The sequence below is a fragment of the Phascolarctos cinereus genome, unplaced genomic scaffold (assembly GCF_003287225.1).
Source record: "Phascolarctos cinereus isolate Bilbo 61053 unplaced genomic scaffold, phaCin_HiC Scaffold_726;HRSCAF=1367, whole genome shotgun sequence".
In the NCBI taxonomy this organism is placed as follows: domain Eukaryota; kingdom Metazoa; phylum Chordata; class Mammalia; order Diprotodontia; family Phascolarctidae; genus Phascolarctos; species Phascolarctos cinereus.
In genome coordinates this window covers 372,534,206-372,638,527 of record NW_027556098.1, presented here as the reverse complement: position 1 = coordinate 372,638,527, position 104,322 = coordinate 372,534,206, and the positions used below count along the sequence as shown (strand labels likewise).

Here is a 104,322-nt window from a genome sequence, read left to right as displayed (position 1 = left end):
TAATTTTAGCTTAACAATCAACACTAAGAATGCATGTTCTCCACCAGCCAGCACTGCACCATCTATTCATGGAACCATTGCTTACAGAAAGTGGAGAAAATTTGAATGCTGTGGATAAGTTAATTTAACTTGGCAATATGCTTTCCAGGGATGTCCACACAGATGATGAGGTTGAAACACACATTACCAGAGCTAACTCAGTGTGTTTGGGAGGCTACAAAGGAAAGTGTGAGAGAGAAGAGTATCAGGTTCCTACCAAACTGAAGGTCTGTAGGAATGTTGTGCTCTCCTCATTGTTGTATGCCTGAAAGACCTGGACAGTGTACCAGTGCCATGCCAAGAAACTGAATTGCTTCCATTTGAATTCTCTTAAGAAGATTCTGCAAATCACTTCGCAACATATGATATGGGACATTGAGGTCCTCTCTTGAACTGAACTGCCAAGCATTCAGGCTCTGTTGCAAAGTGCATAATTCCAATGGTCTGGCCATGTTATTCAAATGCCAAATGTATGTATGCGTAAAAGACTATTTTATGGAGAAATCGCACTTTTATGGAGGTGCTCAGATGATGGTCAAAAGTAGCAAAAACTTTTTTTTTGGGGGGGTGAGGCAATCAGGGTTGAGTCACACAGCTAATAAGTGTCAAGTGTTAGAGGCCAGATTTGAACTCAGGGAAACAGGATTTTTTTTTTTTAGTGAGGCAATTGGAGTTTAGTGACTTGCCCAGAGTCACGTAGCTAGTGAGTGTTACGCATCTGAGGCTGGATTTGAACTCAGGTCTTCCTGCCTCCAGGACCAGTACTCTAAGGGCACTGGTAAGATCTCTCTGAAGAACTTTGAAATTGATTGTGAGACATGGGAGACTGGGGCATAGAACTGCCCAGCGTTGTGTGCTCAGATCAAAGAAGGGACTGTGTTCTATGAGCAAAACAGAATCACAGGAGCACAAAGGAAACATGAGATGCGTAAATCTAGAGACATTTCCACTCCCAGTGTTCATACTGTTTGCACAGGACTTGTGGTAGTACCTTCTGGGCTTATATTGGTCTGATCAGCTACAGTTGAGTACACTGTATCCTGACCTTAATATTGTGATGTCATTGGGCCTCTTGAGGTACAAAGAAGAAACAGCAATAATTATTATCATCTGGAAAGCAATTTGGAATTATATCCAACAGTTACTAAACCATGCATAACCCATGACCTAGTGATATCATTACTAGACTTATTCTCCCAAAGAGATCAGAGAAAGAGGAAAAGAACCCACTTGTACAAACATATTTATAGTATTGCTTTTTGTGGTGACAAAGACCTGGAAACTAAGGGTATGCCAGTTTGTTGGGGAATGGCTTAAAAATTATGGCATATGAATGCAATTAAATACATTTGTGCAATAAAAAAGAATGAAATGGATAATTTCAGAGAAGATGAGGAAGATTAGAATGAACAGATGCAGAGTGAACTGAACACAATCAGAAAATTTATACAATGTAGTACTCCAAGAAAATATGTGAAAGTTATAACTTTTTTTTGGGGGGGGGTTAGGCAATGGGGTTAAGTGACTTGCCCAAGGTCACACAGCTAGTAAGTGTTATTATGTGTTTGAGGCTGGATTTGAACTCAGGTCCTCCTGAATCCAGGGCCAGTGCTCTATCCACTGCACCACCTAGCTGCTCCGAAAGTTATAACTCTTAAAGTGCACACTTTCGCGATAAAGGTATTGCAGGGGCTATTGGTGTGGGAAGGCAAGCATTTCAGGCATTATTCAAGCCCACGATGAAACAGGATCAGAAGTAAGAAAGTCAAGGGAAAGTATAGTTAAAAATAAAATATGACACCAACAATTTTTTTTAAAAAGGAAGAAAATATATACAATAATAACAACATTGTAAAGACAATTTTGAGAGACTTAAGAACTCTAACCAATGTAATCCAGAGGCCCATGTTGAGCCATGCCATCTCCTTCCTGACTGAGAGGTCAAGACACAGAGGAGTCAAGAAGCAAAATGAGACATACATTTTTGGATATGGCCAACATTGATGTTTATATATCTTGGCTATGCATATGTTTTGTTTTTCTTTTTTCAATTGTGTGGTGGGTGGGAAGAAGAGAAAAAAATGTTTATTATTTGAAAAAAGAAATAAAGGCCCCTTCCAGCTCTGACATTCTGTGTTTTAAGATTTAAAAATCTCTTCACTCCCCTCTCCCAGGGCTCAGTATACCAATATTCCTGACAGTAAAATTTGAAAGTTTCACTACTGGAGTCAGGAGGACCTGAGTTCAAATCCAGCCTCAGACACATAACACTTGCTATCTGTGTGACTCTGGGCAAGTCACTTAACCCCAATTGCCTCACCAAAAAACAAGAAAAAGAAAAAGAAAGTGGCACCTAGTGTCTAAAGGAGGAAATTGCTGAAGATTCAACCTTGAACAATTATGATTTCAGGGATCTGGGGGTGGACACTGTACTTTATGGGGGCCTGACAAGACTTCTAGGACTGTTTCTGCGTTGTTTTCTTCTTGGGGTGGTAGCAGCTGGGTGGGGACTCTGCTGCCTCAAGCAGGGGGGACAGCTCCCTCCTGGCTGGCTGCTGCAGTGCTCTTGGCCAGTAGGTGGCAGTGCAGCCCAGAGGAGTGGGGAGTCTAGCTCTGGGGATGGCTCTGACGTTGACAAAGGGACTGGAGAGGGGTAAGAGAAAGGTGTGTCTGTGTGTATACATGTGCATGCATGCCCCCATGAGGCCACTCCCAAAAGAGAGAGGGGCAGTGTGGTGCAATGAGAAGAGCTCTGGAATCGGATCTGAGGACTCAGGATCTGCTACTGGTGTGGTCTTATAACTGTTCTCTCTCTGGGTCTCAATTTCCCCATCTGTAAATGCTAAGGAGTGGGACTAGTTGATAACTGAGGTCTCAACCAGCCCTAAAGCTGTGATCCTATGATTCATTCATTCCTTAAACCGATCTGAGAATCCAGGATAATGTCAAGCTTTTTTTGGAAACCAAAGTTAGAGTAGCTCCCCAAACCAAAATTGTGATCACACAAATGCACATTTTGGGTAGAGGGAGGGAGAGAATTTGGAACTGAAAATAAAAATTAAAAAATTAAAAAACAAACAGAGAAGCCTGTTGAGACCCAATGGTACCACTACTAGGCAAAGCCCCAAGGTGTGGAAAGACAGTGCCCACATATAGAAAATGATTTATAGCAGCAAAGAGTTGGAAGGAAAGTAAGGGGTTTGTTGATAGGGCAATGGCTAAACAAATGGTGACATGTGAATGTAGGAGAATATCAATGTGCCATGAGAAATGCTGAATATGAGGGATCCAGAGAAACCTGGGAAGGTCCCTATAAACTGATTACATCAAAGTAGGCAGAACCAGATGAAAAATGTATACAATGACCATAATCACATAAAGGAAAAGAACAGTGGAAGACTCATGCCTTCAAAGTATTGATGGTGAAATATGTCTTTCTCCTCTAGGCAGAGTGGTGAACTACGGGCGCAGAATGGGGCACACCTTGTCAGATCGGACCAATGTGTTGGGTTGGTTGGTTTGTTTTTGCTTTTTTCTCTTTATTTGTTACAATGGAGGGTTTTATCATTGGGAAATGACAGTGATATACATTTTTGTTGTTCAGTGATTTCAGTCATATCTGACTCTTCGTGACCCCATTTAGAGTTGCCTTGGCAGAGATACTGGAATAGTTTGTCGTTTCCTTCTGCAGCTCATTTTGTAGATGAGGGGACTGAGGCAAACAGGGATAAGTGACTTGCTCAGGGTTACACAGCTAGGAAGTGTCTGAAGCCAGATTTGAACTTAAGTCTTCCTACCTCTAGGCCCAGCATTCTACCCACTATCTACTGTGCCACCTAGCTGATACACACACACACATATGTATACGTGTATATATACACACACATATATAATGTTATATATGGGTATATATGTATATAATATTAAATGTATATAACATTATATACATATGTAAGGATCAAAACATTTAAAAAAAGGAAAAAAGTTGAAAGAGTGAGTGTGAGAGATAAGAAATAGAAAAATTTACTTATATTTCATTCCCATTTTTTAGATAGAATTGGAATCTTTTAAGGTGGATTTAAAAAAGAGGTAGCTTAATGGTTATCTTCCAGTTATCATCCATGTAGGGTAGAAAGAGTGTTACATTTAGAGACCTTGGATTCAAGTCTCCACTTTGCCACTTTATGGGTCTGTGTATGTGTGTATGTGGGGAGGGGCGAGTATTGCACAAGGGCAAAATCATAGAGTGTCATCTAAGTTGCTGTATGTTGCAGACTACTGTGTGTGCTCTGAGACAGCTCTGATAGCTCTGAAGGCCTGGAAGGAACCCTCAAACCTTGGCCAGCTGGGCTCTTGTGACACCCCTCACTGGGCTAGCACCCTAACCAGTGTGAGGAAATTGCTTCTAGAATTCTAAGAAATAGGTCAGGGCCAGAGGCTTGCAGGCCGGCCTGGCTCTGAATCATCGATCACCTTGACGTAGATGACAGAACAAATGGCTTTCCTTCAGTTAGTTAAACATTCATCAAGCAGCTACTATGGAGGCAGCTAGGTGACACAGGAGATGGAATGATGGGCCTGAAGTCAGGAAGTCCTGAGTTCCAGTGTGACCTCAGGTACTTTCTAGCTGTGTGATCGGGGCAAGCCACATTATCTCTTCTGCCTCAGTTTCCTTATATGTAAAATGGGGATGATAATAGTGACTACCTCCCAAGGTTGTTATGAGATTCAAATGAGTTAATACTGGCAAAAAGTGTTTATAGTACATAGTAGGCACTTAATAAATTCTTCCTTCCTTCCCCCGTCCTTCTTCCTTCCCTCCTTCCTTTCCTTCCTTCTCCCCCTTTTTTTTTTTTTTTGGCTAGGCAATGGGGTTAAGTGATTTGCCCAGGGTCACACAGCTAGTAAGTGTTAGGTGTCCAAGGCTGGATTTGAACTCAGGTCCTCCTGAATCCCGGGCTGGTGCTCTATCCACTGCACCACTTAGCTGCCCCTGCTCTATCTGCTGCGCCACGTAGCTGCCCCCTTCCCTCCTTCTTCCTTTCCTTACTTCCTTCATTCTTCCCTCCCTCCTCCCTTCCTCCCACCTCCTCCTTCCTTCCTCCCTCCTTCTTTCTCCCTCCCTCCTTTCCCTCCTTCCCTCCCTCCCTCCTTCCCTCCCTTTCTCTTTTTGCCTTCTTTCCTTCCCTCCTTCTATATGCCAGGCACTGTGCTAAGTACACTGAGGTGACAAAGAAACATACAAACCAGTCCCTGCTGTCAAAGAGCTAACAGTTCAGTAAGGGAAGACAGCCTGCAAGCAACTATGTGCAAGTGAAACACACACAGGATAAATTAGAGATAATCAACAGAGGGAAGGTGGAATGCTAGCTAGTACATGGAGGGAGCCAGGGTAACCAGGAGGCAGAAGTGAGGAAGGAGAGCATTCTGGGCATGGGGGACAGACAGAGAAAATGCCCAGAGTCTGGAGATTGAAAGTCTTGTTCGTGGAACAGCCAGAAGGGCAGTGTCACTAGGATCCCAGAATACGTGGCATTATACCTGCAAAGTATAAATTTGGAAGGGTGGGAGGAGGGGGCAGGTTATGAAGAGCCATGAAAGCCAAACAGAGGATTTTATATTTGATCCTGGAGGTAATAGGGAGCCACTGGAGATTATAGAATAGGGAGATGCCATGGTCAGACACGCACCTTAGAAAGATCACTTTGGCAGCTGAGTGGAGATGGGGGAGACAGCTGAGGCAGGCAGACCACCCCCCCCAGCAGCTATTGCAATAGCACAGATGTAAGGTGATGAGTGTCTGCACTAGATGGGTGGCAGGGTCAGAGGAAAGGAGGGGGCGTATTGGAGAGATGTTGCAAAGGTAAAATCAGCAGACCTTGGCTACAGTTTGGATTGCAGGAGGCCAGGGGGCGGGGTGGAGACTGGTAGTGGTGAGAGAGAGTGAGGATCCCGGATGACTCCTAGCTTATGAGTGTGAGGGATTGGGAGGATGGTGTTGCCCTCCACAGTAACAGGGAAGGTGGGGAGAAGGGAGGGTTTGGGGGGAAAGATAATGAGTCCAGTTTTGGACGTGTTGACTTTAAGATGTCGACAGAATATCCAGTTAGAGACCCTCTGTAGGTAGTTGGAAATGTGAGCCCAGAGGTCAGTAAAGAAGTCAGAGCTGAGTAAAGAGATCTGGGAATCGTCAACAGAGGATTGATTGTTGAATCCATGGGAGATGATGAGATCCCTAAGTGAAGCAGTATAGATGGAGAACGTAACCCTGCGGGACACCCTTCATGTTCTCAAACTACAGAAAGGCAAGAAGTATTGGGACAAATCAGAAATACCAATGCTCCACCTGCTGGAAGTGCATCAGCGCTGAGGTCACTAACCACTAAATCTGGCAAACCACAAGGGGGCCTGAAATGCAGCCTGAAGACATGAAATGTTTTTCCTCTACAGGAATGCAAACTACATTGTAACAGAATTGGAAACAGTAGATTGAAGTAGATAAAACAGTGGGCCTGGAGTCAGGAAGTCCTCAGTTGCTTCAGTCTCAGACACTTTAGCTGTGTGACCCCGGGCAAGTCACTAAAACCTCTGCCTGCCTCAGTTTCTTCATCTGTAAAGCAGGAATAATAACAACACCTGCTTCCCAAGGTTGTTGTTCACTAACGTAGGTACAATCCTTTGCAAACCTTAAAGTGCTATATAAAAAGTGGTATTGTTATCTTACCAATTATAGGAAGGATTTTACGTTGCTGTTTGGCTTCAAGTTATGCAGCAAAATAGTAAAGGTCAATAATGGGCAATCATAAGAAATAATGTCATCCCTAAACCTAGATTAGATAAAATAAGAGTAAAAATCAAGGAGTTACTTAAATCTGGAGAGGGAAAAGATGAAGAACCTGAATGCATTGAAAATTTTCATTTAACACAAACTTAAGAAGTGTTACCTAATAATGAAACAGCAAAAATAATGCTGCTGTCACAAATGATTCTGCAGAGGAGAGGAGAATGATTAGAATGGAATTCTGAAAAGCCCTTTACAATCCAACTAATTGACCAACTAAATCAAAACAGACATCTTTAAAGGCTGGTATCTGCTCTAACCATCGTGAACTAACAGCTTCTCCCACAATGTCTGCTAGAGTGTAAAAACATTTCAGGACCTGCACATAGCAGTAGGTTCTGAAGCCTTCGTTCCTATAAGGATCTAGAGCACAAAGATAGAGTCATTGATGACTAGTCTCAGTGATCGGTATCTAAAGTCATCATGACTCAAGAAGCTCAGAAAACGGTGGAAGATCTGGGGAAAGATATTGCAACGTTATGTCAGCATCTGGTTGATATGTACAGCAGCCCACTTCAACACCACATCACCTGATTAAAGGTGATTAGAAAAGAGACATGCAGGATGGAGCCCAGAAAACAAAAGTCTATCAAGAATTCTTAATACTCATGAGCAACAATTATAAGCAAAAGCCAAAATGCTAACAAATGATACAGGGAGCTAAAGAAATTCAAAGGACAAAATTAAAAATTCAGCATCAAAAACTATACTATAGTGTCTTGAGAAATGAAGACATTAGAGGAGAGAGATGATGCCCACAGAAGAGAGATGTGGAACATTTCTGGTCATCCTTGTGGCCAAAAGATGTCCAGTACATCAAAAGTGCACATTGGATTGCACATAGAACAGAAAGCTTACATGCCATTAATATGGATGACCTCCCGGAGGTCACTGAAACTCTCGCTTTACTGTAAAAACTGAAAATGATGGGTCTGGATAACAGCCATAATTATTGGCTCATATGTTTCAAGATGGGGCATGAATTGCAGCAAAAACACTTTATAGCTTCCTCTTTGAGGCAAACCTGATCCCATTTTTTTCTTATTAGAAGTCATCATGTATTTATTGCAAAAAGATGAGAATGTCACTGATCCCTCCAAATATAGGCCAAAGACATGGTTACTATTTATAACATTTGTACAGCACATTCACAGCTAAGATCACACACACACACACACACATATACACACATATATATAAACACACAAAAACAGCATATTGACTGAAGAATAAAAAGAGTGAGCCCCTAAGTCCTAGGGATGTAAAGTGTAGCTCATTATTAGTTTGAAGATTAGTGAAAAAGCCACCGAAACTGCCATAACATTGAGACTTACTTCATTACTGGAAAGCCTTTGACTCAGTTCTGTATTCATGGTCTGAATATATGATAGAAATATGTCAACTATATAAAATAAATCCATACATAGTAAGAACACAAGCGTTTGATGTCCACATGGAAAACCAGGCTCTTTTTTTAACTTTTTTTTTAACTTTTAAATATTTTTTCAATTATATGTAAAAACAATTTTTAGGTTCATTGTTAAAATTTTTGAGTTTTAAACTCTTTCTCTCCCTCCCCTCCCCTCCCCAATAAAGGAGGCAAGCAATTTGATATAGATTATACATGTGCAGTCATCCAAAACTTATTTCCATATTAGTCATGTTATGAAACAAAACACAGACTCCTCTACCCCTCAAAAAGGAAAAAGAAAGCAAAAAAGATCTGCATTCCAACTCTATCAGTTGAGGTGGATAGCATTTTTCGTCATCAGTCCTTCCGATTTATCTTAGATCACTGTATGGCTGAGAATAGCTAAGTCATTTACGTTGATCACCATCTGTGTACAATATTCTGGTTCTGCTCACTTTGCATCAGTTTATGTAAGTCTTTCCAGGTTTTTTGGAAACCATCCTGCTCATCATTTCTTATAACATAATAGTATTCCATTACAATTAAATACCCACAACTTATTCAGCCATTCCCCAATAGATGGGTATCCCCTCAATTTCCAATTCTTTGCCACCACAAAAAGAGCTGCTATAAATATTTTTGTACATATGGATCTTTTTTCTTTTCTTTGGGGGAAGGATTTCTTTGAGATACAGACCTAGTAGTGGTATTGCTGGGTCATAGGGTATAACAGAATTTTATAGTCCTTTGGGCATAGTTCCAAATAGCTCTCCAGAATGATTGGATCATTCCACCAATGGTGCCTTAGTGTCCCAATTTTCCCATATCCCTTCCAACATTTGTTGTTTTACATGAGATTGTACTTCAGAGTTGATCAAGCTCTTTTTAAAACACCTCATCAACATAAAAATGTAAAAACTATTTGATATAACACATGGGCATCTTCTTGGCTGAAAGTTTAACCTTACTATGGCTATGCGTAGCCTTGCATCCATTATCATCAGTCCTGAATAGAGATGAACATGGCTTTCAAGACAAAGAGTTAGTTGTACCAAAATATCGTATTAATCAATTGGTTGATATGGATGACATCAAGTCACATGGCCCTACCAAAAACTACATTTAACAAGCACTTTGGAAACTTTCCATTGATATAAAATTCTCATTTGGACTCAGTAAATAAAAACTCATTAATATATGCAAAGGAAGAATAGAGACTGGTGGTTTTGAGACCAATAGATGGAACCGGGGCTTACAAATACCTTGTTCTTCTCTAGGCAAGACACTCTGAGCATCAGCTCTTCAAGGAGAAAGTTGAGACTATATTAAAACTGAACATGGAACAACTGATTGGTTTAAGATTGGAAAAGGAACATGACAAGCCTGTATGTTGTTATCTTATTTATTTAACTTATATACAGAATACATCATGCAAAATTCCAGGCTAGATGAATTGAAAGCTGGAATTAAGGTTGCCAGGAGAATTATCAACAATCTCAGATACACAGATGATATCACTCTGATGGCAGCAAGTGAAGAGAAATTAAGAAGCCTCTTGATGAGGGTGAAAGAGGAGAGTATAAAGATTTAACATAAAAAAACCCCTAAGATCTTTTTTTTTTTCAGTGAGGCAATTGGGGTTAAGTGACTCGCCCAGAGTCACACAGATAGGAAATATTATATGTCTGAGGCTGGAATTGACCTCAAGTCCTCCTGACTCCAGGGCCAGTGCTCTATCCACTGCACCACCTAGCTACCCCAAACCTAAGATCTTGGTAACTGATTCCATCACTTCCTGGCAAATGGAGGGAGAAGAAATGGAAGCAGTGTCAGGTTTGATATTCCTGGGCTCAAAGTTCACTGCAGATGGTGACTGCAGCCATGAAACTAAAAGACTCTTGCTCCTTAGAAGAAAAGCTGCAGCAAATCTGGACAGCATACTAAAAAGCAGAGATATCACCTTTTTTTTTTTTTGGCTAGGCAATGGGGTTAAGTGACTTGCCCAGGGTCACACAGCTAGTAAGTATTATGTGTCTGAGGTCGGATTTGAACTCAGGTTCTCCTGAATCCAGGGCTGGTGCTCTATCCACTGCACCACCTAGCTGCCCCCAGAGATATCACCTTGCCAACAAAGGTCCACATAATTAAAACTATAGTTTTTCCCAGTAGCAATGTATGGCTGTGAGAGTTGGGCTATGTAAGAAAAACTGAGTGCTGCAGAATCAATGCTTTCTAATTGTGGTGCTGGAAAAGACTTTTGAGAGTTCCTTGCATAGCATGAAGATCAAATACTTAAAGAAATTAATTCAGGCTGTTCACTTTAAGGTCAAATAATGAAGCTGAAGCATAAGTACTTTGACCACATAATGAGAAGATGGGACTCACTGGAAAAGACCCTGATGTTGGGAAAGATTGAAAGCAAAAGGAAAGGGGGATGGCAGAGGACGAGATGGATGGATAGTGTCATGGAAGCAATGAATGTGAACTTGGACAGACTTGGAGAGATGATGGGCCACAGAGTCAGACATGACTGAATGACAGCAGTGTTAAGGGACCAGCATCCTGAGGTCAAAGCTTAATGGGAAACACACTTGAGAAATTAACACTCATCTAATACCAGTCCTGACATTTACTTTTGGCATGGTAAAACAGAGGACTATGGATCTAGAAGGTGACCGAACAAAAACTGGTACAAAGTTATCAAAACTCAGGGCTCATTGCCCGAGGGAAACTAAAGATGAACATTTCCTTGTAGAAAAAGAGGAAGGGGATTGAGAGAGGTCCTCAGAGTACACATCAACAGGCTAAAATTTTATAGCAAAGAGTCTTAACTTCACAAAGCAGTAGTGAAGAGTGGATTTGTTGAATGGCTCATCTCTCACCAGAGTCCATGGAATGGCTTAGGTCCAGGGGTGGAATCCATAAGGGCTCCAAGGATAACACCCACATGGTCTCCGACAACATCCACATGACCTCCGACAACATGCACGTGGTCTCTGACTACATCCACATGGCCTTAGACAACAATGTCTTGCAGCTTCTTGAGTGGAATAGCCACCTGGAGTATTTCATTAACAGGGTTATTGCAAGGGTCAAATGAGATAAGGTACCTTAAAATACTACGTGAATACTAGCCCCAGACTAGCCCAATTATGTATCAGTCCCAGGTGTGAGTGCTAAGAGTCTGAGCCTTTCAAACTTGTTTCCCCAACTGGGCAGGTGAATTGTGGGGAGGCAGTTATATTGTGGAAAGAACACCGATTTTGCAGTTAGAAGACCTGAGTTCACTAAGGTTAAAGTCATTTAATCTTCCTAATAATACCTAGCATTTGTATAATGTTTACTATGTGTCAGGCAGTGGGTTAAGTGCTTTATGACTATTATCTCATTTGACCCTCACAACAACCCTAGGAGATAGGTGTGATTATTATCTCCATTTTATAGATAAGGAAACTGAGGCAAACAGAGAGGCCAAGTGGCTTGCCCAGGGTTCCACAGCTAGTGAGTGTCTGAAGCAGGATTTGAACACAAGTCTTTCTGACTCCAGGCCCAGCATTCTGTCCACTGTGGTAACTGGCTGCCCTTCCTAAGCCCCATTTCCCCCTCTGTGAAATGAAAGGGTTAGACTAGATGTCTTCCAAAGGTCCTTCCAGGTCTAGATCTTTGGTATCCAAAAGGACACAGGATGGAGGCACACTTTGGTCTTGGGACCTAAGATGGGGCTTGGTCTAAGAACTCAGTCCCTTGAGAATAGGCAGGGAAGGTGCTCTGGGATGGGAGCATGGGCAGGGGCAGGGAGGGGCTTACAGGGCAGAGTGAGAATAGAGGTGGATAATGCAGACAGGGAGAGTTCAACTCCATAGAAGGAAAAATAATTCCTAACAACTAGAGCATTGGAATGGATGGTAGTGAGTAGGTTGTCATCACAGGAGCCCTTCAAGCAAAGGCCAGATGAGAGTGCTGCAGGGATCCTGCTCAACAAGGGTTGGATGAGATAACCTCTGTGGTCTCATCTCATTTTGGGAAAAGGCTTGTGTCTGTGTTGTCGTTATTTAGTCATTTCAGCTGTGTCTGACTCTTCGTGACCTCATTTGGGGTTTTCTTGGTAAAGATCCTGGAGTGGTTTGTCATTTCCCTCTCCAGCTCATTTTACAGATGAGGACACTGAGGCAAATTAATGAAGTGACTTGCCCAGGGTCGCACAGCTAGTAAGTGTCTGAGGCCAGCTTTGAGCTCAGGGAGATGAGTCTTCCTGACTTCAGGCCTGGCACTCTATGCACTATTTCCAACCTCTAAACCTGTAGGATACCCCTGCCAGAAATGCTCATTCCACATCCTGGACTGGTATCTCTGGTGCTACTATGTAACAGAATTCATTTCACGCCTGGCTCTCTGGGACACAGGTCCCCATCCCTAGGAAGCCTTGGCCACCCTGGGAGGAGAGAGAATCCAGAATGAGCTTGGGGGCAGGAGAAGACAGCTTCACGATGCCCAGTAATGAAGTGAAGTGGGTGAGGGAAAGCTTTGGGACAAGAGGCACGTCCTGGGCATAAACTCTGATTTCACCCAGAAATGCATACTATATGTATGTTATATGTACACATTTCAGTGGAACAGCAATAAATCACATTTCTATTCTGATTTAAGCATAAAAGTTTAAGTTTAGATGCTATGTCATCATTAAGCATTTGTTAAGCACCTACTGTGTGCCAGGCACTGTGCTAAGAGCTGGGGGTACAAAGAAAAACAAAAATAATCTCTGCTCTCAAGGAGCTTACAGTCTAATGAGGGAGAAAATATGCAAACAACTATAAAAATAAGATAATAAGACAGGATAAATTGGAGATAATCTGAGAGGGTGGTAGGCAATATAAGTGTTATTATTCCCCTTTTACAGATAAGGAATGAATCTTAGGTGAAATAGCTTGATCATAGCTAGTGAGAAGCAGAAGCAAGATTTGAACCCAGATCCCCACAAAGTGTGACAAATTAGAACATATACTGTGGATGTCTGATCTGGAAGATTCCTTAGATCTATGAGAAAGTGCAATATAGTGGAAAGTACTAGATTTGAAGTCAAGGGACCCAGTTCTGCTATTGACAGCTGTGTGAACTTGGACAAGGGACTTAACCTGTGTGCCTCAGTTTCATCAGCCATAAAATGAAGATAATATTTCTTAGGTCACTTAAATCTTGTAATCTGATGAGTGTAGAGTATCAGAACAGCGAATGTTTGAACTGGAAGTGATTTTAGAGATCATCTGGTCCCATTGCCTCATTTTATTCATGGAGAAACTGAGTCTGAGACCCAGAGATGACAGGACCTGTTCAAAGTCTCATGGTGACTTTATGGCAGAACTGGAACTCAATTGCTCCAAATACTTCAATGACTATTTATTAAGAACCTACAATGTGGGGCAGCTAGTTCTCACAGTGGATAGAACCCCAGCCCTGAATTCAGGGGGACCTGAGTTCAAATCTGGCTTCAGACACATACCACTAACTAGCTGTGTGACCCTGGGCAAGTCACTTAACCCCATTGCCTGGCCAAAAAAAAAAAAAAAAAGGAACCTACAGTGTACCAGTGGAGACAGCTAGATGGCACCATAGTGCATAAAGCCTGGAGTCAGGAAGATTCATCTCCCTGAGTTCAAATCTCACCTTAGAGACTTTTTAGATGTGTGACCCTGGGTAACTCATGTAACTGTTTGCCTCAGTTTCCTCATCTGTAAAATGAGCTGGAGAAGGAAATGGCAAATCACTCCAGTATCTTTGCTAAGAAAACCTCAAATGAGGTCACAAAGAGTAGAACGTGATTGAAAAATGACTGAACAACAACCCAGAGTTATTATGAGAATAAAATGAAATAATATTTGCAAAGCTCTTTGCATTATATAAATTATATAAATATATATAAATTATATAAAAATTATATAAGTAAAGTTAGCATTTGTATAAATGATAGCTACTTTGATGATGACGATGACAATCTGCCTTCCCTTTCTGAGCACTCACTTTCTCCTCAACTTTTAGGATCTGGTTTGCATCCCCACTACTGCCTATCTGATGAAGTCTTACTCCTCTTTCCTATATAGAAGGTAAGCTCCTTGAGCAGGAACTGGTTCACTTTTATCTTTGTATTCTCAGGGGCTAAGACAATGCTTGGTACATAGTAGGTGCAATAACTCAAAAGAAATGTGAGATGTGCAAATTTAGAGACATCTCTATTCCAGATGTTCATATGGACTATTTGTGCCCGACCTGTGTGTAAAGCTTCTGAGATTCTGTTGGTCAAGTCAGCCACAGTCAGACACACTGTACCTTGACCTTGACATAGTGATGTCATTTTGGCCCAACTTATCTGGTGCCTCCTTCCAGGAAGCCTTCTCAGACATCTCCCTTCTCCTACCAAACCTCCCTCACAAGATCATAGAAATTAAAGCTGGAAGGGGACTTTGAAATCATTTTACATATGAGGAAACTGAGACCCTGAGAAGCAAGGTGGCTTAAATGCCTGAGGTCACCCAGCAGGCAGAGTTGGGATTTGAATTCAGATCTTCTCCACCAAGACAAGGGCTCTCTCTACTCCAGTTGCTGCCTCCAAGAGAGCACAGCGTTTCCCTGGAGACAGTGATGCTTCCGCCAATGACCTCTCACTTGCATCCCTGCCTGATTCTTCTGCACTTACCTCACTCTCCCTTGAAGCGTGGTTATTTCTGTCCATATCTTTTCCTCTTATTATTTTGTCAGTTCCTTGAGGTCAGGGACTTTGTCTTACCTATTTTGACAAATCTAGCCCTGAGCCTTGAATTTCATGTGTTTTTAATAAACGTTTGTTGAATCATATTCAGTGGCTGAAAAAAATACAATTCTTGATTTTGGGGAGATGGAGAGACAAAGGCAGATGTCCAGGGCAAATGCACCGACAGACAGACAATGTCCAGAGATTGTGAGCTCAAAGAACTTAGGGCTAGAAGACCTTAGAGGACATTGAATCCAGTCCCCTCATTTTACAGATGAGGAAATTAAAGCCTGAGAGGTGTTTTTTTTTTTCCTGTCACAGCCAGAGGCAAGCTAGAGATAGATCAGTGCTGGGAGAGTAGAGAGAGAATGAATAGGGCACCAGACTTGGAGTTAGGAAGAACTGAGTTCAAATCCCACCATAGACATTTGTTAGCTGTATGACCATGGACAGGTCTGTCCACTTGTCTGTACCTCCATTTCCTCACCCATAAAGTGAGGGGCTTGGATTAATGGTCTCTAAGTTTCTACCTGTTCTAAATCTGTGATCCTATGACCTACTATGTTATTCTTGGGTTCCTAGGGGAGGGCTTAGCTGAGATGAATAGGGAGTCTGGTCAGAGTTGCAGGCTTGGAGCCCAGCTCCTTCCCTGGCTTGGGGCTAAATGACCTTGATGTAGCCACTCCCCTTTTCTGAGCTGCCTGTCCATATCCCAGAGAGCCTCCCTCCCCCACTTCTTCCAAGCCAGGCACTTTGAGGATGGGAAACGTACAGGAATAGCTTCAATAATAGATAGGATAACTTGGAGGTGGGAAGAGGAAAACGATGCAGGTGGTTTGGGAGGAAGAGAGAGGAGCTCTGGCTTCTACTCTTCATCTAGCCATCCCAGACTGATTGCCCTAGCTCCCCTCCCTTCATCTTCAACTCTCCATCCCCATCCCCCAAGCGGGGAGCAGCAGGGTTAAGGAAGGGAGAGGTGGGTCCCCAGAGCTTGGTGAGGCAGGGCAGGAGAAACATCTGGCTAGGGCTTAAGTCATGGCTAGAGGCAGGCACAACTAGCCAGCTGTTGAGTCCCACCAGTAAATGGGCTGGGGATGAGGGCCAAAAGGTTTCAGTCATTAAGCTTTCTCTTTGCACCCTTTCCCCCAGTGCTGCCCCAACCACTAAAAGAATTTCAAAGGACTTGGAGAGCAGCCCAGGTGAAAGGGTGCTGACAAGGCTCTGTGTGAGGGGTGGGAAGGAGGGAGAGAGATGAGAGGTAGGAGGAGAGGGGAGGGAGGGAAAGAAGAGTGAGGAGAGAGAGAGAGAGACAGAGAGAGAGAGAAGACAGAGAGACAGCACCTGCAATCTGGGGCCCTGAGAGCAGGTAAATCAGGGAGAGCTGAGCTACACAGATGGAGAGAATCCCTCAAACTGTCTCCAGCCCCCTAGTTGGGGACTCTTCCAAAGCCAGCCTGATGGCCTTCTTTAAAGCATTTTCAGAAAGTCACTCCCTTTCAGAAAGTCCCAGCCTCGCCCCTGGGACCTTCCTCAGTGCTTCCTAACTCTTGGCTTGTGTCTAACTGGAGACTTTCCAGCTGTCGCAGAACAGGAGCAGCCCGTGACTCTTGTAGGGTTCCATTTTTGTTTTGTCAACCCCATTTAGCAGTAATGATGACATCCTTTCAGTGTGTGTGTGTGTGTGTGTGTGTGTATACACAGTAGCAAGCATCTATATATTCCCTTGTGGTTTGCAAAGTCCTTTACATACATGATTTCACTTGACCCTCACAACCCTATGAGGTGGGTGCAATTCTTTTTTTTCCCCATTTTGCAGATGATGAAACTAACTGAGGCTCAGAGGTGAAATGATTTACCAAGGTCCCACAGCTAGTTAACATCAGAAGCAGCATTTGATCCTGGGTCTTTCCTGACTCTCCAGCCAGAGCTCTTTCTCCTTATCCCATGATGCCTCTCAGGTAATACAAGAATCGTTTATTCTCGTTTTACAAATAAGAAAACTGAAGGTCAGAAAAGGAGAGTGACTTGTCCAAGGTCTCACAGGTTAAACGTCAGAGCCTAAACTCAAACTTGGTTCAGATCTGCCTTTTTTCTTGATCTCATTCTACTTTGCATTATATTCATTTGCATGGATGTATCATATCTACCTACTTATTACATCATAACTCCCTTGAGGGGCAGGATTGTGCCATTTTGCATATTTATGTACCCACCACAGAACATATGCTTTTGCATGCAGTAGGTGCTTAATAAATGCTTGTTGAATTGAACTGACCCAAAGTCCACTGTTCTTTCTATCATCCCTAGTTCTCTCCTCACAACAATCCTGTGAAGACCTGGAAGATGTTAATGTCATGGGGATGTAATAGCACCTCCCTACCTCCCACATTGTAAGGATCAAATGAGATATTAATTGTAAAGTGTTTAATACAGTGCCTGGCACACCGTAAGTAATGTTGTGGTTGACGTTGTTATTATTTGTTTTGTTATTAACTTATTTATTTTTAGTTTTCGACATTTACTTCCATAAGATTTTGAGTTTTAAATTTTCTCCCTCTCCCTCTCCTCTCCCCCTCCCCAAGACAGCGTGCAATCTGATATAGACTCTACTTATACATTCATGTTAATCATATTTTCACATTAGTCATGATGTAAAGAAGAATTAGAATGAATGGGAGGAACCACGAGAAAGAAGAAATGAAACAAAACAACAAAAGAAAAGGAGAGCAAATAGTCTGCTTCCATCTGTATTCAGGCTCCATAGTTTTTTCTCTGGATGTGGATAGCATTTTCCACCATGAGTCTTTTGGAGTTGTCTGAGATCTTTGTGTTGCTGAGAAGAGCTAAGTCTATCAGTCAGTCATCACACAGTGTTGCTGTTACTGTGTACAATGTTCTCCTGGTTCTGCTTATTTCACTCTGCATCAGTGCATGTAAGTCTTTCCAGGTTTTTCTGAAGTCTGCCTGCTCATCATTTCTTATAGCACAATAGTATCCCATTACATTCATGTACCGTAACTTGTTCAGCAATTTCCCCAACTGATGGGCATCCCTTCATTTTCCAATTCTTTGCTACCACAAAAAGAGCTGCTATAAATATTTTTGTACATACGGGTCCTTTTCCCATTTGTATGATTTCTTAGGGATAGAGACCTAGAAGTGGTTTTGCTGGGTCAAAGGGTATGCATGTTTTTATAGCCTTTTGGGCATCGTTCCAAATTGCTCTCCAGGATGGCTGGATCAGTTCACATGTTGTTATTATTATTAACATTGCATTTTACAGAGGGGTACAGCTCTAGTCCAGAGAAATTAAACTTGCCCAAGATCCCGCAGCTAAACTAAACCAAGATTTCAGGTCACTTGATCCCTAGAGTAGGGATCTCCAAACTTCCTTTTACCTTTTCAAATGCTCTCTCATGGGGGCAGCTAGATGGTGCAGTGGGTAGAGCACTGGCCCTGAAGTCAGGAGGACCTGAGTTCAAGTCTGGACTCAGACACATAACACTTACTAGCTGTGTGACCCTGGGCAAGTCACTTAACCCCATTGCCTAGCAAAAAAAAAAACAAAACAAAAAACAAATGTTCTCTCATATGACTTTGGTTACCCTCGTCTATCTTTTCCCCAATGGAAAACAAATCTCAACTCTTTTTCCTTTCCTGAAAGGGCTTTCTGTCTCATCTCTTCATCAGTTTTTCTTCTCCTCTCATTATTGCTCAGGGTAGAAACTCCAAGCTGTGCCTGGCGTTTGAAGAAGAGACCTGAAGAAACAGTTGTTATTGGGAGGGGCTGTGGAAAGATTAGATACCTGGTCTACACTGTTCTTTGTCCCTGGCATGGCCCTTCCCTCACCTTGCCAGTAGTTATCCTAGCCAATTCTTAAAGCCCAACTTAAATGCCACCTCCTCCATGCAGCCTGCCCAGATTTCCTCTAGTCATTAATGATCTTTGCCCTCTGGATTTCACCTAGCATGTCATTTGCACTTTTTAAAATTGTGGTTTCCTGTATTTGGATTAGATGATGTCCTCTGAGATCCTCCCAGAATCAGAATCATGTGAAAAATGTCTTGGTAGCTGTGTAAAGGATGGATGGGGTAAAGGAGAGACTGAAGGTGGGGTGGCCGTTGTGATAGTGCAGGTGAGTGGGAATGAAAGGCCAGGACCAGAGGTGGTTGTGGGGAGAAAGAAGGAGATAAGACGGAAGAGATTACAGGGAAGAGAGGAGCAGCATCTGGCTAATTCATTGGATGTGAGAGATGAAGGAAAGGGCAGAGTTCATAGCCTCAAGGTTTTCTAACAGCTGAGACCAGGTGAATGGTGGTGCCCCAGGCAGAAATGAGTGAACTCCCGAGGAAGAACAGAATAATAGCCATCACACAGAACACCTGTAGCCTCAGCCCTATGGCTGAGGTCATGTGTGGGTGAGGAAGGCAGCATATAGAGCTAACCCTGGGGAGGTAGGGCTTATCCTCCACAACTTCATTCTGAAGGAGCCTCACTTGGCAGTTTATGGAAGACCAAACTGTAGGATATGGAAGAGTTTTGTGAAAGAGCTAGTCCTCTACTGATGACGTGGGAATTTGTCGACTCATCCTGGGTCTTTGCTCAGAAACAAAGGAAGGATGATATTCTAATATGATGAAAAAACAAATATGTGATCTTTCATTGAGAGACGTTAGTGACTGATGGAGTCAGGTCAGCTTTAGCTCAAACAGATGAGTATTGTTGCCTCTGGAGTGTAAACATGGATTTTCAAGATCTGGAAAATAAACAGGGTTTAATGGATTTACCTGGTTGTCTTGAAAATCATAGAATCATGGAATGTCAGGGCTGGCAGGGACCCTGGAGACCACTTTGTCCAATCCCTGTGTGATTTATTGATACTTTTTGGTTTTGAATCTCACATTTTTTTTCAGAATATACCTCTTTCTCCCTGCTACTTCCCTCCCCTTTCAAACAAGGAGCTAGGTGGCACAGTGGATAGAGTGCCGGACCTGAAGTAAGGAAGAATTGAGTTTGAAGCCCATTTCAAACACTTGCTGGTTGTGTGATCCTGGACAAGTCATTTAATATGTCTACCTATTTCTTGACCCGGAAAATGGGTATTATAATAATAACATCTACTTCCCAGGGTCATTGTCAGGATCAAATGAGATAACGTTTGTAACATGCTGGCTGATATTATTATTGTTATTATGAAACACACACACACACACACACACACACACACACACACACACACTGAACCTTCCGTTGTAACAAAGAAACATCAGTTAAGCAAAACGGGAGAGCACAGTTGCTCCGGGTTGGCTTCCTTTCCAATTCTCCTCATTCACATTATTGTAGAGAAGGATCATCCTCTGTTCCTCTCTGAAGTTACATCTTATCAGCTAGAAAGTTGCAGCCAAGGAGGGTTGACAGCTGGAAACCTCTTCTTCATCAGATGCAGCATCCCACCCCTTTCTGCTGTCAGAAGAAGGGGAGGGCCAATACCAAGGGACTGCTCTGGGTCTGTCACATCATACTAAAGCTGTAATAGTCCTTTCTGAGCTGAGCCACCACCACCTGGCCTGAAGCATCCAGGAAGTTCATTATTCCAAGAGGCCCAAGGAATGAATCACCTTGTCCTTGAAGTTTCTAGAAGTTTCCAGAGGAGTTCCAAGCTCTTTGGAATGGCCTCTATCGGCTCATTCAGTCTCAATATAGGGGGTTTACTTGGTCTGGAAATATCAGCTTTCAGGCACTTGTGTGAACATTTCTGTGTCCCTGCCTTGGGCTAAATAATCAATCAAAAAGCATTTATTAAGGGTCTATTCCTCAACCTTTCTGGGCCTCAGTTTCCTCATCTATAAAATGAGGTATTTAAAATAGGTGGCCTCTAAATTACTTTCTAGCTCTATATCTATAATCCCAGGACCGTTCTATGTGCAAGGAATGTATGCAATGTGCTTATATGTGTATACATACATGTACTTTATGTGTCTGTATGCATGTGTGTTTGCACATATGACACGAGTGTGTGTGCGTGCATGCATCTGTGTTAGCATGTGTCTGAAGCCCAGCAAACACAGACCAGGGCCCTGTCTCCTCGCTCCCTCCTCTCTCGTGTACATTCATGGCAGGCTTCCTGGGTAGTGTAAGTTTCATAGAGGCTCAATTGGAGGTCTGTTGGTAGGGGGATGAACTTGTATGTGGTTCTGACTGATTGGGTCATGTGAGGATGATGGTGTGTGTGTGTCCTCTGTAGGGCCCATAGATGTGAGTTTGCATGTATGTGTACACATGCATTTGCATCCAAACTGGTGTGTATTTGTGGGCACGCATGTGTATGTCTAGATGTACGGGTTTGTATGTCTGTCCCCCCTCCTCGACGTGTGTGTGCAGAGTTCAGGTGTGTGGGGGTCTGAGGTATGAGGGGGAGGAGCACAGATGAGAGCCTGAAGGGTGTCCATCAAGAAAAGGGGAGAATGAGGTTAGCATCCTTGGCGGCTTATTTTCAGGGTTGCTATATTTGTCTGCATCTGCTAAATTATTAAAGTCAGCTCTGCTAGTGCTGAGATCTCACCAAGAAGCTCTTCCTGACCAGGAAGCAGGGAGGGGACAGAGAGGGGGAGGGAGGGACCTTTGAGAAGGTCTCAATGCTGGAGCTTCCGTTCCTGACTTCTGACCCCCCACTTACAGGGTACTCAATAGGAAATCTGGGTTTTTAAAACAGGTTTTATTTATTTTTATTTTATTTATTTATTGATTTTTGGTGAGGCAATCGGGTTTGAGTGACTTGCCCAGGGACACATAGCTAGTAAGTATCATGTGTCTGAGGTCACATTTGAACTCAGGTCCTCCTGACCCGGTGGCCGGTGCTGTATACTCTGCACCACTTAGCTGCCCACTTTGGGTGTCTTTTAAAAAACATTTATTTTAACCATCTTTTTTTTTTACTTTTTAAGTTCTGGATTCTTTCCCTCCCTCCTGCTCCTCTCCCATCCACTGAGAAGGCAAAGCAATATATCAATTATACATGTGAAGTCATGAAAAATATATTTTCATATTAGCCATATTTGCCTCCCCCCAAAAAACCAATTAGAAGCACGAAACATAAAGAAAATAAAAAACTGTGCTTCAGTCTGTACTCAGATTTCGTCAGTTCTCTCTCTGGAGGCGGAGAACATTTTTCATCATGAGTCCTTTGGAATTGTCTTGGGTCATTGTATTGATCAGAGTAGCCAAGCCTTTCCCAGTTGATCATTGTTGCAGTTAGATGGGAAATCTGGCAGGAGCCCTGGATTTATCATATTAAAATCTTGGAGGCGGAGAATCTTCGATTCTAAGGCTGAGAAGACTTGGGTGTGTTGAGACAGGGTGATCTCTGGCAAGATGTAGGGGCAGTTATCGGATCTAGCTGGACAATAGTCATTAGAATATTAAATATCAAAGAATAATAGCAAGAGAGTGTCTTGGCCACAGAGTGTTGCCATATGAACCATATTGAAAATTATGAGGAGATAATAATAGCTCAAATATACATCGGGTTTGAAAGTTTTGCAGACATAACTTCATTTGTTTTTCACAGATGCCCTGTGTGATAGCTGCTCTCCTTAACCCCACTTTCTAGAAACCTTGAGGGTCTTCCCCTCGCAGATTGATTTTTTTTTTTACTAGGTAAATAAAAGAGGCCATTCTCTGCCTCATTTCTTACCTAGCCTTAATCAATGAATGGGCATTGCCTCAGGCAAACTATTAAAGATATTAGCTTAAGAAGGCCAAGGTCTCCCACTGCATCTAAGGCCATCTCCAGTTGTTCTGATCTACATCTGGCCACTGGACCCAGATGGCTCCGGAGGAGAGAGTGAGGTGGTGACTTTGCGCAGCCCTCCTCACTTCAATCCAGTTCACCAGCATGTCATGGTATCACCTCCCTGATGTCATGATCCTCTTCAAGAATGAAGGACAAAGGGGCAGCTAGGTGGCACGGTGGATAGAGCACCAGCCCTGAAGTCAGGAGGACCTGAGTTCAAATCCAGCCTCAGACTAAACACTTGGTGCTTACTAGCTGTGTGACCCTGGGCAAGTCGCTTAACCCCAATTGCCTAAAAAAAAAAGAATGAAGGACAAACAACAACCTTCTAGATGAGGAAATTGAGGCTTAAGGAGGTTATGTGATTGTCCTGGAGTCTTCTTTCCATTAAGGCCTCTGGAGAGGGCTTACAGCTCTGATCCCAGAGAACTGAATGTCCAGGAGGTCCCTCTAGGGAATGACATGTGCCCAGGAGGGACCTTCGTGGACCAAGTGGAGAGGCTGAAAGGTGAGAGGAGCCAGTGGGGGACCTTGGCCTTGCTGGTACTAAAGACATCAGGGCAGCAAAGAGCCATGGGCACTGGGACAGCGATGAAGACCCATCCATTTACTGGACATGTGAGTCATGCAGACTCCCTCCTGAGGGAGAGAATAAGCATTTCTGTAATGCCTATTATGTGCTGAGTGCTTTTAATAAATCATATCTCATTTAGTCCTTACAACAACACTATTATCCCTATTCTACAGATGAGGAAACTGAGGCAGATGTCAGTTAAGTGACTTGCCAGGGTCCCATAGCTAGTAAGCATCTGAAGCCCAATGTAAACCCAGGTCTCCCTGACTCTAGTCTCTGTTCATTGCCCCACCAGCTGCTGTAGTGGGTGAGGCCCCCTCGGCAGGTGGGATCAAAAGGGAGAGCCATTTACCCGATACTTTCTAGGAAGGGAGTGAGGATTTTCCCTCGAGCCTATTGTGTGTTTTTTGTTGAGTTAAGTAAAAGCTGTCTTCTGTTCAGTGTCTTATTAGCATGAGCTTTGCAGAGGAGCTCAGGGCTCTATAGGGAGAGCAAAAAGAAGCAGATGCCAACCGTGCTCGGGTTTCCCCAGGTGGAGACATGAGCCAAATAGATTCTGCGAGAGACATAAGCCAGAGATGGAGGTTGTCAGGATTCCTCTGGGTGGGCCCGTGGGCCAGACAGCGAATGAACAAAAAAACATTTATTACTCGCTTGCTATGTGCTGAGCATTCAGCAAAGTGTTGGAAATACAGTCTTTGCTCTCAAGAAGCTCACATCTTAACAGAGAAACAACACATAGCAGGTTTCTGCTGGAAGTCCCAGTGGTCTTCAGGTACGATGGCAAAGCTGCTGAGAATGCAGTTTACTCAGTGTGTTTCTAATGTCTAACCCCTTCACTGTTAGATTGTGTATGAGAAGGTGCAGCTAGGTGGTGCAGTGGATAGAGCACTTGCCCTGGAGTCAGGAGGACTTGAGTTCAAATGTGACCTCAGGCACTTACTAACTGTGTGACTTTGGGTAAATCACTTAACCCCGATTGCCTTCAAAAACAACATCAACAAAAGAGATTGTGTGTGAGAGCCCCCCTCTAAGATCATAGTCTGGAGATTACACACAAGCAGACCCAAGGGCTCTATATGTCCCTGCGGGATGAACTAAATCACAATTCATACAAAAAAAAAGACCAAGGGAACAATAAACGTTGTGACTCTAATAATGTTCAGGGAAAAAAATAACTAAATGATAATAATCAATTTTGGCTCCCCAAGAAGAGGTATGAGACGGGAACTTTTCTTTATGAGGGAGGAGGGTTATGGGTATGGAACAGTAGACTTTTTTTTTTTTTTGATATATTGGTATGTTTTCCTAGACTGTTCCTCTCCACCTTTTTTTGTTGTTGTCACAGCTAAAATCCCATTTTCTACAGGAAGCCCTCTTAATCCTTCTATTTATCTTGTCCATCGCCTGTTTGCATGTTGTCTCCCCCCTTAGACTGTGAGCTCCTTAAGAGCAGGGACTGTTTTTGACCTTTCTTTTTCTTTTCTTTTCTTTTCCATTTTTTTGGCAATTGGGGTTAAGTGACTTGCCCAGGGTCACACAGCTATTGTCAAGTGTTTGGTCTGAGGCCAGATTTGAACTTGGGTCCTCCTGACTTCAGGGTGGTGGTCTATCCACTGTGCCATCAGCTGCCCCTTGTCTTTGACCTTTCCCTGTACCTTCAGTGCTCACTACAGTGTCTGATCTTTTTTGCTGTTCAGTCATTTCAGTAGTGTCTGACTCTTCCTGTGATCCCATTTGGGGTTTTCTTCCCAAAACCACTGGAGAGGTTTGCCATTTCCTTCTCCAGCTCATTTTACAGATGAGGAAACTGAGGCAAACAGGGTCAAGTGACTTGCCCAGGTTCACACAGCTAATAAGAGTCTGAGTCCAGTTTTGAACTCAGGGAGATGAGTATTGCTGACTCCAGGCCCAGAGCTCTATGCACTATGGCGCCACCTAGCTGCCCTGTGTCTTATCTTAATAAAAACACGAGAGAGCAATAAGATTAAAAAAAAAAAAGATATGGAAATTTTAGTGAACTTCAAGCCTGATAGTGTGACATGGCAGCCTCCAAAGATGATTTGATCTCAGGCTGTACTAAAAGACATATAGTGTCCAGAATGAGGGAGATGGCTGTCCTGTGCTGGTCAGTCCATATGTGGAGGAAGGGAAGGTTCTATTGTGAGGGATGGGGAATCATCAAGAAAAAAGAAAATAACATAAGTAAGACATTTTAAAGGAACAGAAAAAAGAAAAAGTCTGGGTCCTTGCCCTGCCTCTCACTGAGCTGCCTTATCTGTAAAATGGGGATAACCCTGCGGTCATGCCTCCTTCGCTGGGTCATTGGGGGAACTAAATGAGTTAATGAACGGGAAAGCACTTTAGAAAGTAGGAAGCAGTAGCAGGCATGCATGAGGTCAGAGGCTACTGAGGCTACAGCTAAAAGGCAGGAGAAGGAAGAGGAGGAGGAAGATACAGCAGCAGCAGGTAGGGGACACAGTGAGGGGCAGCTAGGTGGTGCAGTGGGTAGAGTGCTGAGCCTGGAGTCAGGAAGACTCCTCTTCCTGAGTGCAAATCTGGCCTCAGGCTGCATGACCCTGAGCAAGTCACTTACCTTGTTTGCCTCAGTTTCCTAATCTGTGAATTGAGCTGGAGAAGTAAATAGCAAACCGATCTAGTATCTCTGCCAAGAGAACCCCAAATAGGGTCAAGAGGAGTGGGACACTACTTACTAACAACGAAGGGGCACAGCTAGGTCTGCAGCTAGGAAGAACAGAGTTCAAATACAGCCTCAGACACCATCTATGTGATCCTGGGCAAGTCATTTACCTTCTGTCTGCCTCGGTTTCCTCACCTATAAAATGGGAATAATAATAGCATTTGCCTTCCAGGGATGTTGTGAGGATCAAATGAGATAATATTTGTAAAGCATTTTGCAAATATTAAATCTCTATATAAATGCTAGCTAGTATTATTGGAACACCTCCTCGTCCTTTGGGAATGGAGAAAGCAAGGATAAACTACATACAGGATGGAGAGATTATTCTTATTGTTATTATTATTACATAGCAGCAAGTCAGTGACCTGAGATCCTCGCTCCCCACTGAGTTACAGATAGATAGCTTGCCCAAGAAGTGCGGGTAAAGACAACCCTTCAAGACAGGGTAGAGGATGGAGGGAGTCTTAGAATCTAAAAAAAATCAGAATCTTAGAATGTTAGAATATTGGAATTGGGAATGACCTTAAACCATAGAATACAGAATGTCCAAGCTGAAAGGACTTTAGAATAGAGAATATTAGAACTTCACAGGACCTTAGAGACCAGCTAATTCACCCGCCCCACGATTTAGGGGCCCTAAATCTCCATCTCCTAAGCTTCTCCCTGAATCCCCTCCAGAACACCCTCTCCATCTCCACCAACCCCTAGCTCCATCCCTGAATCTAATCTTGACTGAGAGCCCTAATCAATGAAGGGAAGGGAGAGCTCCATGGTCAAAGGAGGTGAGGGGTAGACAATGAAGAAGGAAAGAGACAAAAATCAGAGAAGCAGAAGTGGTAGGAGAATAAGCCCCAGATTTAGTTATATGAGAAACTTACCTGTGGAGCCCCTCTCCCACCACCTTGTGGCTTGGGCAGGGTAGTTTTTGAGCAAAGGAAACAAACTTCACTCTGAGCCTACCCAGGAGGAAATGGTATTACCTTCCTTGGGTGGAAAGGTCCCAGATCACCCTGGGATGACAGCCACAGTGGGAGGATTAAAGAAGGCTGGGATGTGTATATTCCTCCCTGGCTCATGTGGGATACCTCAGGGAGGTTGATGACCTGGGTCTCCAGAAGCATGCTTCTCAAGCCTTCTCTTTCACTCCCTCTCCCTCCAGACAGATTCCGTGGCTGGGCATATGATGTCCCTTACCTTGATATTCAGTGTTTGACCTCCCCACTTTGGCCTCTTAACTCTTCCTGGGGTGGTGACTGTCCGTTGGGTTTCTCCAGGCTTCCAACCTCCTCCCCACCACGTGTCCCCTATCTACCCCCCCATCTCTTCAGCTTCCTCAGTCTACCACTCTCCACTTGTCTCACCCTACTCCCCTCACTAATACCTACCTTTCCCCAACGAGTCTCTTTAAGCCCCTAGACCCTTCACTGAACTCTCAGATAAGAAGCAATTTGGTGTAGGAGATTGAGCACAGTGCCTAGAGTCAAGAAAATATGAGTTCAAACTCCACCTCGTGTGCTTAGCAGCTATGTGACCGTTGGCAAGTCACTTAATCTGTTTCAGTTTCCTCATCTGTAAAATGGGGATAATCTCAAAGGGTTATGATGAGGATCAAATGATTAATATATTAAAGGGCTTTGCAAACCTTCGTGCATCTATGTATGTTAGTTATATTATTCCCCATTCTGAATGCTCATTCTTCTTGAGGAGCCTCCATTCTCCCTGATTCTCTATCCTTCATCCCAATCCCTCCCCCCAAAAGGTCCAGCCCTGAGTAGGATGAAAATAACTGTGTGACTCATAGGCAGCACTTGTCATTCAACTTTCTCCCGGAGAGAAATGTGATTTGTTTATGCTCAAAGAAGAAGGCGTACTGAATAGAAAACCATACCCTAATCTGCCTGTGGCCAGCAAGTAATGAACCTTCAGCTCCTCGAAGACTTATCTGTCTTTCTACACATCCTGCTGAGACCTCATCTCCTCACTGAGCTCCAAATCCTCACAGAAATCTTCCATCCCACATGTTGTATGTCACCCCCTCTCACTGAGCTCCTACCTTTATGGTTTACCCTCAGAGGCCTTGCCTCAACTGTCATCCTATCATTGGACTCCTAGATCCTCAGTGAGCCCCGATCCTATATACTGAGTGCTTACCCCCCACAGTGAGCCTCTGTCTCCCTCCCTGAACCTCTGTCTTTTCATTGAGCCCCCAGGTCTTCAGTGAGTCCCCATCCCCCACACAGAGTACTCATCCCCCTTCCTTAGTTCCTCTACCCTCACTGAGTCCCAGTCCCTCAACTAGAGACACTGAAACCAGTTTTCAGAGATCTTGACAGGTCATTAGACTGGAAAAGAGAAGACTCAGGAAGGACATGATCATTGTCTTCAAGTATCCAAAGGACTACCAGATGAGGGAGGGATGAGAATTATTCTGGTCCCAGATTGCAGAGCCAGGAACAGTGGTTAGAAGCTGCAAATTATATATTAGGCATAGTGTCAGGACAGAATTCTTAATTGATAGAGTTGTCCAGAAGTGTAATGAGCTGCCTTGGGAGGCAATGGATTCCTCCTCATGGGAAGTCTTCAGGAAGAGGCTGGATGACCACTTGCTGAGTATTCTATAGTGAGATTCCTTAGGGGTATAGAGTGGAGGACATGGAAGCCTAAGGACCTTCCATCTCCCAGACTCTATGAGTCCAGTTTAGGTATCTTTCCATGCAGAGACATCAAGCCATGAGATGATGTATGCAAAAGCATTTTGACCATCACAACAAGGGCTTGCTAAACGTGTGCAGGCTTATTCTTATACTTATTTTCCATAAAGCCTCCATGATCAGGGGATAAAGCTCCTTAAGAGTGGCTTGAGGAGCAGCTAGGTGGTGCAGTGGATAGAGCACCGGCCCTGGAGTCAGGAGGACCTGAGTTTAAATCTGGCCTCAGACATATAACACTTACTAGCTGTGTGACCTTGGGCAAGTCACTTAACCCCATTGGCTAGCCAAAAACAAAACAAAACGAGTGGCTTGACCCCTTAGCATGCCCCGCCTGGTTAGGTACCCTTGGAGGCAGGTGATGCTTCATTTTTGTATTCTCAGAACAGTAGTTGCAACTTTCATACAATAAACACTTAATATATACCTTTTGAATAGCTTTGCCAATGTCAATAAACTCTATGCTCTGCATATTTGTTCCTTGGTCCCACAACTCAGATCTAGACTCTTGGAGAAAGAAGTATCATGCCATAGTGGATGGAAAACCGGTCACAGAACCAGGAAGACCTGCTGATACATGCTGACTGTAAGACCCTGGGCAAGTCATTGAATCTCTCAGTGCTTTAGGTAACTCTAAGCTCATTAGTTGCAGAGGTGTTGACCTATATTGGTAGAGGGAGTTTCCTCATCCTGGAGGTCCCTAGGTCTAGTCCAGGGGTGGGGAACCTTCAGCCTTGAGACCTCTAGGTCCTCAAGTGCAGCCCTTTGACTGAATCCAAACTTCACAGAACAAATCCTCTTAATAAAAGACCACAGGTTCCCCACCTCTGGTCTAATCTCTACCTATCATCCCATTAAATCCCACTCCTGTCTATCCTAGAGTCATCCAATCCCTAGGATTCCTAGGGAAATGGGTAAGCTGAGATCTGATTGCGGTACCTGGCCATTGTCTGGCATCTGGTTCCCCTTCTCAGTGGGAGCCTCTACTTCCTGAAAATACTAAAAAAGGTGGGGTGATTGAGAAGGTAAGCGTCCCTCTTCCCCTGATATGCCAGGATCTTCACGAGGACACAGTGGCAGAGGAGAGAAAGTGACCCAGTAGAATTGGCATCTTAACTCCGGTGCCATGCTTTCTGTTACCAAGGGCTGAGTATTTGTTGGAGATCGCAGTCACCTGCCTGGAGTAACGGCTCCAGACTTGGCTTTGAGGGGATGGGAGGCTGCCAAAAGTAGAATATCCTTGAACCAGCCCAATTCAGGGACACAAGAAACTTGCTCTGGATCCCGCAGAACGACAGCAGAGAGGTACTGATCCTCTCCCATTCACCTTTTACCAGATGGGACCAGGTAACTCAACTCAAGCATGAGAAGGGGAGCACCTCTGCCTACTTCCCCAGCTTTACCAGGTATGCGGTCACAAGCCCTGGGAGAGCTTCCTCTACATTCAGAATCTAGAATGTCAGAGCTGGGAATGTGAGACCTGGATGGGGCCTTAGAGCCTCCTAGAATGTCAGAGTCGTAAGGGCGTTATAATGTTGAAACACAGAACGTTAGAACATAAAATGCCAGAGGGGGGAGGGGGACTCTTAGAATATTACAATGTCAGAAGTGAAGTAGACCTCTGAACACAGACTACTGGAACTTGTAACAGTCCTGGTGAAGGATGGAAAGGAATGGGAAGGCGGATGGGGTAGCCGGGCGGGGCGGGCACCGGGAGCGGAGGTAGAGATGCGACCAAGGGACTAGGGGCAAAAGGACCGAGTCTAAGGAGAGCAAGGTGGGGCTCAGCGCAGAGGAGGTGGTCCCGGGGCCCTGCGGCCTCTTTTATTGGCTCTGCTGCCCATCGCTCCGCCCCGTCCTCGCTCGCTATAAGAGGCCCCTTGGAGCTCGTTCTTCAGAGGGTCTGTCGGGGCGCAGTCGCTTTCCGTGGTCCTCGCTTAGGTTCCCAGCGGAGTCCCCGCGGCAGCTTTCTCCGGAGGGAGCCCAGCCGGGGGGCGGCGGGATGCCGGGGTGCCGCATCAGCGCCTGCGGCGCAGCGCCCCGCCCGGGGGAGCCACCGCCCCCTCCCCCTCCCCTCTCCCTTCCTCCGCCCTCCTCTCCTGCTTCTTCGGACCCCGCGGATGAGCCGGGCTCCCCGCCTCCATCACCACCCCCTCAGCCCCCTCCTGCAGCCCCTGGGACCACCACCGCGACCGCGACGGCGGCAGCGGAGAAGGGTGCGGGGCGCGGCTTGGAGCTGCAGCGCTGGCGGCCCGGTGGGCACGGCGCGGCGGGCGCGGCAGCGGCAGGCAGCCGGGCGCTGGAGCTGGCTGAAGCCCGGCGGCGGCTGCTAGAGGTGGAAGGCAGGCGGCGGGTGGTGTCGGAGCTGGAGAGCCGGGTGCAGCATCTCCATCGCGTCTTCCTGGCGGCCGAGCTGCGTTTGGCGCACCGCGCCGAAAGCCTGAGCCGCCTGGGCGGCAGCGTCTCCCAGGCCGAGCTCTACCTGGCTGCCCACGGGCAGCGGGCCAAGAAGGGGCTGCGGCGCGGCAAGCGGCCCCGCCCGCCTGCCCTGCTCGCCTCGGCCCTGGGCCTGGGCGGCTGCGTGCCCTGGGCCGCCGGCCGCCTGCGGAGGGCCGGGGCCGGGCCAGCCGCCGCCTCCCCGGAGCCCGACTCCCCCTTCCGCCGGAGCCCCCCCCGAGGCCCGGCTTCCCCCCAGCACTGAGGCCGCGGAGGAGGAGGAGGGAGCCGCTGCCTCGGACGGACGCCAGCTGGAGCCAATGGATGGACGCAGCGGCCGGGCGGAAACTGCGGGGACCGCGGGCGCCCTGAGCGGGACAAGCACAGCTGAGCGAGCTTCTCTGGGTGGGGCATCTGGCGGGCCCCTCTCCCCCGATTCCTTCCCCTCTCAGCGGGAGGCAACTCTCAGAACCACAATAAAGCTGTGGGCCCTGGGCCTTTCCCCCCCCCCCCACCTCCCCCAGGCTTCCTCTCCCGGACTGGACTTCGGAAGAATGGGGTTGGTGAGCGATGGGGCCCCATTTTTCGGAGGGGCAAAATGAGGTGGGTGTGGTCTCAGAGTTGCAGAAATGTAAGTTTTGGGCAGCCCGGCTTGGTATTTGGGAGTCCCGGTTTCAGTACCTTGTCCTCCTATTTGTGTCCCACCCCCAGGAGATATTCAGGGCAGCCTTTATACTCTTAAATCTACCCTGTGTCCAAATGCGCTTCCCCAGAGTCCCAAGAAGCTGGAAAATGGATCTAGATTTCTGGCACCACTCAGATCCTCAGGAGGGCAAAAGAGCCCTCGAAGGGCGACACTGTCAAGGGTTAGGCTTTGGTTAGGGGAAAGACAGGGCTTCCAAGGAGCCGGTAGAAGATCAGAGCCCATCCAGCCCGTTCGGGGTTTAGCTCTGCCCATTGCTAGATGAGTGACCTTGAGCGAGTCACTGCCCTGGTCTGAGATTTCCACTACCTACCTCATGGGCACATTAATGAAGAAAGCACTTGGCAAACATAAAGATGCTGCAGAAAAGTGAGATGTTTATGTAGAGGGAAGAAACAGGCCCGGAGTTGGGGGAAAGGCTTTTCCAAGGTCATTCCAACCACTTCATGGTAGAATCGGACTAAAACCCAGTTGTCCTGATGTCCTAGTTAAGTGCTCCCCTCTCCCCACTTCTGCTTTCTCCTGTTGTTACTGACTTCTGATCCTCCTTCCCAAGTGCCCCAGACCTGGGCAGGCCCTGGGGTGCTGTTTGAAAGCTGCCTGGGGCTGCAACTGTGCGGCTGCTTGCACCTGAGCCAGTCCTGGGGCCTTTGTCAATTCTCTTGGGCCCCCTTGCTCTGAGCTCTGCTGCCAGGTGACTTCCAGCGGAGGATGAGCACAGCACAAAGCTGGCATCCTGTGGCTGGAGAAGCTGAGCCAGGGCCTACTGGGGTTATTGACTCAGAGGCAGACCTGAAAGCTCCCTGCATTCACTGTCCTAGGTGGAGGCCTTGAACCTTCCTGGCCTGCCTCTCCTCCGTCTATCATCTTCGGCATACTGAGCCGATATGGGGATTGGAGGCAAAGAGGTGAGCCCCTTGGGGGGGAGGGGAAGAGACTGAATACCTTGGGCAAGGCACTTTCTAGGCCTATGCCTTGTCCCTTCCACCTGGGGGGCTGGGAGGGTGTGCAATAGCACACAGGATGAAGGCAAGCTAAAGGCGTGAGCTTTTTCCATCCGAAGACCTGGGCTCAAATCTTGGCTCTCTGTTTGGTGCTAGCTGCTCGACCTCTCCAAGTGGTTCAGACTCTCTGAGCCTCTGTTTCCTCACCTGCTAAATGCTTCCAATTCTAACCTGCCATGTTCTGAAGTCCTTTCCTGCTCTGAAATAATTCTATAAAATTACTTCTGCTGTCTGAGTTTCAATGTTCTGCAAAACGAAGGGGTTGGATTGGATAATCTGCGAGCACCTTGCCACATCTGACCTTGTGATTTTCTAATCCCGCTGTAGGGAAGATGAGTGGGAAAGAGTGATCATCATCTTCCCCAGAGGTTTTCCCTTAATGGTATAAAGTGGTTTGTCCAGCATCCGATCCTCCCTTTCTCCAGGATTTGTTTGTTAATCAGCTTTGGCCAGATTAGAAGGAGAATTTTGTGCCCCAGGATTACTGGGACAGAGCTCATCTGAGAAAAATCAGGGTGTGCATTTATATCTATGCAATGGACATTGAGCAGCTGTCTCCACCCCCTGCTTTGTCATCAGGCTTCAAGTTAACTCTGGCACACTCTTCATTTGTAGCTCCTTCCTTTCCTTTCTCACCTTGAAAGGTTATGTAATGATGCACGTTTCTGGGATCTACAAAATGCCTTCCATAGAACAACCCTATGTGAGAGATGTCATAGGGTCGTCAGATCTATAGAACTGGAAGGGACCTTGAAGTCACCCAGTCCAACATCCTCTTTTTACAAATGGAGAAACTGAGGCCGAGTGAGATCAAATGATTTGTCCAAGGTCACATAAATTGTGATGGGATCTACTCAGGTAGGAGGACAGTGATGAGAGGTTTTTAGAGGCATGAACATAAAGAGTTGGTGGTCAAATTTGAATGCATTATTTCCAGACTCTAAATATAGTTGTCCATCAGCAATACTGGGGCTTTGTGAAGTGTTCAGGACAAGTGTTCAGGCATCCCTGTTTTATAGATGAGGAAACTGATGTGCTTGGTGCTAGCAAATGGAATCTAGCTCTTCTGGTTTGAAGCCCACTTTGTCTCCCTGCCTTGTTATTATTTCTCTAGTTTCCAGAGACCAACTCTCCTACCACTAGCTCACTCTTTTCTCCCCTAAACCTCATCCCAAGTTCAGGAGACCTATCCGCTCCGATTCTGAGCCCTTCCAAAGCCTACTTCCTTCTGCAACATACTTCTCTGAGCTTTTACCCCAATCACCTGGAGGCCCAGGGAGTTGACTTGGTGGGCCCCTCTCAAACTGACACTAGGTGGCATAAGTCTGCTTCTTATGGGTACAAGATTTTAAACATGAAGATTTTTGATTGCCTTAGACTATGGAATGAAAGAGCAGCTGGAAAGGAGACTTTAGGCCTCATCTAATCAGTCCTTCCTCATTTTAGAGATGAGAAAACTGAGACCCAGACTCCAGGACTAACTTTCCTGAGGTTAGTTTTTGAGCCCTAGCACCGACTCCGTGGTGGGCTAAGTCACTTTTGGACCTAAGTGATTCAGGCTCTCAGGAGGCACATGATGTCCCACAGGGGTCTGTCTTAGGGGCCTCCCCAAGCAAATAGAGCAGCTTGCAGCTGTCCCTTCTGTTGGTCCTAGCTCCTGTGTTCACCTTCCCAAGGGAGTCTGCTCCAGTCCCCCCTTCTGCATCCCAAGCTTAGATCCCTTGGTATGATGCTAAGGACAAGCAGCAGCCTTGGCCCTGGCAAAGCCCCATTTGGGGGGCACAGCTTCTGCTGACCCCACTGCAATGATCCATATGAGCTCCCCAGGCTGAGACAGTGACCTGGCTTGATAAAGCCCTGGCCTCCACTGCACACTCTAGCAGTGACCCCTTCTCTGAATAGAGGGCATTTCTCCCTAAGCAAGTTTTTAGCCAGATTCTTATGGGGTGGTGAAACTGGTTTCAAAACAATGGGAGGTATCAGAGACTTGTTTAGAGTTACTTGTGGCCCTTGTGTATTAAACAAACATGTGAAACACCCATTGTGTGCAGAGCTCTGGGCTTGATACCAGGGGAAATAAAAGGTCTGGTTAAGATCCCTGCTTCCAGAGAGCCTACAGTTTAGGGGGGGGGGGCAGACTGCGGTTTTTTTTTTTAAGAAAGTTTATATTCTTAGTGTCAAACCCAGTGCCTTGTATCAGTAGGCACTTAATAAATGTATATTGGATGGGTTCCAGGCCCTCTGGGTCCTCAAGTATGGCCCTTTGACTGAATCCAAACTTCACAGAACAAATCAAGGCCTCAAGGTCCCCACCTCTGGTTAGGCCATAGGACACACAAATAGCACCCCTTGTCAAGGCTGCCTTTTAGCTGTTGTATGGAAAGCTGGGGGATTAAATTCAGAGGAGTGGGTTCAAATCCTGGTTCTGCCACCTGTGTGATTTTAGGTAAGCTCTTTAGCCTTTCTCTGGGTCGGTTGACTCAGTAAAATGAGAGGCATTGGATCTGACACTCTCTGGGGTCCCTTTCAGCAGTAAAGCGATGATCCTATAAGTAGGTGGCATTCCCATGTCACCCTGCCAGACTCCTTTCAGCCCCATCTGTCTTTGGGTACAGTGCCCTGCCTTAGAGCATCCCACCCTTAAAGCATCTGGTTTCACCCTCATCACAGGCAGGAAGAGACTCAGCAGTCCTCTGTCTAGTCTAACCTCTTCATTTTACAGATAAGGAAACTGAGGCTGAGGAAGGGTGAATGACTTACTTGCCTGAGGCCATAGCTACATCAGAGATCTTCACTGTCTCTGTCTCCCTTATACCACCCATCCCCATAACCTCTCAGAGCAGCCTCTCTGTCCACACAGCTGCACTTGTTTCTTTTTCTGTCCTGGATCTAGGGTTTTGCTTCTTCCAGGATGTAGATGGTGCTTTTCCCTTCTGACATCCTCATGAAACCACCTTCCCTCCCTCCTCCACTCCTGACTGGAGAGATTCCAAGTGTGCAAAGGCCTAGTGTTTTCTTCAGCATTCAGCCCAGGGCTCTGCCCATGGCATAGGGGCCTCTCAATCCCTGGGCTGATCAACCACCCAGGGTCAACTGTGGCTTGAACTGTGCTGCCATATTCCTCCAAGACACACGACAGCCCTTTTCACCTTCTGGTGGGTACCTTGGCCTGCTGGATTCCAGTTCTAGGGGTGCAGAGCAGCCCTGCCTGCCTATTACCCTCACTCTGAACACCACAGAGCCAATCCTGTAGCACTGGTGGCTTGAAAGGATGGACGCATCTTTCCAGCCTCAGCAAGGTCACCGGTGAAGGGACAGCACGGGTCTTCTGGGCAGTGTCTCGATTAGGCACAAAACAAAGCAAAATGAGGTTAGGTTGTTTGCTGCCACAGAAGGGACTGTTGTTAGACATCAAAAGAGAATTTCTAGGTTCTTGGGAGAACTGGGAACTCAGAAGGAGTTCTTGCCTGCTGCGGAGATGTTATGGTCTCTTCTCTTGGCAGTGTTTGAAAATTAGAGACCCATCCCACAACCTTCCAGCTCCCCCCACCCCCTCTGCCTCGGGAGTCTCCCTCCTTCCCTACCAACACCCATGCAGGGTCTCCCAGCTCAGCACTGGTGTCTCCTCTTCTTCTGCCTCCCAGAATCTCATGGAGGAAAGGGACCTCGAGGGCTAGAATGCTTTTTGTGACATACCCAAAGGGCCAGCCAGCCTTTGCTTGAACACCTCCATTGAGGGTTCTCAAGCCTACACCCTCCCAAGGATGGCAGGCTTTGGGACAGTTTTCATCCTTTACTTGAAGCCTACTCCACCTCTATAGTTCTACCCTGGTTCTGCCCTTTGGGGCCCAGCCCATGTAGGTCTACTCTCTGGGCTCCTTCCTCTTTAGGGCCTAGGGTGCAGTAGAAAGCATCACAGTGGCCCTCTGGGAGTCAGCTGCCAGGTTCTGCCACTAACTTGTGGCAAATCACTTCTTTCTCTGGATTTTCGTTACAGATCGAGGGAGTTAGACTGCAGATAATTAAACAATCACCTATTAAGGGCCTAGAATATTCAAGGACAGGAGCTGAGAAGCTGATGGCTCCTGCCCCTGTGGCACTTATATTCAAATAGGAGCTCCAGGAGTCCCTACTTCTCAAAAATTGCAACCTCCTCTGAGTCTGTGGTGTCCTGAAGAAACATCTTTATATAACAGGAAGAACACTGAAGTTGGAGTCTGAGAACCTGGGTTGGAATGACTGTTCCACCAATAATACCTGTGTGACCCAGGGCAAGCCATTTCCTCTTTCAGGGTCTCAGTTTCCTCATCTGTCAAAATAAGGAATCTGGATCATGTGACCTTTAAGGTCCCTTCTAGCCCTCCAGCCTAAGATCCTTCTGAAATGCTTCTACCCTGGGCATGTTCCTGCTCAGCAAGCAGCCCCTGGGAAATGGAAGGCAAGAGAGGGACAAGTTGGTGGGTGTTTTGGATACTTGAATGAATTTAAAAAAGAGATTGCAAGGCTAGGCAGAACCACCAGGGGGCAATGTGGCACTCCTAGTCTCCGTCTTTGAGGTTCTACAAATGGGAAGATAGAGCATTAGGGGACTCTGAGACCAAGATTCCTTCTTCGGCTGCCCACCAAATCCTAGTCCTTCTGCCAACTCTTCACAGGCATTCCAGTCCCACTAGTACACCACTGGAATTGTCCTAAATCCTGGTCACCCTGACCCCATCACAGAGATTAGGCAGTCATTGCTCAGGGGTGTTCCCCCCAGAGAGGGGGCAAGAGTCACTCTGCCCAGGCTCTCCTAAACACTAGCTTCTCTGGGCTTAGAAATCTGAACTATTTCCAGCTGTGTTATCCGTTGAGAACTGTCCACTCAACCCATAATGGGGGATCCCCAAGAAGGAAAACCCAGTCTGGCCCAGCTCCTAACACAGTGCCCTAAATGGAAGGTGCGGAGGGAATCCAGCTTTCAGGATCCTGCGTCTGAGAGGGAGACAATCTCTACCCTGGGGATCCTCTCAGGACCTAAGGAAAGAAGGACCCAGTGGGACTATGGACTTAAGGCATTGGGAGATCCATTTTTTATCTCCATGGAAGTCTGCTCTTCCTGCTTCTTCCCTCCACACTTGCAGCACACCGCCACCCACTTCCCCCCCTCCCTACCCAAAGGGCCGTGTACCAAGCATGAAGCAGAAATAACAGGATGCTGCCAGCCCTCCACCCACTGACCCTGCTGACCAGGCCTTAAGGCTTGGGGCCCTGGATGGACTCCAAGATAGACTCAGGTATCCTGACTCCCCAGCTACTGGGGAGAGAAGGGCACCATTGGAATCCCAGTATTTCAGTGCTGGAAAGACTTTGGAGCTCATACAGTCCAACCCCCTCATTTTATGGAAGAAGAAACTGAGGTTCACAGAGTAAGTTAGTGGAAGAATCAAATCCAAACAGTCTGCTCCCTCCCTCTCTCTACCTTTTCCTCACTTGCTATTCTCCACCTCCCCCCCGCCCCCCACCCCTAGAGCTGCATCACCCAGGACACTAAGGGCTGGGACTCTTGGGAGAGGTGATTGTGGAGCTGGTCTAAAGATGCTGAGTCTGAGGAAGGCACCCAAGGAAGCTGACTCGGGGGTTTCCTATGGCTTGGGCCAAGTAGGGCTGGGCAGGCTGGGCCCTCTGGGGTGGCTGATTCAGGCTGAGTCAGGCTACTTGGCATCTTTAATCCTAGGATCTCTAAGCACTTTGCCCAATTTGGAAATGCCCCCCAGGGATTTGAACTCCAAACCAGGGTCAGGAGCCAGGCTCATCATACCTTGAGTGATCCCTTCCCATGTCTTAGGTATGCATAACTGGGGAAAGGCTCTGTTCCTAACCAGTGCCCCCCCAAAGTCCTTTCCCATTCTCAGGTCCTGATTTACACCCCAGCACTGGCTAGGAGTCAGACCAGATGAAGAGACAAGTATGGGAGGGAGGGACAAGGGGAGGACCTCAGGCTCTTGGCAGGGATAGCCAGGTCCCCCCATAGCATCACCATAAGAGGAGTAGTTTAAGCAGCACCCTCTCCCCCTCCTCCAACCCACAGGCCAGTAAGGGGAGAGGGGGAGGGGAGACCCAAGTTCCATCCTTGGAACATTCCATTCTGACTGTTCAGGGACAGATATAGTCACCCTGGCACGTACAGAGCGGAGATGGTGGGGAATCTCAGCAAGGCTTTGGATGCCCCGTTCCTAGAGAACTTCCCCCTATGTAAGGAGCAACTCCCCTTCATGACCCTTCTCCACATGAAACCCCAGCTCACCCCAAACCCAATCCTAAAGAGGAAGCAGGGAGCCTCAGGAGGGAACAGCTTAGACCTAGAAATATGAGAACTCTACCGAACCTGTGATGACTCCCTCTACCCCCACCCCCACCCCTTTCCACCAACAAGCTGAGCTGGTCCAAAAAGACGCAGACACAAGATGAGGAGAGGTTGGGGGTCAGAGGCCTTGTTTGCCCGCTGGATGGGCCAGATGTGGCCTCTCTTCCTCCTGTCCCTGCAGTCCGTGGCCAGGGAGATGCCAAGGATATAAGTGGGTGTGGAGCTTACTGAGTATCAGAGATAATTAGGGGTTCATAAATGATTCTTTCCAGCCAGGGCTGGGCAGTGCCATTATCTCCTCAGTCTGGGAACCATTTCTGTCAGTTGGGCAGTGACTGCCTCCCCAGAATGCCTCTGCCAGGAAGTCTTCCCTGACTATGCTCACCCAGCTGGGAGCATTCCTTTCATCTGCATCCCTGGAGCTCTGGTGGGCTCAGTGGCTCTGCCACTACAGGTGTCCCTTGATTTACAAAACAGTGGCAGTGTGCCTGCTGAGCTGCCTGTGAAAGGAATTTCTGTATACTGAGTCCTGTTTGCCCTTGACTTTGAATGTAAGACTGGGGCTCCATTTCCATGGGAAAGAAGTTGTTCTTGTGATGTAAGCAAAGGACTTAAAATTACTTCCACCTTCTGAAAAATGTGTTATGGGCAATTATAAACTTTCTGGAATATATTAAAAATACTTCCCTGTCAGGCTGCATGGTAGCTAGAGTTATATGGTACGGATGACTCCAAAGGCTAAGTGAACAGGGGCCTGAGGGCCTCTACAGCTCCTGTCACACACACCCCCAACCCCCAGATTCCTGCAGCAAAGGCTGCCTGCCATCTTCCACACAACCATAGGTCCCATGACTTGGGCAGGCCCAGGCTTCAGCAGGGAAACAAAAGGTAGGAGGGAGGAAAAAACCCCAAGGATGGCCAGTCCAAGAGTAGCCAGAATAAGTAGGGTTTAGGGAAAAGGGTAAGAGCTACGTTCACTCATCCATATGGGAACGATTAGGTAAATTGACTTATCAGATAACATACATGGAATCAGCTTCCCAATTTCTCACTTCTGTAAGGGCAAATTTTAGTGTGTATCATGGCTCAGTTATTTTCCGGTGTGGGGTGTCCATCCTTTCTCCAGCAGTTCCTTCAGCTGTGCCCCCCTCCAAATGTAAGCTCTAATAGTCAATTCAAGATGATTCCACAAGCTTTTAAGCACCTGCTCTATGTCACTATGCTAGGCCCTGGGAGATACAAAGGAAAAAAATAAGCCTCGGCCAGCTCCATCAATCAACAGTCAATATTTATTAAATGCTTCACAGCCAGGTGGTGCAGTGGATAGAAGGCTAGGCCTGGAGTTGGAAAGACTCATCTTCTTGAGTTCAAATCCAACCTCACACATGCTAGCTGGGTGACCCTGGGCAAGTCACTTAACCCTGTTTGCCTCAGTTTCCTCATCTATAAAATGAGCTGGAGAAGGAAATGGCAAATCACTCCAGTATCTTTGCCAAAAAACACCATATGGGTTCAGGGAAAGTTGGACAAAATGACTAAACAATTAAATGCTTACTCTGTGCTAAACTACAGAAAGGTAAAAATAGGGTCCCTGCCCTCAAGGAGCTTACAGTCTAATGAACGAGACGACATGCAAACAATTCTGGATGAACACCAAATATATTGGATAAATTGGGGACAAATTCAGAGGGAAGACACTAGGATTAAGGGGAATTGGGAAGGGCTTCTTGCAGAAGGTGCCACTTTAGCTGGGACCTGAAGAAAGTTAGGGAAGCCAAGAAGCAGAGATGAGGAGGAGAGCATTCTGGGAATGGGGGACAACCAGTAAAAATGCGTTTGTCTCTGTTTCTGTCCTGGATATAGTTGTTGTTGTCAGTGGTGGTAGTGGTGGTATTGGCCTTGGTGGTGGTGGTGGTGGTAGTGCTTTTCCCACTCCTCTCGGACCAGGAAGACTAGCCTGTCTACAGACGCCCTCTCTTCCCTCCAGTGCCCAGCTGAAGGCTCTTCCCGCAGGGAAGAGGCCACTTAATCCTTGAGCAGACACGGGCCAACCACCATGGTAGGGGCGACGGATAGAACGACATCTGCACAGAAAAGTTGACCCCTGAAGGGGCCTAGGATAAGGCTTGGTAGATAATGGTCAAATTATTGACTGGTCTTATTTATGTTCTGAGTAAGGATTTTGATGTGTGTATATGTAGCTGTGTGGAAAAAGCGTCAGGGGTGTAAGCGTAGGCTATGTATGAATGTGTGTATAGGGTTTGGACGTTGAGTGGATGTATGTGTGAGCGAGAATCACAGTCATGGAATCTCAGAGCTGGGAGGAGCCTCAAAGACCAACTAATTCCAGGGTTTATGACTTTTTTTTTGATGTCCTGGACACCTTCAGCAGTGTCTGATGAAGTCCTTGAAACTCTTCTAAAAATAAGGTTTTCAAATAGTTGAAGAAAATGCTAAATTTCAATTAGAGATTAGTAAAAATAATGATGCAATTTTTTCCCATCCATTTTCATGGACCTCTTGAAATCTGTCCACGGATCCCTTGGGGATCCCAGGTTAAGAACCCTTGACCTGGACCAACCCCTTTATTTGACAGGTGAGGAAACAGAGGCTCAGAAAAGGGAAATGTCCACGTTCACAAACTAATCAGTGGCAAAGATGAGAGAAGTGCCCAGGTCTCCTGACTCTAAGATGAGGGATCTTTGTTCTGCTCTACCTTCTCTTTAGAATGGGTATGAGAGGGTGCCTTTGTGGGCTGTGGGTGAATGAGGGGACTAACTGTGAGTGAAGCTAATGAGACTCCCCATGTGTGACCAGGAAAATGTGCTGCCCCTTCCCACCCCAGTGGTGGCTACACACACACACACACACACCCCTAACTGAAGGGCAGAGCCCTACTCAGGGAAGGGGAGGGCTCAGGCATGTCCCTTCCCTGCTTGGTTAGTGTAAGTAATTCTTACTCACTCCTGGGCTATTTGGAGAATGCGGGGTGCCAGCTTTGGTTCTGCCCAACTGGGGCGGGGGGAGGAAACACTGATGGGGAGGGGGGACTGGGAGGAAAGGCCCATAAGAGCTTTGTTATTTCTCTAGCCTGAGTTCTGCTGCTAACTAGCAGTGTCACCTTGGCTAAGAGCTTTCTCCTCACAGCCTGTTTTTGCCTCTGTAAAAGGAGGTGCCTAATCTCTAAGGAAGTCCCTCCCAGCCCTGACATTCTATATTCTAAAGTCAGTCAGTCAACAAGCCTGTTTTTGATAGTATTTTCTATTTTAATTAAATTTTTTTAAGTTAATCTGCCCCTCTCATAACCCCCCCCACCTCATTGAGCAATTTTTTTTTTTAAAAACAGGCTTCTATGCGTACACGCATCAGGAAAAACAAATTCCTACCTTGGCCATGTCCAAATGTATATTTCTTTCTGAATATTAAGTTCATGGCCTCTCTATCTGGAGCTGAATAGTGTGTCTTTCCTCATCATTCTTTCAAACTAGTGGTTCATGTATTGATCACATTCTAAAGTCTTTAGCAATTATTTTTCTCTATAATGTTTTTTATCATTGTATAAATTGTTTTCCTGGTTCTGCTCACCTCACTCTGCAATCAGTTCATAGATACTTTCTGAGTTTCCTCTGAAAATGTCCATTTCATCATTTCCTATAATAGATAGTATTCTATTACATTCACATATCACAATTTGATTAAACATTCCCCCATTGGAAGATCCCTTCTTAATTTCCAATTTTTGCTTTCCATGAAAAGAGCTGCTATGAATACATGTGTACATATAGAGCTTTTTCTTCTTTCTTTGGGGTATAGTCCTAACAGTGGTCTAGCTGGGTCAAAGGGGATGCACAGTTCTGTCATAGTTCCCAATTGTTTTCAGAATGGTTGGGCCAATTCACAGCTCCAGGAACAGTGCATTAATGTGCCTGTTTTCCCACAGTCCTTCCAACATTTGTCATTTTCCTCTTCTCTCATCTTTGCCACTCTGATAGGGCTGAGGTGGAACCTCAGCGTTATTTTCATTTTTATTTCTCTAATTATTAGTGATTTAGAGCATTTTTTTCATGTGGTTGTTGATAGCTTTGATGTCTTCCTTTGAAAACTACCACTTCACATTTTTTGACCATTTATCCATTAGGGAATGGCTCTTAGTCATAATTTTGAATGAGTTCCTTATATATCTTGGCTATAAGACTTTTATCAGAGAAACTTACTTCAAAGAGTTTTTCCCTCCAGTTACCTAAATAAACATTTATTGTTTACTGTGTACCAGGCACTGTGCTGAGGCTGGGATACAAAGAAGGACAAAAAGAGTTCCTGCCCTCAAGGGGCTCACATTCTAATGGGGGAGACAAGTCAGTAAATAGGTACAAATTAGGTACATACAGAGTAGATGAAAGGAGTCTCAGAGTGAATGGTAGAAGGTGTAGACAGGAGTAAAAGTAGGACTATGGGAAGGCCAGTGTGGCTGGATTGTAGAAGGTGGAGACAGGAGTAAAAAGAAGCCAGAAAAGGGAGAGAGGGAGGGACAATGTTGTAAAGGACTTTAAATGTGAAACATAGGATTTAATATTTGATCTCATGGTAATAGGGACCTACTAGAAATTATTAAGAGGGGGTGGGGTGGGGAGGGTGATCTGGTCAAATTCAAACCTTAGGAAAATCACTTTGGTAGCTGGGTAGAGGATGGATTGTAATGAGGAGAAATTTGAGTCAAGGAGACCAATTAGAAGGCTAGTGCGATAGTCTAGGCAAGAGGTGATGAGGGCCTGAAATAGGGTGCTGTGTGTCTGAGTGGAGAGAATGAGATTGTTGCTGTTTAATAATTTTTCAGTGGTCTCTGTGACCCCATTTGGAGTGTTCTTGTCAAAGATACTGGAGTGGTTTGTCATTTTACAGATGAGGAAACTGAGGCAAATAGGGTGAAGTGACTTATCCAGGGTCACACAACTAGTATGTGTCTGAGGCTCAGGTACTCCTGACTTTAGGGCTGGTGATCTATCCACTGTGCCACCTAGCTGTACCAAGAATGAGACACATAGGGGAGATATTGAGAAGGCAGAAATGGTAAGATTTGGGGATGGATTAGATATTGGGGGTGAGGGATTGAGGAGTAGAGGATGACAGCAAGATTGTGGGCCTGGGTGATGGAGGTGGCAGTGCCTTTGTCAACAGTAAGAAGGTTTAGAGAGAGGAGAGTTTAGGGGAATGATAATAAGTTCAGTTTGGGACTGTTCTTCTAGTTCTTTTTTTTTAACTTGAAAAATTGCTCTTTATTTTTTTTTATTAACTTATTTTGATTTATCAACAATCACTTCCATAAGCTTTTGAGTTTTAAATTTTTCTCCCCCTCCCTCCTTACCTTCCTCCCCAAGATGGCTCTCAATCTACTATAGGCTATATATATATACATTCTTATTAAACATATTTTTTACATTAGTGATGTTGTAAGTAAGAATTAGAAGTGATAGGAGGAAACAAAACACAACAGAAGAAAAAAAATAGCAAATAGTACACTTTGATCTGCATTCAGACTTCATCAGTTCTTTCTCTGGGTGTGGAGAGCATTTTCCATCATGAGGCTTTTGGAGATGTCTTAGATTCTTGTATTGCTGAGAGGGGTTAAGTTTATCAAAGTCAGTCATCACTCAATGTGGCTGTTACTGTACAACGTTCTCTTGGTTCTGCTCACTTCACTCAGCATCAGGCCATACAAGTCTTTCCAGGTTTTTCTGAAGTCTGCCTGCTCATCATTTCTTAAAGCACAATAGTGTTCCATTACATTCATATATCACATTCACAGTTATGATTGCTATCTGTCTTTCTCTCCATCCTTTTCCTCCCCTTGTTTATGTTTTTCTTTCTCCTTTCTCCTTTTCCCTCCTCACTAATGTTTTGCTTTTGACCACTGCCTCCCTCAGTCCCACCTCCCTTCTATTAGCCCTCTCCCTTTTCTTTCCTCTTTTCTCCTACTGCCTGTAGGGCATGTTAGATTTCTATACCTAACTGATTATGTTATTCCCTTCTTGAGCCAAATCTGATGAGAGTAAGGTTCAAACAATGCTCATCTCCCTCCCTTCTTTCCCTCTGCTGTAATAGGTTTTTGTGCCTTTTCCTGTGATGTAATTTACCCTTGTCTGCCTCCTCCTTTCCTTTTCTCTCAGTACATTTTCTTAGTTAGATCAGATTAATTCACTTACTTGGATCCATTTAACCCACTTGATTAGATTTTTTTCATCATTACATCAAAGTCAATTTATAAACCACCCCCTTTATGTATACCCCTTTAACATGGTGTAATAACAATACAGTTCTTGTTACAAGTGTCATCTTTCCTTGTAGGGATGTAAAGAGTTTGCCCTTATTAATAACATGTTGTTACTTTTTGTCCCATTTATCTTTTTATGTCTCTCTTGAGTCTTGTATTTGAAGATCAAATTTTCTGTTGAGCTCTGGTCTTTTTATCAGAAGGTTTGGAAGTCCCCTATTTCACTGACTATCCATCTCCTCTCCTGAAAGGTCATGCTCATTTTCGCTGGGTAGTTGATCCCTGGTTGTAATCCAAGCTCCTTTGCCTTACAGAATATCATGTTCCACGCCCTACAGTCTTTTAATGTAGAAGCTGCAAGGTCCTGTGTAATCCTGATTGTGGTTCCATGATATTTAAATTGTTTCTTTCTGGCTGGTTGCACTATTTTCTCTTTGATCCGGTAATTTTGGAATTTGGCTACTATATTCCTTGGTGTTTTCAATTTGGGATCTCTTTGAGGAGGTGATGGGTGGATTCTTTCTATGGCTATTTTACCCTCTGGTTCTAGGACCTCAGGGCAGTTTTCCTTTATGATTTTCTGAAAGACACTGTCCAGGCTCTTTTTTTCATTGTGATTTTCAGGTAGACCAACAATTTTTAAATTGTCTCTCCTGGATCGATTTTCCAGGTCAGTTGTTTTGCCAATGAGGTATTTTATGTTTTCATCTATTTTTGCTTTCATTTGTTTTTGTTTGACTGATTCTTGCTCTCTGATAGAGTCATTAGCTTCCATTTGCTCAATTCTGATTTTTAACAAATTGTTTTCTTCTATTAGGTTTTGTACCTCCTTCCCCATTTGGCCAATTATATTTTTTAGGGACTTGTTTTCTTCAATGTACTTTTTTTCCAGTTGGCCAATTTTATTTTTTAAGGAGTTGTATTCTACAGTTAATTTTTGTCCTTCCTTTTCCAAACTATTGACTCTCTCTTGCATACCTCTTGTTTCTTTTCCCGTTTTTATTTCTACCTCTCTCATTTGACTTTGAAAATCCTTCTTGAGCTCTTCTAAGAAGGCTTTTTGGGCTTCAGACCAAATTCATATTCCCTTCTGATGTTGCAGATGTGGGTTTGTTGACAATGTTGTCCTCTTCAGAATTTCTGCCTTGATCTTCACTCTTCCCATAATAAGAATCTGTCGTATGTTTCTTTTTGCTCATGGTGTTCGCTTATTTCCTGGCCTTTAAAGAGACTGGGCTCTCCTGGGGGAGCAGAGGGCACTGACCCAAGCTTCTTGTGCTGGGAGCCTAAGGCTTGATCGTTGGCTTTATATGCTGGGGCCTCCAATGTTGGCAGTTGAAGGCTATAGGGTTCTGGCAGCTTACCTGGTGTTCTGTTCTAGTTCTTAACATCCTGTGTTCTAAGGCCCCTCCCAGCTCTGACATTCTGTGTTCTAGGTCCCTCCCAGCTCTGACATCCTGGGTTCTAAGGCCCCTCCCAGCTCTAACTTTCTGTGTTCTGCGTCCCCTCCCAGCTTACATTATATATCCTAAGGGCCCTCCCAGCTCTGACATCCTGTATTCTAAGTCTCTCCCAGCTCTGACATTGTGTTCTAAGGTTCATCCTGGTTCTAACATTAATGGTGTTTTCTAGGGGTCAGTCATCCATCCAACCCTCAGCCTCCATCCAAGTGTACTGAACCCAACTAGGCTAGGCCAGAAGGACACTCCTCCCCCCTTCCCCTTTGCCCCAGAAAGAGGAGGCCACCATGATCTATCTTCAATCTTTCATTTTTCTTGTCTCTAGTCTACCAAACTGGGAAGGTCTCTCATGGGTGTAACCATGAATATTCCTCCTCTCTGTCCTAAGTATGTGAAGATAAAATCAGCTCCTCTGCTGATAAGAAAACTCTTTAGCTGCCTTCCTGTGGGCCCAGGAGGGGCTGGGGATCCAGCTTCCCTTTCTGCCCAGGGCCCTCAGAACCTTGGGGTTGCTGTTTCTACCTGTCACCTGCTCTCCCACCTCAGCTACTCAAAGCATCTGTTTCTACCCCCCATTCCTAAGGGAACAAGACCTGGAGGCTTCCTTGCTCCACTCCCTGAAGACAGAAGCTATATATCCTTCATCCAGATGAAGTGGAGTCTCTCAAGGCAGGGGCTGTCTCTCTCCCCTCTGAGACTGGAGTCTTTTGAAGGCAGGGGCTCTCTTTCTGCCTGAAGGGGCAGTTTGGGGTGTTGGGAAGAGCCATGGATTTGGAGCCAGGAGACTTGTGTTTATAGCCTGGCTGTATTTACTGCAGGTTACCTGTGTGACCTTGAACAAGTCCCTTCCCCTCTCTGGTCCTCAGTTTCCCTATCTGTATAATTAGGTTATTGGACTGGATGCTCCAAACTCTGAATCCCATTTTAATCCATCTCCTCAAAATATCCAAAGCCTTTTCCCACAATGTGCTTAGAATACACTGGGAGACTGATGGTCTCATAGAGGGAGGATGGGAAATAGAGAAGAAAAACTTCCAGGTTAAAAACCTGGGGCCAACTATAAATGACAATAGTGTCACTATTGTGACACTAACAACAACAACAATGATAAACCACTTTATATCTTACCCTCAGATTAACAAGCTTTTTTTTTTCACAATAAGCCTGTGAGGTAGGCAGTGTAAGTGTCATTTTCTCCACTTTATAGTTAACTGAAGCTCAGAGAAGTTTAGATGACTTGCCAAGGGTCATCCAGCTAAGAAGAACACAGGCCACAGTGGGCATTAGAAGAGCTCAGGCCCCTTGGAGATGAGGAAGGGGATGGAGTGCCCTGCTGAGGGGGATGAGGCTGGCGTTGTCACTTGGAGGAGTCCCACAGAGTTTAGTTTTGAACCACCTCTTAATGGGTTCTTGTCCTCTCTAGTTCCTCCACCTTATTCAGGGAGGAAGTGAGATGAGTTCCTTGGCTGGGGACTCCCGGAAGATCCTGACTGGGCTGAAGTGGTGGTGAAGGCTAAAGGTTTAGGGAAGGAGGGGGAATAAGCATTTATATAAAACCTACTGTGTGCAGGATACTGGGCTAAGCACCTTGCAAGTAAGGGAATGAGATGGGAATGAACTTGGATGGGGGTAGGGAGAGGTAAAAGCTGAGATCCCTCCTTTCTCCCCTCAGCCTAAGGCATCCAGGAGCTAAGCAAACTAACTAGTGGTTGTCTGTCTCTCGTCCATTCTCTTGGAGTGAGGAGCCCTGATCCCTCTCTGCATATCATCATCATTGCCATCATCATCATCATCATCATCATCATCATTGTCATCATCATCTCCATTGCCATCATCATTGTCGTCATCATCGTCATCAGCATTATATTCTGAAGACCAGAGACCTCAATTCATGTACTAGTTCTCAGCATCTATCTCAGAGCTAAAAAGGGTCTCAGAAATAATTTAATACAACCCCTACTTTCTTATATTGCATAGAAATTTGCTTCCCTATAACTTTATTCATTTTTCAATTCATTCAATAAATAACTGTTAAGTGTCTACCATTCCTGGCAGATGCACCATCTTGGTCTTGGGGATACAAAGATGGATGTGACACAGGCCCCACTCTGCATCTAAGGGGTGGAGACAAGACATAAATTATGAGTAAAATTACCATAAGTGTAAATGTTGTTGTTTGTCCTGTTTTCAAAGAGGACCATCACGGAATGATGTCTTGACTTGTACATGAATTGGATTTAAGTGATGCAGAGTTGTACAAAGTCATCAGCCTCACTCTCTCTTCCAGAGTCACTGAAGTCCAGTGATAGGGCAAAAGTCAGGACAACTCTTGATGGCCAGGGATTCAGTGGATGACCTTGGTGTCTTCCATGTCTGACCAAGCTCTAGGCACTCCACAGTACCTGCTCCAGCCACCTTCATGGCCATTGCAACAAATTGTTCTCATCCACCCGTTTTGCCAAGGGAAGTCTTCACACTCTTAGGGTAGGCATCTCCCAAACTCACTGATGGGGCCTGTTGATTACCCTCAACATGGTTTAGTCCATCTGCTGAGAGTTTACCAGAGTGTCTGCTTTGCACGCTATAGCTTCTTGAGAGTCTGGACAAAGTGTTATATTCCCCAATCCCTCTCCTTTATCCCCACTCCCCCCTCCATTGCCACTTGTTCTGTCCTCTGATGTTAAGCACAACTGCCCTTCAGATATTTAAAGATCACTTTCATGGGGCTTCCTAAGTCTTCTCTTCTCCTGTTGAAACATTCCCAGGTCTTTCAAATGATCCTTCCAATGACTTTGCCTCCAGGCTTCTCACCCTCCTGGTTGACCTCTCCTGGACTGAGGGAAAGTTAGCTTTCACCAATCAAATGTAAGGTTTCTGAGAGCAAGGAGCGAGTCTATTTTTTTGGTCTCTGTGTTCTAGAACATAACATTGGGCTACTTTTTGAATCCTCAGTATCCCCTAAAATATGGCACCCAGAACTATCTATACTCTTTTAGATGGAGTCTGGCCACAGAGATAGACACAGATATACAGAGAGGCAGAAGCCAACATCTCAACAGAGAATGGGGGAGAGACTGTTGCCATTTCTAGAAACCTCTCCCCCTCCTCCCCACTGCTGGCCCATGATGGCACTCTCATAGGAAGATGAGAAGCAGGGGTGGTGGTGAACAGGCTATTAGGTCCTAAAGACTCAGTAGGTGTTTAATACACATAGATCCAGGACCAACCCATATGAATGAATGAAAAGCTTTGTTATGTGTTATGGGGATATAAATACAAAAGGGGCCTGGGGAATCCTGGAAGTGGCAGAGGATGAGGGTGCTGCCCCAATGCCTATCAGGCTGATGTTCCCAGGGGCTTCTCCTGGGGGAGTTCTAGGCACAGTTCTTCCCCATTCATCTACCCTGAACCTCCCCTAGCACTCTGGGAACTAAACACCATGGCAGGCAGGCCTCATTAGCCAAGCTGCTGACGCCAACGCTGGCTGACTGATCGACTTGGGCTCCTGGCCCAGGCCTGGCCTCAGAGTCAGAGCTGTTCTTCCCATGAGGGCTGTTTTCTAAATATACTGGCCAATGAGGGATGCTGGAGGAACTGTCAGAGCTCGGAGCAGAGACAGGCAGGGCTGGAGGGGAATTAGTTTTGGGCGTTAGGCGTACTATGGCCTACAGATGGGGGTGCTCCCGTGTCCCCTCACCCTGTGGTCATAGACACATGGACAGCTCCTAAAGTTTTCATGTCTCGTGTCTGTCACATACAGTAGTAGATGTTTGCTATTGAGTGAATGAGTGTTCCATATGTTAGTATGTTACATACTAACATATACATATAAGGTCATATGTAGAATAACAAATACGTGAATGAATGAAAAGCACCTACTAAACACCGTGTCAGGCTAAGCTCTAGGGTTCCAAATAGAAAAGAAGGAAGTCCCTGCCCTCAAGAAGCTTACATTCTAATAGGGAAAGAAAACACCACAGAGGAACAGTAGTCAGGGAAGAGAATTACAGTATAGAGTGTCACAAGGAAGGTGGGCATAAGCATTTATTAAGTACCTACCATGTGCTAAGCATCTTACAAATTGTATTTTATTTGACTCTCACAAGAACCCTCAGACGGAGGTGCCATTATCTCTATTTTATAATTGAGGAAACTGAGGCAGACAGAGGTGAAGTGACTTGCCCAAGGTCTCACAGCTAGTGAGTGTCTGAGGCTGGATTTGAACTCAGATCTTCTTGACTACTGTGCTACATAGCTGCTACTAGAGACAGGAATATCTGCCTTTCCCCTTTGGTGTCAAAACTCCCATTTTTGTAACACTGTGATCTAGCTGGCAGCCAGGATCGAGCACTGGGCCTGGAGTGAGGAATACTGAATTCAAATCTAGCCTCAGACACTTACTAGCTGTGTGACCCTGGGTTAGTCACTTAACCACTATTTGCCTCCGTTTCCTCAACTGTAAAATAGAGGTAATAATAATAGCACCTGCCTCTCAGGGTTATTGTGAGGATCAAAGGAGATACTATTTGTAAAGTGTTTAGCCCAGTGCCTGGCACATAGTAGGTGTTTAACAAATGCTTGACTCCTTCCTTCCTCCTAGCCCTGACGTTCTACGGTCTGAACTCCAAAGCCTCCCTCAGTTCTGACCTTTTATTTTTTAAAGGTCCCTTCTAGCTCTGACATTTGGCCAATTGGCACCAACTGGCAGGGGCAGTTCTATGCGGCTGTGGAGACTGAGTCACAGATATAAATAAGGTCTACGATATGGTCTGTAACCCAGCAAAGTCTTAATACACCTCATCACAATTTGGGGCTACTGCCCGTCATCCACTTGCACATATACATTCATTTGTACATGTACAAACACAACCTTGTGTATACACACACACACATTGATCCTTGCACACTTAGATGCCCTCCCCAGGTCAGCACAGTCACATCCCCCCCATGCATACAGGAATATACTCCCCCGATAGAGGCATTCATGGACATATATGTGTGCATACATGGGTATGTGCACACACAGACACATATGTGTATTGCATATATGCACATGTATATATACATGTGTATATGTGTATACACACACGCACGATTTGACACTTATTATGTACAAATTCCTTTACTGGGCTGTAGGACAAAAAGACAGTTCTTGCTTACAAAGAATGTATGTTCTACTAGGAACTATGCCGTGTATACAGCTCATACAAGATAAGGATGATGGGTGATGGGGCAGGGATAGGGACAATTTTGAGGACTGAGAGAGCATTGTCCCCTGAGGACATCAGGGAGGCTTCATGGAGGAGGTGGCATTTGAGCTGGGCCTTGAAGGGTGGACGTGGCTTGCCTAGACAGAAGGAGGGACGTTCTGTGTGTAGGGAGAAGTCCGAGCAGACAAAGTGTAGGCCTTGTCAGTGTTGGCAGACGAGATTGGAGAAGCTAGTGATGGCAGGCTGGAGTGTCTTAGGTGTCTTAGGCTTTTGTCCTGTTGGTAGTTGGGAGCCAGTGAAGATTCTTGAGCCAAGGAGTCAGAAGCGCACTTCAGAAAGATTTACCAGACTCCCTAGGGGCAAGGCCTTGAGACAGGGAGAGGGAAAGGAGATTCTGAGCTGCCTTATAGGCTTCCCTTTGTCCCGTCGCTGACACTGAGGAGCCCCATTAGTAAGCTTTGGTCCAGCTAGTGTCCTAAGCCATCTAAAGCAAGCAGGAGGGAAGAAGGGGAGATTCAGTGAGGTCTCTTTTGGATTAGACCTGGGGCAGGCTGGATGCCAAGACTCCTGTGTCCTGACTCACCTCGCTCACTGCCTTGCTTTTTCTACATCAAACTCACCACTTCAGAGGCCCCTAATGAAGGTGAATAAGTTAAGGGCTTTGAGATCTCTGGATGAAAGGGACTTTGGTAAACAACAGCCATATTGTCATGGTGACTTGGCAGGTGCCTCGGGGTGATGACCTCTCCCTTCCTGGGCCCTCAATGGACAGAGTTGCCACCATCCCATCATTGTGCACCTTTGGATGGTCCATACTAGGCTTAGAGATGTCCGAGTACTGCTGACAGGGGCAGAGGGACTCCCCATCCCTGAGACTGAAGGCCCCTCCCATCCTGGGCAGTGACCCAGGGGCAGGAGCTGTCTAATCCCTATCCTTCACCCATGCTCTCATGTCAGCACTGACGTAGGCAGGCCCGGTGCCAATGCCTGGGGGAGCTGGTGATCCAAACTGTTTTTGTTTTTTTCTTGGAGGCTGTATTTCCCAAGAGGCATAGGTCTCTTATATTTGCATTACCCTCCTACCCCTCCCCGACACTCCCAGCCAAAAATCAGTTCAAGGGAACAGAATGAGAGCAAACCCCATGACCATCCCTGGGAAAGAGGACTGGGAGGCTGGCTCATTACGGATTCCCACTCCTATCCAGGCCTACAGATGGGGTAGGAGAGTGCAGAAGCAAATGTAGTAGAAGCAGCATTGCATGATAAGAGAACTCGGGTTCAAAGGCTCAGCTCTGCGGCTCACTGGGCTTCCTGATCTTCAGACTAATTTCTTCACCTTTTTTTAAGCCCAGAAATTCCAGAGGCAGATTTAGGCTTCACATAAGGGGAAAACCCAACAGCTAGAGCCTTCTAAAAGGAGAACTGCTGCTTGGGAAGGCAGTCTTCCCTTTCCTGGAGGTCCTCCAAGCCCAGCTGGCCTCTTGCTAGGGCTATTGTGGGGGGGATTTGCCAGAGGTGAGGAAGATGACCCCAAGAATTCTTCTGCCTTGGATCCAATGAAGCCTAATAAAGCTTCCATCATTAAGAAGGCCAAGGCCTCTGAGGCACGTCCCCAGGGCCATTCTGGCCCAATTCACTCCCAGGTCGGGGTTGTCTTGGGTAGATCCCCTTTCCACCCTGCCCCTGCCACGGCCTGCTCTGGTCCAGTCCCACAATCCAGTTACCTTCAGCAGCTGGTTTAGCCTACACAATGGCCAGAATTACAGAAGAATGTCTCTACCCAGCCAGGAAAACTGCACATAACGCTGAGGGCAGGCCCTGAAAAGCTCTACTCCCTCCCACCGCACCCCAAGTCAGAGCATACATAGACTCAAAATAGAGAAAATAGAAACTTTATTTTATTTAATGAGAGGTTTCTGGGTTCAGTAGCCCTGTTGTGTCACCCTCCCACACCTGAGACCCTCTGGGTCCCCTCCTCAATTCAGTCAGTTCCATGAGGGGATTGGGTTGTGCCTGTTACTCTACATACTTCCCCCAGGCTTGGCCTCCAGGTTCCTTTCCTCCTTAAAGATCTCCCCCCTCAAAAACACCGAGCACCCAGACATGGGGGAGTTGGGCTCCTGAGGGAAGGAAGGGGTATACCCAGAATAATCAGAACCTTCCCAGCTCCCCACGGGGTATAATTGGCCTTAAGTCTGGTCACTGGCCACTTACCTGGCCCCAGCTCCTCCTTCTCTCAGGGGTGATGGATGAGTGTTTGGGCCTCTAAGGAATAAAATGACATTTTCATGGCCCCTCTACTTCAGGGAAGACTTCAAGGCTAGGAGTCTTCCCAGAAAACAATTCAAATCTTGGGGGAGGGGGAAGAGAAAGACCACTTAAAGGCCCCCAACTCACCCTTAGGAAAGTACCATCCCCCTACACCTTTAGGCAAACAAACCAGTCGCACTCATTGGAGGGGCAAGGCTTGTCTCTGCAGAGAGAAATCTTTATTGTCCAAGACCCAACTCAGCTGGGGAGTTAAGAAAGCTGGCATACACAGGGAGACTGGGAGTAGCTCGGGTGGGTAGGGACAAGCCAGGCTCTTTATCCTCTAACCCACCCCCACCCCATTTGTGGGCCACAGAGAATAAAAAGAATCAAAACAGGTTCAGATTCAGAAAGCCAGGTGGCCCCCTTACCCTCTCCATGAAGGGGTAGGGCCAGGAGGCCAGGGGCACTACACAGATTTGGGGGTTGATCTCTCCAGTTGTTGAGTTGTTTTCAGGTGTGTCCAACCTTCCCTGATCCCTTTTGGGGTTGGCAAAGATATTGGAGTGGTTTGCTATTTCCTCCTTCAGCTCATTTTATAGACTAGGAATTGAGGCAAACAGGGTGAAGTGACTTGCCCAAGGTCACACAGCTAGCAAGTGTATGAGGCTGGATTTGAGCTCAGGTCCTCCTGACTCCAGATCTGGCACTGTGGCACCTAGCTGCCCTTAGCTCTCCTAGCCTGTTAGTAACCCTTCTCTTCCTAAGGCCAGATCTCCATCCAGTTCCTACGAGATCAGGTCTTCCTTGGGGGGAGTGACTGGGGAGGAGGAAATCCAGGCTGCTTATGCACGTTCCATGGGGCATTTGGTCTTCGAAGCTGGGCTGGCATCATGCCCTCTGTGTGTCCTCAGCCCCCATGCCTAAACAAGTTCTAGAAAGCCAAGATGGCAAATTTCTTCACTGCATGTGTCCAGATAGCTGGCTTGCCATGCTTCAGTGTCCCCCAAAATGTCTTAAAACTCTTTCCTTTCCAGGGCCAATCTTGGCCCACCTGACATATACTCAGAGGCAGTGAGAGGCCCTCATCAAGGCTGTGCATCAGAGTGGCCCCAGGAGAGGTTATACTGTAATTTCCCGTGTGCCATTGTTCAAACACGACCAGGTTCCTGTACAGGAAATTTCTCACTGCCCCCTCCCACAGTCACACTTGTTTTGGCGACACACCACACACATCAGCCCCATATCGATGCCACCCTCCCCCACCTTGTTCCTCAGGCTTGGCTCTGAACAGCCTTGACCTGTCCCCCGCCAAGGCACATGCACAAAGGGAGGTGACCCTTCAGAGACTGTTCTTATGGTGGGCAGGGAGCCTGGCCTGCAGGGGTTTTTAGCCACAGCTGGAAGAATGGGGTCTTGACAAGACTGTTAAAAGAACTGAGGACTAGGTTGACCCCATGCTGTGAACCACCCCCACCCCCCAAGGCTGTGGCTCCCCGTTGCTCCCTCTAGGCCGGGCTTGATCAGTACCAACTCCTTTAGACACCCCAAACCCCGTCCCCACCCTCAACCCAACAGCAAATAGGTAAGCAGCATCTAACAGTGCTAGAGCCTGATGCGGTTGGGGATAGATCCATGTTTCCCCTAGCTGGCTCGGGTTCCAGAGGTGAGGATGGGGAACCCCGCTCCTCCACCCCTCTCAGCTCAGCTACAAGGCAGCCAGGTTGGGTAGGTGGAGTGGCCACAGGCCAGCAGTGGCTGGAGGGGGGTCACATAGTAGTTGAGGGCAGGGGCGGCCCCATCACTGCCAGGGTAGGAAGTAGGTTGGTAGTGCCAGGCCAAAGCAGTGCCACCCACAAGGCCCTGCTCCGCCAGCGCCCTCAAGGCCAGCATGGCGATGAGGTCCAGCGTCTGGCGCCGCTCGTGGCCCATGAGGCAGACAGTGCTCTCGTTCACCACCCGGTGCAGGGTCACCAGGCAGGCATAGCAGGCAGGGCCGGCGCCCCCACCAAAGTGGGCCTGCAGGTAGCGCTCCAGCTTGCGCCTCTGCTCCCCCAAGTCTGGGAAGTCGATGAAGAAGCGCGAGCACATGTAGCGCTGGAGGGCCTGCGCGTCGGTGCCAGGGCAGGGCCGGAAGCCGCGCACGAGGAGGTGGCAGTACTTGAGCAGGCCCCCGCCTCGGATCTCCTCGGGATTGCGGGTGGCAATCAGTCGCTGCCGCAGGTGCGCCAGCGCCTCGTCGAAGTCCCCGTACAGGCTCTCGCCCATCACTGTTGGGTGGAAGGCCTGAGACATGGGCGTGGACGAGCACTGACCATACAGAAGCATGGAGTCCAGGATGATCTGGAAGGAGTCCACGCTGAACTCAAACTGGCGTCGCAGGCGGTCCACAAACTTAAGCTCCACGTTCTTGCCACTGTTGTTGGACAGGGAGATGAGGCTCCAGCGGTCCGTGTCCGTGCACACTTTGACCAGCTTCTGCACATAGGCCTCCGTCAGGGTCTGGGGCGTGATCTTGGCCCGGTTCACACCGGCTGGGAGGAGGTCCAGGAGGCAGGCCAGCACGGCGTCTCGCACCAGCTGGAAGGCAGCCTCGTCCTGTAGATCCACTCGGAAGATGAGATCCACATCCTTGTAGCCCAGGCCGTTGTCTGGGTGGAGGACGTGGCTGGCAGCGGAGCCGTTGAGGCGGACGCTGTGGACGGGGACCCTCAGCTGCTCCAGGCGGCTCCGGACCACCTGAAGAGGAGAGAAGGGAGTGAGACCAGGTGAGCACAGCCAGAGGTGAAGGATCCCCTGGAGGGAAGGCCCTTCCTGGTGAGGAAGACTCTGCCCTGATGGATGGGGGAATGATGGAGGGATGGGGGAAGAAGACAGTTATCACCACCTATACTTGTCAAGCACCGGCTGTTTGTGGGACACTAAACTTGGCAGAGGCGGAGGAAAGCCACAGGATAAACGCAAAGAATTGTGTAGCACAGCAGACCTGGCTTGGGAAAGGGCCAAGAGACAGGAGGCCTCGTCCTAACTTTGTCACCGACTCGCTTGGTGACATTGGGCAAGTCACTTCTGTCATCAGGACTCAGAAAGAGTGGTACTCTACTGACAGTAACGGCTGTTTATACCAAGCCTGCGCTGGATGCTGCTGGGTTCAGTTAGGATAAATTGGAATCTTGACTCACAGCCATATCACCTCTGGGGAGACCTTGGGCAAAACACTGAATGCCCGAGGCTCAGTTTCCTTTTCTGAGAAATGGGGACAAGAGCTCTTCTCCCACAAGGTTGTGGTGAGGATCAAATGAAATCATGTGTACAAAGCCCTTTGTAAGGCTTAAAGCCCTATTTCAGCACCTGTTACTCTTAGCTGTATAAAAGGCCTTCTTCACAAAACCTTGGAATGTAAGGAATGCAAATATACCCATTTTGCAGATGAAAGCAGGTGCCCAGGGTAATAGCCACTAAGTGGCAGGACTCGGGGGTCCTGGTTCCAAGTCTAGGGCTCTTTTGACTGCTGGCATCAAATCCTACCCAGCCTCTTTTACAGTATTTTCAGCACAGTGAAGAATCCAAGGCATTTCTGAGTCAGAAAGCAGCCAGATGTCATCACTGAGTCAGTCCCATCCCCAAGAGAGAAGCTTCCCTTCAGCATCACTGGTGAGTAGTCTCCTACCTTTGGCTCTGAAGGGGGAGCTCACTGCCTCCTGAGATGGCCCCATTCCTCCGTCAGAGGACTGTCAGACGGTTTTCCCATGGGCCAAGCCTCAGTTTGCTACCTACTTCTCCAGGTTCTGCCATCTGAGGCCAAACATGAGTCTTCGCCCATGAGAGCCCTCCAGACACTGGAGAACTGCGAGGTCTCCCCAGGAACCTCCTCTTCTGCAGGCTAGGCATTGCAAGCTCCTTCCTCACATGGCACAAAGCCGATGGCTCTCACTGTGTTCTGCACTGGTGGCCTCCTCCCAACAGGACAGCCAAGAATACATGCAAAGGGCTTTGCAAAGCTCTGTATTGATGGGAGCTGTTATGGGAGTCAAGGTACTCTGGAATCCATCCATCAATCAATCAATCAATATACCTTTGTTAAGTACCTACTATGTGCAGCTATGGTGCTACGGAGAGTGCCTGGCCTAGAGTCAGGAAGACCTCTTCCAAGTTCAAATCAAACCTCAGACACTTACTTACTAGCTGTGTGACCCTAGGCAAGTCACTTCACCTTGGTTGCCTCAGTTTCCTCATCTGTAAAATGAGCTGGAGAAAGAAATGGCAAACCTCTTTAGTACCTCTGCCAAGAAAACCCCAAGCAGGGTCATGAAGAGTCAGACATGACTTGAAAAATGACTGAACAACAAAGCACCTACTATGTACCAGGCACCGACTTAAGCAAATACTACGCACTTCTAAAGTGCATTTTACAAACATGATGAATAACTGCATACCCCGTCTAACAGATTCAGGAAGACTTAAGTTCAAATTCAGACACTTGCTAGCTGTAGGAACCTGAGTGAGACACTTCACCTCTGTATGCCTCAGTTTCCTCATTTGCAAAATAGGGATAATAACTGCACCTATCTCCCAGGATCAAATGAGAGAATATTTGTGAGGGGCTTTGCAAACCTCGTATTGTTATATCAATGCTAGCAATTAGCAATTTCTATTATTAGGAGAGAAATTAGAGCTAAGATTCCATTGGTATATGGAATTCCCTTTACCAATGCAGGTTAGTACCTCCTCAGCAACTTCAGAGTCGTAGAAAGTTGTCAAGGGCACTTGAGAAGTTAAATATTTGTCAGCAGCAGAAGGGGGAACCCAGGAATTCCAAGGCTAGCTTGATGCTTTCTTCATTACACACCACTGACTGTGATTATCAGTCAAAGTCTGCTCAGATAAAATCTGGGACCATTGAAGCTCCTTTCCCTGCATAGGGCCAAAGCTCTCTAACAGCTGCTTTTTGGGGCAAAGCCCAGGCAAAAATGGAAGAATAAGGTTGAAGAGTGTTTGGGCAAGGGTTTGGGGCAGCCCGAAAGAATTGGGCTGGCTAGGAATGGTCCTTCAAGAGCAATAATGCTCAAATGATCTAATGCTCCTAGACCCCCAAATTCTTCTGCAACTTCTTCTCCAGCTTGGTGCTAAGTCCTGTATGGCTTCCCTCCCTAACTGTGAGCTGGTGCAGATAAACTATATAAATGCCTGGGAGACATGAAGTAATCAAGTAATACAAGCTGGGTGGGGTCAAGTCAAGGAAGACTTACTGGAAAGGGGAGGGGATGGAGGTCAGAGATGGGTTTGGAAGAAGAAGGGTGGGACATATAGTAGTGGAGGAGGGGAAACTCAGGACACCTGAAAGGGGAAGCATGGGACCATGGATGTAGGATTGGAAGGAAACTTACTTAGATGGTCCAACCTTGCCATTTCACAGATGGGGACACTGGGGCCCAGAGACATTAAGTCACTTGCTTGGAATCACACAGCTAGTTAGTAGTAGAGCCAGGACATAAACCCTGGTGCTCTGATTCTGATGTCTGTACTTTTTTCCCCTAAACCACATTGTTTCTCTCAAAAGCTGGAGTTGGGTGAAAATTCAGAGCTGAATGGTTCCCCTATGGACAAGACCCCTCTTGATGGGAAAGGAAACCTTCACCTCCTTGCCCCAGTGGAGGTCCCGTCAACCCCGCCATGGCCACCCCCATGTTGATAGCAGCTATTCAGAAGTCTACAAGACCACAGAGGTCCTCAGGCCCCAGGAATTCTCTGGTATTATCACTAATCATGTGTGGGTAGGAAAATCAGACTACACCTAGAGATGAAAATGTATGAGACCTATGGCTTCAGGGGGTGAGAAGGGTAGATGGGTGGGCAGGGCTCAGGGATATCCAGGTATTGGGAGCTGGGCCCCAGCCCTGACCCTAGCCATTGGGTAGATGCCCAAAACTTTGGAGGGGTTTGGGGGAGAGCTCAAGCAAGTCACTGCTTTCACTCCGCCATCTTGGCTCCACCCCCGATGCCCAAAACTTTGGAAAATGAGATATGGACAAGAATGGAAATCAGTTGACTTGGGTTCTGTTAGGTCTGTTATTGACCTTGGGTAAGTCACCTATCTGAGCCTTAGTTTCTTCATCTGCTAGAATAGGGGTACTCACATGCTTTCCCTCCCAGAGGGTAGGGTTGGGAGGATCAGGCAAGCTAAGGGATATAAAGCACTTTGAAACAGAGGAAAGGAGTTTCTTCATCTGAAAGGGAGATGACTGGCCCACATATGAGCTCTCATTGTAGCTGGGGCCAGCTGCACCATCTGAATGACCAGTGAGGACCAGGAAGCCTTTTGATCCAGATGTTATAAGGATCCAGACAGGCCTCATCTTCTTTCTTCTGCAGCCGAAGGGGTAAAGATAACAGTTCCCGCCCCCTCCCCCAACCAATGCCCATCTGTGTAACAAATAATAATGATTTCCAAAGCATTTTTTAGGCTCTTAAAGTAGCTCTCTTAAAACCAGCTTGTGAGGTAAACAGTATGATGATATCTCCATTTTTACAGATGGGGGTGGGGCTAAAGGGCTGAAATAATTCACCCAAGGTCCTACAGCAAGTGGGAGAGCTGAGATGTAAATGGGAGACCCCTATCTGTAGGTTCAGGACTCTTTCCATGAACTAGAATGCATTGTCTGTGGGAAGCTGGGGGAGTGGGGACAGTGCTCACACCGACCTTTTTTCCTTTCACTGAGAGACAACCAAAACCACCTGTAGGCAGCACCCAAGCTGACTTGTCCCAAACACTGATGCCAATCTGTCTCTCCCCCCACCCCAGGGCTGGGGCATCTGGCTGGGTGAGGAGGTGGCTCTACTCTCATTAAATCCTCCAGCGTCAGGGCTTGGGGCCCGCTGTGTCAGCCGGCCTAGAGCTGTTGTCTCCCAGGTGTGACGCCTCAGATACTGACACACCCACGGGTGCCTCTGAGGAGCTTAGCTCTGCCCCAATTTGAGACTTTCCAATGACTGAGGGGGCAGCCTTGCTTGCCTGCTGCCAGAGAAGGCCCCTCTTTCCTCTGTAGGGCACTGAAGTGGCCCAGTTAGGGGGTGAAGGAAAGAGATAAGCTCCCCACAGTGAGCACAAGCTGTTCCGGCATTCATTGCACGTGCCGCTATGTCTGTAAGGTGCTAGTGACACCCCTTCTCATTCTAAAAGCTGCAATGGGGGCCCGAGAACCAGGAGGCCTCAGGATCCCAGAACTTGAAGAGACCTCAAAGGTCATTTAAGCCAACCCCTGTTTGCCCATGAATGTCCTGAAAAACACTCCCAAGTGATCACATCACTGGAGATGCCTCTGGAGATAGCCCACTTTACTAGGAAGGAACTCCTAGCACACAGTAGGTGCTGAACTGAGGTTTGTTGACTGCCCAATTTGTCAGAAGTGCCTCACCACAACTTGAACCATTCCCTCCTCATTTTGCCCCTTGGGGCCAAACTGAGAATCTAATCCTTATTCCACATGAGGCAATCCCCTGCCTATTGGAAGGGAGCTATGGCATTCTTCCTTCTAAGCCTTCTCTTCTCTAAGCTAAACATCCTCAGTTCCTTCAGGCCATCCTTATATGGTATGGTCTCCAGTCCCTTCTTCCAGTCCAGTCAACCCCGAGTTGCCATAGTTGGCCACAACCTGCCTGGGTCCCAGCTGCTGGAGAGCATCCAGCCGACCCAGAGAGCCCTGGACGTTGCTTTCAGAGCTTACCTGCACCTGAGACCCTGCCAGATGTGACCAACCTAAACTCATGCCCCTGAGAACTGGCAAGCAAGCAGTCTATGGCATGAGTACAATGCCAAGAGCTGGGGGTAGGTGGGTCCATCCTATCATGAATACTCAGCGGCAGGAAGGAGTGCTTAGTTGCTGATTCCAAAAGGCATCAGGAAGGACAAAATCTTTGGGTCCCAGCCCCTGATTCTGCTAGAGTCTGGGAGAAAGGATAAGAAAGCAAGGTCCCCCGAGCCTCGTTCATATGTAGATGCTATAGCTGCACACTCTCCCCCCACCACCCCAGTTTCCCCTTTCTCTCCTTCATCCCCCAAGTCCTGGCTTCCCTCTAAATTCATAGAGCTGCAGGGACCCTTGGGAAGATATATGAAAAAAGCATTATAGTAAAGAAAAACTACAGAAAAAGATTCCAGAACTCTGATCAATGCAATGACCAAGCAGAAGACTTTAGAAGACTGGCTGACAGTGAAGCCTGCCTTCTACTTTTCAGGAGAGAGGTGGTGGACTACAAGGACAGAATTAGGCATACATTTTCAGACAATGTCAATGTGTTGATTGGTTTTCCTTGATTCTGCATGTTTGTTATGGGGGGGATGTAGGGGGGAGAAAGAGGAATGTGAAAAAGAGGAAGGAGCAGCAATAAAACATCTAAAAAGTAAAGGGGGGGGAAGGAAAGAAAATCTTGAATTTAGAATCAGAAGGCCTGGTTATGACATTTCCTAGCTCTGTGACCTTGGGCAAGTCACTTCCCCTTGAGTCTCTTGTTTTCCCATCTGTGTAGTTAAGAGGTTGGACTGTGTCTATAAAGTCCCTTTCTGGTCTGCTAACATTGGGATTCTGAGATCATCTAGTAGTTCAACTGCCTCATTTTATTTTGTTTGTTTCGGCAATATTTCCCAACAAGCACTCCTCCTGAAATATACTACCCAGAAATCAATGTGTCAACTGTTAGCATAGAGCAGGTAGGTCACCTAATCATAGATTTCAAACTGACAGCATTCTTAGGTCTTCTAGTTTGTGTCTCTCCCCCTCCCCCCTTTTACAAATGAGAAAACTATGCCTTTCTATAGAAATGAAAACAGGCTCAGAGAGGGCAGGGGACCCTCCCAAGGTCACACTGTGAGTTGTTGCTGGAGCCAGGACTCAAACTCGGGTCTCCTTGCTTGCAGCCTAAGGGTCTTATTTCTCGCCTCTTTGCAGGAGGGCAACTCCCAAACTGGGCAGAAGCCTGGGTCCAACCCCAGGTATTTAGAGACAGGAGGACTGGACTGAATCCCAGACAGGGAATGGGGGTGGGCGGGAGCGAGCATACGGACCCATCGAGGGATTCACCAGCCTGGCTCTGGGCCACCCTCCTGGCACCAATCCCTAAAACTGTAGTCAGTGCCCTCATGGGTTTGGGAGGGGGGTAAGGGGCACACCCTGGGCAGCTGAGATGGCAGCTGAAGCCAGGGAGTGGCCTGGCTCACCTGGGCAGCCACTGCTCTGAGATGACAGTAGGAATCCAGGCTGGATTTTCCTGTTTCTTTAAGATGGGGACTTTCCCCTCAGCTCCAGAAGCCCAGGCTTGGGTGCTGGGGTGGGAGGGGAATCTGTGCTGCTATGGCCTGTTCCAGGGCAGCTCCAGCTGCAGAGGGGACCCCAGGACAGCCTCCCCATCTCAGAAAGATAAGACCCTAGATCCAGTGAAGAATGCTGAGACCCAACAGAAGGCAACCTTCTACCAAGGCATTGGGTGGGGTGGAGGTAGGGGGGTGGGCAGAGGTAGAAGAGAAGGAAAGAAGAGTAAGGAATAGGCTAAAGCCCCTCCAGCGCCTTAGGGCAACCACTGGGAGGCAGCCAGACTCCCTCATTCCCTCCTCCTCCCCCACTAGCATGCTGTCTGCTGGGCGTGTGCAGCCCCTGGCTCTTGTCCAGCCACGGGTTTCACCGTCTCAGCACATATCTCAGTTGGTGTATTCCAGCCCCCAGCCTGTTAGCCTGACTGAGCAAAGGGCAGAGAAGGGACCTCCAGTTGAGGGTGGAGATGGGAGGGAGCTAGCCCTGAATTTCTGGTCTGGGTGAGCTTTCACCCTACTGTGAGGGGCCCGGGGTGGGGAATGAGGAGGAAGGGAGCTTAATTCTGTGGCAGAACACCCTACAGCCCGACCCGTCACTGCCCCTCCCCACCTGCGGGACTGTTCTAGCACCATCTCTGAGTATCCCTTTGCAGGGACAGTTTAGCCCGATTCCAGCCACCCACCTCCAAGCCACACTAATCCAGCCTCCCAGGCTCAATGGGGCCCGAGCCCGCATCTTTTCTCATCTGCAAAACAAAGCCGAACTAGATAATTTCTAAGGTCCCTTCCAGGGCTAACATTTCAAGATTCTTAGCTCTAACATTCCATGTTCTAAGGTCCCTCCCAGCTCATACATTCCGAGGTTCTGAGTTCCCTCCCAACCCGGACATTCCAGGTTCTAAGGTCCCTCCCAGCTTTGACATTGCACGTACTAAAGTTTCCTTACTACTCTTATTCAAGGTTTCTCTACCCCAACTGCGCCTAGAGGGAGGCGTGTCCAGCACCCCCAGTCCTTTGCTGCAACCATCGCGGGGAGAAGGGTCGGGAGAGAGCAAGGGGGAGAGAGGGACGGCCAAGCCTTGGGCACTTGAGTCCCGCACTCACCTGCACGATTTGGCGCGGCTGCACGGTCAGCGTGGGGAAGTTACCACGTCCGTGGATGGGGACCTCCTCGCCCAGCAGGGCATCCAGTCTCTGCACCTGCGTCCAGCTCAACCGGCTGAAGCGCCGTCGTGGGACTCCGGAGGAACGCTCCGGGCTGAGACCCCCTCGTTTATGGGTAGAGGCTGCCGCGGGAGTGACCAGGGCCGGGGGCGCCGCTGCAGCCGCCGCCACCGCTGCTGCGTCCGGGCTCGCAGCCCCGCTCTCAGACGGCATCTCTGGCCAGACCCAGGAGCCTAGACGGCAAAAACCGGGAGTGGAGAAGAGAACAGGGGGGAGGGAAGCAGGCGGTTGTTGGGAAGGGGGCGGCGGCTCTGCGGGCTCCGGCCCCGACGTTCCCACACAACCGACGGGGTGGACAGGACAGAAAGCCGATTAAGGTGCGCTGGGGCCGGCTCATATAGGCTGCCCCCCGCCTGTCCATTGGTCCGCCGAACTGTCGATCAATCCCCTCTCCACCCCCGCCCCACCCCACCCCCGCCCTTCGGGCTGTCATTGGGCGGAGAGGATTCCACTGGCTTTGCATGAGCGTCACCGCTCGCCCCAGGCGGCCAGAGATTGGCTAAAGAGTGTACCCCTTCCCCACCTGATTCCGAACTCTCCTTTGGGCCGGCCAAGGGATTCCACTCTCGGATAGGTCAGGGCTGGGCAGCTCTAAGAATTAAAGGGACCGCCTTAGGCGGCCGACTGGACGGAGAAATTTATAAGAAATAGTGGAAAGAGTGAGTTTATAGCAAGGGACAGTAGTGTGTAAACAAGGAGACCTAGACTATCAGAGCTGGAAAGGATCTTAGAACAGAGAATGTTAGAACGGGAAGATAAAATATCAGGACTTGGAGGGCCTTCTGGCCCAACCCCCTAGTCTTTCCGATAAGGTAATTTATAGATTAGGTAACGACTGCCGAGCCGTATTGGAGAGAGGTCTGCCTCTGGAGTCCGAGGACCTCGCCTTGCTATCTCTGGGTGACCTTGGGCTAATCTGGTAATCTCAGTGGGCCTCGCCTTCCTCCTTTGTAAAATGAAAGGGGTGGGGGAGGGAACCTACGTGATCTCTAAGGTCCCTAACAGCTCTAATTTCTATGAATGAGGTCTGGAGAAGAGACTTGTCCAAGGTCGGTACTGCCAGTGGGGAGGTCCGATAGCAGCTAGGGGGTGAGGGGTGAGGAAACCGGCCAGTCCTGGCCACCCAAAGCAGTGACTGAACTGTCAGGAGCCCTCCATAGCGGCTGGGATCTGAGATGAGGGCGACCGCGTGTCCCTGCCCCCATCTCTTTCCTCGAAACTTTGTGGGACTGGAAGGTTGAATGTACAGTGTTTTGGCTTCTTCCCAACCCCCCTCCCTTCTCTCCTCTTCTTCGCTTCCTTTTTCCCTGGTCTCCTCCTTCGTCTTTTTCTCTCTCCATCCTGTACTCTAGACCTTGGCCCCAACCTGGGAGAGGGAAACAGGGGCTAGCTTGCTCAGAAGAGAGTTGGAGACGTTACGTACGTGAAAGCACATTTCTGGATCAGCTGTACGTGGAATTCATGTTTCCCAGGGCCCCCATATCCGCTGATAATAGCGAGTTGGCTGTCTGTGGAGCACCAACAATCTCAGTATTCTCCCTCCCCCTGCTCCTTCCTGTCTACCCTTCCTCCTTTCAGGTTTAAAAGCTATCTCCTCAAGTGAGAACAAAGGTCTCAAGTCCTTCTCCTTCCCCAGAACGGCCCTAGCACCTTGGAGAGCCCTAGATTTCCACATGTGAAGCCATTTCTCGAACCAGGGCGCCTTCTCCCCACACACTCCCCACCCTCTCCCCTTCACCATCTCTGGCCACCAGCCCTGTTCTTGAGAAGCCCGACTCCCTTTGTCCTTCCCCAACTGAAGTGTCTCATTTCCCACCACCTTCATCTCCTTCCCGCCTGGAGGATGGAAAGCCCCGCCTTTGGCTTGGTCTTTTCTCTAAAGATTTTCTCACTAAATACTGCTCTTTGAAAGCGGAGGCTGTTTTTTATTTTATCTTTTAATTCAATTCCGTTTGATTACAGCTAGGTGGAAGAGGTTGGTAGAACCATCCTCCCTGTAAATCGGGCCTCTGATGTCCCCTGGCCGTGTGACCTTGAGCAAGTCAATGTTCTAGGCCACTCATCCAGACTAAATGGCAGAAAGCAGAGTGATCTGCACTTGTACTGGTCAGAGACTCCTCAATACAACAAAATCACCTCGCCTGCCACTCACAAAATGCCCAACAAACTGAAACCTCCGGCTACTGCCTAGCAGTGGAGGCATAAAGAGGATTTTTAAAAATGAAAAACATTTTTTCAATGAACAAAAACCAATTTTCTCTTTCTCATCTCCCCCAACATTGAAAAGGAAAAATGAAAAAAAGTAACAATTTTTTTTTTGTTTTCATTTCTGTTTTTAAAGTATTCAAAGCTGAAAAGGAAAGCTACTGTCCTAAAGAAGGTTTTGTTCTACTGGCTAGTAGTAGAACCCCCCCCCCCCCAATAATTTCATAGGGGGAAGTACTGACAAGTGGGGAAATCTGGAAAGACCTGTGGGAGAAAGGGGCAGGTGAGCTAAGTCAGTCAATAAGCATTTATTAAGCACCTTTTGTGTGCCTTCTGCCAAGTACTTGAAGAGGGGATTCCATGAAGGGGAGGTAAAAAGAGAGAGTCCCTTGGGTGAACAGCTTGTGCAAAGCTATGGAGGTGAGAGATAAAATGTTGAGTTAAAGAAAGGGTAAGTAAGATAATTGGCTGGAACATAACTGTGCATGAAGGGAGAAATGTGAAATTGGCCTGGAAAAGTAGGCTTTAGTCAGATTAGGGATGGGGGAAGGGGGAATAGTGGAACTTTATTTTTCTTTCCTTTTTTTTTAATAAATTTTTATTCATTTTAAACTTAAATACAAAATGAGAAAAGAAAAAAAAGGACATTTCCATGTACACAGCAGAACATGAGAGGATCCAATATAAAATGATAATTTCCATTTCAAGAATACATATTAAATATATGTATATATATTAAATACTATGTAATATATATTATATAATAAATTCTACACATTGTTTTCAAAACTATCCAGTTTTTCTTTGCTTCCTTCTAGTTTTTCTTTTGTTCTCTGCTGTGCACTATGGTGGAACTTTCAATACCAAACAGAGCAGTTTGTATCTTGTCTTAGAGGTCATAGGAAAGAGGGGCTTCAGGATTGACCTAAAACTGGAGGGGGGTGGGGCAGGTGGCTGGAACTGAAATAGAGGGTGGGCACTGCTAAGTATTGGCTGAGGCGTCTGACTTTTCTGAGGGATGGACCACTGGTATGTGTGAAGGTGAGCAACTTATAACCTAGGACTCACTCATTCTACACTGAAAGGAACCTTATTTACTGCTCCCCAGAGCCTACCCCTGACTCAAGCTCTAGCCCAAATGCTGCCTTCTTCAAGAAGTTTTCTATGATTCCTTTAGTCCAACAGATCTCAAACTTTTTGGTCTAAGGATTCCTTTACATTTTTTTTGGAGGCAATTGGGGTTAAGTGACTTGCCCAGGGTCACACAGCTAGTATGTGTCCAAAGCAGGATTTGAACTCAGATTAGGCCCTCCTCTGACTCCAAGGCTGGTACTCTATCCACTGTACCAGCGAGCTGATACACTCTTAAAAACTGAGGATGCCTCCCACATGTACAAAAATATTTATAGCAGCTATTTTTGTGGTGGCAAAAAAATTGGAAATTCTGGGGGATGCCCATCAATTGGGGAATGTTTGAGCAAGTTGTGGTATATGAATGCAATGGGACACTATCATGCTATAAGAGATGATGAGCAGGCAGACTTCAGAAAAACCTGGAAAGACTTTTATAGGAACTGATGCTGAGTGAAATGAGGAGAACCAGGAGAACATTGTACATAGTGACAGCCACATTGTGCAATGGCTGACTTTCCTTCTCCAGCTCATTCTATAGACGAGGAAACTGAGGCAATTGAGGTTAAGTGATTTGCCCAGAGTCACACAGCTAGTAAGTGTCTGAGGCCAGATTTGAACTCAGGAAGATGGGTCTTCCTAACTCCAGACAAGTGCTCTAGCCACTGCACCATCTAGCTGGAGGATGAAATAACAAATCACTCTAGCATCTTTGCCAAGAACACCCTAAAAGGGGTCACAAAGAGTATAAAGATAATTAAACAACAAAATCTACTTCTGCTGCTATATGTTGTTTTAGTTGAAGTACATGAAGAAAAGCAGCCTTGCACAGATACCTAATTGGAAAGGGGAGGAATATTTGTATAGGCAAATGTCTTGATAATATCATGACAAGACTTTTGGCTTCTCAGACTCCCCGAAAGGGTCTCAGAACTCCCCCCCTCTCTTGGAGACCTGCTGCTCCAGTCAGAAGACATCAGTACCCCTAGTTTGTAGCTGTGTGACTGTGGGCATGTCATTTCCTCTCTCTGATCCCCAGTTTCCTCATATGTAAAATGAGAAGTTTGGAGCAGATGACTTTTAAGGTTTCTTCTAACAACAGAGGCCTTTAGGTGGCTAGGTGGGTAGAACTATGGGGCCTGGAGCTGGAAAAACCTGAGTTTAAATCTATTTTCAGATACTTGCTAGCTGTGAGACCCTGGGCAAGTCACTTAACTTCTATTTGCCTCAGTTTCCTATGTAATAACACCTTTTTTATATATAACCTATATAATAACACCTATCTCTCAGGGTTGTTGTGAGGATCAAATGAAACAGTATTGGTAAAGTGCTTAGCAAAGTTCCTGGCTCATAGTAGGTGCTGTAGCAATGCTTATTCTAGATCTATCATCTATTGTTGTTTAGTCGTTTTCATTCATATCCTACTCTTCATGACCTCTTTTGGGATTTTCTTGGTAAAGCTACTGGAGTGGTTTGTTATTTCCTCCTCCAGCTCATTTTACAGATAAGGAAACTGAGGCAAATGGGGTTAAGTGATTTGCCCAGGATCACACAGCTAGCAAGCATCTGAGGCTGGATTTGAGCTCATGAAGATGAGTCTTCCTTATTCCAAGCTCAGTGCTTATCCACTGTGCCACCTAGCTGTCCATAATTGAGATTACAATTACTAAATTGATTATAATTTCTAAATCTACAATTAGATCCTTAGAATTTGTTCAGAAAATCATGGAGTGTTGTTTTAGCTAGAAGGCATCATGGACTCTAAGATTTAGATCAGGGGTTCCCTACCTTCTTCTATCCCTTATGCCCTGACTTTCAGTAAACTCTCTTTTTACCCTTTGTTCAATATGAAAGGAAATAAAATGCAGGTCTAATCATGTCACTGCCCTGCTCAGTAATTTCCGGTAACTCCCCCATTACCTCCAGGATCAAATATAAAATCCTCTGTTTCGCTTTCAAAGCCCTTCCTTTTTTTTCCTTAATAGTATTTTATTTTTTTCCAATTACACGTAAAGATAGTTCTCAACATTCATTTTTGTAAAATTTTGAGTTCCAAATTTTCCTCCCTCCCCCTCTCCCTCCCTCCCTCCCTTCCCTACACCCTCCCCAAGACAGCAAGCCACCTGATAAAGGTTATACATATACAATCATATTAAACATATTTCTACATTAGTCATGTTGTGAAAGAAAAATCAGAACAAAAGGAGAAAACCATGAGAAAGAAAAAAACAAAAATGTGAAAATGGTATGCTTTGATCTGCATTTAGACTCCATAGTTCTTTCTCTGGATGTGGATAGCATTCTCCATGGTGAGTATTCTGGCATTGTCTTGGCTCCTTGTATTGCTGAGAAGAACTAAATCTAGCACCGTCAGTCATCACACAATGTGGCTGTTACTGTGTACAATGTTCTCCTGGTTTTGCTCACTTCACTCAGCTTCAGTCCATACAAGTCTTTCCAGGTTTTTCTGAAATCTGCCTGCTCATCATTTCTTATAGCACAGTAGTATTCCATCACATTCATATATCACAACTTGTTCAGCTGTTCCCCAACTGATGAGCATCCCCTCAATTTCCAATTTTTGCCACCACAAAAAGAGCTGCTACAAATATTTTTGTACATGTGGGTCCTTTTCCCATTTTTATGATCTCTTTGGGATACAGACCTAGCAGTGGTACTGCTAGATCAAAGGGTACGCACAGTTTTATAGCCCTTTGGGAATAGTTCCAAATTGTTCTCCAGAAGGGTTGGATCAGTTCACAACTTCACCAACGATGCATTAGTGTTCCAGTTGTCCCACATCTTCTCCAACATTTATCATTTTCCTTTTCTGTCATATTAGCCAATCTGATAGGTGTGGGGTGGTACCTCAGAGTTGTTTTAATTTGCATTTCTGTAATCAATATTGATTCAGAGCATTTTTTTTTTCATGTGACTATAGATAACTCAAAGCCCTTTCTAGCCTGGCCCTTCTTAACATCCCAGCCTTCTTGCCCCTTATCCCCAACACATATTTTATGATCTAGTGACACTGGGCTCCTTGTGATTCCTCAAACAAGGCACTTAACCTCTCTATGCATTTCCCCCGGCTGTCCATGTTTGGAATTTTCTTCCTCTTCATCTGCATCTCCTATTTTTTTTCAACTTCCTTCAAGTCTCAGCTAACATCCTACTTTCTGGAAGAAGCCTTCCCCATCCTCAATCTGGTTATATCTTGTTTGTACATCATTGTTTGCATGTTCTTTCCTCCATTCCAATGTGAGGTCCTTGAGAACTTTTTTTTGGGTTTCTTTTTGTAGCCCTGGTGCTTAGCACAGTGACTAGCACACAGTAGGTGTTTAATAAATGCTTGTTGGGGCAGCTAGGTGGCACAGTGGATAGAGCACCTGCCCTGGAGTCAGGAGGACCTGAGTTCAAATCTGGCCTTAGACACATAATACTTACTAGCTGCGTGACTCTGGGCAAGTCACTTAACCCCAACTGCCTCAAGCAAAAAAATACAAAACAAACAAAAAAATAAATAAATGCTTATTGATTTGACTTCTAACGTTCCTTTACCATGCACATGCACTTAAGAATCTCAATAAAGAGTTTCATTTTTCATAAAGAAGACTTTATTGGATACATAAAAATATTTTTGGTGTCATAAAGTTGTTTTTTGTTATTGTTTTAGTTGTGTCCAATTCTTCATGACCGCATTTAGGGTTTTTTCTTGGCAAAGATACTAGAGTGGTTTGTTATTTCCTTCTCCAGCTCATTTTACAGATGAAGAAACTGAGGCAAAAAGTGACTTGCCCAGGGTCACACAGCTAGCAAGTGTCTGAGGCTGGATTTGAATTCATGAAGAGGAGTCTTCCTGACTTCAGGCCCAGCACTCTATCTACTGTGCCACCTAGCCATAAAATTGTTATATGTTTATATATTAGAACACAGTCAAATAAATTCATGTTACTCTTTTTCATGTCAATCCACAGTTACCCTCTTTGTAGGTCAACTTTCCAATTGTTTCTTGCTTTGGATTTGAATAACAAAAAAACTGAGAATCTTGATTCATAGAGAGAAGTTGTAAGAAGTGTAATCAAAGCCTCAGTGAATTAAAATGAGACATGTTTCACCAATGGTACACTGAACATTGTAGCTGCATTTAATGGAAATGACTTTGGAGTTTCTTGATTTCATGAAGATCAATTATGGCATCTTTCCCTGGGTCATTGTTGCTGATTTTTTCCAGCTCATTACGGAAAGAATTTCATAGCCAGACTTCATTCATTTGGTCAGTTGGAATAAATTCATTTGTCTCATTCACCCATTTTAGACATCCTCCCCACCCTCTTCTGTCTCTTCCTCCTCCTCCTCCTCCTCTTCCTCCTTTTCCTCCTCCTCCATCTTTGTCTCCTCCTTCTCTTTTTCTTCTTCTCCTTCTCCTCTTCCTCCTTTCTGCTTCCTCCCTCCTCCTCGTCTTCCTCCTTCTTTTTCTTCTCTCTCTCTTTCTCTGTCTCCAATCCAAAAATATTTTCACTAACATTACAGCTTTTGGAATATTTCATCATTACAATGTAATGATTTACTTAATATCTTCTATACCCCCTCGACAAACTTCTCAGACCTAGAGTTTGGAAGGACTTTAGAGATTATCTAGTCCAACTCCCTCACTGAAAAGATGAAGAGATTTAAAGCCCAGAGAGGGCAAGTGATAGAGGATCTCAGGCTCATAGATCCAGAGCTAGGCAGGACCTCAGGGGTCATCCTGGCCTGACTCTCATATTACAGGCAAGGAAACTGAGGTCCCGAAAAGTGACTAGCCCAAGATCATACAGGAGGAGGGATTGGAACCTATGTCTTCTGATTTCAGAGCCACTGCTATTTCCAATGTACCACCCTTGTGCAGTGTGAGTCGCTGCTGTCTGTCCTTTGTTCTGGAAGAGGACCATGACATCAGGGAAGTGATGCCTTGATATGCAAGTGAATTGGATTGAAGTGAGGGAGGGCAGTGCAAGGTCACCAGCCTCATTCTCTCCTCCAGAGCTAACTGGGTCCTGTGGCCAGACTAGGTTCAGGACAACTGGAGATGGCCCAGGATGCAGTGGGGGACCTTGGCCTTTTCAAGCTAAGGTCTTTAACAGGTGTCAGTTTCACGGAGGTAGCGCCCATTCAGTGATTTGGCTAGGTAAGAAATGAGTCAAAGAATGGCCTCTTTAAAAAAAAATAGATCTGGGATTTGAATTGTCTTCAGAAGATTCTGAAGATCACCTGGCAGGATGAGGTACCAGACACTGAGGTCCTTTCTCCAACTAACCTGCTAAGCATTCAAACTCTACTTCAAAGACTGCAACTTTGATGGGCTGGCCACATTGTTTGAATATGAAACGTACACTTGCCAAAAAGACTATTTTATGGAGAACACACACAGGCAAGTGACCACATGGTGGTCAGAAAAATCGATACAAGAATATTCTCAAGGTCTCTCAAGAACTTTAGAATTGATTGTGTGACATGGAGACACTGGCACAGCACCACCCATGGCGTGCCCTCATCAGAGACGGTGCTCTATGGGTAAAGCAGAATTGAAGTAGCTCAAAAGAAATGGGAGGTATGCAGATTTAGAGAATCCACCCCAAATGTGCACATGGACTATTTGTGCCCGACCTGTGGTGGAGCATTCAGAGCTCGTGTTGGTCTGATCAGCCACAGTCGGAAGCACTGTAACTTGACTCTAGCATAGTGATGTAATTTTGCTTCTCTTCAAGAATGAAGGCTAACAACCACCAACCAACCTGATCTGGGAGGGGAAGACCCTTGGGGTTTCTGGCCAAAACAGAAACAATTATCATTTGCATTCATTCTGAGCCAAGTGAGGCCCAAACAATGACCAAGTAGGACTTGGTCTGGGACCAGAGTGATTTGAGGTTAAGGCTGGTTTTTAAGAGAAAAAGATGGAAGGGAGGAAGGGAAGAAGGAGGGAGGGAGGGGAAAGAGGAGAGGACGGGAAAGAGGAAGGGAGAGGGAGGGGAGAAGGGAAGGAAGGAAGGAAGTCAGTTAGTCATATATTAAGTACTTACTATGTGGAATACAAGGAGCTAGTACCTGCCTGCAAGAGGCTTCCAATCTGATGGGGCAGCCTGCACAACAGAGATTACAAATGGTGGCTAGGGAAGGGAATTGATGTTGAGTAGAACAATAGAGCAGTTCCTGGGTCAGCCATTTCCAGAGGCAGTGGTAGTGGTAGTTTGATTTCAGTTCTCAAAAGCTTAGTGGTAGCTAGTCAAACCCGCAGGGTGGCCTAGCAGAAATTGGCTAGGATGGTCCATCAGACACAAAGCCCACGGTGGCTTAGCCTCTCCCAAGCTGGTCTCTGGAGGGGCTGGCTCGCAGACTGGAGTGGTAGCAGGCAGACTATAACTCAGGTCTCCTGACTTAGAGTCCACTGGACCAGGTTTGTTCCTCTCCTGTGAATTTGCCATGGTCTATTTTGTGTTTGTCCTTTATAGTGGAAACAGCCCTGGACTGGAAGTCAGGAGGCTTGCATTTGAGTCTCAGTTCTTCTTCCTTTTTTAGCCGTGGGTCATTGGGCAAGTCACTTGACGTCACTGAGTGCCATGTTTCTGATTTGTGTGTTAACGTAGGAATAATCAGTAATTATATCTGTAAAATAATTTCTAGCTATGTAGGGGAATTTCAGGTTTGGGAGCCCAGTTTACCTAGGCAGCTCAGCAGATTGAGGCAGATTAGAACCTGTTTTAGTCCTTCCTAGTCAGTAGGCTCTAGGAAGTGCCTGAGGCATTCTGACTCTGCCACTTACTACCCATAAGGCCTGGTAACCCCTCTGAGCTTCAGTTTTCTCAACTACAAAATGGGGGGAGGGGGTTTGGACTAGATGGCCCTGAGGTCCCTTGCAGCTCCAAATCTCTCGTGCTGTGACTTTCAAGGTCCTTTCCGTTGCTAACTCTGTGATCCCATAACAGGGACATGTTGGTTTAGTGATTTGCCCAGAATGACGCAGCTACTACACAGTGGGATTTGAACCCAGTTCTTCTGCCCCACTGTTACTATATCACGCTGCCTCTGGAGCCTCAGAGGGATGATAAAGTGGAAAATGGAGATAACAATGTTTGCCCGACCTATTTCAAATGAGGGGGCCCTGTTAACGGAATGACCAACAAAGCAGATATTGAAATGTTGGCTATAATAGTGTTAGAGCTAGATTGGGGCCAGGGACCCTGTCTTACTTACTGTCAGAGAACAGAACCCTGCTCCTACAAGGTGTTCAGGCAGGTTTGGAGACTCTTGGTCATAAAACAGTCTTAGAGGTAGATGAAAACCAAAAGATTCATCTTCCTTTTTTCTCTTTCCTCACTTCCATTTGGGCAGGGAAGAGCAATTAGCAAACTCCTGAATCTGTGAATCATACTTGTGTTTACTCTCCTGTTTCCAAAGCTAATGGTTTCATTATTTGTCTGAATCTCCAGTGTCAGCACCTCTTCAGAAATGGAGGTGGGGGTGGCAGTGAGGAGGGGAGACTGAGCAAAGTGTGTGAGTGCAGAGTGGAATCATTAATGATCATTAACTTCAGGAAGCTTTTGATTTCCTCAACTAATGACAGCAGGGGAATAGTGGTCCAAAGTCTGAATAATCAAAACATTCTGTGGGCTTTGGGATGCAACATTTGACCGTTTCCCCTCCTAATTCTGATTCTAATTGATATTGAATGAATTTCCACAGCCAGCTCATTGAAGAGAGGGAGACTCAGTGAAAAGAATACCTAATCTGGAGTGGAAAGAATTGTGATTGCATCCTAGCTAGCATGTGATTTTCAGCAAGTCACTTCAACTCAGTCAACAAACCTCTGTTAAGCACCTACTATGTGCTAGGCAGTGTGTTAAGCCCCAGGGATACAAAGAACCATAAGTGATCGTCCCAGCTCTCAAGGAATTCACAGTCTGATGAGGAATACAACATGCAAACTGATGTAAAAATAAGATAAAACAGGATAAATTGGAGACAAGCAAGAGAGAGAAGGCACTAGCATTAAAGCAGACCAGGAACAGCCAGGTGGTGCAGTGTGTAGAGTGCCCAGCCTGGTGTCAGGAAGACCTGAGTTCAAATCCAGTCTCAAGTCACTTGCTAGCTATGATCCTGGGCAAGTCACTTAACCCTGCTTGCCTCAGTTATCCCATCTGTAAAATGAGCTAGAGAAAGAAATGGCAAGCCATTCCAGTGTTTCTGCCAAGAAAATTCAAAGGCAATCACAAAGAGTGGGACAGACTGAAATAATTGAACCACAACAAAAGACAGGCTTCAGGCTAAAGGTGAGATTTTAGCTGGGACTTGAAGGAAGTCAGGAAAGCCAGGAGGCAGAGATGAGGGAAAGAGCTCCAGGCATAGGGAAAAGCAAGTGAAAATGCCTAGAGTACGGAGATAGGAGTATGCAGTGGGAAGAAGAGCATGGGAGCCATGGTCATTGGATGGCAGAGTATGAGGAGGTAGTGGGGGGAGGAGAGAGTTAACGTATGAGGAATGAGACTGGAAAGACAAGAAGAAGCCAGTTTATAAAAGACTTTAAAAGCCAGATGGAGGAATTTATACTTGATCTTGGAGTTCAGAGAAAGTTAGGAAGAGGGGAGGATTTGGTGGGAAAGATCATGAGTTCATGTCCATGTTGAGTATGAGATGTCCATGAGATAGCTCGTTTGGTAAGTCTCTGTTTTCGCATCTCTAAAATGAGGTTGGACTAGATGCTGTCCAAGGTATCTTACAGCTCCATGTCTAATTAGGTTCAGCTGTATCAGGATTAGAGAGGGAGCCTTCTTCCCAGCACTGGCTTTGGAGGCAGAAGCTCTAGTTTCAAGCCCCAGTTCAATTATGTGACCTGCAGCAAGGTACCTTTCTGGGTCTTAGTCTTCTCATCTGTCTAATGGGGATAATACTTCTTGCATCCACCATCTACCTTCTGATGATAAGGTTGATGCACACATTGCCAAAGCTAACTCAGCGTTTGGGAGTCTTGGAAAGAATGTGTGGGAGAGAAGAGGTACTAGGCTGCCTTCCACACTGAAGGTCTATGGAGTCCTTGTGCTGACCTCATTGTTATATGCTTGTGAAACCTGGACAGATTACCAGTACCATGTCAGTAAACTGAATCACTTCCATTTGAATTGTCTTAGGAAGATTCTGATAGGCAAGATAAGGTATTTGGACACTGAGTCCTTTCTGAAGCTGAACTGTCAGGCATTCAGACTCTACTGCACAGTGCAACTCCCTTAGGTTGGCCATGTTGTTTGAACGCCAAATATACATTTGCCTAAAAGACTATTTTACGGGGAACTCACCCAAAGCAAGCGCTCACAGGGAGGGCAGAAGAAGCCATATAAGGACACTCTCAAGGTCTCACTGAAGAGCTTTAGAATCCTTCATAAGATATGGGAGACTCTGGCACAGGACTGCCCAGAATGGTGTGCCCGCATCAAAGAAGGTGATATGCTCTGTTAGCAAAGCAGAATTGCAGAAGCTCAAAAGAAATGTGAGATGCACAAATTTAGAGCCATCTCCCTCTTGAATGGTCATATAGACTATTTGTGCCCAACCTGTGGTAGAGCTTTCCAAGCTCATGTCAGTCTGATCAGCTACAACCCCACACATTATACGTTGACCCCAGTGTAGTGGTGTTATTTTGGTCCTCTTGAAGAACAAAGGACAAACAGCTTTCTCAGGGCTGCGATGCTCGCATGAGATGATGTGTGTAAAGGACTTATGCTTTTAGGATTTTGGACCTTGAGTCAGAAGCCACCTTGGAAGCCATCTGGTCTAACTTCCTTGTCTTAAGGTTATACATATACTCTTAGAATTCTCCTGATTTTCATCATCTGAGTTACAGTCCCAGCTGATGCTGGCAATGTGACTTTGAGCAAGTTACAAAAGCTTTTTTTCTTGAACCTCAGTGTCCACACCTGTAAAATGGGACTAATAATCCTCCCCTTACCTAGGGCTGTTGTGAGGAAAGCATTTTATTGAAAGCTTGTGGACATGAGAGCTGTTATCCAATTCAACAAATGTGTATTGTGCCAAGTTCTGAGCCAGGCTAGATGCTAGAAAGATGAAGTCAAGATCAGAACAGTCTGTACCCTCAAGGAGCTTACATTTTACTGGGGGGAAACAAGTATACACACACACACACACAACACACAAAATACAGACAAAATAATATGGGGGCAGATGGGGCAGCTAGGTGGCACAGTGGATAGAGCACTGGCCCTGAAGCCAGGAGGACCTGAGTTCAAATCCGGCCTCAGACCAAATACTTGACACTTACTAGCTGTGTGACCATGGGCACGTCACTTAACCCCAGTTGCCTAAAAAAATAATAATAATAATGTGGGGGTGGGAAAAGACGACTAATATTTGGGGTGACCAGGAATAGCCTGGTATAGGAGATGGTACCTGAGTTGTAATTTGAAAAAAGCCAAGGATTCTGTGGGGGCAGCTGGGTGGTCCAGTGAATAGAGTGCCAGGCCTGGAGTCAGGAAGACTTCTCTTCTTGAGTTCAAATCTGGCCTCAGATACTTACTAGCTGTGTGACCCTGGGTAAGTCATTTACTTATCCCTGTTTGCTTCAGTTTCCTTGTCTGTAAAATGAGCTGGAGAAGGAAATGGCAAACCACTCCAGTTTTTGCCAAGAAAAATCAAAGTGGGGTCATGAAGAGTTGGACACAACTGAAACAACTGAACAACAACATCAGGGATTCTGTGAGTTGGAGGTAAAGAGGTATAGCATTCCAGGCATGAGGAACAGCCTGTGCAAAGACAAGGAGGTGGGAAATGAAACACAGAGTAATGGGAACAGCTGGATGGTTGTCTTGAAGGTAGCTGTTGTACTTGGAGTCAGGAAGACTCCAGTTCAAATCCTGCCTTAGACACTTGACTACCTCTGTGACTATGGGCAAATAATGTAACCACTTTGTGCCTCAGTTTCCACACCTGTAAAATGAGAAGACGGGGAAACTCAGTGAATTCTATGGTCCCCTCCAGCTTTAAATCCATGGTCCTGTGAAGGAGGCCAATTTGTCTGGAGCATAGAGTGCTTAAGGGATCAATGGGGAGTTTCTTTGCTCCCATCAATAACCCTTCCTTCCTCCCTTCTTTCCTTCTTCTCCTTCTTTCCTTTCTCTTTCTTTCTTTTTGTTCTTTCTCTCCTCCTTCCTTCTTTCTTTCCCTCTCTCCCTTCTTTCCTCTTTCTTTCTCCCTTCTTTCTTTCCTTCTTTCTCTTTCTTCCTTCCTTCCTTCCTTTCTTTCTTTCTTTCTTTCTTTCTTTCTTTCTTTCTTTCTTTCTCTCTCTCTCTCTCTCTCTCTCTCTCTCTCTCTCTCTCTCTCTCTCTCTCTCTCTCTCTCTCTTTCTCCCTTTCTCTCTCTCTCTCTCTCTTTCTCCCTTCCTTCCTCTTCCTTTCCCTCTTGCCCTTCTTTCCTCTTTCTTTCTCCCTTCTTTCCTCTTTCTTTCTCCCTTCTTTCTTCTTTCTTTCTTTCTTTCTTTCTTTCTTTCTTTCTTTCTTTCTTTCTTTCTTTCTTTCTTTCTTCCTTCTTTCTTTTTTCTCTCTCTTTCTTCTCTCTTCTCTCTCTTCTCTCTCTCTCTCTCTCTCTCTCTCTCTCTCTCTCTCTCTTTCTCTCTTTCTCCCTTCCCTTCCTTCCCTTCCTTCCTTTCTTTCTCTCCCTTCCCTTCCTTCCCTTCCTTTCCTTTTCTTTCTTTCCTTTCTTTCTCATACTTCAGTTTTGACTTTCCTTAGGGAGCCCTGGGAAAATCTTCTGGAGGAAGAGGAGAGGGTGAGGAGAGATCTTGAAGAGGGGAGGAGAGAGAAGGGAACAAGCATTTATTAAGCACCTACTAAGTGCCAGGTACTATGCTAAGTGCTTTACAAACACTATCTCATTTGATTTCATCATGGGGAGAATGTACCCATTGTGGCCAAGGGCTATGGACTGGTGCCTTCAGAGCTGGGGACCCCCAGAATGGGTGATGACTTCAGAGCCTCCTCCAGCAGCCAGGACAACAATGACAACCAGCTGTAACTCACCTCCCCATCTTGGGTCAGGGAGGGACGGAGCATGTGTGTGAAGTGGATTCTCACTGAGCAAGGTGAATATTCTGTCCTTTCGAGGCTCAGCTCAGGAACACATTTCCTTTTCCTTTCCACCTTTCCCCTTTTCCAGGAGCAGTCTGCTCTTTACCCCTCACATTTATATCCCTGATTGACAATCCCTTGAAGGAACGGATAGTTCCATCTTTCTCTTTATATTCCTAGCACAATGTATTATTTTATGTAGTAGGTGCTTAATCATTGTTATGGAATTGAATTGAATTCTCTGTTCTAAATGTATCTTCAATCTGTCCCCCTGAAAGCTCTACTCAGATTCCAGCTATATTCAGATACTGACTTTGGGTCAGTACCCATTCAAAACTACAGCCCATGGGCCTCCATAAGATGTTCCACTTGAATGGATTAGGCCAGATGACACCTACCTGCTTTCAAAATGGAAGCACTGGACGAAATAGGATGACGATGGAATACGGCCAATCTGGGAAAGTCAGTCCCAGTGACTGAGGCACTTCCTATAGAGCTACGCATACACGTTGGCCTCTTCCAATTGGCTGCATGACCTTCTGGCCCCTTGTGAAAGGCCTTGGGTGGTCTAGGGCTCCTCGTTGAACCTTTCCTGTCTGGGAGGTGGGGAGAGTTGTGTTTAAGATGAGTGGCAACTGAGTCAGGAAAAGCTGCTCCTTCCAGTTGGCTGCAAGAGCTAGAGAAAAGTTCTGCCTCAAGCCAATTAAGCAGAGCCAAGAAAATAATATATGCAGTAACTACAACAACGCAAATGGAAAAAACAACCACACACCACAAATCAAAAGTGGATTGACAAAATTATGAAGAGCAAGTCCAACCTACTACTTTGTGGAGATGGAGGTCCAAAGGTGTGACACACTGCACATGTTTTCAGACTTTTCCAATGTATTGATCAATTGTGCTGATATTTTTCCCCTCTAAAAAAATATTATTTGTCATATGGGATTGCTCTCTGGGAAGGGGAAGGGGAGGGATATTTTGGGATAACTGCAGTGATATAAGGAAGGTGCTGAGGCAGCTAGGAGGTGCAGTGGATAGGGAGCCAGGTCTGGAGTCAGGAAGACTTCTCTTCCTGAGTTCAAATCTGGCCTCAGACACTTACTAGCTATGTGACCTGGGCAAGTCGCTTAACCCTGTCTGCCTCAGTTTCCTCATCTGTAAAATGAGCTAGAGAAGGAAATGGCAAACCAATCTGGTATCTTTGTCAAGAAAACCCCAAATGGGGTCATGAAGAGTTGGACACAATAAAATGACTTGAACAACAACAAGAAACAGAATATATCAATACAGAATTATTACAAAACTAAAAGTAATACCTCCCTGTCTTTTGGCCCCTGCCTGGTTTGGGATCCATTTCTTCCTTGGACTCCCAGCAAGGGAGAGAGGATTTCTTTGCCCTCCCTTCCATACTCTCCAACAGCTCTGATTATAAGCAGTGGAAATGAGAACGTGGGTTTGTCTAGGTCAGGGGTATGGAACCTGAGACTGACATCTAGTCCCTCACTCCTTCTTGTATTTTGCGTTTCCTTCTTTGAACCCCAGCCACAAACAGCCATCCTGAGAAATGAAAGTTTCCAGCCCTAGAGGTAACCTCCCAAGTTGAGAGACCGGGAGGGTCCCGAGTCTGTGCCAATTGCCCAGTGGAAGGAGCTTCTTATAACAACACCACTTGGCAGGAGAAGCTTGCCAAGCTCCCAAAGGGAGAGTGTGCATCTGGAGTTTCGAATCAGCCCCTCAAACCCCTCTGTGTAATAGAGGCTAGCATTAGGGGGTCATCTGTAAAGGGCCCGGAGGTGACTGTCTGGACTTTGCTCAGCTCAGGGCTGCGAGAAGGACATCTGCATACCAGTAACTTTCTAACTCCAGAGACAGAGCTAGAAGCAGCAGCTGCTTCCTCCTGATGTGTTAAAAAATTTTGCCTTCAGGTAAAATTTGTAGCAGCCGTTCCTTTACATAAAGATGGTATGGGGGATAAAGGGCTGGGATTGGCATCAAGAAGACTTGATGCAGCCTCAGACACTTCCTAGCTGTATGACCCTGAGTAACCTCTGTCTGCCTCAGTTTCTCCACTAAGGAATAATGGAGATAATAATAGCATCTACTTCCCCGGGCTGCAAGGATCAAATGAGTTGATATTTGTAAAGCACTTAGCATAGCGTCTGGCACACAGTAGGTGCTTAATAAATGCTTGTTCTTTCCCTCCCAACACGATGCCTCTACAGCTCATTTCACAGCTAGCTGTTCTCACGCTCCATTCAAAAAAATCTATCTGGGGACTGCTAGATGACGCAGTAGATAGAGCTCTGGCCTTGAAGTCAGAAGGACCCGAGTTCAAATCCAGCCTCAGACACTTGACACTTACTAGCTGTGTGACCCTGAGCAAGTCACTTAACTCTGATTGCCTCACCAAAAAAGAAAAGAAAACAAAACAAAACAAAAAAAATCTATCCGGAAGGTATGGAATGTATACATATATACTCTGGAAAATTATTTAGAATCAAAAATGCTCTCTCTCTCTCTCTCTCTCTCTCTCTCTCTCTCTCTCTCTCTCACTCCAGCTTAAGCTAAGGAAAAGTGTCTGTTAAGGTTAAATCCCTCTTTCCCACTCTGAAGCCTCACACACCAGAACTTGGACACACTATATTAAATAGGTATGGCCTCAGATACTTACTAGCTGTGTGATCCTGGGCAAGTCGCTTAACCCTGTTTGCCTCAGTTTCCTCATCTATAAAATGAGCCAGAGAAGGAAATGGCAAACCACTCTTGTATCTTTGCTAAGAAAACCCCAAAAGGGCTCAGGAAGGGTTGGACAGCAACAACAGCAACAACACAGTTTAATAAGAGCTTAGAAATACAAATAAACATTTAAAGAAATGGGCTCTGATAATCATTTAAGATCAGTCCAGCCCCAGTGAGGGCCAAAAACCTGAATTAATCTTTTCTTCCTGAGTGAGCTAAGAATGCCCCTTCCTCTGTCAACAGCTGAAGCTGACCAAGAGCATTCTTCTGTTTATGATCACTGCAGCGCCTTAACCCGGACACTACCTTGAATAATGGGCCTTTCCTTATCTTGGTATTTTATGGACATATGCTATGTTGTATAAACACAGATATCCTGGATCTATAATTTATACTTTGACATTCTCCTATATTATTGTATTTACAACCTATTCAATTAAGAAAAATCCTTTCTCATGCTATGGTTAAACATATATGGAGACCATAAATCTGAGTAACACAGACATCCTGAGTCAGAGTTTAAATGTCCTCTTAAAATTGTTTGATTCAGTCAGAGTTAAAGCTCTGGCTCCATGTACATGTTGCTAACTTAAGGGAATAAACAACATAGATTTACTTATCCCCTAGCTTGTTGTCTCTTTAACCAACTTTCAGGTCCACAGCTCCCAATGATTGTAGGCTGCAGTCTTTGGGATGGGGGAGGGATCATCCTTAAGTCCCCTTTCCCCTCCTTGCCTACTGCATCACCCTCCTCACAATCTTGTTAGGGTGATGGGAAGCAATTGGTCAGAAAAGCAAATGGGAAATGTGTAGTGGTTTCCACAGTCTGAGCTTCCAGTAGGAAAGGGGGCTTCTACCCATGGGCATCACATAGGCAACACGCCTGGGACGTGATAATTGGTCGTCTCTGGCCAGGCCTGGTCCCTGCAGTGGCGCCTCCTCACCCTTCTCTGCCTCAGTGTCCCCCACTCATGGCTGCTCCTCAAGAAATCAAGACCCACCATCACTCTGCTCCCTGAGCAAGATGGAGTCCAGCCCCCCATGACCATGGTGCCTGGCCCACCTGCGCTCTCCAACTTTCTGTCCTTCTGCCTTTCTGTGACGCATCTCTGAGCGGAAAGACGGGTTATAGCAAGGAATAATAACAAGGAATTAGATGAAACAGCAAATGTTTTTGGCACTGATACCTGCATAGCCACCTCCCATGCCTCCAAGGGAGACTGTGAGTCAATTCCTCATTCTATGCCCTCTGTGTCTGGAACATCTGGAGAAAGAAGGCAGTCAGTTTAATCACGTACTGCTGGTGTTGGAGGCGATACTGCCTCCTCAGCTCCCCTTCCCTTTCTGGCCCAAGAGAAAAGAGAGTCCAGTTCAGCTCAGGTCCCTTTCTGGCCCAAGAAAGAAGAAGGTCCAGTTCAGCTCAACTGCTCTGGGGGTGAGAATCCAGAAACCTTTGGAGTCTAGGCAGCATGCTAGAGTTTGTCTGGATATGCTATCTTATCTACACAGTCTCATATCTGATCTTTTTTAAAAAATTAAATTTTTTTTTTTTTTGCAATTAACAAAAATTTATGTCCTCTCCTGCCTCTTACTGAAAAAGAAAGAAAAACTCTTTTTTTTTTTTTAAGAAAAACTCTTGTGACAAATATGCATAGTGCAGCCAAACAAATTCCCACATTGGCCACATCCAAAAAAAATATTTGTTTGAGTCTATACCCTGAGCCCATTGTTTGTCTCTCAGGAGGAGGCTAGTATGTTTCATCATGAGTCCTCAGGAATCCTGGTTGGTCATAGCCTCTGTCAGAGTTCTTCAATCTTTCAAAATTGTTTATCTTTACCAAATTATCATCATTGTATAAATTGTTCTCCTGGAGCTGCTCATTTTGCTCTGTGTCCATTCATGCAAGTCTTCCCCAGGTTTCTCTGAAACCATCCCCTTCCTCATTTCTTACAGCACGATAGCGTCCCATCACCTTCTCATGCCATCATTCGGTCTCTTATCCAGGCATCAAGCCACACCCACCACCCAGCTGCCCCATGTCTAACTCACCAGCTTCAGAAAGGTCTCAACAAGCTGTTGTTTCTTGTGGTTTCTCTCTTTTCCCCTCTCACCTGCTTCTGCCACAGACTTTTGGGAGCCTTTCTTTTCAAACCTCCAATGCTGTAGAAACTCCACATCCATCCGTCATATGACATTTTGTGTTCTATTTTTGTCGTTGAGTTATTTCAGTCATGCCCGACTCTTCTTGACCCTATTTGGTGTTTTCTTGGGAGAGGGGCTGGGATATTTTACCATTTCCTTCTCCAGCTTATTTTACAGAAGAGGAAACTAAAGCAAACAGAATGAAGTGACTTGCCCAGGGTCACACAGCTAGTAAGTGTCTGAGGCCAGATTTGAATTCAGGAAGATGACTTCAGGCCCAGTGCTCCATCCACTGTGCCACTTAGCTGCCCCCAAAACTAGCCTCCTCAAATAGAAGAATCCTTAAAATACAAAAGGCAGCTAGGTGGCACAGTGGATAGAGTGCCAGTCCTGGAATCAGGAAGAGTCGTCTCTCTGAAATCCTGACTCTGACACTACCTGTATGACCCTGATTAAGTCCACTTAGCCCTGTTTGCCTCAGTTTCCTCATCTGTAAAATGAGCTGGAGAAGAAAATGGCAAGCCACTCCAGTATCTCTGCCAAGAAAACCCCAAATGGGGTCACGAAGAGTCAGAACACAACTCAATGACAATTGCTTTTTCACCCCAGTGAGACAGACGACTACAATTACTTTTGTTCAGCAGGCAGCTACTGGGTTCAAGGCCCTGGGCTTTGTGCTGGTCAGGAGACAGAAATGAATGTCCAGCCTCTACCCTGAAGGAGCTAGCAGGAAAGAGATAAGACGGTGGTATGCATAGCTGGAACACAAGGCAGGTTTTGATCAAGAACATGTGTTATGAGATCTGGAAGGCAGGGATCGCTTCTAGCCTGAGGGCTCAGGAAAGGCTTCCTGGGAGTCATGGGACACTGGAGTGGGGAGCCCTGATGTATAAGAAATGATAGCAGGAGAGAACATTCCAGGCAGAAAGGAAATGGTGAGCAAAAACATTGACAAATCGGTCCTGCTTAGCTGAAGCAGAGCAGTAGCCCGAAATCAACAGTAAAGGTTGTTTGGGGCCAGACAGGGGAGGGCCTTGAAAGGCAGCCCCAAGAAGTCAGAACTGGATCTTGTGCCTGGGAGGGAGCCACTGAAAATCTTGAGTAGAGGAGCGTCATCATCAGAGCTGTGGAATGGGTAGACTCCCTGGAAGCCTGGGTAAGGATGCATTGGAGAGAGATGCAAGTCTGGGAGACCAGTTAGGAGACTTTTGCATTGCCAGGTGAGAGGGGATGAGGACTTGAACCAGGGCAGGAGGGGATGGGTGTGAGAAACAAATCCCCCCAACCTCATTTGCAGGGAGAGGAGGGATCCAAAGAGGGACGGACCTCGAACTTCTAGCCTGCATTTCCCCCTCCATGCCCAACTCTGTGAAACCTTTGTTTCTTCAGGCTGAAGGGTCATGGGAGCCATGCCCCGGCTTGCAAGCCATCCTGCGTCCGAGGCCTCATGGACTTTCTGTCTTGCAGGACTCTAAGTTGGGCAAGGCCTGGTGTCTGTGCTCCTGACGGGCCATGGGTGAACACCTGAAGCAGCCCTGTCTGAAGGCCTAGCCCAGGAGCCCGCCCTCCTGTCCTGGCTTCATTCCTGGCACTTCCCCAGGCAGATGCTCCCACAAGGCCCTGCCCACTCTCGGCCACCGCAGCAGTTCCCATGGGAGGAGCCAGCTTCCTTAAGAATGGGCCCTAGGGCAGGGAGGGAAGATAGACAGAGGGACAGATAGAAACTCTCCCGGTCAATGACCTTTTTTTGAGGCAGAAGGCAGCTCAGGATAGGAGGACTCTTCACCTGCTCTGCCCCTTGGGCAAGGATGGCCCTGCCAGCGTAGACTGTCCTCATTGACCTTGAGCAATAGACCCATTGCGGATCTGTGCTGCTCTTGTTTGTCCCACTCGTATTTGTCAATCACTTTCCATATGCCCAGCCTTGTGTTCTAGACTCTGTGTGTGTGTGTGTGTGTGTGTGTGTGTGTGTCAGAGAGAGACAGAGAGGAACAAGACAAACCCTCCAGCCCTAAAAACCAAACCAAAAAAACCCCAAAATTTCGAATTTAGGGAGAAGAGTTTAAGAAGATAGAGCTATCATGGAGTGATAGAATGTTAGAAGAGGACTCAGGAAAATAGAACACCAGAGCTGGGAGGGCCCTTAGAACACAGGATGTCAAAAACTGCTGGGAAAACTGGAAAATAATGTGGCAGAAACTAGGCATAGACCAACATCTTACACACATGTACCAAGATAAAGACAAAATGGGTACATGATTTAGATACAAAGGCTGATACTATAAGCAAACTAAGAGAGCAAGGAATAGTTTAGCTGTCAGATCTATGGAGAAGGGAAGAATTTATGACCAAAGAGGATACAGAGAACATTATGAAATGCAAAATAGATGACTTTGATTACATTAAATTTAAAAGTTTTTACACAAACAAAGCCAATGCAAAAAGATTAGAAAGGAAGCAAAAGCTGGGAAACAATTTTTACAGCCAGTATTTCTGATAAAGGCCTCATTTCTAAAATATGTAGGGAAGTGAGTCAAATTTATAAGAATACAAGTCATTCCCCAATTGATAAATGGTCAAAGGATGTGAACAGGCAGTTATCAGGGGGAAGAAATTAAAGCTATATATAGTTGTATGAAAAATACTCTAAATCAGTATTGATAAGAGAAATGCAAATCAAAATGACTCTGAGGTACCACATCACACCTATCAGATTGGCTAACATGACAAAACAGGAAAATGATAAATGTTAGAGAAGATGTGGGAAAATTAGAACACTAATGTTGGTGGAGTTGTGAACTGATCCAACCATTCTGAAGTGCAATTGGGAACTATGCCCAAAGGGCTATAAAATTGTGCATACTCTTTGACCCAGAAATACTACTTTTAGGTCTGTACCCCAAAGAGATCATACAAATGGGAAAAGGACCCACATGTACAAAAATATTTATAGTAGCTCTTTTTGTGGTGGCAAAGAATTGGAAATTGAGGAGATGCCCATCAGTTGGGGAATGGCTGAACAAGTTGTGGTATATGAATGTAATGGAATACTATTGTGCTATAAGAAATGATGAGCAGGCCGACTTCAGAAAAACCTGGAAAGACTTACATGAACTGATGCTGAGCGAAGTGAGCAGAACCAGAACGTTGTACACAGTAACAGCCGTGTTGTGCAATGACTAATTTGATAGATTAGATCCTCTCAGCAGTGCAAAGATTAAAGACAACTCCACAAGATTCACGATGGAAAAAGCTATCCACATCTAGAGTCTGAATACAGATGGAAGCTTACTATTTGCTCTCCTTTTCTTTTGTTGTTTCGTTTTGTTTCTTCTTTCTCGTGGTTCCTCCCATCAGTTCTATTTACATCATGACTAATATGAAAATATGCTTAATATGAATGTACAAGCAGAGCCTATATCAGACTGCCTGCCATCTTGGGGAGGAGGGAGGAGAGGATGGGGGAGAAAATTTAAAACTCAAAATCTTATGAAAGTGTATGCTGAAAACTACAAATAAATAAATAAATAATTGGAAAAAAAAAGAGAATGTCACAGCTGGGAGGGGCCTTAGGACACAGAATGTCACAGATAGGAGAGAACTCAGAACACAAAATATCAGATCTGGGAGGGCCCTTAGAACACAGGGGGCACAAACATTTATTAAGTGCCTACTGTGTGCCAGGAACCATGCTAAGCACTTTAAAAATTTTATCCTTACAGCAGCCCCGAGAATAAGTGTTATTATGACCCCCATAATACAGTTGGGGAAACTGAGGCAGACAGACGTGAAGTGAACTTGCCCAGGATCACAAAACTAGTAAATGTCTGAGGCAGTATTGGAACTCAGGTCTCCCTGATTCCAGGTTAACCAAATATTCTAATCCATTCTGCCATGCGTTGCCTTTACAGAGAACTTCAGAGCCATGAGGGCCCTTACCAGATCATTTTGTCAAACCCCCTCATTTTATAGATCACAAAATCAAGACACAGACTTGAAGTTACTTGCTTACAATCATACATCAGTCTGTGACAAGTCCAGGATTAGAAACCTCGATGTCTTGGCTTGTAGACCTGTCGCGCTGATGTAGAGTGTGACTAAGCCCTCACCCTTAGGGGAAGAAGGTAGAGAGGATGGGAAAGATCTCAGGGCACCCTGGGATGTTCCCGTCCCCTCCAGTCCCCTGACCTTTAGCTCTGTGTAAATGTGTCTATGTTGGGGTGGCCTTGTGCTGTAGGGTCCCCCTCCCCCACTGCTAGTGCCTTCCACTCACCCTGGATATACCTTTGTCTCCCCCTTAGCTTGTAAGCTCCCTGAGGGCAGGGGCTGTTTTTGCCTTTCTTTGTATCCCCTCTGCCTGGCACACAGTAGGTGCTTGAGACACGTTTCTTGCCTGGCCACGTTGGGTGGTAAAGAAGCAGCAGGGCAGAGTGGATGGAGGGCAGGGAGTAGAATCAGGAAGATCCAACTTCAAATCCTATTACTGACAGTTATTGGCTGTGTGACTCTGGACAAGTTATCCACCCTCTCTGACCCTCATTTTCCTCAACTGTAAAATGGGGATAATCATAGTGCCTATCTCTCAGGGGTATTAGAAGGCTCAAATGACAAAATACATTGGATTCCTTTGCAATCTTTAGCTAGAAAAAGAATAGGGAGCTATTTTTAGTTCTTTGTCCTCTGCCTCTGGAGCTCAGGAAGTACTGGGGTTCCAGCTCAAAGGGAAGATGAAGAGAGAGATCCTCCCCAAGGGATAGGGGCTGGGGGAGAACTTAGATCTGTAGAATCTATAAGCTCCTCCCCCCAAATCCAATTTGCTCTTCATAATTATTTCTTTTTTAAAAATTTTTTAGGCAATTGGGGTTAAGTGACTTGCCCAGGGTCACACAGTTAGTAATTGTCAAGTGTTTGGTCTGAGGGCAGATTTGAACTCAGGTCCTCCTGACTTCAGGGCTGGTGCTCTATCCACTGCACCACCTAGCTGCCCCTTATAATTATTTCTTAAGCTATAAAAAAGAGCTAGCTATATAAGCATAACCTTTCTCGTAACCATTGTTTCTGTGGTGGGGAAGTGGGATAGAAGACAGATGTGATTTTTAGACACATTTGTGCCTGGAGGAAGGGGAAGGATACCTGTAGGGGGTGGGCTGCCTATTCCTTCCCTCACCTGACAATCCTGTTGACCAGAGGCAGGCCTAATGAGTCAGACCGCCTCTAAGCCAACGACATACCCAACCCATGAATCCCATCTGACCTATAGTGACTGGGAACTCACTACCTCCCCCTTTTGGGGAAAGTACATCCTGTTTCTTTTGAGTCAAGGCTATCTGGGGACTCGTTGCTGGGGGAATCACTGTCTAGGGCAGGGGTGGGGAACCTTCGGCCTCAAGATCACATGTGGCTCTCTAGGTCCTCAAGTGTGGCCCTTTGACCTCAGTCAAACCTGCCTTGAAGTCACAGGCTCTCACCCCTGGTAGGGTTAGGGAGCACATGCAGGAGGTTCATGGCGACTGCTCAGTGCAGTGGCCAGGATTAGGGTCCAGTCGGGTTGTGGTTACCAATGCCCAACACTAGAGTTCAGTCTATAGCTAGAGTCAGGGCTCACTCTCTAGGTTAGACCTTGGTTTGTGGCCACGGTGGTGACAGTTTAAGTTCTATACCCTAGATTAAGGCTCTGTGGCCAAGAGACAGCTCAGCCAGTGGCCAGGAGGAGGGCTCGGTCTGGGACCAAGGCCAAAGCTCATTGTGTAGCCTGGGTAAGGGCTCAGTCTGGGAGGAGGCTCACCAAGCATCTAATCATCCCTTCTATCACACCCTGACTTTGGCCTTAGCCCCAGGCCCTTGGCCCTAGCCCAGTGCCTGAACTCAGTCAGTTACAAGCACTATGTTTGGGATGGAAAACTGAGTACCATGGGTGGGCGTCCTGAGCCTCAACTTGTGAACTGATGCTAGATATTCCAATATCCATGATCTCCTCTACCCCAGTGGGGAGATGAATTGCCTTTACCCTCCAATCACTGTATGGAGGATTTCCCAAGTATTGTCAGGAGTTCCCAGTGCCCAGGCTCCCCTAGGGGCAGGGCTGCCTGGGGCAACTGTCTTGGTCTGTCTTCCTAGTATTACAACCCAGGATGATTAGCTGAGTAAAGAAAGGCCATTTGCTTTTATTGAGGCAATTCTAGTAGCCAACAGGACTGGTCTGGGTGCTGGCCTGCCTGGCCTGTCATTATGGCTCTATCCAAGCACATGTTTAAAGGACCTATTGTGCACATCTGTCCCAAGGCTGTCCTTCGTAGGGGAGGGAGGGGCATCTGCCAGCTCAGCTCCATCATTAAGCCAGCTGATGCCAGTGTGATGGTAATTAGGATGCTACAACAGCTAATAAAGGCCTTGGTCCCACCTGGCTGACAGGAGGCAGGCCACCTAGACCTGTCTTTGTCCAGGAGCTTAAAAGACTCAAGAATCTCCCTGAATCCAGGTTCAAGGTCCCCTACTAGAGGGCTGTTGGGAATCTGGCAAGAAAAGAGTTTAAGCTTTCTGTGCACTTTGAACTTTGAGTGGCCTCCCTCTTGGATATATGCCCAAGGAGCACAAAGGCAGAAACTTAGGCCCCCAGAAGCCAGACCAGGGACAGCAGACTTACTTGGGGCTGCAAATAGGCTGAGTTATCTTGCCAACTTTTCTAGCAGGATACCGCATGTAGCAGGTGACTAATAAGTGTTGAACAGTGACTGAATTCTCTGAGGTACATGCTGCAGATGGTATCGTCCCCATACCCACAAAGTGGGAATCCAGTGACTGGGGGATGGCCACAAAACTAGGGTATATGAATAGAATGGAGTGTTTTGGGACAGTTAGAAATGACAACTAGGAAGAATTCAGAGAAACATAGGGTGGTGGGTATGGACAGCTACAGTGAAATGAACAGGATCAAGAGAACAGTCTACAGACCGATGGCAACAGTGAAAATGGAAAGATTGCTAAAAGGAAACCAATGTCTGAGTAATTGAAAAACCCAATGATAGTCCCCAAGTGCAGAAGATGAAACTGACCTCCTTCTTTCTGGCAGAGAGGTGGGGGACTGCTAGTGTATGTACTCATGGGCCCAGAACCACTACTGATTAGCATGAGAGCTTCGATTAGTTCTACTTCACCAGGGCTAGTTCAGCCCTTCTTGGCAGCCAAGGACCAACATATTGGTGCCAGATTTAATGCAGACACTCACTGGCCTCGTGCATAGGGGCTCAACTCTGAAGCTTAAGTGATCCCCCAGCCTCAGCCTCCCCAGTAGCTGGGACTATAGGCCCACCTGGCTGATGTTTTATGTGTCAAAGGCCCTTCTAGCTTTAACATTCTAGGTTATGAGATCCCTTCCACCTCCAAAATTTTGTGTTCTAAGTAGTCACTCCAAGCCCTAGGATTGTTTTAAGGCCAGCTCTGTCATCCTGTGTTCTAAGGGCCCTCCCAGCTCTGACATCCTGTGTTCTAAGGGCCCTCCCAGCTCTGACATCCTGTGTTCTAAGGGCCCTCCCAGCACTGACAATCCATATTTTAAATAATCCCAGCTCTTACAGTTTCTCTGTTAGATCCTTTACCTGTCCAGTCATGATTGAGACAGCCTGGTATCTGAAGGATATTCTCCTATCCCCACAGAAGGCTGGCCCTTGGTTAATGCCAGTGTGAGAGTCCCATCGTTATCCTCATTACCATCAAACAACATTTACTGGGCAGCTAGGTGGAACAGTGGATACAATGCTGGACCTGGAGTCAGGAAGACCTGAGTTAAAATCCAGTCTCAGATACTTCTTAGCAGTGTGAACCTGAGCAAGTCACTTCATCCTGTCTGCCTCAGTTTCCTCATCTGTAAAATGAGCTGGAGAAGGAAATGGCAAACCACTCCAGTATCTTTTCCAAGAAAACCCTGAATGGGGTCATGGAGAGTCCAATACGACTGAACAACAAGGAGGCTCTTCCCAACTCTAAAATAATAATTAAACATAGCTGACACATACAGTACTCTAAGTCTTATAAAGTGCTTTATATATGTCATCTCTCTCACCTTTCACAGTGCTTTGCACATAGTGTTGAATCATTTTAGTCATGAACTAATAACAGTGGAACAAATGAATGCATTTGCTCTCATAACAATCCCGTGAAATAGTACAGATGTTATCACCCCCATTTTACAGACAAGAAAACTGAAGGCTAGGGGAGACTAAATTATTTACCTATGTCACAAGTGGCCACAAGTTAATAAGGGTCAGAAGCTAGAACTCAATCAATCAAGAAGCATTTATTAAGCGCTTTCACCCATGCCAAGCACTGGGTTTAGACATGCAGAAGTCCTTGACCTCAAAGAGCTTACATTCTAATGCGGGTAGGAGGGGTACATCAGCTATTGGGAAGAAATGGTCAGGGAAGGGAGCCCTGGTCTGGTGAGCCACAGGGACGGTAGAGAGCCACTGGGGACAGACCACCATGACCTTCCAAGGGCAACGTCATGCTGTGTCAACCCGATGATCAGTCCCGGAACAAGATCAAGAGGTGGGAATGGGCATGTAGGGGAAGGAGAGGCAGAAGAGAGATATATTTTACAGCAAAATGCTTTGTCTCTATGATCTCATTTGTTTCTAATCACCATCCTGTGAGGATGGTACTGTAGATACTATGGATATTACCGCCATTTTACAAATGAGGAAACTGAGGCTCAGAGAGATGAAATGACTTGGCCATCCATGGTCACAAGGCTAGAAAGCATCAGAGCTATAGGATTTGAATTCAGATCCAAGGATAGGATTATCTAATCATAATAGAGTCATCTGACTCTAAGGTCCCTTCTAACTCTAAATCTATACTCCTCTGATTTTTTAAATTAATTTTTAAAAAATCTTGAACTTAACAAACACACCAAAATCAGATGAGTGCCTAGCTCCCAGGGTTGTTTTGAGAACGAAATGAGATATTTGTAAAGCACTTTGTAAACCTTAAAGCACTATAGAAATACTAGGTATTATTATTACTATTTCCAAATGTGTTGACATATGCCCAAAGCGCAATAAAACTGTGCATACCCTTTGATCCAGCAACACCACTACTAGGTCTGTATCCCAAAGAGATCATAAAGAAGGGAAAAGGAGCCACATGTACAAAAATATTCATAGCAGCTCTTTGTGTGGTGGCAAAGAATTGGAGATTGAGGGGATGCCCATCAACTGGGGAATGGCTGAACAAGTTGTGGTACATGAATGTAATGGAATACTATTGTGCTATAAGAAATGACGAGCAGGCCGACTTCAGAAAAACCTGGAAAGACTTATATGAACTGATGCACAGTGGAGTGAGCAGAACCAGGAGAACGTTGTACACAGTAATAGCCACATTGTGCAATGATCAACTATGATCGACTTAGCTCTTTTCAGCAATACAATGATCTAAGACAATTCCAAAAGACTCATGATGGAAAATGCCGTCCACCTCCAGAGAAAGAACTATGGTGTCTGAATGCAGATTGAAGCTTACTATTTTCACTTTCTTTGTTTTTTTCATATTTTTCCCCCCATTTGTTCTGATTCTTCTTTCATAATGTGACTAATGCGGAAATATGTTTAACATGATTGTACATGTACAGCCTGTATCAAACTGCTTGCTGTCTTGGGGAGGGGTGATGGGAGGGAGAAAAATTTGGAACTCAAAATCTTATGAAAAATGAACTTTGAAAATTGTCTCTACGTGTAATTGGGAAAAATAAAATGCAACTAAAAAGAAACAAATGTGTTATACAACTGAAGGAAGGGGTTGTGCAGAAGACATTGAACCTCTTTTTGCAGAGTTTGAGTTTCTTCTTAAGCATGTATTTGACAAGTAACTTTCAAAGCCGTCCTGCTTGTCTGGGAAGCTTCTGAATCACTTTCACTCCAAGTCCAACCCTTTCTCCGAATCATATCACCCTGTTTCCATCTAAAAACAATGAAATGACATTCAACATTTTAATGCCTTTCTTTGTATCCTCAGTGCTTAGCTCAATGCCTGACATTTATTGTCCTTCAGTCATGTCCAACTCCTCGTGACTCATTGAGGTTTTCTTGGCAGAGATAGTGGATTGGTTTGCCATTTCCTTCTCCAGCTCATTTTACAGATGAGGAAACTGAGACAAACAGGGTGAAGTGACTTGCCCAGGGTCACCCAGCTAGTAAGTGTCTGAGGCCAGATTTGAACTCAGATCTTACTGACTCCAGGCCTAGCTCTCTATCCACTGCACTAACTAGCTGCCTGACCCAGACAAGAGCTTAAAAAATGTTTGTCAATGGTATATTAACATGATGCCCATTACAAAGTATATGACTAGGGGCTGGGAGTGTTCTCAACTTTTGCATCCTTACAGTGATAGGAGACTCATTATCTCATATTCTACTGTTCTACTGTTTAATAGCTCTGAAAAGTAGAAAGAACATCCTTACATTGAACAGAAATCTTCCTTCCTGTTACTTCCACTCCCTGGAGCCAAACAAAATAAATTTACTTAATACTTGTGGATAGGATAGCCCTCCAGGTATTTGAAGACAGAGCTCCACTGCCCCTAAGCCCTCTCCTTCCCGTCCTAACCACTTCCAGTATTCTGTGAGGCAGCTAGTGGTGTACTGTCAGGACAGACCTGAGTTCGAATCCTCTTTTAGACACAGCTGGTGACCCTGGGCAAGTCACTTCACCTTTCTCAGCTTCAGTTTTCTCATCAGTACATAATAACAGCACCGACCTCACAGGGACGTTGGAAAGATCAAATGATTTAATATATGACTTTATTAGAACATTCCATGTTCTAAGGGCCCTCCCAGCTCTGACATCCTGTGTTCCAAGGCCCCTCCCAGCCCTGACATCCTGTGTCCTAAGGGCCCTCCCAGCTCTGACATTCTGTTTTCATTAAGTTTCCCTTTCAGCTCTATTTTTGTTTCCTTTTTTTGTTTTTGTTTTGTTTTTTGGTGAGGGCAATTGGAGTTAAGTGGCTTGCCCAGGTTCACACAGCTAATGAGTGTTATGTGTTTAAGGCCAGATTTGAACTCAGGTCCTCCTGACTCCAGGGTCAGTGCTCTATCCACTATGCCACCTAGCTGCCCCTCAGCTCTATATTTTGCACAGCACTTTGCAAACTTTGAAGCACCATATTAATGTTAGCTCTAACTATTATGGTCTGGTCCCCAATCCCTCCACTATCCTCCAGATAGAGGCTCTCCCCCTTGTCAATATCCTTCCTCAAATGTGGCCAGGGTTGGACAAAGTGCTTTGATTATGGATCAAATGAGGGGCCTGGGAATAAGGACTAAGGGAATTCAGAAGAGGGAGAACTTAGTATGGGGTGAGGGGTTCAGGAAAGGTTTCCTGGAGGAAGTAGGGCTGGAGCTGAGGCTCAAAGAAAAGTTAAAACTATGGTTGTGAAAGTAATCAGGGGGAGCTAGGTGGCACAGTGGATTGAGCACTGGCCCTGAAGTCATATATATATATATATATATATATATATATATATTGTAGTCTCATTTGAATCTCATAAGTACCCTGGGAGGTAGGTAACTCATAGGCATGATTATCCCCATTCATAGAGGAGAAAACTGAGGCTTAGAGAAATGCTTAAGAGTCACATCACTAGTAAGCTTCAGAGGCAGGATTCGATCCCAGGTCTTTCTGACTCCAAGTCCTCTGATGCTTCCTCACACTTACCCTGTTCACCCCTCTGTTCCTTCTACCTCCATCCGACAGCAATGACCTTACAGGGAAGAATGAGGTTTGCTTCCCTTCTTTGGAACTAGTTAGGACTAATTTATCTCATGAGCTGAGTAGAGGCTCATTGAATCGCCCAGCTGGAAGGGAATTGAGAAGAGCCCTTCATATTCATTCATTCATTCATTCATTCATTCATTCATTCATTCACAAGTGCCTAGGTGCTGATGACTTGAGCTGTCCAAGGTGGCAGAATCAGGTCTTTCTTCACTACACCCCTGAGCGCTAGGAGAATCAGGAGGCTCTAAGTAACCCTCCCACCCATCCTCTGCCTCTGAGAGGCTTTGCTTCCATGTTGGACAGTTATTCTTCCTGCTCTGAAAACTTATAAACAAAGCTTGGAAAGGCGTCTGCTACATTTGGAAGGTTTTCCCATCCAGTTCCACTGCCCCCAGGCTGAGGCCCCCTTTTAACCTGGCATGGCCCCTTCCATCCAGGAAGTCCTTCCTGTTACTTGTAGGACATTTACACCCTAACAGCGGTATCTAAGGAGGAGCCTTCTCAGCAGGCTGGGATCCCTTGGGAATAGCCCTGGGAAATATGGGAGGTGGGGGGAAGTCAGAGGGAGGGAGATATTTCTGGAGCTTTGGAGTAGGGAGGGTGGGAGGTATAGGCGGCCTAGATGAGAAGGCTGAGTCAGGTAGCTGACTCCCCAGTCTCACCGAGTCCCTTATTTCACTTACTAAAGCCCCATTTAATACACTTCACTCCCATTTCTTTCTTTTTTTTTTTTAACCCAGATTTGGATTTTTCTTTTTTTTTTCTTTTCACATTAGTCGTTTTGTAAAGAAGAATTAGAACCAATAGGAAGAATCATGAGAAAGAAGAAACAAAACAAAATAAAAAAAGAGAGCAAATAGCATGCTACAATCTGCATTCAGACTCCGTAATTCTTCCTCCGGATGTGGACAGCATCTTTATTCCCATTTCTTTTACTTTGTATCTCATACACCTTAATTACTTAAGATCATAATCTAGAGCTAGGAGGGATCTCAGAAGCCAACTGGTCAAATCTCATTTTACAGAGGCAGCTAGGTGGTCTAGTGGTTAGAGTACTTACTGGGGCCTGGAGTCAGGAAGACCTGAGCTCAAATCTGACCTCAGATCTGCTTGTAGGACCCTGGGCAAGTCACTTTGCTTCTGTCTGCCTCAGTTTCCCCAGCTGTAAAATGGGGATAATAATAACACTTGCCCACCGGGGCTGCTGTGAAGTCAAAATTTGTGAAGCGCTTTGTGAACCTTGAAGCACTGTGTAAATGCTACCTATCATTTAACAGATGAAGAAACTGAGGAACAGTGAGGTTAAGGGATTTGCCCAATGTATAGGCATCAAACACGACATCCACCAACACCCAAGTTTTGCAGAGGTCACAGGACCTTCCAGACAGACTCTCAGAAACAAGAAGGAAATCCAGAGCGCCCTGCTCACTGAGTCTCCCCCCTCCCCACCTGGTTTGCTCCCGTCACCTCGCTAAGCCTTAATACTGCACATGGGACCCTCTTCTGCACGCCAGGGACCCAGTGAGGAGAAGACAGTTCTTATAAAGCTAGATGCCTGTTGGTGGGGACGGGGGCCTTGGCTGCAGCGTGGGCACAGAGGATTCTTCTCCCCAAGGAGATGGATGACTCAGGAAGAGGAATGAGAAGCTCAGTAAGGGGGTTGGGGACTCAGGGAAGGGGATCTCTTCCTGAGCCCCCAACCCAACCCCTCACTGAGCTCATTTCCCTCATAAATCCCTAAGCCGAGTTCCCATTCCTATATGAATCCCTCAATGGTTCCTGGGCCATACAGGGGCCCAACTTCCCTTACAGGGTGCTCATCATAGGGTCATAGGATTATTATTATCGCAAAATCATAGAGGTGACATTAGAGGTAAGTGGCAGTCATGAGTCACACCCAAGTCCTTGGCTCCAAATCCAGTGTTGTTTATAATATACTCTGCTGCCCCTTCACTGGGTTTCCATCCTTTTGTTGTTAAGTTGTATCTGACTCTTTGAGAGTCCATTTTGGGTTTTCTTGGCAAAGACAATGGAGTGGTTTGCCATTTCCTTCTCCAGCTCCTTTTATAGATGAGGAAACTGAAGCAAACAAGGTTAAGTGACTTGCCCAGGGTCACATAGTCAATAATTGCCTGAGGCCAGATTTGAACTCCTGAAGATGAGTCTTCCCGACTCTAGGCCCAATACTCTATCCACTGCACCACCTGGCTTCCCCTAACTCATTTCCCTCTATTAGCCTTCACTCGGTCCAAAGCCCCTCATTAACACTCCATTGAGTCTCTCTCCATTTCCTGAACTTCCAGGCCCCCACTGACCCTTTATCTACCAACTCAGCTCCCATCCCCTACATTCATCCTTCCTGAATAAGCAAATGAGAGCATTTATTAAGCACTTACAGTGTGCCAAACACTATGTTAATTGCTAGCAATGCAAATAGAAAAATCAAGACAGTTCCCCGCTCCTGATAACACATCAGAGAAAGTTCTGCTGCAGATCAGATCACAAGGGCTCAAAGGCCCAAGAGGCCCTAGGCGAGATCATGTTGTAGATCAGATGGCAGTGCCAGGGCTCTAGAGGGCACAGAGGCAGAGCAGATGGCAAGCTTCTACCCCTTTCCTGAACCTCCACCTCACTGGAAGGAACAGAGTCGGTGATTCCTATCTCATTCAAGCCGAGTGAGGAGTCAAGCCAAAGGGATTTCATTGGTAACCGTGAGAGGACGCTGAAGGACTCCCTCTGCCATTTCAGATTGCTACCTGCTCTGTAACTTATGATCTAGTCTTAGAGAGCAGTTGTCTGGGCCCCTGAGAGAGAGAGGTCCGTTGGCTCCCCTAGGGTCAGCCAGTAGACATCAGAGGCAGGACTTGAACCCAGGTCTTAGTGATTCCGAGGCCACTATGCTAGGCTGCCTATCATATTTATTGAGCCTATCTCCCCACTAACTAAGCCCTCATTTCCTCTAAAATCTGTGAGTTGGGGACTGTATTGTCTTATAAATCTGTGTATCCCCAGCTAGAGGCATCCTGGGGTAGTGGATAGAGAGTTCAGCTCGGAATCATGATGGGAAGGGTTCAAATCCTGCCTGGATGACCTTCTCTGTGACCTCAGGCATCTCTCCAATATTGTAATTTGTAGACTACAACTACAGATTGGTTGAGGGAGTTTCCTCACATACACACACACCCCAGCCTCCTATTGTCGTTTGATCTTTTCGGTTGTGTCTGACTCTTTGTGACCCCATTTGGGGTTTTCTTGGCAAAGATACTGGAGTGGTTTGCCATTTCCTTCTCCAGCTCATTTTACAGATGAAGAAACTGAGGCAAACAGGGTTAAGTGACTTGTCCAGAGTCACCCAGCTAGTAAGTGTCTGAGGCCAGATTTGAACTCATGAAGATGAGTCTTCCTGACTCCAGGCCCAGCGCTCTAACCACTTAGCTGCCCCACCTAAGCTGCTGCTGCCAAAAGCCAGTGCCCATCAGTTATTCAATAAATGCTTTTTGAGTTGAATGGAGCCCACATGCTCTCATGAAGCTCCTATCCCCCATCCCCCACAGAGGAGCCGAAGCCATTCACAGACTGCTCTCGATAGTGATTGGCACAGAACTCTTAACCCCCTCTGGTTCTCTGATCTGGGCTGATCCAGCCCTCTTTCAGGCAACCAGGTGGTTCTCCACTCCTGGAGGCTCTCACCATAATGGTGCCAGCCTTAGTACGGACACCAGAGTGGCTTGAGTCCTATTGCACCCCAGCTCTCCTGAGCTCAAGCGACGCTGCAGCCTCCCCAGAAGCGTGAACTGCAGGCTGTACCACCAACCTTAGCAATGAAGACATTTTATAAAAAGAAAAAATGGAAGAGGAAAAAAAACCCAGCAGAAACCAGCCTCCCCCTCCCCTCTGCTTTGCTCCCACACACCTCACTGATCTCTCACTCACAAATTTCACCGCTCTCCTCTTGGTGATCCCTCATCTTTTCTCTGAGACCCCATCTCCTGCTTGAGTCCCCATCCCTTTATTAAGCATCCATCCTCTCCCTCAGGCCTGATTCAGCCCCTGCTCCCACAATGGGCCCCCACTGCCTCACTGAGCATCTCCCTTCTGAATGAAAGCAGCATCTCTCTGAGCATCCATCCCCCCACTCATATGCTGTCTTCTCACTCAGCCATCACTCACGCCTTGATTGAGCTCCCATCTTCTTCTCATCCCCCACTCCCCTCAATGAGCCCAAATCCCCTCATTAAGCTTTCATTTTCCTCACTTGAATCCTCCTCCCTGATTGAGCCCCCATCCATTTACTGAAACCCCACTGTCTCGCTGAGCCACTGTGTCCTGGCTGAGCCTCATCCCTGCACTGAGCGACCTTTTTGATAAGAAAAGAGCTCTCATTACCCTTCAATTCTAATCCCTCACCAAAGTTCCATCCACTTAGGATCCCAGGCTAATAGGATTGGAGGGAGAAAGGAGCTTAGCGAGAATCAATTTTGAGCCTCTCCCACCCCCACCTCTGCTTTTTTTTTCCCCAAAGGAAGAAATGAAGGCCCTGAGAAGATGAGTGATTGGCCCAAATCAAAATTAGGAGAAATTTATTAAGCACCTACTGTATGCTAGCCACTGGGTGATACAGAAGGTAAAGCTGAAAAAGGCCTTTGTCAGGAGGGTTTTTCTTTTTTTCTTTTAAATGGGGAGTGGCTAAAGAGGAGAGAAAGTAAATGCTTGTTAATTGAAAAACAAAATGAAGTTTTTAAAAAAATGAAACAATCCCTTGTCTAATGGAGCTTACCAGGAAAGGTAATTTTGGTGTCACATATATCACAGAATCCCAGATTTGGAAGGGATTTCCCAAGCTCCCACACCTTTATGGAGTCCCTCCTCCCCACCCTGCTTACTGGGCCTGATATCTAGTCCTCCTCTCTCTCCCTGAATTCCCATTCCCCTCAATTAACCTCATGTCCCCAGTGAACTCTCAACATCCTCCCCATGGGCCCTCATGGTGGGCCGATAGGCCCAGAATCACAGAACTTGAAGCATTAGAGATTAGGGACATTAGAGATCATTTTATAAATGGGAAGTGGGGTCCATAGAGGGAGGAAGGACTTGCCCAGGATCACACGGGTAGTAAGTGTTGTAGCTGAGTTGTTTCAGTCCTGTCTGACTCTTCATGACTCCCTTTGGGGGGTTTTTGGTAAAGATACTGGAGCAGTTCGCCATTTTCTCTTCCAGCTCATTTAAAGATGAGGAAACTGAGGCAGACAAGGTTAAATGACTTGCCCGTGGTCACATAGGTTGTATTTGAACTCAGATCCTCCTGACTTCCGGCTGGGCACTCCACCCATCGTGCCTCCAGATGCCTCCAGGTAATAAGTAGCAGAGCTCAGACTGAACCAGGCTTGCTGTTTTTCACTCCAACTGCTCTTTCCACCTCTGTGGTGGATCCCTATCTCTCCAATAAGCTCCAGTTCTGCCCCAGAACCTGTTTCCCCAACACCAGCCCTCCATTTTTCTAGGTGGTCCCCCATTCTGCTTCCAGAGATTCTTAGACTCTCCTAGAGTCTTTCTTCCCATCATCGCAGGGTCAGTTTGCATTCCTCCCTCTGAGCCCCTGGGTGAGCCTACCTCTACCGGGCCTCTGTCGCCATATTGGACCATCCTCCTTGCTCATGGAGCGCCCATCAACTTGACCTCATCATTTCACTGAGCTCCCATTTGCTCACTGATCCCCTAGGACCCCACTGAACTCTTACCCTTGGTCACCCCTCCTTCCCCTCATTCCATACCCCCATCACCACTGCCGATGGACCCATGTCCCATCCTTGGGTCTCATTCCTCTAACTGGGCCCCTGTTCTCTGAGCCTGCGTGATGCTCCCAGAAGCCCCACTCCTCCTTCAGCATGGCTGATGGGGTATTTGTGAGTAGGTGGGGGTGGGGGGCTCAGTCATGTGGGGGGGACTGAATAAAGCAATGGGTCTCAATGAGAAGTTGAGGACAGAGTGAAGGTTGCAGGAACTCAGTTTGGATGGTCATATTAGCATAGAGATGGGAACTCATTGTGGAGATGAAACTTAAAGGGACTGAATGAACTTTACTGGATGTCCATCCTCCTCACAGACCCATCACAGGGCAGATAGCCACATCACATAGAGTGCCAGGAGCGGTGTCGGGTCAGGAGGACTCATCCTCCTGAGTTCAAATCCCACCTCAGACACCAATCTTCTCTTTTTGCCCCCATTCACTTCATTTCTATTATCAAATGAGATGAAGTGTTTAAAGTATTTTGGGAATCTTAGGGCACTATATACACGTCGGTCATTATTATTCCCTGATGGACAGGAGTGGGGAAATTGTTCCTTGGGACCTTCCCTGGGAAAGCCAGGGCAAGTGAATGCAGGTTAGTACCATTGAGTCAGGCAGGCACAGATTAGGGGTGTGGAGCCAGGGGTTAGGCAGCAACGGCCCTCCTGGTCCAAATGGACAAGGGTCCCCTGCCAGCTAGTTGGCTTGGGGTGTTTAGTAGGCATTTGCCAAATCGAATTGAATCCCTGGTGTTGTTTGGGCATAGGTCTGCCCCAAAGGGCAGCCTGGTGGTCCCACCCATGCCTGACAAGGCCCACTGTGTCCATGAGCACACTCCAGGACTGCCATACCAACTTGAACTGCTCAGTACTTCCTGATGTCATAGGGAATCTCCTTGGAAGAACCAAGCCATGGTGTCCCTTGATGGGTACCCGACTCACACATCCCACCTCAATACCGCCCCATGCTTATTGATTCCCAGTAAGAACTCTGGAGAACAGGCACAGTCTGGTACCTACCAGGTGTACCTACCATGATGCCTGCTCAGAGGGAAGAAGATGCTCTGTGAGGAGTGGGCACCTTGGAGGAAGCTGAAATTGGACTGGGAAGAGTTGAAGAAAGGCCTTCCACACATGAGGTACCACTTGTGCAAAGACTTGGAGATGAGAGATGGAATGTTGCATACTGGGCTGGCTAGCCTGGAAAGGAGAGTAAAGGACGGGAGCCAGCCTGGAGGAGGCTTTCAAGGCCAGATTGAGGAATTTCTATTTTTGTCCCTGGGGGCAACAGGGAACCACTGAAGATTTTTGAATGTGGGATGTGTGTGGTGAGGAACAGGGGACCAATTAGAAGACAATAGTCTGGGTGAAGGGATGAGGGCCTGAATAAGAAACAATCTTAGCTTTGGATTCAAGGGGCTCTGGGT

The 104,322-nt window shown here is 46.3% G+C and overlaps 2 protein-coding genes and 1 long non-coding RNA gene across 7 annotated transcripts; 1 reads left to right on the top strand and 2 right to left on the bottom strand.

Annotated features, from left to right (window-relative positions):
* Positions 1 to 30,605: 30,605 nt before the first annotated feature.
* On the top strand, positions 30,606 to 33,173 carry TRNP1 (TMF1 regulated nuclear protein 1). The gene has a single exon (XM_020983236.2). It carries the CDS (start codon positions 30,812 to 30,814, stop codon positions 31,508 to 31,510), a length of 699 nt encoding a protein of 232 aa, XP_020838895.1. The 5' UTR covers positions 30,606 to 30,811; the 3' UTR covers positions 31,511 to 33,173.
* Positions 33,174 to 54,112: 20,939 nt separating this feature from the next.
* Positions 54,113 to 65,375, bottom strand: TENT5B (terminal nucleotidyltransferase 5B). The gene is given in 4 exon segments (XM_020983237.2): positions 54,113 to 57,225; positions 64,895 to 65,229; positions 65,232 to 65,330; positions 65,333 to 65,375. Coding segments are annotated over 4 exon segments (1,512 nt in total). The 3' UTR covers positions 54,113 to 56,190.
* A 5,132-nt stretch (positions 65,376 to 70,507) lies between these two features.
* On the bottom strand, positions 70,508 to 85,496 carry LOC110206145 (uncharacterized). Of its 5 annotated transcripts, none has more exons than XR_002323813.2 (4): positions 85,247 to 85,495; positions 84,384 to 84,460; positions 80,856 to 81,053; positions 70,508 to 72,242 (listed from the first exon to the last, which is right to left on the bottom strand). It is a non-coding gene; the product is annotated as an uncharacterized LOC110206145 (long non-coding RNA). The 5 variants fall into 5 exon arrangements; XR_002323811.2 differs by having other exon boundaries at positions 70,508 to 71,243; positions 85,247 to 85,478; XR_002323812.2 differs by lacking the exon at positions 70,508 to 72,242 and adding an exon at positions 72,250 to 77,829 and having other exon boundaries at positions 85,247 to 85,496.
* Positions 85,497 to 104,322: the final 18,826 nt, after the last annotated feature.

Bases quoted from the DNA above. Each gene is read 5' to 3' on its own strand.
- TRNP1 (XM_020983236.2), top strand. From the start codon at position 30,812: ATGCCGGGGTGCCGCATCAGCGCCTGCGGCGCAGCGCCCCGCCCGGGG.